Source organism: Cetorhinus maximus, chromosome 10, assembly GCF_964194155.1.
Source record: "Cetorhinus maximus chromosome 10, sCetMax3.hap1.1, whole genome shotgun sequence".
Lineage (NCBI taxonomy): Eukaryota > Metazoa > Chordata > Chondrichthyes > Lamniformes > Cetorhinidae > Cetorhinus > Cetorhinus maximus.
Window position 1 is genome coordinate 13,113,414 of NC_135888.1, and position 137,726 is coordinate 13,251,139.

General features: G+C 44.1%; 1 protein-coding gene across 2 annotated transcripts; it reads left to right on the forward strand.

Moving 5' to 3' along the window:
• The first annotated feature begins 241 nt into the window (after positions 1-241).
• Positions 242-79,779, forward strand: LOC144685455 (gelsolin-like). Of its 2 annotated transcripts, XM_078549974.1 has the most exons (18): positions 242-406; positions 29,884-30,085; positions 33,255-33,409; positions 34,936-35,097; positions 37,073-37,222; positions 38,476-38,565; positions 41,663-41,795; positions 45,532-45,620; positions 46,079-46,294; positions 48,143-48,276; positions 53,292-53,382; positions 55,181-55,210; positions 66,669-66,839; positions 70,774-70,948; positions 71,369-71,490; positions 74,167-74,244; positions 75,637-75,697; positions 79,397-79,779. In XM_078549974.1, the coding sequence occupies exons 2-18, from the start codon at positions 29,893-29,895 to the stop codon at positions 79,567-79,569; spliced, it is 2,223 nt and encodes a 740-aa protein (XP_078406100.1). In that variant the 5' UTR covers positions 242-406; positions 29,884-29,892; the 3' UTR covers positions 79,570-79,779. The 2 variants fall into 2 exon arrangements, with proteins under 2 accessions (XP_078406100.1, XP_078406101.1); XM_078549975.1 differs by lacking the exon at positions 55,181-55,210.
• Positions 79,780-137,726: the final 57,947 nt, after the last annotated feature.

Sequence of the window (137,726 nt, forward strand, 5' to 3'; positions counted from 1 at the left end):
TCTCACAAATTAGTACAAAAGTCCTTTTGCTTATCCTGTTCTAAATCCTATATATTTTGCCCCAAAATAGCAATTTAATAGACATTGATTCGCTACAATAAAATCACATTAAAACATGGACGTCTTTTGATGAAAAACAAAACATATTTCTGGTGTTATGAACTGAGAAGGTTTTGAGTGAAATCTGACCAGGCTCCAGCTGCGAATGTCATTCCATTCGCTCCCGAGCCCCACCTCTTGTGTCAATTTATTTTCCTTTGTCGAGTGGGCAATTGAGTTGTGGGAGCAGGAGGGCGGAACCATTTGGCTAAACCCTACCGGCGCATCAGCTGGTTCAGACTTTGGTCTGATCATCGTGTGTTTTCCTTGGGGCCAGTTGTTTCTGAGCATCAAGTGAGATTGTGAGGTAAGGAACACTATTTGGGCTCAGCCTTTGCCTTTCTCTCTCTCTCTCAACTGCGAGCTGTTTGATCTGCAGAACATGCTGGGTGATTTTAAATAGCAATGAATGAGGGAGTTATAATCCCAGAGCGTGTTGTATAGGCGCTTTTTTTTTTCCAATGTAAGGGAACAGCTGCCCGCGGTAAGTGCGAGTCTTACTGACTTAGTTACTGTTCTCACGTTATAGTTTGGGTAAAGTAATTAAGAATGCTTTATGTGGACAGAGTTAGCATTTGCCTGCAGTTCGCTCTGCGGAACTGTTCATTTACTTTCTCGTGAAAACTGGAATGTTTAACCAAATATGGGCGTGTCTGGCTCTCCAGAATCCAGCGGATTTAAAACGATTTCAATGTCAAGACTGGTCTGGAGCTTATTTTTTGGTACCTTATTCCTGGTCTCCAGTTACATTTGCTATGTTAATTTCCCTGCCCCGTGTATTGTTTCAAATTGCATGGGCGTTAACCTGGGCTCACCACTGATCTAATTCAAGTTTTGCATATTTTCCTACAGGCTGCGGAATTCGAGGACGCCTTTTTAAAAGTGGGAGTGTCAAATGCCTCAATTGTTTTGAAATAAAGTTTTACGAAATGTAAAAGTATTTTGTTTAACAGTACTTACTGCGTGCAAACTTTCGGAAGTTAGAGGGTTGTTTAATTGAGCTGTCAGTAGTCTGCAGGGAGAATGAGTCATTAGGAAGGATTGTTGATGACTAACCTAATATACAAAGGCATATTTTCCCATGTCAAACTTCTCGTTCATCTTTTTTGTGATTAAAGCTAAGGATTTCGACAATTTTGTTGAGGTGTGTCTAGTTGTGGTGAATTTCCATTCGCCTCGCCATTTTTAAAATATGGCAATTAGATTGAGAGTTGTTTAGAACTAGGTGACTTTGGAATTAGAAATCTTTTTTAATAAATTAACTTGCAAGAATGATTCGTCCCTAACTTTTGAAGGTAGTAACAAGAATCGAACGTTTGCACGCACAGTAACAAAATAAGGCGTGGGAATAACGCTGATGCCACGTTTGAGGTGGACTGTATTTCACCAGTAGCTACCCAAACAGTTTGGTTTGTGAAAATGGTTCGACGATTATCCCAGTGAAACGATGAGAGAACCTTTTCAGCAAGGCCAACTCTGTGTCCGATGTCTGTAGCAGTCGAGCAACAGCCACAGATGTAAATGGGTGGGCGAGAAAAGTGGTAAAAGTTATTTTACATTAAATATTTTCTCAAATTTTTTTCTCCTCTTCAAGGTAGCAACTTATGCAGGGATGTACTTCCCGAAGTACTGGCAGCCTTCCAGTACCTTGTCCAATTGTCATTCATTCATGCCCGTCTAGACAGTGTTAAGCTAATCAACTACAGGGGCCTCATGTTGAAACCTGCAGAAAAAATGTCCTAGCCTTATAATCTGTGCGTGCACATGTGTAATTATTTTAAAATAAATTAAATGCACCCAGCTCATGTGATAATCAAGTTTAAGAACCATAGCCAAGTTTTAGTTACCCTTCCTCTAGTCTGAAGACACTGAGGTCTGAGTTAATAGGGGCTGTGGTGCCACCTGGCAAAGGATTTCATCTAACTTGGCGAAGACCAGGGATTGGACGTGGAAGCAACGTTCCTTATTTGTGACTCATTGTCACACCAGCTTATTAGGAGTGCCGCAAGATTTTATATATTGAATGGATGCAGCTTGTCCTGGTGTAGTTTGCCCATTGTTTAGTCTTGCCAAGCGTTGCCATGGAGAAGTAGGAAAGAGGCGAAATCACAGTCGAACCCCTGTCATCACCCCCTCTCCACCCCCAATCTGCATAACCATTTTTTTAATTCATTCATGGGACGTGGGCTTCACTGGCTGGGCCAGCATTTATTGCCCATCCCTAATTGCCCTTGAGAAGCTGCCTTCTTGAACCGCTGCAGTCCATGTGGTGTAGGTACACCCACAGTGGTGTTAGGGAGGGAGTTCCAGGATTTTGACCCAGTGACAGTGAAGGAACGGTGATATATTCCCAAGTCAGGATGGTGAGTGACTTGGAGGGGAACTTCCTGATGGTGGTGTTCCCATCTATCTGCTGCCCTTGTCCTTCTAGATGGTAGTGGTCGTGGGTTTGGAAGGTTGTCAGTTGAGAGCTCTGGGTTTCAGAACTTGAGCAGCAGCATTAGCTGGTGTCACTGTGGTGCATCCGTGAGGTTGAGCGTTAGATGGAGTGCATGTTTATAGATGTGGTCACTCTGCAGATTGAGTGTGCGGGGAGAGATGGAAGGGGTGACATCAGACAGTCATAAAGGACCAGGCAGGTAGTACAGGAGCCCCTGAGTGCAAACCGTTCTCCAGCCAGTATTCGGTTCTGAATACTGATGAGAGTGATGGTTCTTCTGGGTAGTGCAGCCAGAGCCTTGTCCATGGCACCAAGAGTGGCTCATAAGCTCAGGGAGGTGCAAGAAAGACTGGAAGAGTCATAGTGATTCGATAGTTAGGTGAGCAGATAGGGTGTTGCTGCAGATGTGATTCCAGGATGGCGTATTGCTTCCTGGTGCCAGGGTCAAGGATATCACTGGCTGTAGAGCACCCTAAGGTGGGAGGGTGAACAGCCAGCAGTCATGGTCCAAATCAGCACCAACGACATAGGTAGAAAGAGGGATGTCCTTCAGTTAGAATTTAGGGAGCTAGGTAGAAAATTAGCAAGCCAGGACCTCAAAAGTAGTAATCTCTGGATTGCTTCCAGTACCACGTGCAAGTGAGTATAGAAATATGAGGGTAAGACAGATGAAAGCTAGAAAGTTGGAGCAGGAGGGAGGGGTTTGGGACATTGGGACTGGCTCTGGCTCTAGGGGAGATGAGCCTGTAAAGCCTGAATGGATTGCACCTGAACAGAGCTGGGATGTATTTCCTTGTGGGACATTTTGCCAGTGCTGTTGGGGAGGGTTTAAACTAGTTTGGCAGGGGGATGAGGACCCGATTCAGTTGGGACAAATTCAGAAATGAAAATAGAAGGCAGGAAATTAGTGGACGAGTAAAGAAGGCAGAGGAAACAAAGATTAGAAAATTAAAAAGAGTTTGGCAGTGCTCAAAGGTCTTTACTTCAATGCAAGGGGTATATCAAATAAAGCAGACGAGCTGAGGGCACAGATAGAAATGTGGCTGTAAGATATAGTTATTACAGAAACATGACTTGAGGAGAGACAGGAATGGCAGCTCAACTTTCCTGGTTACAGGGTTTTCAGACAAGATGGGGGTGGGGGGGAGGAGGTGATTTTTTTTTAAAAAAAAAGAGGGGCCATGACAATTTTGGTCAAAGAAACAATTAGACTGAGGAGGGATAATGTGTTAAAAGGATCATCAAATGAGTCCATATCGCTTGAGCTAAGGAACGAAAAAAGGGGCGCACACTACTAGGAGTGTAGTATAGACTGCCAAGCAATCGGAGGGGGATAGAATAAATATGTAGGCCAATCTGAGAAGTGCAAAAATAATAGGGCAGTAATAGTAGGGGATGTTAACTACTCCAATATTAATTGGGGTAGTATTAGTGTGAAAGGAATTGAGGGAGTAGAATTCTTGGTGTGCATTGAAGAGAACTTTTTTTGGCCAATGTGTAGCAAGCCCAACAAGAGAGGGTGGACTTCATTTTAGGAAATGAAGCTGGGCAGGTGACAGGAGTGGCAGTGGGAGAGCACTTTGGTGATAGTGATCATAAGTTAGTTTGTTCTTTTCCATAATTATGTTAAAGTTCTAAATTGGGGCAAGGCCAATTTTACAAAGCTGAGGAGTGATTTACCAAAAGTGGACTGGAAACAGCTACTTGAAGGTAAATTAGTGTCAGGGCAGTGGGAGGCAAAATAGTGAGAGAGCAGTGGGAGGCATTCAAAAGGGGGATTCAAGGGGTTCAGAGTAAACATATTCCCACAAAGGGAGAGGGTGGGATGGCCAAATTTAGAGCCCCCTGGATGTCAAGCAGCTTAATGGGGTAATATATAAGGCAGAAAAGCTTGTGGCAGACACCAAGAACTCAATACTTCAGAAAGCTGAGAGTATAGAAAGAGGGGTGAGATCGAACCACAAATTAGAAAAGCAAAGAGGGCACGAAAGAATATTGAGTAGCAAAATCAAGAAGAACCCAAAGAAGTTTTATCAACACATTAAGAGGATAACTAAAGTAGGAGTAGGGCCCATAAAACACCAAAAAGGTAACTTGTGTCCAGGCAGAAGATTTTGGTATGGTTCTTAATGAATGCTTTGTCTGTCTTCATAAACAGGGGGATGTTGCAGATATTGTAGTTGAGGAGGAGAGCAAAGTATTGGATGTGATAAACAGAGGGTGAGAGGAAGTACAAATGAGATTAGCATCCATGAAAGTAGATGAATCATCAGGGTTGGATGAAATGCACTCAGGATGTTAAAAGAAGCCACGGAGGAAATAGCAGAAGGTCTGACCATCATTTTCCAATTGTCACTGGATGTGGGTGTGGTGGTGGAAGACTGCTAATGTTGTACATTCGTTTAAAAAGGGAATGAGGGTTGGACCTAAATAATTACAGACCAGTCAGTCTAACCTTGGTAGTGAGCAAATTATTGGAACTTATTGTGAGAGGTTGGATAAACTGTCTAATTAGAAAGGCATGGATTAATCAACAATAATCATCATGGATTTCTTAAGGGAAGATTGTGTCTGACTAACTTGATTGAATTTTTCAAGGAAGTACCAAGGAGGATTGAGGGTAGTGTGGTTGATGTGGCCTACATCATGTGTTTATACATGAATAGGATGGGAATAGAGGGATACGGACCACGGAAGTGCAAAATGTTTTAGTTTGACAGGCAATATGATCGGCGCAGGCTTGGAGGGCCGAAGGGCCTGTTCCTGTGCTGTACTTTTCTTTGTTCTTTGTACATGGGTTTTAGCAAGGCTTTTGACAAGGTTCCACATGGCGGAATGATTTTTTTAAAAAAACAGCTCGTGGGATCCAGGGGAATGTGGCGAGCTGGTACAAAATTTGGCTCAGTGGCAGAAAACAAAGGGTAAGTGAGGATGGGTGTTTTTGTGACTGGAAGGCTATTTCCACTGGCGTTCTGCAGGGCTCAGTACTGGGTCCCCTGCTTTTTGTGTCATATATTAACAATATAAGTTTGCAGACGACACAAAAACTGGCCATCAGTTGAAAGTGAGGCGGATAGCTAAAGACTGCAGGAGGATATCGATGGACTAGTCAGGCGGGCAGAAAAGTGGCAAATGGAATTCAACTTGGAGGGGTGAAGTGATGCATTTGGGGAGGTCAAACAAAGGAAGGAATACCCAATTAATGGAAGAATACTGAGAGGTATAGAAGAAGTGAGGGACCTTGGAGTGAATGTCCACAAATCCCTGAAGGTAGCAGGACAGGTTATTAAGGTGGTTAAGAAAGCATATAGAATCCTTTAATTTATTAGCCAAGGTGTAGAATACAAGAGCAAGGAGGTAATGCTGGAACTATGTAAAACATTAGTTAGACCACAACATGAGTACTGGTCACACATTACAAAAAGGATGTGATTGCAGTAGAGAGGGTGCAGAGGAGGTTGATTAGGATGTTGCCAGTACTGGAAAATTGCAGCTATGAGGAAAGATTGGATAGGCTGGGGTTGTTCTCCTTGGATCAGAGGAGGATGAGGGGAGATTTGATCGAGATGTACAAACGTGTGAGGGGCCTGGATAGAGTGGATGGGAAGGGCCTATTTACCTTAGCAGAGAGGTCAGTGACTCGAGGGGCATAGGTTTAAAGCGATTGGTGGAAAAATTAGAAGGGCGATGAGGACAATTCTTTTTACCCAGAAGGTTGCAGAGGTCTGGAACTCTCTGCCTGAAACTCATTCAAAAGGTGTCTGTATATGCACCTCCGCTGCTGTAACCTGCAGGGTTATGGACCAAATGCTGGAAAGTGGGATTAGGCAGGGTGGCTCGGTTTATGACCAGCATAGATACAGTGGGCCAAGTGGCCTCTTTCTCTGTGCCATAAACTTTGATTTCTATGATCTTGCCCCATGTCCACCTACTCATTTAAAGCAGGATCTTTTAGATTTCAAAAAGACTAGAACTATGGCCAATTCTTCTTCCTCCTCCTCCTCCATGTACTAGAGGCACTGAGGCTGATTGCATTGTCCAATTGCATCTTGCAGACCAGATCGTCGTTGCAGTCAGGCAATCAAACCCTGGGTTATTTTCACCTGCATGCTGCAAGTATTCCCTGGATGAGCTCGCTGGGTCATGAGGAGAAATCGCTCAAATATTTTGTAAACACTAACATACTTTTTCCTTTCCCACAGCTGTCAGCGATGTACGTATAATTAATTATTTTGGATCAGTTATCCATGTTGCAAAATGATCTACTTTTCAAAGATAGTATCTTTCACTCTCCAACAACAGTTTTATGGCTTGACATCAAACCCATACATTAATTTCACTTCACGTAAATTATATACATGTACCCTATGTAACTGTTAAGTTGCAAATTTACCTGTGACAATTTTACCGAAGTAATCATTGCTTCCACAGTATTTATTAGTTCCTTTTTTCACTTCCTCTTTCACATTTTTTGTGGAAGAATGGTCATGATATTGTATAATTTTTCAAAACTAAAGCATTTGTCTGTAACTTTAATGCAATATGAGCATGAGTTAACATTAATGCTCCAATTTTTAAAAATGGTATGTTGTTTAAAACTATTCAAATTCTCAATTGATTTTAAAAATTGATTTTAAAAAAGCATTCCATGATAAGTGCAATGTTAAGCCAGACTAGAGGTGTCAGCTGTGGCTCAGTTCATAGCACCCTCACCTTTGAATCAGAGGGTTGTGGGTTCATGTCCCACTCCCGGAAACCAAGAACTGTGATTGTACTCGAAAGAGTTGCAATCTGTGACTGTTGATAACTCGAAAGAGTTTTAAGCCAGACTATTATTAACCACAGCTGAATCAATGTGATATTTAAGTTAATAGGTTAGAGCACTGGTAATGTTGTAAGCCAATTTATCGACAGGTGTTTTAGCTTTAGCCAAAATAATTGTTCAATTAGTAATCCCTTGCTACAGGTGATATTTTCAAAATCTGTATCGCCCAAGACTGTTAGGACTTCTAGGCTAAATACATCTGGCAATAGCAAAGTAAAGTAAAGTAGTGTATGGAATAATCCACTTTACTGTGTTGTGGTCACTGAGCCAAGTATTTGTTCTTGTGTGGTATTATCAGGTAGTGAACGTAACTCATTCTGGAGGAAGTTAAAAGGGAAATTGATCAAGTACTGAGGAAGCAGAATTGTTACTTTGGTAAGTTGGTTGCAGACATCTGTTCTGTACTGAGGAAACATACAGGGAAGTTAAACCCTCAAAAACAATGTGGTGCTGTTACAATGTAATCCACAAGGTGATTTCAAAGCATGTAACCATCGAATGATTAAACCCAGTTGATGTGGGAATTTTGAGTTTGATGCATGGTTTAATATTGAATAGTTTCAAAGCAAGTTTGTGAAGTGAATATGATTTTAAAAAAAAACTAGGAACAGAATTCTTGATTCCTGGTTGCAGCTGTTATTTTACTACACTCAAACCTCAGCAGGTGACTCCAGTTTTAATTTTCAAAACTTATTGAAGGCTAAATACTATTTAATCTTGCAGTGTTGCTATACATCATCTCAACTGATTTTCTTTTTCTTACGTCTATTGTAAAAGCAATATAACTTTTAGTTGGCATTCCGCATGATTTAAAACCAAAAGGTTTAACATCAAATGAACCCGTTTATAGTGCATTCAGAAAAAAACAAAACCTTTTTAAAAACAAAATATGATCACAATCTGCCCTTCGCAATAAAATAAAATTCTTGTTCTATTTACCTCTAATAATTTTCAGAAGTGGGGAAGAAAATCAACTCAAAAATAAAGAACCACCATTTTTTTTTTTTAAAAAGGGAATCTGGCTGTAGTCCCCCTGAACAGAGAAGTGTGTTTATCTGAATTGCCACCTAATCTTGAAAAGATGAAAGCATAGTTCTCCGTACTCTTGCTTTTCTCAGCCTTTCCTACCCTGTGTTTTGGTCTGTACCGTTTGAGGCTGCTGGTTTTAATGGAAACAGACTTGCTGAACACTCTCAATTAGTATTGCTAAACTAGGCATTTATGGTACTGAAGGGGGATACTGCACACTATTATTGCTTACAGGCTGGCTCAAGCTAATTAACCAAAAGGATCATCTACAGGTATCTGTATAATCTTTTAGGCTTTTACGACAGAATTTGGAATAAAAAGAGTAAAGGAATTGTGCAGCTATCTTAAGCATTGGTGAGACCACATCTAGAGTACTATGTACAGTTTTGGTCTCATAAGGATATACATCCTTGCCTCGGAGGGAGTGCAACAAAGGCTCACCAGACGAGATTATCCTATGAAGAGAGGTTGAGTAGACGAGGCCCATGTTCTCTAGAATTTAGAAGAATGATGTCATCTCATTGAAACATAGAAAATTCTTGAGGGGCTTGACAGTAGATGCTGGGAAGATGTTTCCCTGCTAGAACTAGGGGTCAGAATCTGAGAATAAGGAGTTGGTCATTTAGGACTGAGGTGGAAAATTATTTCACTTAAAGGGCTGTAAACCTTTGTAATTCTCCACTCCAGAGGGATGTGGATGCTCAGTTGTTGAGTATATTTAAGCCAGAGATCTGAGATTTTTGGATTCTAAGGGAATCACGGCACGGGGTAAGTGTGGGAAGGAGTAGGTGAGGAAATGGGTCAAGTTCAATGACTGTATTTTCTTTGTCAGATTTCCATTCCAGCTCATATATGAGGCAGAGTACTCCAGTGTTTCTTTTCCCCTTGGGTATTTACTCAAATTCCCATTTATTGAGTATAACAAAATACACTGATTCATTAACTGCTCTGAAATGAATCTTTGCCAATTCACAGAATCATATCTCTAACTCCAGGTCAGGTGCAGAACCAAAATAAACAAGAAATACGACATCTTATTTGGATTAGTAAGTCTTATAAATGCAGCCATTTTAAGGGGAACTGACTGCCAGCTATAACTCAGCTCACATTTTAAGCTTTCTTTGTTAGTTTGAGTGACCTGGCCAAACTCAGTGCATCTGATTTTCTCAAATACAAGATTACATTGCCAAAGGATTCACAAGTGTTTTGTAACACTGTAGGAACTGGAAGCAAGTCAACAACTGGCCAAGTCACTTCTCACTCGTTCAGTCTGAATTTCCCAGATTATTTGTAGGACATTCATGTGCATCTTCTCTTTCCTCACCAATTTTCTTTCATTGTTCTGAAGGTGTTGACTTTTCCCTGGTACACATCAGGTACCAACAGGCTAGTATTATTAATGCAAATATCTTGATGGTGAGCTCTGATAGGTGAACATGGGTGCAACATCATAGTTTAACCCAAACCTTTTTTTAATGCATTAACCATAAATACTGAGTTGCAGAATGGATGTCAAAAAGAATTTGGAGGCAACGAGATTAACCTGTAGCCCTATCGCAGATGACAATAATTAACTCCATATAGACCAAAACTTTCTGGTCCATAAGGTTCCATTATTGGATTACCTTGCTGTGCAATTGGCACAATCCTGTAGAGGAAGGAGGGTGGGTTGAGCCTGTATTTGCATCAATATCTAATACATATATTTGGAACATACTGAAAGTATTTCTCATTTTTAAAAACTTGCTTGAGTTCTTGCCCAGTACACTTTGGTGGAAGGACTACTGCGCCATCTTTGGCAGGAGGGTGCAATGACAACATGACAAGTTTACATGGCTAATGTCCATTTATAAATCAGAATGAAGGAATTTAAAATGAAATAGGGGGACAGATATACATCTGTATTCTTAGTCCAAATATCTCTGGACTCTCATCCCACTTCAGCACTGTTGGCGTACTTACACCAGATGGACTGCAACAGTTCGGGATGGCAGTTCATCACCACCTACTCGGGCAGTTGGGGTTGGCCAACAAATGCCAATGACGCTCACCATCCCATGAAAGGAAAAAAAGACTGGAGACTACATTTGATCTATATTCGATACATAACAGAAATCGAGATTATTGCAGCTCAGATGTCATGCAGATACAAAACAATCTTGAAGTAATTAAAATTTAAGACCGCCAATAACATTTTACTAGCTTTTCTGGCGGACGTGTCAACAGCTGCCAATCTGCAAAGAAATACAAGATGTATAATGGGGGATTAAATTCAAATTAACTCAAATTGGCCTTTTTGCAGCAACTAAAGTTTGTGGCCCTAGAGACAGGGCACATTACACATCTTCACCTTGGGAATATGTTATAACGCTTTGTCCTCATCTATGACACCTTGAGCAATACCGTAGGAGTCACTGGCAGCTGAACAGTTGTGGATTTGATTTAACAAATGACTGTAAATGGGCATCTGAAAGAATGGGAAATGTTACAGTAATTGGGTTTCCTGTTTGCAAGGCAATCTGTGGTGATGTTCACTGCTTCTTTCCTGCTGCTGAAGATTACATCAATCTTTGGAGAAGGAAGCTGAGCAGCTGGTTCAGTTACTCACTTATCTGCCAACTCATACTTGGTCATTCTGAAAACACCATATTGCTAAAAATAGAAAAAAGGAGGAGCTCAAAATTCACTCCCTCTTAAAACATTAATATCAGAATTATTATTAGCCAGGTTGAGAAGCTAAATGTTTACCTACAAAGTGCCATGGAGTGGAATGATCTACATTCATATCGGTCAATCTCCATTCTTATTTCTATCCAACCATTGTGCCGAAGCACTAAGAGAAGGACAGCACATCTGCACAGCACGAGAGGGTCGTCAGTCACCCTGGGCTGCTTAATTGTACCGTCTAGTGCCCGGGCAGGGAGAGGAAATAATGAGATGCCATTTGTGGAGCCTAAATTTGAATTGTGAGCATTAGGAATGAGGATATTCAAATTGTGTGCTATCGATTATGCACAGTCCCTGGGTACTAGCCCACAAAGCCCAGACAGCAGTTCCATTTGTGCTAACAGTGTTGTTTTTATGACTGGTTTGGCCAGTTTTTTTGAGAGGACAGAGGATGGCGTGAAGGCTTCGAACAAAGTTGTTGTTGTTAATATTGCCTCACTGGTATGTGAATCCTAATTTTGAAATCTGTTAGTGTCACCAACTTGATATTTATGAAAATGAGCGGAAGCATGTATTTAAATATTGGATGTGGCTTTGAAAGCTCCATGTGATCCACAGAAGATGTAAAAGGTTGTGCACTCCTGAATTACCCCTGAATTAAAGTTGTGATTCTTAGTGGCACATTACGGTTAGTTTATAGAATAACAATCAAACCAGTGTTTCAGTAATGAAGTCTATGTGGCAACATCTGAAATATAGCACGAGATCTGGCACACAGCTATTCCAGAATGTAACATTTTCTCCTGCAGGAATTAACCAAAGACATCCAGTCATTTTTGACTTGTGTGTGCCACCTATTGACCTCTAGACCAAACATCAGGTATCAGGGATTGTTAGTGACAGAGCCGAGGAAGGGCTGAAGAAACCTCAGTAAAGTGACGTGAAATCGTACAGTTTAGGAGGAGGCCATTTGGCCCATCATACTTGTGCTCATTCTTGGGTAGAGCTATCCATTTGGTCCCACACCCCTGCTCTTTCTCCGTCGCAGTGCAGTCCGTATTGTAACTTCACTGGATAAGGGGCAGGGGGGGGGAAATCTCCTCATGCCTCTTGTTGTTTTGACAATTTTCTTGAATCTGTCATTTTGTTCTCAGCCCTCCTGCAAGCGAGAGCTTCTCCACGTTTACTCAATCAAAACCCCTCCATTATGAACACCACCTGTATCAAATCTCCAACATGTCAGTCTCAATCTGAAGGTCCTGTGTTCATTCCTCCTGAAGGCTGCAAGTTTTGCATAGCTTTTTGTGTCAGCTGAGGCTGTTTGGAGCACTCTTATTTCTGAGTCACAAGGTTCTGAGTTCAAATCCCACTGCAGGACTTGAGCACATAAATCAAGACTAATGTTCCATGCTGCAGAATCGGAGGTAGCGTCTTTCAGATGATGTGTTAAACTGAGGCCCTGTGATAGGCTCTCTATGATCAATGTAAAAGATGCCATAGCACTATTGTGTCCTGGCCAATATTTAACCCTCGATCAACATTGCTAAAAAAAAAAAATCTGCTCATTATCACATTGTGCATAGCAAGCACCCATTAATAGCAAATTGGTTGCCGTGTTTGTGTAAATAATGTATTTAATGGTCAGAAACGTGGGGGGAGATGTCATATAAAGGGTTACTGTTAAATATGTAAACAGTCTAGATCGTCAGTGATGTAAGATCAAACAGTATGCTGAGTGAGCTCTATGTAGAGCCTGGTGCTAAGTGTACTGTACATGATTGATATGTTCAATAAAACATTAAGTTTACCAACAGCCTTGCTTCCACCAGCATCTGTAAATGCCGACCATGGGTAACCCCATCTTAGACCCATAACGATGATAACAGCATTTCCTACTTTACAACAGTGACTACACTTCATAAGCACTTAATTGGCTGTAAAGTGCTTCGAGACATCCAGTTGCCCTGAATGGCCCTATATAAATGCGAGTCTTTTTACCTTCTCTGTTCTAAATCGAATAGTCCCAACTTGTCCAGTCTCTCCACATGACAGAAGTCCCTCAGTCCCTCACCTTGGTACTATTTTAGTCATTTTCCTTTTGTGTCTTCTCTCAAGGCAATGGGTGAGCACTTTATGATTAATGAAATTGGCATACTTTGAAGAATTTCTACTTTTTAATGGATGGCACAAGACATCTTCATAACCAGCTCATGTACAGCAGCAAATCTCTGTTTTACAACATGTCTTAGCAGATTGAAACTAATTTTTTCCATTACATTAAGATAAAACTAGAAAAGATCACTCTACACTTGATATCCTCCAAATATAACAGCAACAAACTTCAACATCAAAAACTCATATACGCAATTGTTTTTAATATTGTCCCGCTTGCTGTTTTGTCCCGGTTACTCTTTTTAAACTTTCCCCACAGGCTTTCATTGGCTTCTGAATTAGCTCTTGTGACTGTTCAGAAGGCCAAACAGCACGGCATCCTCTATAGGGGACCTGGAACCTGTGTGAACAGGTCAAGCAGATTCAAAGGACAAGCCCTAACTCTTTCTGCCCTCTTCAGTGCAGTTATCTATAGCGTAAGTATCGCAACTCTCTCCCCTCCGTGTGTTTCAATGCTTAGTCTCTTGGCAAATTACCGATAATGCTAAGCTTCTGGAGGAACAGGGTAACTCCAAGCATATCATGCATTCCCTATTTAACTGAGCATGTGCAGTCACTGAATATTGCTGTCTGATTTATTCTTTTAAAATAATTGACCCCGATATCCTCACCATCGTTTTTGACCTCAAAATCCAAACCACTATAATGGTAACAGTTGTTGGCATGTTATTTGCACTTAGTGGCAGTGAGATGCTTATTCCTGTGGATTGATGTTGATGCTCTTTACCAGTGTGGTCATATTCCTTTAAGAATAATGAAACTACATTCAGACTGAAATTTACAAGTTGGTTATGGCTGGCTTAAAATTGCAAACTGGGTAATTGGAGTCAGTAAACCAAGCTGGCTATTAATTGGACTGATGAGACATCTAGTGCTCAGCAGAGCTGTCAGGACAAGAACACTTGCAAGTTTCAAGATTCTGAAATGGAAGCAGATAAACTAGGGAAATCAGTTAATTGTGCAAAGACAATGTGATGATTCCATTAATTCCTGCAGTTGTTTCTAATCGCTTTTGCACCCAGAATCCGTTTTTAGCTGATTAAGGTTAACTTGCTGCATCTTCATGTTTATTATTTCAAAATTGGACCCCTTAATATTGTTATGACCACATTAAGGAGGGGTGCAATAGCTCCCCTATTCTCCCACCCCTCGTTTGACCATAACAAGGTCTTTTTAGAAAATTGAGAGGATGTGCTTTGCCGATTCTGTAAGAATCCCACTATTTGTGCTTTGTTGTAAAGAACAAAGGGGAGGCGGTGGCATAGTGGCATTGGACTAGTATTCTAGAGACTCAGGGTAATGCTCTGGGAACCTGGGTTCGAATCCCACCATGGCAGATGGTGAAATTTGAATTCAGCAAAAATCTGGAATTAAAAGTCTGATGATGACACAAAACCATTGCCGATTGTCGTAAAAAACCATCTGGTTCACTAATGCCCTTTTAGAGAAGGGAATCTGCCACCCTTGCCTGGTCTGGCCTACATGTTACTCCAGACCCACAGCAACGTGGTTGACTCTTATATGCAATTAAGGATGGGCAATAAATGTGGCTTTACACAATTGTACTTTTACATGAGAGTTTAAACGTTCCCTTGGTGCAGAGTGATGTGTACGTGTTATTTGAGACTTTTGTCTGTCAGCTGACAGTTTCAGGCCTTGGTGAGAGTTCTTGGCGGTAGACAGCTTAATGGAAGCTGCCAGATGTAGTACACTGTCAAGGTGTCATGCTAACAGGCAATTTTCCAAGTTATGAGCTAACTGTGTAGCCACAGGTGTTTTCCCAGCAGTGAAGTAATCCGAATGGCTTTTTGCCAGGTGCTGTTTGTTTTGTCACTTGTATGAGTTTGTACCAAATGGTACACTTGTTTTATTTTCCACCCTGTAACCAGTTGCAGCTCCAATCCCATCGTGAGGTCAGGATCAATAGTGTGGTGTATGAGTAAAACGCCCTTTACAAACAGCAAGTCACAAAATGGGTGACTGCTGTAGGTTCTTGAGGTTAAGGTGCATCACTTTGTGACAAATTTTATTCTTTCATTATCCATGAAGAGCTTGTCCCATGAAGGCTGAGGGGTGAAGGCTTAGAAGTCTTCAAAATTATGTTGGGGTTCATTAGGGTCGATTTAGAAGTGTTACCACTTGAGAGGTTTAAAATTATAGGTCATGAGTATTTTTGGAAATAGCTAATAAACCCAAGAAGGAATTTCTCCCAAATTCCATTATTCAAGAGTAGTTAGAATGTAGAACTTGGAACCAGATCAAGTAGTTGAGGTGATCATGACAGAGAAAGGAATAGAAGAGTTTCCCTATGAGAGTGGAAGGATCCAAGTGGCACATAAATGCTGACATGGACCAGTAGAGGCTGATGGCCTGGCCTGTGTATTCTTAATGTTCATTCTTATGGGCTCTCCTTGTTGCCTTTTTTAATGGAGGGTTAAGTACAGTTTCAAGTGGTGCCAAATTCAATCTAGAGCCTGCAGAGGACTTGCTTTGTTTTAATAGCCTCATGATCACAGGTTAGTAGAATATCTAGGCAGCCTTCTAAAGATTCAAGGAGGGGGGGTCTCTGATAGCACAAAGCATTGAAGTACAGCCACAGGGGAAATAGATGTTGAGGAATCACAGGTTGGTGCTATTTTTAGCGAAATAAGTAGGTTGGACCACCTCCCCCATGACATGTTTGTACCTCTGCAAAATGTATTATCAACCAATTTCACGAGTAAGGCTCTTTAAGTGTTTGTTCCCAGCCTAGGGATTGGAAAGACTGAGCAATTGGCATCAGTGAAACTGTGCCCTGCATTGAGAGTGAGGCTAACATTGAAGCACCTTCACAGAACATGTTATTTTGACAAGAGGACAGTTAGCAACACTGGTTTGCAAGGATGTGCACTTTGAGCAGCACTTCCTGTTCTGCTGAACAGGGGCAGGAATCTGCAATTTTTAATCAAGTTTGAATCATCGTGCATGTCATTAATAAACCTGAGTGGCTTTTGGCAATTAGTGAATTCAAGTTGCATGTTAATCCTTATATAGAAATAATCTTGGGCAACTCCACTTTTAGACTGGTTCGTTATGGAGGAGCATCAGAGCTCAAGTCTGTTGACAAAGTTAACACATTAACCTAATGCATCAGCGTCCTGCAGCCTTTTTTATATGATTTTTTTTGCTTTATTTTCTTTGGCCTTTGTAGGAATCCAGCTAGAGGGCTTCACTGTTCACTGCTGTTTCAGATTGCATCACATTCAGTAGCACACCTCTGTCTCCCTAAAGTGGCCTCTGATGTTGAAATTGTAATCATCTTTATTTACCCCGAGACAACAGTTTAATAACAAGAATATTAATCCCCCAAAGCACTCAAGCCTGCAAAAGCCTGAAATCTCCGCCACTTATTATGGAAACTGAGAAAGAAAGGGATCTCTCACTTGGGAATCATTTTCAGGAGTAGCCAACGCAATGCTTTCTATGCCACTAGAATGTGGCCACTCCCTGTGCCAAAGAGGACATGTGCAATAGTTTTTTTGTTCCTCCCAGTACACCAGGCGACTGAACAGCTGACTTGGTAGATTGCCTGGCAGGGTACAGCATAAACCTTCCCCTAATCCACTTCCAAAGTTAGCTCCTTGTCTTTTGACAGGTCCGCAGTCTTTATAAGCAGAGGCTGCTGTCTGCCTTGTGGTTTTATGTCCGAAATTAAGTCTGTAAGTTTAAGACTGGCTTCGTGGAGACAGAAGGATGAAGATTTTCTCAAAAGGGAAGTTGATGGGAAGGAAGAGAATGGCCATGGGAATGTTTGAGGGATGGAAATTATAAAAATACCTGCTTTACCCGGAGATGATTGACTGGAAATTTATCCAGGTGTAATGACAGTGTGTTTGAGGGGGGGTCACTCTTTTATTCCACTTTTGAGGAAGGACTAACTGCATCTGGCTCACCAGAGGTGCCTTGAGGCTCAAACAGTCTCTCGTATGTTGAGGTCAGCAGCTATGATGGTGGGGCAGTTCCACGTTACAAACAGCATTTCTGTTTGTAAACCAAACTTTGTATTCCTTTGAAAATGTTGAAATTTTTTTTTAAATGTAGCCAAAGTAAAATCCAACAGTAACGTTCATGAAATATCCTCACCTGGGTCGCTGCTTTTTGTAGATTTCACAGCTAATCTCATCCCCTCAACAATATTTACATGATTGCATTCCTGTCTGTGGGTGAGGAAACTTTTTTCTTTTTTTATTAAGTGCTTTTATCTCAAGACTTGGACATAAAATGAATTGCTTTCCAGTTCATGACTGTTATTTTTAGGAAATTGGGTAACCACTATACCAACAGAAATACCTCCTAAGCAAAGATCAGAAGAAATAATGCAGCTAAACAAAGATGATTAACCCATGATCTGTTAGCTGAACACCAATTGATTGGCTAATAGCTAACAGCCATTGCGTGACCCTGCTTATGGTTCTTTTAATCAGTTTTTTTTTGGTTTCTTGCACATTGTGGCTGCTGCTGCTGGTCTTCCTGTGTGGTTTAGAATCTGCTCTATCCTTTTAATCTTTATTCTTTGGTTTTCTTTTGTGTGTCTCACCCTGATGCAGCTGTCTGGTCAGAATTCCCCTCTCAAAGAACTGCTAAATTCAGAGGGTGACCCAGATGCTGAATTCTGAGACAAAAAGAACTTGTAAAAAAAAGACATGAGACACAATAAGGAAATTAAGAAACTTGTTAGAAAAAGTTTAAAATGGAAAATGAGATTTTGTGCGATTCCTGAGCACATTGTGAAAAGCTTTTATAAATTTGATGTAAATGGCAATTGAATGAAACAGGTAGGACATTTGAAAGACCCCATGGGTGATACAGAATCAAGCGGCCAATATCTAAAAAAACAACAACAACTTGTATTTATATAGTGTATTTAACAGAGTGAAACATCCCTAGGTGTGTTGAGAGTGGCATGAATACAACTATTTTTGACACTGAGCCACAGAAGGAGAAATCGGGGCAGATAGAAAAACAGTTTTTTATTCAGTTACGGGATATGGGCATTACTGGCTAAGCCAGCATTTATTGCCCATCCCTAATTGCCCTTGAGAAGGTGTTGGTGGGCTGCTGCCTTGAACTGCTGCAGTCCATGTTGCCTAGGTACACGCATAGTACTGTTAGGGAGGGAGTTCCAAGATTTTGACCCAGTGACAGTGAAGGAACAGTGATATATTTCCAGGCCAGGATGGTGTGTGGCTTGGAGGGAAACTTCCAGGTGGTGGTGCTTCCATCTATCTGCTGCCCTTGTCCTTCTAGATGGTAGTGGTCGTGGGTTGGGAAGTGCTGTCTAAGGATCCTGAGTGAGTTTCTACTGTGCATCTTGTAGATGGTACACACTGCTGCTACTGTGTCGGTGGTGGACAGAGTGAATGTTTGTGGATGTGGTGCCAATCAAACGGGCTGCTTTGTCCTGAGTGGTATCAAGCTGCTTGTGTTGTGGGAGCTGCACTCACCAGGCAAGTGGAGAGTATTCCGTCATACTCCTGACTTGTGCGTTGTAGTTGCGGACAGGCTTTGGAGAGTCAGGAAGTGAGTTACTCACCACAGGGTTCCTAGCCTCTGACCTGCTCTTGTAGCCCCAGTGTTTATATGGCTAGTCCGGTTCAGTTTCTGGTCAATGGTAACCCACAGGATGCTGATATTGGGGGATTCAGTGATGGTTAGATTCTCTCTTGTTGGAGATGGTCATTGCCTGGCACTTCTGTGGTGCAAATGTTACTTGCCTCTTGTCAGCCCAAGGCTGGATATTGTCCAGGTCTTGCTGCATTTGGACATGGACTGCGCCAGTATCTGAGAGTCACGAATGGTGCTGAACATTGTGCAATCATCAGCGAACATCCCCACTTCTGACCTTATGATGGAAGAAAGGTCATTGATGAAGCATCTGAAGATGGTTGGGCTGAGGACACTACCCTGAGGAACTCCTGCAGTGGTGTCCTGGAGCTGAGATGACTGACCTCCAACAACCACAGCCATCTTCCTTCGTGCTAGGTATGACTTCACCCAGCTGAGAGTTTTCCCTCTGATTCCATTGTCTCCAGTTTTACTAGGGCTCCTTAATGCCACACTGGGCCAAATGCTGCCTTGATGTCAAGGGCAGTCACACTACCCTCACTTCTGGAGTTCAGCTCTTTTGTCCCTGTTTGAACCAAGGCTGTAATGAGGTCAGAAGCTGAGTTACCCAGGAGGAACCCAAACTGGGCACCAGTGAGCAGGTTATTGCTAAGCATGTGCTGCTTGATAGCTCTGTTGATGACCCCTTCCATTACTTTTACTGATGGGGCATTAATTGGCTGGGTTGGATTTGTCCTGTTTTTTGTGTACAGGACATACCTGGGCAATTTTCCATAGCCGTGTAGATGCCAGTGTTGTAGCTGTACTGGAACAGGCTTGGCTAGGGGCACTGCAAGTTCAGGAGCACAAGTCTTAAATACCATTGCCGGAATATTGTCAGGACCCATATCCTTTGTAGCATCCAGTGCCTTCAGCCATTTCTTAGTATCACGTTGAGTGAATAGAATTGACTGAAGTCTGGCATCTGTGATACTGGGGACCTCCGGAGTGGCACTCGGCACTTCAGGCTGAAGTTTGTTGCGAATGCTTTAGCTTTATCTTTTGCACCGACGTGCTGGGCCCCTCCATCATTGAGGATGGGGATATTTTTGGAGCCACCACCTCCAGTGAGTTGTTTAATTTCCCTCCACTATTCATGTCTGGATGTGGCAGGACTGCAGAGCTTAGATCTGATCTGTTGGTTGTGGGATCCCCTAGTTTTGTCTATCACTTGCTGCTTATGCTGTTTGGCACACAAGTAGTCCTGTGTTGTAGCTTCACCAGGTTGACACCTCATTTTTAGGTATGCCTGGTGCTGCTCCTGGCATGCCCTCCTGCATTCTTCATTGAACCAAGGTTGATCCGCTGGCTTGATGGTAATGGTAGAGTGGGGGATATGCCGGGCCATGAGGTTACAGATTGTGTTGGAGTACAATTCTGCTGCTGCTGATGGCCCACAGCGCCTCATGGATGCCCAGTTTTGAGTTGCTAGATCTGTTCGAAATCCATTTAGCACAGTGATAGTGCCACACAACACAATGGAAGGCATAATCAATGTGGAGATGGGACTTTGTCTCCACAAGGACTCACTCATTCCTACCGATACTCATGGACAGATGTATCGGTGGCAGATAGGTTGGAGAGGATGAGGTCAAGTATGTGTTTCCCTTGGTTCCCTCACCACCTGCCAGAGACCCAGTCTAGCAGCTATGTCCTTTCAGGCTTGGTCTGGTGATGCTACGAGCCACTCTTGGTGATGGATGTTGAAGCCCCCCACCCACATTCTGCATCCTTTGTCACCTTCGGTGCTTCCTCCAAGTGGTGTTCAACATGGAGGAGCACTAATTCATCAGCTGAGGGAGGGCGGGTGGTGGTGTGCACAGTTATGTAGTAATCAGAAGGTTTCCTTGCCCACATTTGACCTGATGCCATGAGTCTTCATGGGGTCCGGAGTCGCTGTTGAGGACTCCTAGAGCAACCCCCTCCCAACCGTATACCAGTGTGCCACCACCTCTGCTGGGTCAATGCTGCTGGTGGGATAGGACAAACCCAGGGATGTTGATGGTGGTGCCTGCGACATGGTCTGTAAATGATTGATTCCATGAGTGTGACTCTCAGGCTGTTGCTTGACTAGTCTGTGAGACAGCTCTCCCAGTTTTGGCACAAGCCCCCAGATGTTAGAAAGGAGGACTTTGCAGGGTCAACACGGCTGGGTTTGCAGTTTCTGGTGCCTAGGTTGATGCCAGGTGGTCTGTTGGGTTTCATTCCTGTATATTGGCTCTTTAGTTGTTTGGTACAAATGAGTGGCAGCTTGCAATGCGATTTCAGAGGGCAATTAAGAGTCAACCACATTACTGCAGATCTGGAGTCATATGTAGGCCAGATCAGGTAAGGATGGCAGGTTTCCTTCCCTGAAGGACATTCGTGAACCAGATGGGTTTTTTTTTACAACAATTGACGGTGGTTTTATGGTCATCATTAGACTTTAATTCAGATTTTTGAATTCAAATTCCACCGTTGGCCATGGTGGGATTTGAACCTGGGTCCCTGGATTACCAACGCAGTGACAATATCACTACACCACCACCTCCCCCAAAAAATGTCCTTTAAATGCCCAGAGCTTTAGAATGGTGGTGTAGAGGGATCCGGATGTCCTCATACCTGAATTGCCAAAGGTTAGCATGCAGGTACCATTAGTAATTAGGAAAGCAAACGGGATGTTTTCCTTAATTTTTAGTTGGGTGGGGGGGAGGGGGTGCATCGGAATATAAAAGTTGGGAAGTCTTGCCTCCACTGTTAGTGAGGCTGAGCAGTGATTTTAGGTCTCAAGGTGGCACGTTCTTGCATTGGAGGCAGTTCAGAGAAGGTTCACTGGGTTAATTCCTCAAATGAAAAGGCTTTCTTATGAGGGAAGGTTGGGCCTATATTCTTTGGAGTTTAGAAGAATGAAAGGTGCTCTTATTGGAATGCTCAAGATTCTGAGGTGGCTTGACAGGGTAGATGCTGAGAGGAGGTCCCTCCTCATGAGGGAACCTAGAGCAAGGGTCATAGTTTGAGAATAAGAGGTCTACCATGTAAGATACATGAGGCAGAATTTTTTCTGAGGGCCATTAATCTTTGGAATTCTCTACCCCAGTGAGCATTGGGGCTGGGTTAGATAGATCCTTCATCAAGGGAGTGAGGGGCAGGCAGGGTGTAGAGTTGAGGCCACGAGCAGATCAAATGCTTGATCAGAGGCAGGTTTTAAGGAGCCTCTTAAAGAGGAAAGCAGGGTCGAGAGGTTTATAAAGAGAATTCTACAGCTTGGGGTCAAGGCAGCTGAAATTGTCCAATAGCTAAAAGAGGGCAAGTATTACAATAGATAATAGGTTTAAAATTGACCCTGGGGATTATATCCAGTGGTGGTAGCATACTGGTATTGCCACTGCATAGTGAGATTTTCACTGGACTAGTATTCCAGAGACCCAGGATAAGGCTCTGAGGGTCTGGATTCGAATCCCACCATGGCAGATGGTGAAATTTGAATTCAATAAAATTCTTGAATTAAAAGTCTGATGACCATGAAACTATTGCTGATTGTTGTAAGAACTCATCTGGTTCACTAATGTCCTTTAGGGAAGGAAATCTGCTGTCCTTACCTGGCCTGGCCTACATTTATCTCCAGACCCACAGCAAATTTCAACTTTCCCAGCATTAATTGGGATAGACATAGTGTTAAGGGCTTGGATGGAGTGGATTTCTTGAAATGTGTACAGGAGAACTTTTTAGGTCAATATGTAGAGGGTCCAACAAGGGACGGCGCAGTGCTGGACCTAATTCTGGGGAATGAAACTGGACAGGTGGCTGAGGTGGTGGTGGGGAGCATTTTAGCGATAGCGACCACAACATGGTACAATTTAAGCTTGTTATGGACAAAGAAATAGACAAGTTGTAAAAAAATGTTTTGGATTGGGGGAGAGTGGATTTTAGTAAAATGAGGCAGGATCTGGCCAAGGTAGACTGGGAACAGCTACTTGTGGGGAAATCTGCAGAAGAGCAGTAGTTTGGGGGGGGGGGGGGGGGGGAACGGACGGGTGGTGTTCAAAAAGGAAATGGGGAGGGTACAGACTCAACATATTCCCTCTAGGGTGATAGGAAGGAGTAACAAGCCCAGAGAACCATGGATGACCAGACATATTCAGGATATGATGAGAAGGAAAAGAGAGGCTTTTAGCAGGTACAAGAAGCAAATCAGCAGAGGCAATAGTGGAGTACAGACAGTGCAGGGTGAAGCTTAAGAAAGCAATTAGGAGAGCAAAGAGGGGATATGAGAAAGCTCTGACTGGTAAAAGTAGGGAAAATCCCAAGATATTCTATAAGTATATTAATGGGATGAGGATAACCAGGAAAAGTGTAGGGCCCATTAGGGACCAAGGGGGCAATCTATGGGTGGAGCCAGAGTAGAGTGTTGAGCGAATACTTCACATCCGTCTTCACCAAAGAGAATGCGGATGAAGGTATGGAACTCGGCGAGAGAGACTGCGAAGCTCTTGAGCAAATTGATATAGGGAGTGACAAGGTATTGGAGGTGTTGGCAGGCTTAAAAGTGGACAAATATCCAGGTCTGGATGATTTATGACCCAGACTGCTGAGGGAGGCAAGGGAGGAGATCGCAGGGGCTCTGACCCAAATTTTTAATTCCTCTCTGGCCATGGGGGAGGTGCCAGAGGACTGGAGAACGGTTAATGTGGTTCCGCTATTTAAGAAGGGTTGTAGAGATAAGCCAGGGAACTACAGGCCAGTGAGTCTCTCGTTAGTGGTAGGGAAACTATTGGAGAAAGTTCTGAAGGAGAGTATCTATCTCCACTTGGAGAGGAAAGGTTTGATCAGGGATAGTCAGCATGGCTTTGTCAGAGGGAGGTCATGCCTAACAAATTTGATTGAATTTTTTGAGGAGGTGACCAGGTGTGTAGATGAGGGTAGTGCAGTTGATATAGTTTATATGGATTTCAGCAAAGCCTTTGACAAGGTCCTACATGGGAGACTTATAAAGAAGGCAAATGGGATACAGGGTAATTTGATAAGGTGGATTCAAAATTGACTTAGTTGTAGGAGGCAGAGGGTGATGACAGAAGGATGCTTTAGTGACTGGAAGCCAGCCTACCACAGGGATCTGTGCTGGGTCCCCTATTATTCGTCATTTATATAAATGACATAGATGACTGTGGGGGATAGGATTAGTAAGTTTGCGGATGACACAAAGATTGGCCGGGTGGCTAACAGTGAGGTTGAGTGTCTTGGGCTACAGGAAGATATAGACGGGATGGTCAAATGGACAGATAAGTGGCAGATGGAATTTAACCCTGAAAAGTGTGAGGTGATACACTTTGGAAGGAGTAATTTGACAAGGAAGTATTCAATGAACGACATGACACTAGGAAGTTCTGAGGAACAAAGGGACCTTGGCGTGTGTGTCCATAGGTCTCTGAAGGCGGAGGGGCATGTCAGTGGGGTGGTGCAAAAGGCATATGGGACACTTGCCTTTATCAATCGAGGCATAGATTACAAAAGTAGGGAGGTCATGTTGGAATTGTATAGAACCTTGGTGAGGCAACAGCTGGAGTACTGTGTGCAGTTCTGGTCGCCACATTATAGGAAGGATGTGATTGCATTGGAGGGGGTGCAGAGAAGATTCACCGGGATGTTGCCTGGGATGAAACATTTAAGTTATGAAGAGAGGTTGTATAGATTTGGGTTGTTTTCGTTGGAGCAGAGAAGACTGAGGGGTGACCTGATTGAGGTGTACAAGATTATGAGGGGCATGGACAGGGTGGATAGGGAGCAGCTGTTCCCCTTAGTTGAAGGGTCAGTCACATGGGGACACAAGTTCAAGGTGAGGGGCAGGAGGTTTAGGGGGGATGTGAGGAAAAACATTTTTACCCAGAAGGTGGTGACAGTTGCCTGGGAGGGTGGTGGAGGCGGGTTGCCTCACATCCTTTAAAAAGTACCTGGATGAGCACTTGGCACGTCATAACATTCAAGGCTATGGACCAAGTGCTGGTAAATGGGATTAGGTAGGTAGGTCAGGTGTTTCTCATGTGTCGGTGCAGACTCGATGGGCCAAAGGGCTTCTTCTACACTGTGATTCGGTGAATGTTGACTCTTAAATACCCTCTGAACAAAGGCAATTAGAGATGGGCAATAAATGCTGGCCCAGCCAGTGACGCCCACATCCCATAAAAGAATAAAAAAAATGATTGCAACACTGTATTGTTAGTGCACTGCTGTGCAGTCTGTATTTTCAAATGTGCTAAAGAGCCGGAGATTAACAGGTACAACTTTCCAGCCTTGTACAATAATTAGCTTCAGCTTATGGAGCTAATAAACTAATTTAGTTTCACCTTGGGATGGTTTTCTCTTAACCTGAACATGGCAATATTTGCACTCCACTAATTATCATTTAGGATGGACAGGAAACGTTCCTGATAAAATAGCAACCCGGAGACTCTGCAATGTAATATTTCTTAGTGTGGAATGAAAGCCACCCTTTCCCCCTTAGCCATGGTACCCATTGAATGGCAATGATACTTCAATCAGAGAATGGCACTGTGGCATACTTGGAGAAGTCTTCCCTCAATTCTTCCAGCCACTCTTGGCTACAATAAGTAGCCTTGAGCATGCAAGTTAACAAATGATCTTGCCTTTTCCTTGTACCTTGCCTATTGAGCCAGAATTTAATTATGAATCGGGGATCATTGGTTATGATGAGGCCAGAATATCTTCAGGATGAAGAGGATTGGGAAGGCGATCAAATCTGTGGTTGCCACCTTGACACCAGTCACTCTGATCGTCCACCATGGGTTTTGAGTTCACAGCCAGACAATGAGAGAGTACAGTGCAGCCTCTTTACTCTGCAACCACCTTCCAGTAAAAGGAGCAGATGTCGGTGGTTGACAGCTTTCTCTGCCACTCTGCATTCAGCTGTAACTGAGCATGTATAAGTTTAGTACTGAGAACTGAGAATTACATTGCAGTTATACTTAATAGCTACCACACACACCTGAGACTCCACTTGAGAAGGAATCCTCTTAATTGGGGCAATCCAATATTGTAGCAAATAATATTTGTTCTATTTTGTGAACTTTCCCCTCCCCCCCCGCACCCCCCCCTCTTCTATCTGCATTTATGGTGTAAATGTTAAGCTACACCTTGGGAAATATTATTTGACAATCAAGCCCTGCCCTTTGGAACCAGCTGGCTCCCAGGGACAGCTCACTGGTGCCTAACTCCCATAGATTTTCATTGTCTGCTCCAGGGTCATAAAAGGTGTAGGAAGACCAGAGAATGAGCGAGATTAGACACATACTTTAAAACATAGGACACGCCCATATGTGCCACCTGCACTGTTAACAGACTGGAAGCCAGGCTGGAGGGGGCCTGTCTCCTGCTCAAAGGAATGTGCCAAGCTGAAACTTGTCGTGTTGTTTGTGTAACTTTTTGAAATCCAAATCTTTATCGACACCTCCCAATATGAGCGGAAGGATATAATTAATGCTGTGGGCAGAAATGGCTAATTTTTTTTAAAGTATTTAAGCAACAAACCTTCATGTGTTTGAGCTTTTAAAATAGCTTGTCCTTGTTTGCCAATTATGAAAGTGCTACCCAATGACTGTGTATTTGGGTAGTATTTGTTACTTTGACTCCTTAATGGAATACCCCAGGGATGCTATATATGCCTTGCCCAATGGACCCCCTTTCTTCAAACTTAATCAAAACCCTTTATTCTTATGTTGCCTGAATGCAGCTGTTAATCCACAATGTAAAAGTGACCAAATTTGGTACTAAATTAGGGTTAGGGTTGCAAACTGTGATTAAATGTATTCACAGAATCTCACAGTGCAGAAGAGGCCCTTCGGCCCATCGAGTCTGCACCAACACGTGAGAAACACCTGACCTACCTACCTAATCCCATTTGCCAGCACTTGGCCCATAGTCTTGAATGTTATGACGTGCCAAGTGCTCATCCAGGTACTTTTTAAAGGATGTGAGGCAACCCGCCTCCACCAGCCTCCCAGGCAGCGCATTCCAGATCGTCACCACCCTCTGGGTAAAAAAAAAAAGTTTTTCCTCACATCCCCCCCTAAACCTCCTGACCCTCACCTTGAACTTATGTCCTTGTGACTGACCCTTCAACTAAGGGGAACAGCTGCTCCCCATCCACCCTGTCCATGCCCCTCATAATCTTGTACACCTTTGTGTTCCTGGAAGTTCCCTCACATGACTTGCCCCCATGCCCCAGCCATTAGTTGACCAACTTGCAATGCACTGCCTTCCTACGCCAGTTGGAAAGCAAAAAGACTCATTACCCAATTGCATGATGCTTGACTGTCAGCCAAATGGGCTTTATTTTCCACTATCAATTTTTATATCTGGTAAAGAGAAATGTTTGAAGAAAAGGACAAAAGTCTTTTTTTGTCACGTCCTGATGATTTTTCTCTCGGGTTGCGCACAACCACGTCCTGGAGATTGATCTTCAGTCTCTGAGACTCCAGGCCAATCCTGGAGGGTTGGCATCCCTAGTTTTGTCCAAATAGGTCATAGCTTGATATGGAAATGGGAAAGTGACATTTAGCACTCTCTGGTTTTCTGAGATGGATGTTGTAGAGATTACTTTGTATACACCTTGGGATGTACGCAGACAGCTAAAACAGAGTGGAGAGTGTTTTATTTTCTCTTTTACTTAACATTCCTCACCTAGATGCATGCAAATTAAACAATCCCCTTCCCCCCAGCACCCCCGCCCCGCCCCACCCCTAAAAATGCACATGCATAATACTTAGTGATGGAGAATTGGACTCTTTGTCCATTGCTTGACCTTGCCTGTAGTCTTTCACCTTGTATTTGAAGAGAGTCTTAGTTGTGCCTTCTCTAATCTAGCAAAGAGCCCATTTTAAAAAAAAATAGAATATTAAATTTCCTCCTGGTTAAATACCTTAATTAATTGTTAGATTTATTGCTGGCACTAAGAGGGTGAAAACCTCTTGTGCTGATAAGTATGTGCTGATAAGAGTTGAGCTCTTTTCTCTGAGACAGAAGTCTCATTCTGAGGTCTCGAGCACACAAAATCGGGGCTAACCCTCCAGTGGAGTACTGCACTGTCGGAGATGCCGTCTTTCAGATTAAGTGTTAAATCAAGACCCCGTCTTCCCTCTTAGATGTAAAAGGTCCCATGGCGCTATTTTGAAGAAGAGCAGAGGAGTTATCCCTGCCCAGTTCAGACTCTCATTTCCCATTGTTTTTAACCCTTTTTTTGTCTCTTTCGTTCTGGGTTGTGTCCTGGTCAATACTTATCCCTCAATCAACACCTCAAAATCGTGTTATCTGATTATCATATTGTTGTTCGTGGGAACTTGCAGTGTGCAAATTGGCTGCTCCGTTTCCTGCAGTATGGCAGGGACCACACTTAAAGTACTCCATTGGCTGTAAAGCACTTTGAGGCATCCTGTGGTTGTGAAAGGTGCTATATAAATGCAAGTTATTTCTTTTATTGATGCCTGTATTGATTATTTTGTACTAAAAGTTGATGTAAAACCACTAAAACGGAATTGTGCGTGCTTCTTTCTTAATCGTTTCATAGGTGATGCTGAGGCATGTTTACATGTTTGACCCACAGAGGACAATGAAGTCAGCTTGGACGTATTAGAATAATATAGAATAATAATAATAGAATAACGAGCAGTCTCCCACCAAATGTAACCAAAATTACGAATTATTGCAAATTTATCGTAACGCAAAAGTATTTGGGAACAGAAGGGCTGGTAGACTGAACCAAAGGCATCTGTTTGTGTTTGGCCTACGTTTTCATCCTATTCCTCAAGTCTGCCTTTTACGCTGGTTGGTGAATGTACACAAAGGGTGCATATCTAAGAAGGTTGACTTATCTCTGTACATGAGTGTTTTCCACTAAGCCAACGCTTCACCCTTCAACCCTTGCAGTTTATTATTGGCTGAAGTGGAAAAGGCTTGGCTTGAGCCAGAGATTTGGAATTTTCCAGGATGCCTGGAATGTTTTAACGGGGTTTGGCCCCATTGTCTCTGATTCTGGCGTGGTGGTTTGAATCTCTGTACAGCAGGGCAGGCTCCTTCCTTGAACATCTGACAAAAGGTTACGAACGTTTGAAGGCAGTACACTTTTTAAACATGATTTTTCTGCCAAGAACAAAGGATCTTTTACGTGCAAATCTTTGTCTTGTTTGTGTGAAAAGTTACGGCGTTCCTACAAATGTTACCAACAACAGAAGCTAAGATCTTTTGTGTGTTCTGATCTAAAGAACCAAATTACAACGTTGTTTTCTGTCTGCATTTTAAAAAAAAATTCTGTAAGGATAATTTTGTGACGTTGTGACTGTAAATATGGTCTGGACAAAATTTTAAGTACAAAAATAATTCTACTACATAGAACAATAGGGGAAGGGGGAATTAATAAAATGAGAAACCCATATTTGCAGTAATCTGGGAATGAAATAAAAACCGAATTTCTAGTTCTGTATTCAATTTCAGCATGGTGTGGTTATTGGAACCCAGATTCACATGACAAAATTTTCTGCAAGTGTGGAGTCCATAAATTTACTAACGTGTAAGTAGCTGTGTAAAAAATCTTGATTAAAATGCCTCATCCATGTGTTTTGTGTGATATTAAAAATCATCATCAGTACAAAACTCAGCTATGGTGAATGGGATTACTTTATGGGTATATGATGTTCCTTTGCTGTTTGTAGAGTGAAAATCCTATGATTCTCTACCTATCATTCATCAGCGAACAGACTGCAAGATGAAGCCTCATCACTGTCTTAAAAGGAATGAGGATTAGGCAGTATATATAACCTGGCCAGTAATGCCTACATTGAAAATTATTCTTTAAAAAGCTTACTATTGCGAATGATCCCTTTCATTGCCTACAGGGTCTACTGTAATTGTGCAGCAGAGACTGGAATTTGGCCTGGATTTTGATTTCGTTTTTACCTTTAGCCCTTCAGTTTAAAAGAAGGAAAGGTCTCTGTTTTTACACTGCTGACTGATTCCTTTTCAGGCTCCCACAATGGTTTACCATCCTGAGTTTGAAAATGCCGGAAAGGAGCCTGGTCTACAGATCTGGAGGGTGGAAAAGTTGGATCTCGTCGCTGTGCCCAGAAACCTTTACGGAGACTTCTTCACCGGAGATGCCTATCTTGTAATGCGCACCATTAAACAGCGGTCTGGAAACCTGCAGTATGATCTGCATTTCTGGCTGGGTGAGTGCTTACTTTTGAAGCTTTTACTGTTCACGTTCTGTTGCTATATTTATATTAAAGTCAACGCTTCACTCTTTAGAAATGTCAGTCAGTGAAGTTGCCAAATGCAACTGATTTGAAAGCCTGCTGTGTAAGGTTTGTTATATTGGATAACACAGCTGCTGGAATTCCAGTCGAGACTAGTCAAGAAATTAAACCAGTTGCAGGATTTTGTAACTCCAAAATCTGAATTTAACTATAAATAAACTCATCGACTTAGCTCTGAGAGTTACTGGTAATTCATGGGCAAAATCCCAGCTGTTTTTAGTGCTATTTTTAGCGCACTGGCTAATGCATTGCATCAAAATTGATTCTAAATTCAACATTTTAAATGCAACTTTGTTAAAATACCTTGCACAGGCATTTGAAGCAAATGTATTAATCAGCACATTAAATACAAGGCACAGAAATTTTAACATGTTAATCATTTCTTGTGTGAAAACATTTCTGACGCTTAACATACAGAAATCTCTAAACAGCAACAGAATCCTTGGAGACCAGAGGAGCAGACCTAAGGGGCTGAATGTCTAACTCTTCTGTGTTCCAGAGCACAGCTTATTCTACATACTCTCGCCCTCAAAGACCACCAGCTATTGTACTAAAAACAACAGTCAGTCTGGAAATGAGCGAAAGATCAATCAACATTTGGAGAAGGGAGATAGGCTGGGAATAAATATCTTGACGAAAGATTTCCTTTTTCGGATGCTGACTGTTGTCTATTTCCAGCGTTTGCATTTTCATCCAGATCTGATGGTTAAGTGTGCAGGAGCAGTTGGCCAGATGCAGTGCACTACTTGTGGTAATGAAGGCCACCTCTGCCCTGACCTTGAATGTCACAAAGGCCTTACAGCATCAGTGTGGGACATCTCGGGAGTCAGACACTTTTTGGTTGGTCATTTTTTGGACAATTGATGTGTTTATTTCTGCACAATGGATGAATCACAGACTGGAGAAAACAATAGAAGGGAATTACTTTTTTTCACTAGTGCAGTGATGTGCATGTGATAGTGTTTTGCTCATGTTTTTGTCTTTTGTTATGAGAGATTCTGTGCTGGTTGTACATGTGCTCTAGAATCAGCCTCATTGGTGAATTGATCAAGTGGTAAACTGCAGGGGACCCAGAATGCCTTCCAGATGTATATTCGACTAATCCTGATGTGCTTATAACAGTATTAGGGGATTTTCTGTCTGAGGCTGGTGTGGTTTTAATGCTTTCAAGTATGATTACTCTCCCCTAAAGTGATGATCAATAAAAGCCACTGACATGAATGTCAAACCAACTGTCCCTGTGTAAGGTGACAAATACTTCATTGCTTAAAAACATCTACTGTGTCGTCTGACTGTCACAGCATAGAACCGTGGGCATTTATGAAGCTTTAAATCTTTCTCCATTGTTATTCTTCAAGTAGGTTGAGGTTGACTGCAGCTGTATCTTGGATTTGATACCCAAAGGTTCTGTTAAATCATTGGGAGCATTCAGTGCCTTTAGCTTTCATAACTCCTGAGGGCCAGGTTTATGGACACCTTCCATTGCCCTGTACAAGGACTTGAGTGGCGTGACCTATTTTCATACTGGCCACCATTTCAAAGTAGACTTGCTAAGATTAACAACCTCACACTAAGTGGAGTGCTCCAAGGACCTCCAATCTACATCGGGCTTCATCCATCACCACTTGCACATTCCTCACCTTGGTGATTCTTAATATCAGTCGTTATTTCTCACCCTCCCTACAACGTGTATACCTGTGCTGGGAATTGCAAGCACGTCAAGTGGGGACAGCGATGCTCTTCTAGTGTGTGTGATTGTTTCCTGCTCTGTTAAGAGAGCAAGTGGTAGTTTGTGACTAAGTGCCCTTGCTTGTGGGCATTTCGTGTCATTACGTGCTGTTATGCTTATGGGTGTAACTATTGCAAGTTGACCCATTGGTCTAACGATGTTGTGCCAAGTGTAGAATATCTGAATACTCTGGATGTACTTGGTGCACTAAATGAAGTGGCGTGTTGCTCCCATCCTCTCTTGAAGCATGTAGTATCTTCATTTTCCACCACCCACCCCTCCCCAAAAACATTTAATCCTAGAATTGTTCCTGATATTCCTCCTGCACTTTATACATGGGTGTGCCTCTGCCACATATCAACCTTTTCATACGACATGCCTTCCAACCTCTCCCATCCAGACAGCTCCATGGTAGCTTGCTTTTATTTTGTAATCTGGGATTCACTGCTGTTCCAACTATGTCCCAGTTTTGCGGTTTAAAAACCTGGTGATTAGACCAATGGAAATTGCTTCCAGCAATACATTCTGTCTCCACCTCTTCAAATATAGAATGTTTATGTTAATTTCCTTAATCATGCTATTCTCATTCCTAATATCTTTACTACATTCTTAACATTCCTCTCTTGAAGCAGGTTTTTTTTTTGGACAACTGCTATTTGATTATGTATGTTGCTTCTATGTGCTGTACAGTTTTCTTACCTGTATTCTGGTTTGTTGATGGTGGTCACTACTTTTGTAATGTACTCCAATGTTTACCTGTCTCAATTGCATTTTTGGAACCATTCAGCTCTAGCAAAAGCACTTCATAATGCCCCAGGACTTAGAATAATAGATCATGTGGCACCAAAAGAGGACGTTTGTCCATTGCGCCTGTGCCAGAGGTTTGAAAGTACAATCTAATTAACAAGTACATTCCCATTCGTCCCACTTCCCTGCCCTTTTCTGCACGGCCCTGCAAATGTTTTCTTTTCGGGAATGTATCCAGTTCCCCTTTGAAAGCTGCAATAGAATCTGATTCCACAGGAGCATGTCCCATATCACAACTCTGTTGCAGTGACTTGTCACTTTTGAAAAGTGCAGTGTTTAAATGGCTCACTGACGAGCTCGAAAGGATCATTATTCTTATCGTTAACTATTCTTCATTCTTGTTCACCAAGTTGCAATCTCGGTAATATTTGAGCAAAGTGAGTCCTGCAAACTTGTTCATTGTTTTCACGCCAATAGCCATTTTGCATAAATTATGAACAGGAAAAATGGGGGCATCTGTTTCTTGCTGTTGCTAGTGGGAACATTCTGGCTGGTGTGTGGTGCATTTTCTGTCCTAATAATTTTGTTTCTCTTTTTGATGTGCAGGTGATTCGTGTTCGCAGGATGAGAAGGGGGCTGCAGCCATATTCACTGTGCAGTTGGATGATTATCTTGATGGAAAGCCTGTCCAGTACAGAGAGGTGCAGGGCCATGAGTCCAATATCTTTCTGGGCAACTTCAAGTCTGGCATCAAATACAAGGTAAAAAATTGTCAGTAATTTAAGAGACAGTAACTTGATTCTACACTTGCCAGTGAATGAGGTCCGTGTTCTGCCTTTTGGCTTTGGGAGCATAGTTCCTTAAATCAACACCCCGCTTCAAATGCAGTCTTGACAAATCTCTGAAATTGTTGACCACTTTTGTTACTTGTCCTTAACAGTTTATTGGAGCGTTTGAGGATTTCAAAATAAAATGTTTATAATGTAAGAAGCAACAAGCCAGGGGAGCACTAGCTAAATCAATATAAATACCCAAACAATTCAGCACAATGGTTGGAGCCAAGTGTATTTTAAGCACATTAGCAGTGCAGGGTGAGATTTCCCATCTGGAGCTGTTGGAGGTGAAGGCTAGTCACAGATGATAAGGTTCTGGATAGGGCAGTGTTCGTCCCACACCAGAGGGATCAGTCTAATGCGGTCAAGAACCGGTGATGGGTAAATCCTCTGCTGTTGTGGGCCAGCTACCAAAATGATGACTTAACGCCCATGTTAAAGAGGGGTTGACCGGGAAGGTGACTGGGGAAAGTGCATGATACGAGGCACTCTGTTGATTTTCCTTTCATAAACATGACGTTGTTTCTTCTTCGCTAACTGGAACATTGTGAAACAAAGGAAAGGGAATTAATTGTGCCAGAGAACCAAGAAACAGCTTATGGCCTTGCTCCACGTCGGCACAGCCCATTTCCCTCGGAAGGTGGGCATGGAGAGGCTGAACAGCATCAAAGATGCTTCAGGAATTCCCCCACCTCTCACTTTGTGGTGAGAAACTCAAATGCCTTCAGGGAGACGTGGTTGGACGTCTCTGAGCATTTTGCAAATTCGGTCTCATATAGACCATGTGTGCAGCACGAGGAGATGCAACTTGAGTGGAGATAAAAAAACTTCATCTTTTTTGTAAAACTAAGAAATTTTACCTTTACCCAAAGGGGAATGAGTGAGTAAAAGTTATTGTGAAGAGTAGGTCTATCTGGATTGAAGGAATGGTGGGTGAGTGTGTCCACATCTTTGCCACTCTTTGGTCAATTGTTTACAAGTGTGAGAGGGGGGTCAGTAAATATTTTTCAAATTGGACTGCAAATTCTCTAAAGCTTTCTGGTCAAAATAAATTGTGGCTGCAGCCATCAGCTGGGGGTGAGCCCTCTAAACTCTACAAAGATAGCCGCTGTGTTAAGAAATGGTGTTCTTTGTAAACATCTGCTATAGTGGCCATTAGGAGTAGCATTGGTCTCGTTAGTTTATCCCTGTCACTGAAGCAAAGGGCTACTTTGCCACACAAAAAACTGGCAGGAAGTTGCCCAATGAACATACATTTCAGAAGTTTTGCTACCCACTAACTGGAATCCTTTAGATTGGAGACCCAAGTCAACCCTGATGGTGGCATTTGAAACTGTTGAGGACAATGGGTTCACAAGTGTTAAAAGGAATGATTTCAAATGCTTTAGCCATTTAAACATGTCAGCGGCTTGCTTGAATGTTCTTGCACGTTTTTTTTTAATGTTTCACTGCAGGCTGGAGGGGTGGCATCAGGTTTCTCCCATGTGGTGCCCAATGAGGTAACTGTGCAACGGTTGCTCCATCTGAAGGGCCGCAGAGTGGTGCGGGCATTGGAAGTCCCCTTGTCTTGGGATAGCTTCAACACGGGGGACTGTTTCATCGTTGACCTGGGAAATGTGAGTCCTAAACCATTTAAAAGGTTTCGCTTTAAATCACCAACATAGGTTTGTTACCAAGCCAGACATTGCATATTTTGTTAATAGTAGGGTGGCATGATGGTTACAAATCACTAGGTAATCTGCAACTAGAATGTGAACACCAACTGTTTAAGTATTGTGATGTTTAACAAATGTCAACTTAAAAGGAATTATGTGGTATTTTCTAGGGAGGTAAGGTGGTGTAGTGGTACTGTCACTGGGCTAGTCATCCAGAGGCCCAGGCTAATGCTCTGGGGACATGAGTTCAGGCCCTTCCATTGCAGCTGGTGGAATTTAAATTCAATTAAATAATTAATCAAAGTCTGGAATAAAAGAAATAGTGACCATGTGATTGTCATAAAAACCCATCTGTTTCATTCATGTCCTTTGGGGAAGGAAATCTGCTGTCCTTAACCTGCTCTGGCCTACATGTGACTCCAGACCCACAGTAATATGTTTGACTCTTAACTGCCCTCAAAGGGCAATCAGGGATGGGAAACAAATGCTGGCCCTGCTAGCGATGCCCGTTTCCCATGAAAGAAAAATAAAGTAGGTGAACATTGAATGTTATGCAAGGAGATTACTCTGCAGTTTCTCCAGCCTATTCTGTGTTATTGAACAGCTGGTCAGGCATGCAATAAGGAAGAAGACACTTTTTTAATGCATCTTTCTGCCTCCATTCCCACTGCCATTGAAAAGCCAGCTGTTCCACTGAGTATTCAAATCATTGTGGCAGTTTTCATACTTGAATGGAATAAAATTCCAGGCCGACACTTACTTCAGGCAGGACATTAATATTATCTTTGTTATGATATGCAGATGTATGCCAGGCAGACCAAATCCACAAGGGAAACTTGGTCACACTATCACAACGGTTTTGTAATTTGTATTTGAGATGCACGCACTGAATTCAGAAGAGATTTTTTAAATTTAATTTAATTAAAATATTTATTAACAATATGAAAATATTTCAAGCACATACATAAGACTACAATTACTTAATATTACAACGACTCCTAAAATTCCTAATTAACCTGACTCCCAGTTACACCCCCCCCCTTTAAGGCAACAGTCCAAAATAGATTTTGGATTTTAAAATCCAGCTAGTTAACACAGTACCGACTTGACAGTGGAATTCCAAATGGCTTCCTTCAACTTTAGTTACTGGACACAACAGACTTATGCACAAATGGCTGGAGGCTTCTTCAAGGCTGTTTCTCACACTCCTATTCGATCTTACATGGGCCCCACCACATAGCCTTTCATTCTGATTTATATATGTTTCTCTCTCTTTAACATGTAAATTCCATTGTTCCATATGTTTTTGGAACTGTACCTTTCCCCTAATATAAAACTTTTATGTTGCCAATATTGTCAGTAACCTTTGGGGGGGGAAAAAGCCTTGCTCATCTGGCTAGTTGTAAATATAGTAACATCCCTTTGAAATCCAAACAATCCCTTCACTTACCTAAAAATGCAAATTCCCTTCACAAATTACATGCTAAGACAGTATCCATGTTTGCTCATTAGCATTTCAAGTACATTTCTACACCTAGCTTCTTTTGATAATTTCAAGCTTGCAGTCTACCTGACTCCAAATGTAATTAAATCACACGGGACCATTTACACTCACCCATAAACCTACTTTACAACAAACCAGAAAAATATTATGAAAATTATTATACTTTCGTAGCACCTTCCACCCTCTCCTTAGAAACAAAAGGATAAATTAGGGCACAGACCCAGAATTTTTGTTGGTAAATAGCGCTGCTCTGTTGCAGTGAATACAGTTTACAATGGGGGGAAGAAAATAGCATGCAGGCTGTAATTATTTGTTGTTGGGTAATGAATGAAAGGATAAGTATTTTTAAAGAATGAGGTTTTGAAAAGGTAACATCTTAAAACTTCAGCTGGGCTTGTGATCATACACTCTCTCCCCTGTCTTCTGTTTCAGGAAATCTTTCAGTGGTGTGGCTCCAAGTGCAATAGATTTGAGCGGCTAAAGGCCACATACATAGCCAAGGGTATCCGTGACAACGAGAGAAGTGGCCGTGCCACTCTGCGTGTGATGGAAGAAGGAAGGGAGTCTGAAAAACTGCTGGAGGTGAGGCAGGGGCAGTTACAAATTAATTATTAGAAAAGGTGAATAACAAAATTGGATTTCCTTGAGCCATTTGGATGCAGTTTGTTGAAGGACCAAAAGATGTTGCCTCAAGAGTTGGAAGACTGGAAATTTGATCCCATGAATCCAATGGGTGAGATTTCATGTTACCGGGGTGGGGGTGGGGAGGAAATCTGGGTGTAGGGGCTCTATTGTTCATCTTGATTCCGATTTCTCTTTTTATTCACGAGCGGGATGTGGGCTTTGCTGGCTGGGCCAGCATTTATTGCTCATCCCCAGTTACCCTTGAGAAGGTGGTGGTGAGCTGCCTTCTTGAACCGCTGCAGTCCATTTGGTGTAGGTGCACCCACAGTGCTGTTAGGGAGTTCCAGGATTTTGACCCAGCGACGTTGATGGAAGCCCAGGGGTAAGTTGTCCATTCGTATAACCCACCCCTCATTAAGGGGCATTTGTAACATCATATGGTTGGCTCTATTTGGTAAGTTTAATACAGGTTAGTCTAAGAATTTTGATTGCATTTGACTACAGTCCTGACTATTTGTGAAAAAAAATTGTATTATGTCCTGAGAGTATGCTATGATTTGTAGCTGAACATCTGATGAAGGGTCACAACCTCCTTCAGAAAAAGTGCAATCCATTATGTCTCTTCCCCTCCTGAAGGTGTTGAGTGTAGTTACACTGATACCTCCAGTTCCTCACCATAAAGAGCCATTTTGGGTGAGGAGCCAGGTGTCGGTGGCCCATCTGAAGTTGGGGCATCACAGCCAGGTACAGTATTATCCTTGATGCATATCCATTTCCAGCAGCTATCACTCGATTAGAGATCAGAAGCTGATGATGCTGATTATCATTCCCCTTGTCTGTTGGTCCCTCTTTCCACCCAGCCTCCTTCCAACTCTGTTGTGTTTGAGGCCTATTGAACACCACTACTTTAGCTGAGAACAGCAATTCGTACTAATAATCAGGTGCATGATGCTTAGTGCCATTTTGGTTATGCAACATGCCATTGGGTGAGCCAACAAAATGCCTTTCAAGACCAAGGCCTTCCAAGGGAGCAGCTGTGCTGAATGAGGCAGTTGGAACAACTTCCCTTGTTGACTGAAGGAGCTTGTGTTGGAAGGATGAGGAAAGAATCCTTAACTAGAGCAGTGTAGAGAAGTTATTTGAATTCAGTTGTAGCTGTGTTTTATAGGGTTGGTGGCTGGCTATTGACTGTGTTGCTGCCTCGTTTTTAGGTTCTTGGACCAAAACCGGATCTGCCAGAAGGAACTGATGACGACATAAAAGTTGATGTATCCAACAGGAAACTGGCTAAATTGTACAAGGTACTGAGCACAACTGTTCACGAACAAGCTTTTAGAAATGGGATATGGCAAATAAACTTTAGTCAATCTTAGCTGTTCACCCTCATCTTAGGAAGGCAAATGGCATGTTTTTTATTGTAAGGAGATTGGGGTACAGGAATAAAGAAGTCTTGTTACAGTTGTATGGGGCTTTCTTCGGTGAGACTACACCTGGAATATAGTGCTCGGTTTTGGTGTCTCAAAGGACAAATATACTTGCATCAGAGGTGGTACAGCTGAGGTTCACTAAATTGGTCCCTGGGATGAGAGGCTGAGTAAATTGGGCCTATAGTCTCTGGAATTTAGAAGAATGAGGGGTGGTCTAAATGAAATGCAGAAGATTCTATGGGGGCCTGACAGGATAGTCATTGGAAAGTGGTTTCCCCTGGCTGGGGAATCTAGAATGTGGGCTGTAGGTTCAACAGGTTTTGATCTTCTACTCCTATCTCATGTTCATCACCCACTATTAACTCAAGGCATGAAACAGAATCTTTGACCCACTTGCACCATTGCACAGGGTACATCCTCTGACTGAGTCAGCAGGGATCTGGTCAACATTCAAACTGAATAATATGACCTTCGGAATGCTCCCTTTACTAATCTGTGTACATGGTCAGCTCTTAGGATTACAAAAGATTTCCAGAATTATTGAGGGTTAATATTTGAGCAGCTTTGATTCATTCTTTAATTAGTAGAATTTTGACTTTCTTTACATGTCTTGGTGGCACGGGATTAGCGCTAATTCGGATGCAATGGGGAGGGGAGATATCTAATATGGTGCTTGGGCACTGATTATACTGATCTCTGGTGCATGTTATCCAACAGCAGGGACCTGATATTGGTACCAGAATCGATGCCGTAGTATTACAAACGATCATCCAGCCGAATAGAGGCAGGTCTGTGGAGCATTGAACTTATAAAACCACTCGATGATGAATTTAGAAGAGAATAGAAAACCTGTTGGGTTCATGTGACCATGAAGTAAGGTCAGCATTTTGGCTGCATCATAACTGAAGTCGCAGCCTATTGTCAAGAAACCTTCTGAATGAGTCAGGTGCCTTTCTCACTGCAATTTTTTAATGCAATCACTTGCAGTACTAGCAGATTTAATCTCAATCCCAGAATTTCCAATTATGGTACCATTACCTACACTGGTCAACTATGATCTTTCCCATGAAATGTTTACTCAGAGAGGCTGTACGCCAACTCCTTTAATGCAATATTTCTGTCAGACTGTTTCTAATGTGTTTGTGGCTTCATCTGTGGATTTTTTTCTCCATTTACAAAATAATATATCCCTTATTTTTCCCCATTTAATTTTCACCTAGACTTTCTAATTTAATCTTGGTTTATAGGGGGGTTGAGGTGCAGGTTTCGCGTGGACATTGAGCCAGGTGAATGTTGAACGAAACTTTTGAAGGGTTTTTTGGTAAGATTCTGTTCAGAATTATGATGGAGTCAGTGTTTGCCCAGTTTTGGTGATGTGCACCAGAGGTTTTTGGTCCTGGAGTCACTATTGTGTTGTTTAATAAGCTTGATACTGTGCAGATTGTCTTTCAGTTTAAAGGATGCTTGGTAGAGAGTGTACTGGCTCCTCTGTGCTGGCTGAGTGTTACCAATTTATCTGAAATAAGTCCAGGTTTGCTAGAGAAGGGCACACTGATCTATTTTCTGAAGTAATCCATCATATTTTATTATTGATGTATTATTTAATAATTGTGGTTTTCTTATTTTGGAGCAACTTCAACATTCCCTCATTTTCTACCCAACTCCCTTCCCCATTACTTCCAAAGGAGAGAGCTTTTACCAGGAAGTGATAGAAGATGGCAGCTATTGAGTATCTCACCTGAGTGGCTATTCTTTGTGCACTATTTGGACTTGCAGCTGAACTTGGTCCTGCTATTTGCTGCTTTGTTTGAGTTGTTGGATAGCCAGTAGGGTGTAAACCCATGCCAATCACTTATACATTGAGGCCTGTGGATGATTACATTGATTATAGTGCGAGCATCAGGCTGAAGGGATCCCCGGGCCTGTAACAGGACAGCACAGTGGCAGCTGCAGGAATGGACATGGATGCAATCAGCTGCAGTTTTTGGCTTCCTCCCTTCTAATCACCAGATCAGGAACTTCATTCAGGAGAGAGAGAAAAAAACTTCCTACACACTTTACATCGCAGCAACGGTCTTCATTGCAGCCTCACATTGGTGATTTTCCAGCCTCCATCCCAAATATAAGCCATCCCTGCTTGGGATGCTCTGTGCAGCTGTTTTTTTTCCTTCTGGGAGCTGGCACCTGAGCTCTGTCTGCTTGTATAGATCAGCAGCTTCCTGCCCTCATAGAGACCACTTTTACCATCAGCATGCTGCAGCCGGTTGTGTAATAGAAACATACTATTGTATCACTTGTAAAAAGGAGTTCCTGAAAAGTCATTAGAGTAAAACACATCTCCTTTGATTCTATTCCTACACAAAGCCAGGAGAGAGTAAACTCCAGGTTTATCATGGATAACAACACACAATTTTTGGGAACCATGGAATCAATTCATTTGGGGAACCATTGGGGTAGTGGGAATGTTGCTGGACTAGTAGTTGAGACCCAGGCTAATACTCTGGGGACATGGGTTCAAATCCCACCATGGCAGCTGGTGGAATTTGAATTCAGTCAATAAGTCTGGAATATAAAGCTAGTCTCAGTAATGGCGACCATGAAAGTGCCATCAATTGTCATAAAAATCCCATCTGATTCACCTAATGTCCTTTAGGGGAGGAAATCTGCCGACCATGCCTGATCTGGCCTACATGTGACTCCAGACCCACAGCAATGTTGTTGATTCTTAACTGCCTTCTGAAATGACTTGGCAAGGTCAATTCAAGGGTAATTAGGAATGGATAACAAATGGTGGCCTTGCCAGTGATGCCCACATCTCATGCAAAAGAATTTAATGACAATTATTATAGCCATGTAGTTTTGAGTGAGTCTCTGCCCAAAAAAAAGGCAAAGTTCCTTCTTTTATGGGATGGAACATGGCTGATGAATCTCTCTGATTTTTGCTGTTCTTGCTGTTTCTCTTTCTCCTCAGGTTACGAATGCCACTGGTGAAGTTCAGATAAGCCTGATGTCTGCAGAGAATCCGTTTAAACAGAATATATTGGACTCTGAAGACAGCTTCATCCTGGACAATGGATCCAATGGGCAGATCTTTGTATGGAAAGGTGAGAAGGGCCAAGTTGGCCAGTTGTCATGAGAGATTGAGGGCATTTTTCAACCTGTTTTTCAGTTTGCCCCGGAGAATATTTTGGAGAATAGAGATCAAATTTGCCTTTGTGTCCTATTGTCCCCACTTTCGCTGTTGTTCGTTTGGATGTCAAGTTGGCAAGTGAAAACCCGATCTTTTAGATTTATATTGGAATGTGACCCTAGAACAGTCAGTGAGGGCTCAGTGAAGAATGGACTAACTCTTCGCACCAGCTGAGCAGATTCACAGGCCCAAGGATGGAAATCAATGTTGGCGCAGATTTGTAGATTCATGATTAACTTGCACCTTTTTGAAGGTGCTGGCTGAGTAGAGTCGGTTAGGCTAATTTTGGTGGTGTCACGGGCTGGGAGGACTCTCCTTTTGTGGAGCAAGTTAGCACTATTGTGATATGAAAGAGTTTTTTTAAATGTGGGAAGAAGTCCAGTAAAGGGGCTTCCGGCATTGGGGGTGTCAATAGCCTGAGTGTGCAGGGAATGACGATTTCAAGCCTTGCGCAGTATTACTAATGCTGCATCGAGAATCCTGATCCTTTGTATATCATCTGTACCACAGTTGCGCTCACCCAAGTTTAGTTGATTTGTTTTGCCTTCAAGTGAAAGTAAAGTGATCCGGATCCTGAGGCTTTACATGGCATGAAAAATAGGAAGCCACTTATTGCAACACCTCATTGATGTGCTGATGGGGTTAGATGAAGTATGGTGGGAGGAGGCTCTTAAGTGATTCTTCAGAAGCTACCAAGCCAGAAAATACTCCTGTGACATGTGACAAATGCATGTCCAGCATGAGTTGAAAGGTGTCAGCATTAGCCTCCTTGGTGTTTGAAAAGGGAGAAATAGAAGGGGGAACAGTACTTGAATCCATAAGTTTTTGGTTGGAGACTGTCCAGTGGTGGATTCACAGTTAGTGGGGCCCTGTGCGCAACTTCATTTTTGGATTATTTCCTGCCCCCACCCCCTTCCCTCCGGACTCAATGAAGTGAAAAAAATGCGTAGTTCCCTCACAAGGATACAGGACTCTGGGAATGCAGCCTGTCTATCGCAAAGACTGGCTTTATACCTTGGAATAAGCATCCAACCTAACTTTTAGGTTCCGTTTGCTTTGATGTAAGATCTTCTCTGACAGCCAAACTCCATTTTCAATGTCCCTGGATTTGCACAGAGAATTCTTCTTCGTTAAAAGGCAGAAGTGCAGTTGTTCCCTCTACATCCTAATATCCAAGAGCCGTCTGCATTTGCTGCTACTGCAGCTCTAGATTTGAGCACAATGTAAAGAGAATTAGGCCTGTTCTATTGATTGCTTATATTTTTCCTATCAAAGCTCTCAAGCTCTGGTCATTTCCCTGGATCAAAGATATGCCACAAAGAATCTTAAACTAAAATCCCACCTCTTGGTGTTCCATTTTTTTAATCAATATCCTTTTTCTTGAGTTTGGCAATATAGTTTCAATTAGACACAGTCCTACACCAATGTTTTCCTGCCCACCCTCCCTCCCATGCTGATCTTCCTACAACAGTTGGAAAACCAAGTTGAAGCCCTGCAAGGAAATTGAAATGGGGTTTGGCCACAAAGATTGTTGCACCAAATCAACCAGTTTGCGTTTTGGTTACGCATTATGTAAATCTTGCTACAAACACACAGAATGATGGTTTTAGATTTACGCTGCTTGCTTTGAGCACTGAGAGCGATCGAAACAGCGTTCTGGAGGCGGATGTAGCATTTCAGAACGTTAGAGTTCCTGCCTTGAATTTCCTACAGCATGACGGTAACTATGCTTCAAACGTGAGTCGTGGGCTATTCTGCGCGCTCAGCGGTGTTCATCCATGATCTCAGGAAATGGTGGAACACGTCTGAAAAATTGAATAGCTAATTGCTTCGTCATATTTCAGTGTTCAAAAAAAATATATTAATTTCCAATAGCTCAGCGATATAATAACTGCGATATACACCAACATTTGCATCTATTGAGAGTGGATAATTAGCCGGGGTTTCCGTACTTGAACTTTGGCCAATGACTTCCACCTACAAGCCTCGGTTTAGGATAACATTTGCTCAGTTGGGTAACTTCCCCAACAAATGCGCGCACACACTTACACACGCATCTATGAAGATATACTCGCATGATCAGGTGTCATGTGGCGCTGCCAAAATCGTCGAACTTTTACATTAGGAAGTACCACTTTGAGATGGTACAAGAATTGGGTGAACAATGGATGTCCTTAGCTGCTATTTTTGATAAATTTCAGTTATTAAATTTGGATTAAACTATACTTAATCACAATCTATTGAAATTCAATGGCTGTTATTTGCCAGTTTGAGACAGATGCTGCAGGCTTGGCAACTAGTTAGCTGCTTACGGTATGATGAGGATCACTCCACGGTTCCTCCCTGTTTACATTAGCACTGAACCCCTCGCTGCTTGGTTTGGATTTCATATTCTCAAACTTCACTTGATAATTAACTGAAATATTTAATATTCAATCTCAAGTTGTACTGAAAACCTGAAATCGTATAGCGAAGGAATTGTAGAAATGCAGCAGGTGACTGAATAGATTTGGTAAAGGTTCAAGTGTGTCCACAGGCTCAGGAAAGATGAAGAATTTCCTTTTCAATGGCACATTAATCATATTAATGGAAGGTGTTGTCGACAGTGATATCAGGTGGCAGCAACCTGCTCACTGATGCTCAGATTGGTTCCATCAGGGCCTCCCACAGCCACAACCATGCGATAACCTGCCTGTGGCCAAACTGGGGTCGAGTCCGATTTTCAGCCCCTGCTGTCCAGATTTCACCTTTGGCGAGTAAATTGAGCCCTTGGCTTTTGAGGTGCGCCAAGACCTCCAAAACAAACGTTTTGGTGGAGCTTTTAAAGGTCCACCAGGCTGCAAGATTATGTCCACTTGAGGCCTTCATCAGCATCATTGGCCGCCCTCCTTTTTGTGGAGCAGGCGGCTGATCTGATTTCTAGACTGATTGGTTGGAAAAGCTCCCTGGAGGTAGAACACGTCATGGAGCCAACCTGGCGGACCTCCCACTCTTTTCTTGCCCTCTGCCTCCCTCCCCACATCTTCTGCATTTTGGTGGCACGTTCCATGGCATGGTGTCTCACAGTAAATCCACTGAGGGGGGTCATTAAGTATGCGAGACTGTTTGTTTGTATCTTGTTAACGGTAATGCATCATTCTTTCATGGTGTGCACTAGCATTTATTATCTAACCCTCATTACCTTGTGGAGGTAGTTATGAGCTGCCTTCTTGAACTGTAGTAGCAATTTGATATGCCTGAGTAGCTCACCTAAGAGTAAACCATATGGGTGTGAAGTCACATCGATCTGACCTCTAGGCCAGAGACAGCAGGTTTCCCCCCACCCCTAAAGGGCATTTGAGAACCAACTGGATTTTTGACGCAATTCAATAGCTTCATGGTCACCTTTTATTTATTTTCACACTCAGTTTCTTTCCAATTTTTTTGAGGTTTGTAGACATCCTCTGCATTACGAGTCCATGTTCCTGGATTAGTGGGCCAGCTATGTAACCACTGATCTCGAGAATCAAATATTTTTTTCACTGAGGACATTTTGGCCTTTCGCCTCAAGCGAATGTCCCCCTGATCTGGTAAATTATTGCTAAAGCTCGATAGTTGAGTAGAAAGGCATCCTTAATTTTGTCTTTATTTTTTTTTTGTGTAATGCCAAGGTAAAAAAGCTAATCAAGAAGAGCGGAAAGCTGCCCTGAAAGCGGCTGAAGACTTCATTACAAAAATGGGATATCCCAAACACACCCAGGTAAGACCGCGCTGGAGTGTTTGTACAGAATGAGCAGCACCTTCCCTCAGCTCTTCAGGCTATGGGCCCGACTGCTTTCAAAACGTTGGTTTAAAAACCAACTCGGAGAATATCTGTGGTGGGGTGAAGGGAAATGTTGAGACTGATGTTGCTCGCTGCCAAGGAACGATTTGGGATTTACTTAAAAGAAATGCTGCGGTTGACCTGTTCACACGTCAGACCAAAGGGCTCGCCATGGAGTGGCGTGTTTGCTTCACCGGTGTTAGGAATTCGATTTTAATGAGATGTCTTGTTGTTTGTAGCCATTAGATTTTCATCTTGGCTGTTTGTATACTGAGGGAAACTGATTTAGCCATTTTCAGTGTGTGTGTGTGTAAAATTTACGCTTGAAGATTACGTGTGAAGATTGCGCTGTATCCAGGGATGTTGTAACAAACTTTCCCAATGTTATGTTTTAGATTCAGATTCTGCCAGAGACTGGAGAGACTCCACTGTTCAAGCAATTCTTCAAGAATTGGGTTGATCTGTATCAGACTGAGGGAATGGGAACCGCCTACATCTCCGGGCAGATTGCCAAAATTGAAAAAGTGCCTTTTGATGCTGCAACTTTGCACGATTCTCCTGCCATGGCTGCCCAGCACGGAATGGTGGATGATGGATCTGGAGAGAAAATGGTAAACACTTAACACGTCACTAACGGTGGCCTGGAGAGGTACTAACTGAGGATGAAGGCTGTACTGTGATGCAAAGTCAGTTTGGTTTCTCCAATAGAAACCCATCCTTAACTAGGATCTAGCACATGATGTAGGCATGTACCCAGTTGTGTAATGGAGACGTTGTTCAATTTACATGGCAGAATGATCAGTGTCACTTTAAACAATTGCACTTGTGTAACATCTGTAATGTGGAGTCATGTTCCATGACAACTGAACGAGAGTGTGACCTTCCAAACTCAACCATTTATACTTTCCATTTACTAAGTTACTTCTCCAGCTACCAATTTGCTCAAGCACTTTCACACCCAGCTTCTTCCCTCCCCTCCCACACCTTTTTTAAACACCATTTTGACTCCAGAAAATAACTTCATTCTCTCCCATCCCTGTGAATGGTTCTCCTCCTTGCTCCCACTCCAGTCCAAGGGGTGTAGACTTGAGCAGGTCAGCTGCACAGCTAGTTTAGTAAACCCATCATCTGGCCCTGTTGGGACTACATCTAGCATTATGCTTCATCCTCCTCTGCTGACACCACTCCTGGATGACACTGGAGAGTAATAGTGACCTCCAGTTTGTTTCCACTGCTAGGTCTCTTTCTACGGCCCTCTCCCTGACCCCCTGCACACTCAACCTCCCAGTAACCTGTTGAAGGAGCTCGTGGATATTTTTCTCAATAAGATTGTGACCATCTGTTCAGATGCCTCTGCTGCTTCCCACCATTTGTAAACCCCCAGCCCCACTCATTTGCCCTTTCCTATCCAGGCAAACCACCCTGTCCTGCCCTAGCCCTAAACCCACAATTTTCCTGGACGCCATTACTGCACGTAGGTTACTCTACTGATATTTCCAAAAACAAAATATTGCATTTTCACAATTAGATTTGTGTATTTAGAGCCTAAATATCTTTAAGTGCACACCACAGGACCCCATTATTCCCTCGAGATACTGTGTCCCAGTGTAATAGAGAATAGATTTTATCATGAAGGTCAGGCAATGGCATAAGTGCTAATGGGTAAGTACCCGTTAGGCAGAGTTTTACATTTGTACAATGATATCTAAGATTTTTACCTCTCAAACCAAACCCTTTTTTTGGGGTGGGGTGGGCAGAGGGGGAAGAAGTATACACTGTATAAGACATTATAATTGTAGACTTTATTGTAATTTAATTGGATCCATGTATGTAAACGGATTTCATTCAAATGAGAACAGGGAAGGGATTGGTGACATGGCAACACTGAATAATGGGATGTGACTTTTTGTCTTGCTGAGTTTCTTCTTGGTAATGGCCACTGCTGCCATAGAAACGAGGAAAAGAATCCACTATCCCTGACTGGTCTCGTCGTCCAGTATGTGCTTTGGAGTAAGTTGCCTGTTTGCACTGTGGGCAGGAAATGAGGTCGGATAGACAAGTGGGACTGGGAAGTGTTTCAGATTAACATTGTTGGCCTAGCACAGCACTGGTCCCACAGATTAGGGATTTGGTGCTTGTCCTGTGCTCAAGTTAGCTGATCATAGCAAGGATGGTGCTGAGGGGTCGATTCACGTGCCTCTTGTGTTCCTGGGCCAGGGAGAGAAGCAGCCACTATGTACAGCTATCCTGTGCTCGCCAACCCCAACCCCAACCATGCTGAACACTGAGCCTCATGGTGCTTCCTTGTATGTGGAAAAATGGCCAGTTGATCGATGCTCCGGAAGATGGCCTTAACTGCTTCCAACATGTGTCCCTGCCTTTGGGAAGGTGGGTGGGGAGAAAAAAGATAAAATGTCTGCTTGATGGTACCAACAATAAATCCAAATTGAAACTTTCAGATCTGGCGCATTGAAGGCAGTGACAAAGTGCCCGTTGACCCGAGCACTCATGGCCAGTTCTACGGAGGAGACTGTTACATTATTCAGTACACGTACAACTTTTCTGGAAGGCAGGGCAACATCATCTATTACTGGTAGGCTGTCGAAAAGCTTGATTTTAGATATCGTATTTGCGTTTGTTACTTTTTTTTAAAGAAAGAAAGACTTCTCTAGGGCATCCCTTGTGCCTCAACGGGTAAGTGCTCACTGCAGCACACGGTAAAAGGAGATTCCAGGTGGAGCTCTTGGTCTCTGCTGAAGTGAGGAGTTTAAGCCGCTGTGCCCTCGGCTAACTCAACTGGTTGTACAAGATCCTATCTTATTGTTTGAAAAGTAGTGGGTAGTTCTCCCAGTCGTCATCCGTCAACCAACACCATTGAAAAAAAAAATAAATGAGCCGACAATTCCTTTCACTCTTTTATTTGTGTGATCTTGCTGCGTTCGCCAACATGACTATGACTCAGTTTCAGAAGCGGCTGCTAATAGCTTTGGTGTGCCTTAAGGATGTGAAAGGTGTTATATACTCCTGATTGCTGGTTGGTGAAGGAAGAAACCAGAGCCCACCTTTTACTTGGAGTAGATTTTATTCAGTGAAACATTACAAGTAGATACCTCCTGGCTCCACTCCATTCCTTTCTCAGTGAGTGTCTCTTTACATGTGCTCAAGGAACCACCCAATCAATGCCCTCCACCTCTATGTACTTAACCTCAATTGATACAATTAACAAAAGGCATTATCTCAAAGAAAGTTCATGGGTTCTTGCTTACTGCTTTAGCCTGGAAGGGGAAAGTTAGTGACTTTGCTGATTGTTATTCAGTGAGCCTTGCTGAAAAATGCTTGTGAATGTTGGGGTAGGGCAGAAGCCGTTCTTCTCCAGGTAATCAGGTGGTGAAGGGTAGAACTGGAGCGTCATCTTTACACATTTTATGGAGGCACAAGTTACAAACATGCAGCTCCCAAATCCAACAACCACAGTTTCAGTTTGCTCCTAAATGTAAGAGCCCAGATGAATCCCCAGTTAATGCTCACTACCTGAATGCAATTAAATACGCCGATTGCTGTACAATTAGCAGGAGCTAACCTTTTCAAGCATGTTCTGTTCTGTGGATGTGGTGACACTGACACAACTACATTTATTGCTTGTATCTAGCTGCCCTGAATAATTTATTTGTTGAACCACTGCAGTCCATGTATCACAGTATCTTTACAGTGCAGGAGGAGGACATTCGGCCCATCGAGGCTGCACTGGCTCCCTAAAAGAGAATTCCACCTAGTCCCATTCCTCTGCCTCGCACCCATAACTCTGTACCTTCTTCCCTTTCAGATAGCAATCCAATTCCCTTTTGAATATCTCGATCGAACCTGCCTCCACCACTCTCTTAGGAAGTTTGTCCCAGACTGTATAGACATCAGGGTGGAGGACTGTGAAATATTAGAGGAGATTAACATAGATAGAGAGAGAGAGGAGGTACTAGTGGGTTTAGTAGCCTTAAGAGTAGTTAAATCCACAGGCCCAGATAAGATGTATCCCAGGCTGTCGAGGGAGGCAAGGGAAGAGACATCAGGGGCCCTGGCAGTAATTTTCACATCCTCTCTAACCACAGGTGAAGTGCCAGAGGATTGCTAACGAAACAAAGGGAAGAAGGGATAGACCAGGAAATTACAGGCTAGTCAGTCTAACCTCGGTGGTGGGGAAGTTACTAGAAAGAATTCTGGGACAGAATATATCTGCACTCAGAGGCATGGATTAATCAGGGATAGTCAGCATGGATTTGTTAAGGGAAGGTCGCGTTTGACAAATTTGATTTAATTTTTTGAGGAGATAGCCAGGAGTGTTGATGAGGGTAATGCATTTGATGTGGTCTACATGGACTTTAGCAAGGCTTTTGATAAAGTCCCTCATGGCAGACTGGTCAAGAAAGTAAGAGCCCATGGGATCCAAGGCAAAGTAGCACATTGGATCCAAAATTGGCTGAGAGGCAGGAAGCAGAGGGTGATGGTAGAGGGATGTTTCTGTGACTGGAAGTCTGTTTCCAGTGGGGTTCCGCAGGGCTCGGTGCTGGGGCCCTTGCTGTTTGTGGTGTACATAAATGATTTGGACTTAAATGTAGGGGGTATGATGAAGAAGTTTGCGGATGACATGAAAATTGATAGGGTGGTAAAGACTGAGGAGGATAGCCGTAAACTGCAGGAGGGTATCAGTGGACTGGTCAGGTGGGCAGGGCAGTGGCAAATGGAATTCAACTCTGCAAAATGTGAAGTAATGCACTTGTGGAGGGCTAACAAAGCAAGGGATCACACAATGAATGGTAGATCCCTGGGTAGTACTGAAGAGCAGAGGGACCTTGGTGTGCATATCCACAATCCCTGAAGGTAGCAGGCCAGGTAGATAAGGTGGTTAAGAAGGCATGTGGGATACTTGCCTTTATTAGCTGAGGCACAATACAAGAGCAGGGAGGTTATGCTGGAACTGAACTAAAACGCTGGTTAGGCCACAACTGGAGTACTGCGCGCAGTTCTGATCGCCACATTATAAGAAGGATGTGATTGCACTGGAGAGGGTGCAGAGGAGATTTACCAGGATGCTGCCTGGGCTGGAGGGTCTGAGCTGAGGAAAGATTGAATAGGCTGGGGTTGTTTTCCTTGGAGCAACGAAGGTTGAGAGGGGACCTGATAGAGGTGTATACGATTGAGGGGCATAGGGTGGATAGGAAGGCACTTTTTCCATTTGTAAGGAGGTCAATAACCAGGGGGCATAGATTTAAGGTAAGAGGTAGTAGCCTAAGAAGGGAATTGAGGAGAATGTTTTTACCGAGGATGGTGGGAGTCTGGAACTCACTGCCTGAAAGCATCTTGTGATGAAGGCGATGCCAGGATGGTATAAGGGTAGAGAATTTGAGAATCTTGGCCCAGTCAGGGTGAAGTGTGGCTTGGAGGTGATGGTGTTCCTATGACGTGACTGTTGATATTTAGCAGTGGGCTGACATTTGCTTGCTAACACAGCTTGCCTGGGCTCACCTTGGGAAGAATTGTCACTCGTCCAAGGCTCCGGGGATCACCTGCAAGTATGGAATTGTACCTGAGTGTGAATCATCCTTCCACGAGGGAGTGGAGAGCAGGGGAGAGTGAGGGGAAGCAACTCCTGCCCCCTCCTCTTTGACTGGGACAGTGAGTGTGGCGGGGGTACTGCACATGCTGCTGCCAAGCGAATGCTTTGAATTTTTAATATTGATTTTCTTCTTGGTTGCTCATTGAATTGAAACTATATTAATTCTCAAGATCCAGCAGGCATTTAAAACCCCTGGAGGTAGACCTAGGCAAAATAGAGGCAGTTTAACAGCAGTCTTTCAACCCCTCGAGTGCTAAGTTTTCCTTCGATTCACTTTAAGAGAACAGGGAGTGTGGGGGTTTGTTTCCCTGTTGCTGTCCCCATCCGCTCTGGTATAGCACGGGTTTAACGTGAAGCCTACGAACTATTCCTGCCCCGATGGTGCAGCTCATACACAACCGAGCATCAAAACATTGTGCAGTCTCATTCCCTCAGAAGATGTTGCAGAATTTTTTGAGGAATTCTTTTAATTTTGTTTTTTCACCTCGCCTAATCCCGCATGTATATCCCAACCTTGTATTTTGTTTTCTGCACAGTAACAAATCATTGGGTTCTAGGTAGGACCTGGTTGCTTTAAGAGCCTCCCTGCTGCTTGCTAGTCAGAGATGCTCTGTAGAGGGCGCCAAATTCAAACAAAGCCCCCCACTGCCCAGGTCAGTGAAAGTCAGGGAGTGTGTGTGTGCACCGGGTGAATGACACAAGCAATATTCAGGCCTTTGTCTCTTTAAAACTTATTGGTGCTGTTAAATCATTAGCAAAGGCCATTAAAATAAGTCTTCGGCCTTCTCTTGCTCCAAAGTGTCCTGCTTTTATGTACGTACTCTTTTGTTGAAGTGATCGATTTTTTTTCACGACTCTGTTAGTTGCCTTTATAATAAATAAGTTAGATGAGTTTGGAGGATTCTCTGGGACCCTGCATCTATCTACCTGCTGCTGCCTCGTCAGCTGAGAAGGTTGTTTCTTTTTTTTTTAAAAAATGGAAGGTGTCCTCTGTTTTATATATGAAAAAGATGATCTATATTATGTTATTGTTCAGATCCAAATGGAGTTCATTTGTTTATAGTGAAGGGACAGGTTACACTCAGTCCATAAATGTTGCTCATGCTGCCACCTAACAGTGTGACATCTGCACCTTTTCAGAGGAAAGAGCGATTTGATGTTTGTTAAACACTAAGGTTAATTGCTCTCGTACTGAGTGAGTGTTTCTCACAACTGAATGGAGAACGTCTGACAAACGCCCTGCCATTTAACACAGCTACAGGTTGCTGATTAAGATACTGCACTTTGTGACCTTTGATTTACAATCTAAAGACCCTTTTGCCTTAATCTTCTCCCCATCTCTACTGAAGACTCTGTTTGTGCTACAATGCCATTGGCACCAGCCCTGTGTGTTGTCCTGACTCCCCACCTCGGCCAGCATCAGCTAACACCTGGCGGGTGGGGGGGGATTTTGGTCTGTTTGACACCGAGTAGTTTTAATTGCATATTAATGTTTTAATTATATGCAGCTGGAGGGCATTAATTAGGGTTTTATTTAAGCACATGTAAAGGGACACTTAGAGGTGTCAGCTGTGGCTCAGTCCATAGCACCCTCGCCTTTGAATCAGAGGGTTGTGGGTTCATGTCCCACTCCCGGAAACCAAGAACTGTGATTGTACTCAAAAGAGTTGCAATCTGTGACTGTTGATAACTCGAAAGAATAAAGGGACACCTAATGAAACTGTAGTATGGTTGAGTTAGGTGTATGCTTGTAATGTTTCACTCTAAATAAATGTAAATTTGAGTAAAGATTCTTTCCAAAAATTGGCCTTCAGGAATAGAAGAAGTCGATGCATTTATAGCTACTGCAGCACCAGGGGAGCTAACTCGAGTTGAGTTTTTTAAAAAATTTGTTCACGGGATGTGGGCTTCGCTGGCTATGCCGACATTTATTGCCCATCCCTAATTGCCCTTGAAGGGCACTGGTTAATGTGTCGGTTACGTTTTGTTTTGTTTTGCAGGCTAGGTGGTGATTCGTCCCAAGATGAAATGGGTCATGCTGCTATCTTGACCGCCCAGCTGGATGAAGAGCTGGGAGGTGGTCCAGTTCAGGTAAAAAAAAAAAACATCTTTCTTGAGCAAGGGGTCAGAGCACGCTGCGGTCACTAAATTACTGTCGCTGATGTCAGTGAACGAAACTGTCACATCAGTTTATACAAAACAATGATAAGTGTCGGAGAGATTAATTTTTAGGCTACTGATGCACAGCAAAGTGCCAAACGCTCTCAAAAAAAAATAAATAAAAATGTGACTGAAACAATTACACGACTGTTTTCTCCTAGCTTGTTTATGCTGAGTTTTGGTCCCATGATCAGGCTCAGTAGGCGAGTGTAGCGGGTCACTCGTTGGAGCTGCCTTAATTATATGTTTGTCTCTATGCCAGTCTGCTCCACAGGGCGTCAATTATTTTTATTGTTTGTGCACGTCTAGCACTGCAGGCATCAACCATTTAATTCCACGGGTTTTCACGTTTTGAAATATAAATCTTGATGGCCTGAAACTAGGGTCCTGGGACCAAGTAGTCAAACACGCGTAAAGCCACTTAGCTAGAATTTAAAGAATAATTGAAATAAGCCTTCTACCCGTTCCTACAGTTTACGCAGGTGAACCATTTGACTTTCCACTTGTTCTCTGTTGCAGTGATTCGACATAAAAAATGTTACTGTGTTGCTCTTGTAGCCTGAGGAACTCTTCATTGCGACTGTGTGCAAAGCACCAGCTGTGCATCCCCTTGTACTATCACATTGCCTGAAGAACAATGCCACTTCCCTTCAAAGCCTTTTTTTAAAAAATCTGTTTCAGATACCATGGGAAAAGGCTTTTAAATAAGGAAGTAAGAAGACAAAGTATCAGTGCTTTTTTGTTTTAGAGCAATAATCTCCTGACCATTGAACTAATTGTGGGGAATGTGAAATTTTTGCTAATGACTCCACCCTTTCCTGTTCACTGGGGTTTAAACCATTCTTTCTTTCTTCAACTCCGCAAAAGCAACATCCAAGATTTGTCATTTGGCCATTGTGAAAAAAAACCATTAGCACCATCCATTATACAAACAGTTTCTTGGCTGCTGTTGGGTACCAGTCAGCTGCCTCGTGGTGAATGAACTGGGTCGCCTTGCTTTCAAAGTGCTTTTGTAATCGAGGCCCTTGATGGGTTTTAAATGAATAATGCTTTCTCGCTTGGATCCCAAAGGCTTGCTTTCTCCTTTGCAGTCTCCTGACATGCAGCCCCTATTCCAAGATGACAGAAGAACAACATGGAAGTGTTGTTTAAAATGAACAATGTTTGAATTGAACAGCAGGGCAGTCAACATCTAAAAGGGGGAAAGAACGAGCTCAGGTTATTTCAGGATATCGCTCTCGCTGGCAAGGCCAGCATTTTGTTGCACATCGCTAGGTGCTCTTGAGAAGGTGGCAGTGAGCTGCTGCCTTGGACCCTGCAGGGGAAGGTACATTAGCAGTGCTGTTAGATGGGAAGTTCCAGGATTTTGACCCAGCGATGGCTTACACTGATGCTGAGCACTGAAATCATTAAGTTTAGATGTGCCCAAAGATCAAACATGAGAAATGAGACCAGCCTTCCAGTTTCTGAGAGACAGACCAGCTCTTGCACTTTCCAGGCAGTTGCTTAATTCAGAGTTCTTCACTCTCCACAGTACTGGACAAAATCTTTAGGGAAGATAACCATATCAATAGTGGTGTTTATACTAAGTGAAATGGGGAAGGATCTGTTTACAGTGCTGTTAACTATTGCAGGTTATGGTCCGACCAATGTCGACAAAATAATTGTTTGCATTCATGAAGCAGGGTTTCATTGCTGACTGCCTCTGAATTCCTAATTCCCCCCACAGGGAGCTGTTGGTTCCCGAATCATTAACCAGGTATCTTCACCTGCTCACTGTGGATCGTGGCTTTTTAACTTGTAGAAAATAGAAATGCATTTGTGTCTCTAACTGTAAACCTAGCAAGCATGAGATAGTTACGCATGGTTTAAGTTGTCTTCATGTTGCTGCTTTTGTAGACTTGAGTCCAGCCTGTTGCCCGGTGTGAACTGCTGTTTGATAACCAGAAAAGTAGAAATATGTAGACTTGGCAGCTGTGGATGGAGTGCTTCTCTTTGGCATTTATTAGTGTCATCTGACTGTGTTCCCTGAAGGGTTGAGTATGTAGCTGATCCTCTGTGTACTTTCTTTTGTATGTTTGTATACAATTCTCCTCACTTGCACTGAGATATGAAAAGAAAAAGCATGACCTCAGTGCTGGGGAATTTAAACCCTTTTCTAATTTTGGCAACCAGTGTTTGGCCCTGGGAGCTTCCAGTTAAAATCCAGCCGTGGTTAGGTTCAAAGTGAAGCTCTCTGTTCTACCTCAATCCTAATCGGAGAAGGGCAACACTAACAGCTTCCAGTTCGCTTGCTTCTCAAGTGAAGTTTAAAAAAAAAAAATCTGGAATTAAAAGTCTAATGATGACCATGAAGCTATTGAGGATTGTTGTAAAAACCCATCTGGTTCACTCATGACCTTTTTAGGGAAGGAAATCTGCCATCCAGGTAGGTGCAACATGCAATTAGGAAGGCAAATGGTTTGTTGGCCTTCATTGCGAGAGGATTTGAGTATAGGAGCCTTGGTGAGACTGCAGTTGGGGCATTGTGTACAGTTTTGGTCTCCTTGCCTAAGGAACGATATACTTGCCATAGAGGGAGTGCAACAAAGGTTTACCAGACTGATACCTGGGATGGCAGAATCCTCCTATGAAGAGAGATTGAGGAGACTAAGCCTGTATTCACTTTGAGTTTAGAAGAGTGAGGAGTGATCTCCTTGATCGAGAGCTACATTGGACCTGGTTATTGTGCAATGAGATGGGATTAATTAACGACCTCATAGTGAAGGTGCCCCTAGGTTGCAGTGATCATAATATGATTGAATTTTACATTCAGTTTAAGGGAGAGAAGACAGGGTCTAACAGTATTTTAAACTTAAATAATGGCATGAAAGCAGAGCTAGTGAAAGTGAACTGGCAACATAATGGATAGGTCAATAGAAATAATTAGACCTGGATGGGAGGAGTGCATGAATTATCAAGCCCCACCACTCCACAGGCCAGACCATTAATTTAAATGTTTAATTTTCTCGCCAGAATAGCCAATTGTGTACCTATACCTCTGACCAGGCTTCTTTCAAAAACTCTGATTAATTTATTTTAAAACAAAACTCCTTTTAACAAGTTGCAAGTACTGGTGAACACACAATTCTAATCGCGAAGTATAACTATCTATCTCTTCCTAAAGCATTCCCCCAGCACACGTGCGCACAGGCGAACAAAGGATAAATAGTCTCTGTCCGCAGAGATGGGCTTTGGAGGATAGGCATCACAGAATAGAGGAGCAAGTCTGCAGGGTCTCGACGCTGTCGACCTGGGGTTCTCCTGTGCAAAGATGGGCTGCTTGTCCCAGTGGATGCCTGGAAGTTCTCACCACTGGTCTCAGCTTTGCAGGTCCAAGTGCAGACTACACTCAAATGAGGGTTCTCTGGCTACAGGTTGATAGCCCCACACAATTTTAGGTAAAGTAGAGAGGGAGCCAGTCAAGGTAGCCTTCCTTTCTCAGCTTGTCCTCCCAACAAGACTGCCTTCAAAACAAGCAGGTTCACAACTTGAATTTCTTTCCTCTGCCACGTGATTGCCTTTTTGTCTCCCAGCCTTTCAATAATTAAAGTGCTTTGCGGTTCAACACAAACAAACAAAACTCCTTCTCACGTACCATATAGGCCAGGTGATTTCTTGGAAGAGGCCTGCTTGTTTACAATTCCAAGGTGAACTTATCCCAGGTTAGCATCCAGATGACCAGATCTTGCCGAATCCTTCCATTTTGTTACAGAAAACTTCAATCTTGAGAGAGTTGATTCTAACAAGATCCAGTGACAGACATCTAAGGGGATATTTCAGAATACACAGAATAAGTACATTCCAACAAGAGAAAAAAGGGGAGGACCCATCATCTGTGGCTGACTAAAGTTAAAGACAGTATCAAACTAAAAGAAAAAGCACATAATTGTGCAAAGTTGGGTGGCAGGTCAGAAGATAGGACAGAATATAAAAAACAGCAAAGAATGACTAAAAGTTTGAGAGAAAGCTAGCAGGAAATATAAATAAGAGTTTCTATAGATATTTAAAAAAAGAAAAGTTAACAAAGTGAACGTTCGACCTATAGAAAGTGCCTGGGGAGTTAATATTGGAAAATAAGGAAATGGCAGAAGAATTGAATGGGTATTTTGCATCAGTCTTCACTATAGAGGATACAAGTAACATCCAGAAATGGCTTCAAATCAGGAATTGTAAGGGAGGGAGGAACTCAAGAAAATTACAATCACCAGGGAAGGGGTACTTAGGAAATTGTTGGAACTGCAGGTTAACAAGTCCTTATAGATTTCATCCTAGGGCCTTCAAAGAAGTGGTTAGTGAAATAACCACTTGATGCGTTGGTTTCAATTTTCCAAAATTCACTAGATTCAGAGAAGGTTCCATTTAGATCGGAAAATAGGTCATATAACTTTATTCAAAAATGGAGGGAGATGGAAAGCAGTAAACTATAGGCCAGTTAGCTTAACATCTATCGCAGGGAAGATGTCAGAAGCTATCATTAACGATGTTATAACAGGGCACTTAGAAAACAATCTAGATAATCAGGCAGAGTCATCATGGCTTTGTGAAAGGGAAATAATGTTTAACCAATTTATTGGCTTTCTCTGAAGTAACATGGGCTGTGGATGAAGGGGAAACAGTGGATGTACTGTACTTAGATTTTCAGAATATATTTAATGTGCCTCATCAAAAGTTATTGTGGAAATTGAAAGCTCATGGTATAGCAGGTAACATTGGCATGGATAGAAGATTGGCTAGCTAACAGAAAACAGTAGACATAAATGGCTCATTTTCTGGTTGGCAGTATGTGATGAGTGGTGTGCCACAGGGATCAGTGCTAGGACCTCAACTCTTTAAAATTGATATAAATGATTTGAGTGAAGAGACTGATGTATGGTTGTTAAATGCTGATGATGGGAAAATAAGTTGTGAAGAGGATGTAAGGAGGCTACAAAAGATAGGTTTGTGAGTGGGCAAAGATCTGGCAAATGGAGTATAATGCAGGAAAATGTGAAATAGTCCATTTTGGCAGGAAGAATAAAAAAGCTTATCTAAATGGTGAGAGATTGCAGAGCTCAGATGCTGAAGGATCTGGGTGTCTTAGGGCATGAATCACAAAAGGTTAGTATGCAGGTTTTTTTATTCATTCACAGGATGTGGACTTCGCTGGCTGGGCCAGCATTTATTGTCCATCCCTAGTTGCCCTTGAAGGTAGTGGTGAGCTGCAGCCTTGAACCGCTGCAGTCCATGTGGTGTAGGTACACCCACAGTGCTGTTAGGGAGTTCCAGGATTTTGACCCAGCGACAGGAAGGAACGGTGATATATTTCCAAGTCAGGATGGAGAGTGGCTTGGAGGGGAACTTGCAGATGGTGGTGTTCCCATCTATCTGCTGCCCTTGTGCTTCTAGATGGTAGTGGTTGTGGGTTTGGAAGAGACTGTCTAAGGAGCCTTGGTGAATTCCTGCAGTGCATCTTGCAGATGGTGCACACTGCTGCTACTGTGTGTCGGTGGTGGAGGGAGTGGATGCGGCGCCAATCAAGCGGGCTGCTTTGTCCTGGATGGTGTCAAGTTTCTTGAATGTTGTGGGAACTGCACTCATCCGGGCAAGTGGGGAGTATTACATCACACTCCTGACTTGTGCCTTGTAGGTGGTGGACAGGCTTTGGGGAGTTGGGAGGTGAGTTACTTGTCGCAGGATTCCTAGCCTCTGACCTCTTGTAGCCACAGTATTTATATGGCTAGTCTAGTTCAGTTTCTGGTCAATGGTAACCCTCAGGATGTTGATAGTGGGGGATTCAGTGATGGTAATGCCAATGAACATCAAGGGGCGATGGTTGGATTCTCTCTTGTTGGAGATGGTCATTGCCTGACACTTGTGTGGCTCGAATGGTCCACTGGTCACCCCAAGCCTGGACATTGTCCAAGGCTTAAATGAACTGCTTCAGTATCTGAGGAGTTGCGAATGGTGCTGAACATTGTGCAATCACTTCTGACCTTATGATGGAAGGAAGGTCATTGATGAAGCAGCTGAAGGTGGTTGGGCTGAGGGCACTACCCTGAGGAACTTCTGCAGTGATGTCCTGGAGCTGAGATGATTGACCTCCAACAACCACAACCATCTTCCTTTGTGCTAGGTATGACTCCAACCATTGGAGAGTTTCCCCCTGATTCCCATAGTTTTGCTAGGGCTCCTTGATGCCATACACTGTCAAATGCAGCCTTGATGCCAAGGGCAGTCACTCTCACCTCACCTCAGGTGTTCAGCTCTTTTGTCCATGTTTGAACCAAGGCTGTAGTGAGGTCAGGAGCTGAGTGGTCCTGTGGAACCCAAACTGGGAATCACGTTATAAGCATGTGCTGCTTGATAGCACTGTTGATGACCCCTTCCATTACTTTACTGATGATCGGGAGCAGACTGATGGGGCAGTAATTGGCTGGATTGGATTTGTCCAGCTTTTTGTGTGCAGGACATACTGGGCAATCTTCCACATAGCTGGGTAGATGCCAGTGTTGTAGCTGTACTGGAACAGCTTGGCTAGGAGTGCGGCAATTTCTGGAGCACAAGCCTTCAGTACTATTGCTGGAATGTTGTCAGGGCCCATAGCCTTTGCAGTATCCAATGCCTCCAGCCATTTCTTGATTTCACGTGGAGTGAGTTGAATTGTCTGAAGACTGGCATCCGTGATAATGGGGAGCTCTGGAGGAGACCGAGATGGATCATCCACTCGGCGCTTCTGGCTGAAGATTGTAGCAAATGCTTCAGTCTTGTCTTTTGCACTGACGTGCTGGGTTCCCCCATCATTGAGGATGGGGATATTTGTGGAGTCTCCTCTTCCAGTGAGTTGTTTAATTGTCCACCACCATTCATGACTGGATGTGGCAGGACTGCAGAGTTTAGATCTAATCTGTTGGTTGTGGGATTGCTTATCTCTGTCTATCACTTGCTGCTTATACTGTTAGACATGCAAGTAGTCCTGTGTCATAGCTTCACCAGGTTGATGCCTCATTTTTAGGTATGCCTGGTGCTGATCCTGGCATGTCCTCCTGCACTCTTCATTGAACCAGGGTACCCCTGGCTTGATGGTAATGGTAGAGTGGGGGATATGCCGGGCCATGAGGTTACAGATTGTGTTAGAGTACAATTCTGCTGCTGATGAACCACAGTGCCTCATGGATGTCCAGTCTTGAGTTGCTAGGTCTGTTTGAAATCTATCCCATTTAGCACGGTGATAATGCCACACAACACGATGGAGGGCAACCTCAATGTGAAGGTGGGAATTCGTCTCCACAACGACTGCGCAGTGGTCACTACCGATATACTATCATGGTCAGATGCATCTGCGGCAGGCAGGTTGGTGAGGATGAGGTCAAGTATGTTTTTCCCTCTTGTTGGTTCCCTCACCACCTGCCGCAGACTCAGCCTAGGAGCTATATCATTTAGGACCCAGCCAGCTCGGTCAGTAGTGGTGCTACTGAGCCACTCTGTGATGGCCATTGAAGTTTCCCCCCCCACCAGAGTACATTCTGTGCCCTTGCCACACTCAGTGGTTCCTCCAAGTGGTGTTCGACATGGAGGAGCACTGATTCATCAGCTGAGGGAGGGCGGTACGTGGTAATCAGGAGGTTTCCTTGCCCATGTTTGACCTGATGCCATGAGCTTCATGCGGTCTGGAGTCGATGTTGAGGACTCCCAGGGCTGCTACCCCCCGACTGTATATCACTGTGCCACCACTTCTGGGCCTGTCTTGCCGGTGGGACAGGACATACCCATGGATGGTGATGGTGGTGTCTGGGACATTATCTGAAAGATATGTTTGCATGAGGATGACTATGTTGCTTGACTAGTCTAAGGCAGCTCTCCTCCTGATTTTCACACTAGCCCCCAGATGTTAGTAAGGAGGACTTTGCCAGGTCGACAGGGCTGAGATTGCTGTTGTCGTTTCTGGTGCCTAAGTCGATGCCGGGTGGTCCGTCCAGTTTCATTCCTTTTTGTTTTTGTGACTTTGTAACGGTTTGATACAACTGAGTGGCTTGCTGGGCCATTTCAGAGGGCATTTAAGAGTGGGTCTGGAGTCGCATGTAGGCCAGACCAGGTAAGGATGACCGATTTCCTTCCCTAAAGGACATTAGTGCAGCAAGTAATTAAGAAAACTAATAGAACATTATTGTTTTATTGTGAATGGGATTTGAATACAAGAGTAGGGAGGTTGTGCTTTAGTTATACAGGGCATTGGTGAGATCACATCTGGAGCACCGTGTACAGTATTGGTCTCCTTTTAAGGCAGAGGTAGATAGGTTCCTGATTAACGAGGGGGTGAAAGGTTATTGGGGGTAGGCAGGAGGTTGAAATCAGATCAACCGTGACCTTATTGGTGAGCGGAGCAGGCTCGAGGGGCTGAGTGGCCTACTCCTCCTCATTCGTATGTTAGTATGAAACATACACAATTCTTACCGGGCTCGACAGGGTAGATGCAGGGAGGATGTTTCCTCTGGTTGGGGGGGGGGTCTAGAACCAGGGGCCACAGTCTCTGAATAAAGAGGCCATTTTGGACTGGGATGAGGAAGAATTTCTTCACTGAGGGTGGTGAATATTTGGAATTCTGTCTGCCAGAGGGCTGTGGAGGAACGGTTGCCAACTGTGAATTAAATGTTTTCCTGGAGGTTTCATCACATGACCTGCTGCCACGTTCCAGCCATTCGCTACATGCCCATCCTTATGTCGCAGTGCCTTCCTACACCAGTTGGAAAGCAAAAAGACCCATTACCCAATTGGACGATGCTATATTATCAGCAAAACAACTTTGTTTCCATTTTCAGTTTTTAAAAAAAAATCTGGCAGAGAGAAAGAAATGTTCTGAGAAATGTTCCAAGAAAACTGAACAATCATTTTTTAATGTAAGAGCGATTTTTCTCCAGGATAGTGCACAGCAGTGTCCTAGACATTGATCTTTAATTCTTGGAGACTCCGAGAGTTTGGAGACTCAGTCATTGTGTGTTCAAGACATAGATCAATAGATTTCTAGATAGTATTCGCATATCCTTCGATACCTTTTAGCCTGGGCAAATGATGTTGGCGTAGAACATCAGTCATAATCTAACTGAATGGTGGACCAGGTTCAAGGGGCTGAATGGCCTACTCCTATTTCCTATGTTGGCATTCGGGTGAAGACTGGCATTTCCCTTTGGACGCCAGCCAACAAAGGCAGGGTATCTTGCATTCCATTTGGTCAAAGCTGGCATCTCGATCTCATGGGCGCGAGAGAGAACTCCAGCCCAATGCCACGCCCAGCTTTTTAACTAATAGACTACTGCTGTATATCTGTGATGTGTTAAATCTGCCTTGTATGCCGAGCAGTCCTTATTTGGGCACCATTTACTGGTGTAGGCACGCTTGTAGCCACACACTCCTTCCACTAGATGGAGCTTCAGAGCCTGCAGCAGTTCCACCAGACTTGTGCCCACAGCTTCACTGAAGCACCATCTCTCGACGACTCTATAGGGGCAGTTTACCAGCAATCTGCTGGCAAACTCCTGTGCATGAAAGTTGGGCTAGAATTGTTTTCTGCCATCTTATGGAAATGCAAACTGGTGGGCAGGAATATTTAATAAAATACCATTCTCTGCTTCTCCCTTTTTAAAATGGGAGAAATGAACCATCACCCATTTTATTCATTATATTTTCATCCATGGTTGAATTTGATTAGAGCTGTTTTGTTTCAGTTGGATTGGTTGACATCCGAAATGGACCAAAAAATAGAGTTTTGCTATTTACATGCGGGCCCAAAAATTGCAAAAAAACAAAAATACTAATTTGATTGTAGTGGATGGTAGGTGGTAATATAACTTGCATGTCTCAGGTGATAGTTTAATAGATGTAGATATGAGTCGCTGTTCTGATAAATCATGTGCTTGGAAGGGAGAAAGCACTCCCAACAAGTGATGTAAAACTATAGGGTGACCTCTGGTTGTGATGGGGGAGAGAGATCTGCATAGCAATTATGGGAACAGGAGGAGGCCATTCAGTCCCTCGAGCCTGTTCAACCATTCAGTGAGATCATGGCTGATCTGTACCTTGGGTGCAAACTGTGGAGTCAGGAGCTGAGCATTTAATCCCAAAGCAAGAAGCGGTAGAAACAACAATACCAATAAAAGGGCGACTCTTTCCGACTGGCTAGGAGTTGGGGAAATGGAAACCAATATGTTTGTGTTTTAATGCAACAGTGAACATGTTGCAGGCTGTGTCAGGGTTCTGACTTTGTCCTGATGATCAGGATTTCTGGATTAAACGGAAGCACTTAACATAGTCCATGAAAATTCTATTTTCTGCTTTGGGTTTGAAAAGCCTTCTGGTATCTCCACCACCCTTTTCTGAAGTAGAGTTTAAAAAAAAACTTGGATGACATCGGCTGCTTGCAAACTGGCACTTTTCAGATCAAAAATGAAAGAGTGTTCAGAATTGATAACTTTTACTGTCGTTTGATCATCAGGGAAAAACCCTGTCAGTAAATCAAACCGTTGTGATGGTCTTCACAAAGCATAATGCTAAAAGCGTTTCGGGTACCCTCTTGGTGCCTGTTTTCCCGCCAAAGGGGTTGTTTTCCATCCATCTGTACGTGACCATTGACTAAAGATGTGATCTACATTGATATTTCCCATCCGCTGCTTGCTGTAGCACAAGATTGACAGCAGGGGCAGCATCTCACTAGCAGTCTACCATTGTTAACATTTCCAATTGGCTTAACCCCTTGATTCCTCTCTCGGGGAGATAATATTAAATTTGGTTGGGTTCGTGCCTACAATCAGAAGCCTTCCATTAGGCTCCATGTCCCTAATTGTGCAACACATGGAAACCCTGATGTGAACAGTGATGTCCAGGAGATGTTACCAAAGATCCTTGCATACTTGGTTATGGCACAGTCAGCCCTTTAAAGTCTGTCTGTCTGTCCTCTATCTGAGACTTGTGGCATTCCATTGTACTGATGTTGGGTGCTTTTATATTGACTGGCTGTGAAATGGGCACCATTACAAACATTTGCTGTCTTGCGTAAAAAGCAAAATACTGTGGATGCTGGAAATCTGAAATAAAAACACAGTGCTGGAAATACTCAGCTCTGGCAGCATCTGTGGAGAGGGAGAAAGTGTTAATGTTTGAAGACGACTATGGCTCTGACAGTTCTGAAGAGTCCCATCCGATTTGGTGTTAACTCTGCTCTCCTCTGACTAGTTCATCAGTAGTGTCAGTGCCACATTTCTGCCAGGTGCATGTCAATCCCAGGAAAATTCCTGGACTCTGAAGACGTGGGGCTTGCCCCACCTAGTGTAGTGGTGATGGAGGTCCACTTATACTCTCGATAGAAAAGTGCCCAGTGACGGGTTAGAAGAGTGAAGCATGTGAACAGTGTGTGGTTCTGTCCTGAGCTCCACTTTAGTCCTGGTGTTGCTTTAAGGTCACTTTAACTCTGCTGCTTTTTCGCTTTGTGTTGATCATTCCTGTGCTCAGAACCTACAACCTCGCTGACTAATCCCACACGATTGTCTCTTATTGTTACAAGCTACGGGCATCTTTTTTCATTTAACTTTTTTTTAAAATTGAATTGTTCCTTTTTAATTATATCTCTATCACTTTACTCCTGTACTGCCCACATGATTTTTTCCCCCCTATTTTTCAGTGATGCAGCTTCTCCGAAGGTTATAGAAAGGACAGTAAACAGTCAGGCTATTGTGAACTAGATTTTAGTTGATGCAATCTGATCTGTGACCCTTCTGTTTCTACCCTCTTACATTTCATGGTTGACTGAGCAATTTTTAAGCCTCAAACATTGCCCTTATGTAGATGGTTGATAGGAAGTATACAAGGTGGTTGTGGGGTAAACTCTCCCCTTCTATGGTAGTGTTGCTTTTTATTCCTTCCCGCCTTCCTCTGGGGGAAGCTCCAACTTCCTGTCTCCGAGTGGCTCAGCAGATTGGCAAATGGCGGGGCTGAAGGCTATGTCTTAGCGTCCTGTGTGTCAGCATCACTGCTCCGACATGGGCCCGATCCATTGGCAAATCCACCTCTACAATTCACCATCCAGTTCCCAACAGTCTGGGAGGAAAACACAGTGGAAAATGTCCATGATTTAATTGATGCACCAATGTTTTAAACGCTCTCTTCTCAATTTGTGCTTTCTCTCACAATGCACATGGTCACAAGGCCCTCGAGGGAAGGCCTTTTACCGTGACATACAAATTAGGAGCAGGGATAGACCCCTCGGGCCCTGCTCCGCTGTTCAATAAGATCATTTTAAAAAATTAATTTGTGGGATGTGGGCTTTGCTGGTGGGGTCAGGGTTTATTGCCCACCCCTAGTTGCCCTTGAGAAGGTGGTGGTGGTGGTGAGCTGCCACCTTGACCATGGCTGATCTGTTTGTCACCTCAGCCCCACATTCCCACTCCCCTTGCTCATCAAGGATCTTTCTAGCTCTGCCTTTTTAAAAATATTCAAAGATTTTTGAGGAACTGGGTTCCAAAGACTCATGACCCTCAGAGGAGGGGGGGGGCGGGGAAAAAAAACTCTCCATCTTAAAAGGGCAATGCCTTTATTTTTAAACACCGACTCCTAGCTCTAGATTCTCCCACAGGAGGAAACCAGCAGCAATGTTGCCACTCTGCGCCTCCAGCTTAGAACAGGAAGCTACCCGGGACAGTTGTGGGCTTCACCACCATGTGCAAGTAGCTCATGGCACCCAAAATGAGCGGCTTTTAAAGGGGTGATGCCGTTTATGTTGCAAGTTACAGGGGGGGTCCGATCCTAACCGCTCCCAAGCCCACCGGGTAGGGAAAGAATTAAGTGACAGTGAAGTTTGAGCAAACAAATTCCATCCCACCTTTTTTTTTTTGCCCAGGACAAGGAGAAATATCGACAGTGGGCGACCCTATTGGGGTTGAGGCCTTCACCTTCAAAACTTGGGCCAGCGCTAAAGGTCATAATGACCTAGATATTCTGTTCAGTGCGAATGTGATGCTCCATTTAACTGTAGACTTGAGGGGAGGAGGGTTGCACAGATTGGATTTCTTAAGGTTAAAATGGTGTATTAGATCATTTTGGTCATGATCGCTTTAGAATGTCGGCAAGGCTGGATTCGCTATTACCTGGCGCACTTTCCAGTGTCGTGCCCCGCGTGTAACAGTAACTGCGTCTTTCCCTCACCTGGGCAGGTGCGTGTGGTCCAGGGGAAGGAGCCGGCACATTTGATGAGCATGTTTGGAGGAAAGCCGATGGTGATTTACAAAGGTGGGACCTCCAGGGAAGGTGGCGAGTCTGCGCCTGCTGATAATCGCCTGTTCCAAGTACGGGCCAGTAGCTCTGGATCCACCAGAGCAGTGGAGGTGAGTTGGTTTAACACCAAATTTTTTGTTTTCCCCTCGATATTCGACAAGAGCCGTCGCAAATCCTTTTTATGAAGAATAAGTCTCACATTTTAAGAGGCGAGAAGGAGGATCCTTGTATTTGGAGGTTTGGGGGTGGTTGACTATATAATGTGACGAGAATTGTGAAGTGTGTGTGTCAGATTTCACCACAAGTGACGAGCATTAAGAACTTGTTTTGTCCCCTCGAGGTTTTGAGAGTTCTTGCAGGAATGGTGTGCCGCCAGCAGATGTCGCTGATGCACTCACTCACAAGGCAGGCTGGAGTTGGCGACACTGAATGAACTGCAATTGTTGGCTTGGGTTGTGCCAACTATCCAAAAAAAAAACACGAACCTCCTGCTCTCGCGCGAGCTCCAGTTTGGGATGCACTGATCAATAAATCGGGGTCTACACTTAGGGTTAACCAAATCCTGGCGCTTTCATCCCTTGACCCCCCCCCCGTCTTGTGTCCAATTACTCAGCCCCCTCGTTTCCTGCCTCCATCACCTCAAACTCCCTTTGCCGCAGCTTAAACACCTTGAGATAGAAACCTCTTACCGGCCAGGAGGGGAGGATTGCAGGGAATCTGCAGAAGGGGACAGGAACCGTTGTGCAAGGGTATGACCAACCACCCCCCACCCCCATCCCCCCCCTCCCCCCCTCAAATTAGAATAGGTTCTCAAAGCTTTTGTTTAAATGTTGTTGAGACTGTGTCCCCACACACTTGGATTCATGTCCCAATCTCACGACCAGCCTCCCTTGTTTTAGCACAATTAATGCTGGAAACCCACCCGCCCCCCAACAAGAATACTGCACCAGAGGGGGAAAAACCAGTTCAAAATGGTCAAATCCCAGTAATAAAATGGGCAATACTGGCACCAGTAATACTTGTTTACCATTTTAAGGTATGAAAGTTTATTTTATTGGTGCCCTTCATTTCACAAGTTTTATTTTCTTCTCCACCACCCCCCACCCCACCACACCCACACACACACTCTGAAGTTTAAGCTAGCTTACACTTGATGGGTTTTCATACAAAGTTCAATCATACACAGGGTATCGTTGGCCAGGAGATTTGCCGGATTAGCTCCCACTTTCGCTGTGTTAATTTGTCGGGGGGCGGGGTGTGGAGCCTGAGTGAGCTTTCCAGCACACTCTCTCTTCCGATTTAAAGTATTATGTAGCAGGAGTGGACCGGAGGGATTTCCCAGCCACTGTGACCTAGTGAAGGGCTGAGTGGAAGGAGATCTGCTGACCTCCCCTATCCCCCTGTGGATGTGGTTATCCTGTTGCCATGGCAAGAGGGGGAAATCCAGCAATGTTCCGGAGGAGAAACGAATATAAATTTTATTCCGTTACTTTACTCCCCATGTTGAGGACCCATGACTGTCGATCCCATGATAAACTTATTTCTCAATTTAAGATCATTTCAAACAGTAACAGGGCTGGGGGAAGGAAAGAATATTCCAGAAAGGTGCGGTAAAGTAGTTTTTGAGGTAGCAACAGGCTTTTAAAGCTTATCTTTTCCCTTTAACTCCTGGAGACACATCAAGACCAAGATATTTAAAGATTAATTTCCAAGATGCTGCAATTTCCCCCAGGACAGTAATTCTGGGGGGGTTTAAAATGAAGTTTTTAGTTGCAAAAATATTGGAAAATGTGAAAAAATGGTAGTTTGATAGACAGTGAAGATGGTGAAAGATCATCCAATCAGGTGCTTTTAATAAAATTTGCCTTCTAATTAAAACAAGATTTGCATTTTGAATAGTGCTTTTCATAACCAAATGACATCTCCAAACCAATGAAGTACTTTTGAAGTGTGGTCACTGTTGTAATGGCAGCCAATTGGCGCTCAGCAAACTCCCACAAAACGTAACGAGGTAATGACCAGATAATCTGGTTTTTGTGATGTTGATTGAGGATAAATATTGGCCAAGACATGAGGGATAACCCCTGCCCAACTTGTAATGTCAGGAGAACTTTTACATCCACCTGAGCAGACAGATGAGTCCTCCATTTAATGTGTAATGCACCCAGCACCCCTGACAGTGCAGTACTCACTCCGTACTGCACTGGAGTGGCAACCTTTGATTTTTGTGCTCAAGCCCCAGACTGGGACTTGAACCCAGAACCTTGGGCTTCAGAGGCAAGAGTGCTACCAACTGAGCCATAGATGCCACTCGGCTGGTGGGACTGGGGAAAGAATGAAGATGGATGTTTTGGGTGGTCAATTAGGCTGGGTCAGTTGAAAGCAGGGAGGTCACATTATGAAATCTTCCCCCATCAGGAATGCACCCAACCAGAGTTAGCCACCCTAGGGGGACTTCTATCTCATGAGGCCTCTAATGCAGGGTGAAAAAAGTGGCCTTTCGCAGCACGGCACAATTCAGAGCAAAGAACTTCTTGATGTGTTCTTGAAGCATTGGGTGCTGAGTGAAGAGGCCTCGATTTGCTATTTGTTTTATTTCTGGGTGGCAACAAGCCCCCAGCACCTTCAAGAAGAAATTTTATACTGCATTGGATTACAGGCTGGAAAGCAAACAACTTTTATTTTAGGCTCCAGTGTGCAATGAAACCGAGGAGTATTAAAATTAGCTGTGCTGGAGATGCCAAGAGTGCTACAGTGCCACCAATGGAGAAAATATATATTGCAGACCTTGCCTTTAGTATCTACCTCTTTTTGGGGAACCTCTGTTTTAGGGGGGGAAAAAAAAGCAGTTGCATACTCATTGGATGAAAAGTTTTTCTTCTGTCACAAATGTCCTCAGGCCATGTTCTGAGCTCTCTACCTGCCAATCATTTCCCAGCATATTGCGAATTTATCGAGCTGCTTGTCTGGTTGACTGGCTGCAGTTTTGCACGTGGGAAAACTGATAGTGCAGCTGGCATTGTCGACTCAGTGAGCTGACAGATGCTTGGTATGAAAGGACTGAGTGCACAGGAGGTGAGAACAGCAAGAATCTTGGCCAGAGTTGTCTTCTGACTATGAAAGCTTCGTCTCGTGGGCCAGACGTGGACAAGGGTTGTTAAATCTGTCTCTGTGGTTTCTGAGTGAGTTGTCTGAAAACAAACTCCAAAAGGACGTTTGCTGCAATTTTCCCCCACTCCATCAAAGTCTTTGAAGTTAGAGACATTGGCTCCGAATGTTGTTGAGATGAAAAATTCATCAGCAACAACCATACAAAGCCTCAAGCTGTGGTTGGACCTTTAGTCTCATTCTCCTTCCCAACGCCAATAAATTGGTTTGAATTGTGTCTGCTGTGGCTCAGTGGATAGCATTCTCACCTCGGAGTTGAGGTTCTGGGCTCAAGCCCCACTCCAGGACATGAACACAACCTACACTGATATTCTAGTGCAGTACTGAGGGAGTACTGTACTGTTGGAAGTGCCATCTTTCAAATGAGCCATTAAACTCTGGTCCCATCTACCTACTGGGGTGGATGTAAAATATCCTATGGCACTAATTTGAAGAAGAGCAGGGCAGTTATCTCTGGTGTCCTGGCCAATATTTAAACCTCAATCAACATCTGGTCATTATCATATTGCTGTTAGTGGGAGCTTGCTGTACCCAAGTTGGCTGTGTCGATGTGACTACACTTCAAAAAGTATTTAATCGGCTGTATAAAGTGCTTTGAGATGTCTGGTGGTTGTGAAAAGTGCTACATAAATGGCCAGTTTTTCTTTCTTAAACCAATTTGGCCTGGTCTGAGGCTGGCAAGTCTTAAAATATGAGATGGGAATGTTAAAATATTTATGAATTAATTTGGAGAGGGCAATCTCATTTGGCCCTGAAATTTCAGTTGTGGCATTATGAAATGTGTTGTCTATTTGACAACACTCCTTGCCGGGTGGTGGAACCGGGGTTTTGGGGAGACGGCAGCTGATGCTGTTGACCCTTTCTCATTCCCTGCAGGTCGAAGCGGTTGCCTCCAACCTGAATTCAAACGATGTCTTTGTCCTGAAGACTCCCGGATCATCCTTCGTCTGGGTTGGCCAGGGAGCGAGTGATGCCGAGAAGCAAGGAGGCCCGCAACTTCTTGACATCCTGGGAGTCAGTGCCTCTGAAATTGCTGAGGGCGGTGAGCCAGGTGGGTTACGGAGAGAACCGGCTCTGTGCCTGTTGTTGACATGAATAATATTATTATTCATGATTTGGGCAAAGACTTTTTTATTTTTCCTAAAATACTAGTGCCAGCAAAGCAGAGAAATGGGCGATCGCAGCCACCATGTACTGATTTATTAACTCCATTTGTGTTTTAAGAGATGGTTACGTGTATGTAAAACTTTTTCCTCATGGCTTTGTATTATCTAGAAACCTACTGTGTGGAGAACTGTCTTAACTAGACCAATTGCTTTTTCTCGTGGGGCTTATTACAGTGTTCACATGCAATGAATATGTTGCTTTAGCCTTGCATACAATCATTGTGCAGCCTGTACATCACTTTCAGATTGTCTGATCATTTATCTTTTCCATACTTTTTTTTCTCACTTTACTGTTTTGGTGACAGACGAATTCTGGGATATCTTGGGCGGGAAGGCAGATTATCGCACGTCACCAAGGCTGAAGAGCAAAATGGACGTCCATCCTCCTCGCCTCTTCGCATGTTCTAACAAGACTGGGCGCTTCATTGTGAGTTTAAGCATTAGTCACTATGCCTTTTCAGGTTTCCCAGGGATTGTTGGCCACCTGGTGCAATGGTAAACATTTCTGTAAGGCAGCAGAGACATTTAGATGTTACGGGCTCAGCAGGGGTTCAGTTTAGAACCCCTTGTTTAAAGTCTCCGCTTTCCAAAGGTAGAGCTGAAAACAGAACAATTTGGGCGCTAAGTGGGCGGGTGTCGTGATCTTTCTGGATGTATTAAGATGGGCCAAGTGACTTTGTTCATCAATCGTTACCTTGTGAAGTCAGCCTGGCTGGAACTAGGGTCCCCCTCCCGACGAGGTCTGCCTGAGGGTAGGGTCTGAGGAGGGGGACAAAGTAATTTAAAAAATTAGAAATTCTCTGTCATATATAAGGAGGAAGGATCAATAGACAGACATAGGAATGAGGCCAGAAGGTTTTATTCACTATCAGAAGATTTTGGTCACATGCCATTTTTCTTTTTTGAGTTGTGTTGCCAAAACATCTTGGTCTAAATCGGAGACAAGGACAACCAGGCCTGCTGAAAGTGAGGAATGAACTGTGATAGAGATCAGTAATCCCAGCACAAGAGAAGGAAACTCTGTGAAGCAATGTAACGCTGAAGTACATTCTGCCACAATATTTGACATGAACCCCCTCAGGCAGATAGTGTAGTGACTCCCCTGAAACTGTTACACAATCTCATTACGTAGAACAGTGTGAAATCATTGTTCCACATTAGTTACCTAACCGAGTGTAACACAAGTTGAGGCTGTTCCTTACAAAACTGCACCTTTTTTAAAAAAAAATAAAAGTGCATCTCAATCAGGCATAACAACTTTATATTGCGTCTGTCACGAAGATACAATAAATTTCAATAATATGATAAAATAGTGGTGGGTGTGTGTTAATTGGATTAAAGGCAGCAGGTCTGAAGGCTTTGATGTGGTAGATGATGAGCTACTTTTAAGAGGTAAAGGGAAAATTTACATTTTAAATAAACCAGACAGTTTGAATTCAAATAGAGGGAGTGAAATATTGCACCTAGCCAGGAGAAGTAAGAAACAGTGTGTTTATTTTTCCCAAAGGTTACTGGTAAAACTTGGTACTATGAGGGATTTTTATTATCAGACGGGTAAAGTCCAAAGACATAGTGAAATAATGGGAATTTGCATTCAAAGGAGAAAATATGTATAAAGGAGCAAAGGCTGTGCATAAGGGTAGGCATTTTAGGATTTAACAAGTGTGAAAAGCCTTCAGCATCTGCGCCTTGAGCTGCTGCCTACAAAGCACTGAAGTTAAGACTCACTCTGAATTGGATTGTCAGGGTATCGTGTTTCTTTGCGTGTCTTACTGTTGCCTTAACGAAAATGTAGTTCAAGTAGGGGATTTAGAAGTTATAGTAGTAATTTGTAGATGTATGTGCTTTAAAATCACTTCTCTTAATAAATGTTTAATCTAGTTTTGTAAAAAAAAAACCTATAAGACTCTGGTTTTATTACTACTGAATTCAAAGCATGCATCTCGAAATTTATACAAATTACAAAACCAGTTGTGGCAGGTGTTTCAAGTTTCCCTATGGAATTTGAACTATTTTACTATTGGCTGTGCCACAACATCATCTTTAACATTGGAGAACCTTGTGATATTGTACTATCTTGTAAAACTGCCACCTCCAGTTCAAGACCCCTTTAGGTAAGCCTACAGCTTGCTCCGGGTCTGCCCCCTTGATTAACCCCAATTTTTAAAGATCACGCCACCATTGGTGGCCCTGCTAAGCTCTTGAATTCCCTCCCTAAACCCCTATACCTCTCCCCTTTCTTGTTTAAGATGCTCTACGAGATGGGAGAACCTGAAATTCAGGCTCACCCGGAGGAAGCTGTAGGCTTACCTAAAGGGGTCGTGAACTTGAGGTGGCAGTTTTATAAGATAGCACAATATCACAAGGTTCTCCGATGTTAAAGATGATGATGATGTGCAACAGCCAATAGCAAAATGTTCAAATTCCATAGGGAAACTCGAAACACCTGCCACAACTTGTTTTGTAATTTGTGTAAATTTCGAGATGCATGCTTTGAATTCAGTAGTAATTGAATGAAATTCAATTGAATGCTGATTGAATGAAAGCCATCTTTGTCTGTTGGTTGGAGGTGTCAGCTGTGGCTCAGTCCATAGCACCCTCGCCTTTGAATCAGAAGGTTGTGGGTTCATGTCCCACTCCCGGAAACCAAGAACTGTGTTTGTACTCAAAAGAGTTGCAATCTGTGACTGCTGATAACTCGAAAGAATTTTGTCTGTTGGTTGTGAAAGTCCTAAAGGAAATGACTTTGAACACTCCTCATCTAATTCCAAGGGCCACACTCTGCAAAGCTGGGCCAGATCTGTCATTAATTGTCAATCTCCCTTCACCAAGCCATGGGACAGCCTGTTTGGGAAATGAGGTAAATGTCACAATTGCTCAAGCTGAGAGATGCTAATGCTATTGAGGCAGACTAAGGCCTTTATGCAGCACTTAGCTTGGTGGCCGTCTAAGTTGGGCCCTCAGTGACAGACCCCCACCCCCACCACCCCCCGAAAGAAATTCTGAAGCTTTCTAATATACTTTACATTTTCAATGAGTGTCAAAAAATGACCAGTGTAACAATCGTTCTCTCTCTGAACAGAGTTTTCTATTCTCTTGACAGATTGAAGAAGTGCCTGGTGAGCAGGTCCAGGATGATCTAGCCACTGATGATGTCATGATCCTTGATACCTGGGACCAGGTGAGGTTACCAACTCATTTACTGATGGGGCTACATCTCACATTTACAGGGAGGCTGCAACTCGATCAAGAGTTTTTTTTTATATCCGTTCATGGGTAGTGGACATTGCTGGAAAGGCCAGCATTTATCACCCGCCCCTAATTGCCCTTGAAGGTGTTAGTGAGCTGTGTTGAACTCATGGTGACTGGGATGCTTTATAGATCCCTTGAATCACATTTTGACTTAATGTTTATAAGGTTCCTTTTTAACATTTGACTTTTTGTTTTCAGTGCCCCTTTAAGGGGCTGCATCTTTTGTCCTTCGTTTTTCTTAATTTTAGTTCAATTGGTTTCATTAAAAGAAAAGCTGCCTTGAACTGCTACAGTCCATTTGGTGTAGCTAGACCCACAGGCCTGTTAGGAAGAGAGTTCCAGGGTTTTGACCCAGCTACAGTGAAGGAACGGTGATTTGGTTCCAAGTCAGGATGGTGAGTGGCTTGGAGGGAGACTCCAGGTGGTGGTGTTCCCCTTTATCTGCTGCTCTTGCCCTTCTAGGTGGTAAAGGTCACGGGTTTGGAAGGTGCTGTCAAAGGAGCCTTGGCGAGTTGCTGCAGTGCATCTTGTAGATGGTGGACACTGCTGCCACTGTGTGCTGGTGGCGGAGGGAGTGAATGTTTAAGGTGGTGGATGGGAGTGGATCAATGGGCTGTTTTGTCCTGGATGGTGTCATGCTTCTTGAGTATTGGAGCTGCACACACCCAGGCAAGTGGAGAGTGTTCCCTCACGCACCTGACATGTGACCTGCAAATGGTGGGCCGACTTTGGGGAGTCAGGAGTATTGTTCCCTTTGAATTGTATTGGCGCAGTGCATCTGTGGGAAAAGTCTAGAGTGTTTGTGGAGCAGTCACATCATTCAACACATTCACCACATCTGTTTCATTGATATATGAAACCAAATGTGCATTGGGTCAAGTTTTGACTTTGGGTATAGAATAAAATGAGGGATATTGGATCTGGTGTACATTCTTCATTTCTATTGATCGGAGGAAATAACTGCGGATTATCCAATATTGCCTGTTTTACACCCGCCTAAAGTCAAAATGCGGTTGAGAAACCATTTTCCTGGTGCAGCTGAAGGGTTCTTGACCAACGGGACCATAGTTTACCGATGGAAAGAGCTGAAAAGTGAGCAAGTGCTATAAAATACCATTAATGATTTCTCAGTTTGTTCATCATCTTGCGGAGAGCAAATCGAGGAGATTAAATTAGTGTTTCTCTCTGCACTGAATTTTCAAGTTGAGGTTTATTTGAGATCTCTTAAGTTGTTGAATGTGATCCCATCTCCGGAATGAGTCATTAGCCCAGAGGGGGCCCTTTGATTGCAGCTGATTAATTTTGGTCTTCTCATTTCTAGGTGTTTGTCTGGATAGGTAATGAAGCTCAAGAGGAAGAAAAAGCAGAGGCCCCAAAATCTGGTAAGAACTTAGTACCTGGCTTGTCCGTTTAATATCTTTCATTTTAATTCCTCCTTTAGTGTGCCTTACCAAAGATTTTGGGATGGTGGTGAGAGGAGGGCATTTACAAAGGTCAATATGGATATTTTCCAGCTTACTGTTATCTGCTTTCCTTTCAATGACAACTGTCTTCATCTGGGCCGACCTGAGGAAATTGCCACTTGCCTCTGATGTTCCCTGTTGTGAAGTTTGGAGGTTGGTTGGGGGGCTGGGGAGGGGAGAGAGGTAGACGCGGTGAGGGAGAGAAGTCAAAGCAGACCTTAACTGCAGAGACTTCCTGTATTTGCTGGAGTGCAGCCAACAATGGCATTTTTTGTTGAGATTTGAATGGACAATTAAACGCTTCCATTTGTGGTTACATGCCTGATATCTGATTGATTGAATCACTCAAATATTTGCTTAATTTGATTACTTGCGAATTTGATTGCTGTTGGTGATCCAATTCATAAAACGCTCTGTTGAAGAGTCATATGGACTCGAAACGTTAACTGTGTTCCTCTCCACAGATGCTGCCAGACCTGCTGAGTTTTTCCAGGTATTTTTGTTTTGGATTTCCAGCATCCGCAGTTTTTTTGCTTTTATCGTAGTTTAAGTAAACGTTGGTATGACTCTTAAATCTTTGTTGAAGGTCCCCATTGTGTGTTCTTTTGATTTTTTTTGGAGAATTTTTTGCAGTGAGTTTTGTAGCCTCCAAGGTGGCAGATGTTTAGTCCCTGGGTAGTGGAACATTTTTCTATTTAAGACGCCCAGTGGTTCTAGATCAGACGTGACATAATTCAGCACAGTGAAAGATCCTGCTCTGGCCCAGCGATTTGAGGGAAGAACTGCCCTGGTCCATTTGTATTTTACATTGGGAAAAGGCAGAAGCAACGCCCTTTATCTTAATTATTCTCCTTTTTAATTGAATCCCAAACCTCGAGAGCAATCAACTCGTGCCGGAAGTCACCTTTTCCCCACAGCAGTCACCCTGAGGGAGATTACTGAATGATGCTGGAGGGGAGGGTCGTGTGCTTATGGATTTACACTCCGAACATTTAATATCAAAAGGGTGCACTCAGCCAGGCTACGAGCGGGTGAGGAAGGGTGAAAGGATACCCCTCTCTTCTCACTCCTTGGTTTGACTGTGACAGGTTTTTGAAATTTATGAAGGATGACTGCATGTATTTAACTGTTTATGTGCTGATTGCCAAGAGCTCAGTCAGATACGCTTTCTTGATTTAAACCAATAGTTTTTATTGTGTTTTTAAAAACTCATCCAGGTAAATATATATTAAAACCTACCGTCGGCGCGCGCACACGAAAGTAAAGGACATGCATTTTTGAGCAAGCTAAGATTCAACAAAGGCAAATAAATAATCTTCACTAAGCCCTCGGTGCTGTTGTTGGCAGCTGAGGCTGTTCTTGAAGCTGTAGTCTGTTCTTAAAGCTGTAGTCCTTGGCTTTTCTTCCTGCTGTGGAGCTTGAAGTCATCTATTTAGGATTTCTCTCTCTGCTCACAGCCTGACAAGCAGACAGTGTTTAATTTGGTTGAGAGAGAGAGAGAGGGAGGCACAAGCAGCCTTCTGTTGCTGGTGTCATCTTGATGTTCCCGACTGCTGCTAAAATAAATTTCAAAAAGGTGGATTCAATCGCATGACCCCCTCTCTCTCTCTCTCTCTCTCCGTGACAGTTAAGCACGCCACAGAAGGTAATTGATTAGGTTATGTCTGGACTGACCTGGTCATTTGTGTTATGGCCGAGGTGAGTACTTTTAATGTCTAAGCCCATTACTTCTGGATGGCCTGGTGATGAGCCAGGAAGAAAACATCAACGCCTCCCAGGGTAGCCATTTCCTCTGTAGGCTGGTGACGCAAATTGTGGCAGCCATCAGTCTATCCTTGAAGTAATCATCGACAGAACCAACATCGATTGTTGTAAAAACCCATCTGGTTCAGTAATGTCCTTTGGGGAAATCTGCCATCCTTACCTGGTCTGGCCCACATGTGACTCCAGACCCACAGCAACTGTCCTCTGAAATGGCCTAGCAAGCAGCTGAAGGACAAGTCCGCACCCTGTGAAAGAATAAAAGAAAATTAGCAAAGAGCACGAGGACAGATCACATATCTCAGCTGAGGCTGGACTAAGGGTGCTATCACTCAAATCAGGCAGGGTTTCTATATGATAGCTATTTGGTGATTGCTGCTGGAAAAGAGTATTTTGATATCGACTGAGAACCATGCCAGAGTCCAACAGTTTAAGTCTAGTGTTGTGTTGAGACTGATCATTTGGGGCGAGGTACCAGATGACCAATATCAAATTGCAATATAAGTCACTCCTTCAGGAGAGGTTGGTGGTGGAGGGGGAGAAATGGGAATGTGAATGAGTGGTGTCGGTGAGGATGGGAAGGTAGGGTTGTCAACCGTTCAGGATTACCCTGGAGTCACCAGGAATTAAAGATTGATCTCCAGGGTACAGTCACGAGCAGAAAAATCATAGGTTTGTGTTTTTTCCCTCCTATTGCCTTTGAATCCTTCATCAGTTATAAAAATGGAGATTTGGGGGGACGGGAAGGTTGTTTGACCAGGAATACCTCCAGAAATATATTGAATCGGAGTTGGCAAAACCCAGCTGGACAGAGTGAGGAATGGGAGGTGGGGAGAGGGTTCTCCTTGCTGTGTGGTCTTCTACTGGGTAGTGACTCCTGATTAAGCAATTACGAATGCTTAATTTTCAATAACTATTTAATATCCTCCAATTAAAAAAAATCTACCGGCAGGGGGGCTAAAAAGGTGAAAGTTTGGGCAAAGCTTTTTGGTGATACTTTTTTGTGGTATGGTTATTACAGTAACAGGAGTCAGCTGGTGGCAGTAGGCCTGTTAGACAGGTTTGTGGTGTGGGTAGTGGGCCTAATGGGAGGTTTTTTTTTCCACCTGACATTTATGATGATGTATCTAACTAGTGCAGTTTTTAAGGTTTTTTTTTTAAAAAAAAATGCTGCCTTATCTTGTGAAATTTAACTTGGAGAGGACGGCAGTGATATCTGTGAGACCTATTGTGCTATAGTTGAAAGGAGTGTAATTCTAGAATGTTTCTTTTAGCCACCGTGCTCATGAGGGAACCTTATGATGCAAAGCACCTTTCTTAACATTTGGGTGCCAGAGGCAAAGAGAACTGTGTAGATCATGGTGTCGCCCTGAAAGGATTGTTTGCCTACATTATAAGCTATAAAATGATAACTCCTCCCTCTGACTCAGCAAATAAATCCAACCCCACACTGTGGTACGGAGTCTCGCAGTTTGGAAAGTCCCCAGTGGCACGCCTGGCCACAAAGATAACTATTATGGGGGTTGCATTGGTTTGGGACTAGAAAGGGGGAATGAAGAGATTTCCAATCCTGGTTACAGTCCAGTCACCCTTTGCTGGGAAGTGCGCACATATGTGTGCACACGCGCTGCATGGGATCGGGATTTCTGCCTACACTTCTCATCCAAGCTGAGGTGAAGGATGATGCACCTTTCAGTGAAATGAAGATGTGCCAACGACTGCCACCTCCCCCCCACCTTAAATCTCATTGGCTTCTGGACTTGTTGCTGTCTCAATGTATCATTAATCAGCTTTAATGGGAAAAAATATCCAGTAACACAGAGATAAACGTTCATTTCCTTTTTGTCTTCAATCTAGCTAAAGAGTACATTGAGAGTGATCCTTCCAACAGGGATAAGAGGACTCCAATAGCGATCGTCAAACAAGGCTTTGAGCCACCTTCGTTCACTGGCTGGTTCCTGGGATGGGACTACGATTACTGGAGCGTTGACCCCTTCCAGCGTGCCATGGATGAACTTGCAGTGTCCTAAATTCCCAGGAGCGTCTCCCACTGACATCCGCGCTTTTGATCTCACCTAAGGAGCTTTGAAGATATAAATGTTAAGTTTTGCCAACAACGGGCACTGCTGCTTCACCCACACTTTGTCTGTGCAATATTTAGGCTGTGCGTTGGCATATGCAATATGATACCCTGTGCTTCCAAAGCGTTCTATAATAAAGATTGACATTTTGAGAGCAGAGTCTTGTTTCATTTTGGGGAAATCTTATTTCATACCTAATTTGGACTTGCACTCGTTTCCTGGTGTGATTGTCACATGGTTCCTCTTTCTCAAAAGGAAAAGAAAGGACGTGTGTTTTTTTGGGACCTTTTTTTAAACTGCTTCTGGGCAATCCAAGGTTAAGTGTTGCAATGTTGGAAATGTAGCTGCCAAATTTGCTGCATAGTAAGCTCCCACAATCAGTAATGTAATAATGACTAGATGATCTCTCTTAGTGACATTGATTGAAGGATAAATAGTGGCGAGGACACAGGAGAGAACTCTGCCATGGGATGGTTGAAGTCTACCCTCTGGCAGATGCGACATTGGCTTAATTTCCCATGTCAGAAAATTGCAACTCTGACAGTGCAGCACTCCCTCAGTGCTGCAGGAAGCAAGTGCATATTTCCAGCTGCACTTGTACCGCCCTCTGTTTCGGGTGAAGTGGTTGAGTTGGTGCTGGGGGGAAGCATTTGAAATAGGAGGTCACTTATTTAAATGGGGGCCCCGTGCATTTTACAGAACCCACTTTCAGGTTTCAATTGCTTCAACACTTCACCAGCCCGTGCTGAACCCTTTCTGCACAACGTGGTACTAGTTGGTAGAGAATTCCCCCCCCTACTTAACCGAACATGGAGTTAGAAGGATCCACAATAACGACCTACCATATTTCGTCAGGACTCTATTGCTCCCTCCCCCTGCCTCATTTTTTTCCCCAGGTTTTCACTTATCACAGCAGGCATTTAGGCACCAGCAGCTGTCTGGTTTTGGTTCCCTTTGTCGACAGGCTCCTCCTGTCACACCAGTTGAACATTGAGGCCTGAGGCCCTGTTACAGGAGATGTCTTGTACCTCTGCATTTGGGTGCAGGGAATTGTACCCTGTGCATGCCCCCAGTCCCAAAATGCACAAAATGGACCCAGATACGGTGAGGTCTAACGAGAGCTCATCAAACCATGGACTCTCGATCTGTAGTCCAGAGTCAGCTGGGGGAAAAAATAAAGGGAGGGGCAGCATTCACCAGCAAGTCACAATGGAGGGATAGATAGCAGGATAATAATGAAGTTACAGATCTCCCATATGGCAACTGCAACTTCTGAAATTCTGCCAATAAATTGTGTTGCATCTTTTCTCTATGGATTTTGTGTAAGATTGGTCAAAAAGTGCCAATTAAACATCTGAGCTACCCTGTTGGCTCCACAATGTAAATCCAGACCAGTCATTTTCAGGCAGGGGAGAACCTGATCTCCAGACTCTGCTGCGTTAGTTGATGAGCCAGGGTTGAGTGGTATAATTGGCCTCCACAGCAACAACCTTATCACAGCTGTGCAGTCAGGACAGGATGTACTTTGGCTCCAAGGTTTACCATGTTTTAACTGCTTGTTAATACTGGGACAAAGAATGCCCGCTAAGGGGAGAGGTTGGTGGGGGGGTAAGCTATCTGAGTGAATAGAGCCAATTTTTACCTGCTGGTGTGGAATGGGAGGACTCAGCACAGCTACTACACGTCTCTGGTTGCTGGTGAATGGTCCAAGCCATTGAGCCGTAGGTGTCGATCACATTTTGGCAGCTTGCTGTCGACACAAGAAGACACCACGCTGCAGCTCTTCGGATCTGGGAATATGGGAAATTGACCGTGTCTCAACTTTAGCTAACGGGTGGAGCTGGCTTTGGAGGTGAGGGTGCTGGGTGCTTGTATAAAGTCATCCTTGTAGCCGGCAGGTAGACCACTAGTGGCCTGGAGTTTTCTCGTGGGCCCAGGTGTGGTTCTCCCTTTTCTTGAGCCTGACCTAAAATAAATAAATAAATGGCTCGTTTCTGTGACAGTTTTGATGGTAAGCTTTGGTAATTCCTGTAATGGCAACTGGTTAGGCCACTCGCCGTCTAATGCAATTCGACATACCAAGGCTTCTTCCACAGCATTTCCCAGACCCGCGATCTCTGCTACCTAGAATAAGGGCATCGGATGCATGAGGGTGCCACCACCTGCAAGTTCCCTTCAAAGTCATGCACCATCCTGGCTTGGAACTGTATCGCCATTCCTTCATCGTCCCTGGGTTAAAATCCTGGAGCTTCCTCCCTAACAGCACAGTGGGTGTACCTACACCACATGGATTGCAGAGGTTCAAGAAGGCAGCTCACCACCATCTTCTCGAGAGCAATTAGGGATGGGCAACAAATACCTGCCTGCGCTAGTGATGCCCACACCCCACAAATGAATACATTTTTTAAAAACTGCCCAGTTGTACCTTGATCTTGCAATCGGAGGTCCTGTGTACACAAGACTCAAATTTGCATATTACCCATTGCCAGCCTTATTCTGGCAGGAGGCTATTGGGCTGCCCAGCCCTGGAGGATAGATAGCCATGGCCTGAGTGGTTCCAAAACAAAGCGTTAAGTGCCCAGGTCTGTTTTGAGGCCCATTTTTATGATGGGCAGAGGGAGTTACAATTGGTTCCTCTGTGTCAGAAGGGGAATTGAGTGGGAGAACAGTATTGGAATTACAGCAGTGGGTGTGGTGTGAAGATGAGCCGGGGCAGTATGTGGTAATGCATGAAGCTAATCGTTGGTACCCGGCCAGGTTGCGAAATGCCATCCTGTTCAGAGTCTTGTCGACATCTACACAAAAGATGGAAAAACACTGAGTGCCTACTTATCCACACAGGATGGTTGTCGTGATGTTATCCACGTTCCTGTGGTTTCACAATATTCTAGATATACTCTTATGGAAAATAATTGTAATGCAACTTGCATATACCCAACTTGCGCAATTCCACACTAAGGTCTAGGTCGGTAATTGTTATTTGGTGCTGAGTGGCAGTGTTTATTTTCAGAAAGTATGCCTTATTTGTAAAGATACATTATGTAACAGTTCAAATTTGATTAGATAAAGTGCAATGTGGTTCAATTTCTTTCAATACAGTACTTTGCACTCTGAGGTGCCTCACTAACCTCACAGTTGCAGCTTATAAATAGTGTAACATTTACTCGTGTCGGGTGCGACACTGTGAAGTTGCAATGCTTGCATTATAGCCAGGAACTCCCCCTAGTGACTGACTGACTGACTGACTGAAAACTCCTGCTCACAGCCAGAGGCAGACTCCACCTCACAGACACATGGGGCAGGATTTTCCAGTTGTCGGGAAGGTGGGCCCGTCAAACAGGCTGCGGCCTGCGATCAGGCCCCCCCCGACTGCAATTTCACACTGGCTGGCCAAATAACTGCTGGCCAGCGTGAAACGTGCGCTGAGAACCACAGCGTTGCCGGGGGTGGGGGCAGGAGGAGTGCGAGCGCAGGAGTCTCTACGTTGTGCGGGGTGGGGGAGCACGCACTGAAAGCTCCCTGAAGGCAGGGAGCTGCCTCAGGGAGCTGAAAGTTTGTAGAAACAGAAATAAAGGTTTTAAAAATGAGATAATCAGGCCCATGAACAGGGACGTATTAAAAATGATGGCTAAAAAATTTTTACTTTTTAAAAGTCCTGTTGGAAACCTCATCCTTGCCCGTGGAGGAGGTTTCATAAAAAAAAACCCAAAGGCCACCTGGCTGGTTCACCTGCCCGCCAAGCGCAAGGTCGGCCGGGCAACGGAACATTGCTTCCCGTTAATTGATGAAGGGCCTTAATAGGCCTCTTAATTGCCGCGGGTGCACTTCCGACTCCCGTGGGTGCCTGCCAACCGAAATATCACGCGGGTGCGCAATGACGTTGGAAAGCTTGCCCGATGACATCACGCGCTATTTTATGCCAGATTGGTAGGGTCCGCGCCCACCCAGCCGGACGTAAAGTCCTGCCCATGGCCTATCTGTTTGCTATCAAACGTCCTGTTTGTACTGACAGGGTTATGTAAGAACCATTTTACTTTGGGCCACACTTGACTATATGACATTGCCCTGGGCACCAAAGCAATTCGTTCTTACTGGATGTAACGTCGTGAAGAGGATCATTTTTTTAAATTCAAGCTTTCCTGGATGCACGCTTTGCAATCTAAATCTCGATCAGAATTCAATGTTATCTCACGTGAGGACTTAGTGGCTGGAGATTATAAATGGCCAGGAACAGTAGGAGAAAAATATAAGAGAAAGAAAAACCCATCACTGTCTCTTTTAAGCCTGTAAGAGGATTGTCTTATTCCATTACCAGAAGTGCTTTGCCCCCCACCCCGCTCCCAGTATTAACCTCGTGTAATCTAATCTTCACAAATCAATTCTGTGCTTGTACATTGGGCTAACCTATTCTACTTTGACCAGCAGGACTCTGCATTTTCATTCCTCTATTCCAAGGGATTAACCCTGGCTGAAATGTATTATTAACTTTTCAAAGCTCAAGAATCTGTACTCTGCCCCATATCAGAAATCACCTGCCCTCAACCCACCCCCACCCCCCATACTTCCTGTGAGTTTGGAAATGACACCTAGTTGTCTTTTCGATTATGTCAGGACAGTATAATGGTTAGAATTCATATACTATGCAACACAGCCTTCCCTTTTTGATATGTGATGTAATCTGAGGTTATGATTGAGTGTGAGAAATATGAGGAACTATTCCAATTGCACAACAGGTTAGTGCCATGTCCATCGTCAAAATGCCTGCAGAGGGCTGATATGTGAACACGGGAGTGGGGTGGGGAGGGCCCGGTGATTGGGATGGAGGAGCGTCTGGTATATTTAATTAAGGAACATGATATGGACTTGTTAGAGGAATTGAAGCCCTTGGCATTGAAGGAGCAATGGGTATGTGAATACAAAATCGGCAAGGGACAGAAAGCAGACGGTGGTGAATTCTTGTTCTGACCGGAGGGAAGTGGCATCACAAGGATTGGGTTTTGGGATCATTCTTTTCGTTGCATATTAATGACCTGGACTTGGGTATACAGGGCATAATTTCAAAGTTTGTAGATAACACGAAAGTCAGAAATGCATTAAACAACGAAGATAGTAACAAACTTCAAGACATAGACTGGTGAAGTGGGCAAGCACAAGGCAGATGCAGGAACAGTGGTCAGGGTCAGCAGGGTGTGACTGCAAGTGAGGCAGGTAGAGGGATCCTGTGTTCAGGAACAGAGGAGCCTCAGCTCTTGACCTTGTCCAACAGATACGAGGTACTTGCTCCCTGTGTGGATGAGGAACAGGGCTGTAGGGAGGATGAGCCAGCTGACCACGGCACCGTGGCACAGGAGGCCATTCAAGAGGGGGGAGCAAAAAGACAAGTGGTAGTTGTAGGGGATTCTATAATTAGGGGAATTGATAGCATCCTTTGTAAGCAGGATCGAGAGTCCCGCATGGTATGTTGCCTGCCCGGTGCCAGGGTGAGGGACATCTCTGACCGGCTTGAAAGGATATTGGAGAGGGAGGGGGAGGATCCAGTTGTTGTGGTCCATGTCGGGACAAATAACATAGGTAAGACTAGGAAATAGGACGTGTTTGGGGATTATCAGGAACTAGGAACTAAATTAAAGAACAGGTCCTCAAGGGTTATAATCTCCGGATTACTACCCGAGCCACGTGCAAATTGGCATAGGGACGCAAGAATAAGGGAAGTAAGCACGTGGCTAAAGGAGTGGTGCGGGAAAGAGGGGTTCCATTTCGTGGGGCACTGGCATCAGTATTGGAACAGGAGGGATCTGTACTTTTGGGACGGTCCCCACCTGAACTGACCTGGGACCAATGTTCTAGCGAAAAGGGTGGTCAACAGGACTTTAAACTAGAAAGTGGGGAGGGGGGGGGGGGGGTGGAGGGAAGGGTAAAACTCCAAGAAGTATAACTAATGGGAAACAAAGCAGCAGGTTAGCATGTGGGGGGGGTGGATTCAACTTCATGGAAAATTATGAAAAAAATGAAAAGAAAGGAGAGCCCAGGAGAGGCTATTAAAGTCTCCAGAACACAAAATAGGACAGAGTAATTGGAAAGAGCTAGGAATCTAACTTCAAGCACATTAGATAAAGTGGCGACAATGAGAAAGGGGACGGGAAATACAGGACTGAAGGTGTTGTATCTGAATGCACGCAGTATACGAAATAAGGTAAATGAGCTTGTGGCGCAGATTGAAATTGGCAGGTATGATGTGGTGGGCATCACGGAGACATGCCTGTAAGGGGATCAGGACTGGGAGCTAAATATCCAAGGATATACAGCCTATTGAAAAGATAGGCAGGTTGGCAGAGGGGGTGGGGTTGCTTTGTTAGTAAGAAATGAAATTAAATCGATAGCAAGAAATGACATAGGGTCAGGTGATGTAGAATCTGTGTGGGTAGAGTTGAGGAACCGCAAAGGTAAAAAAAACATAATGGGAGTTACGTACAGGCCTCCGAACAGTAGTCAGGATGTGGGGCACAAGATACACCAAGGAGATAGAAAAGGCGTGTAAGAAAGGCAAGGTTACAGTGATCATGGGGGATTTCAATGTGCAGGTAGACTGGGAAAATCAGGTTGGTAGTGGATCCCAAGAAGAGGAATTTGTAGAATGTCTACGAGATGGCTTTTTGGAGCAGCTTGTGGTAGAGCCCACTAGGGAACAGGCAATTCTAGATTTAGTGATGTGTAATGAGGCAGATTTGATAAGGGAGCTTAAGGTGAAGGAACCCTTAGGAGGAAGTGACCATATTATGATAGAATTTACCCTGCAATTTGAGAGGAAAAAGCTGGAATCAGATGTAACGGTATTACAGTTGAATAAAGGCAACTACAGAGGCATGAGGGAGGAGCTGGCCAGAATTGACTGGGAGATGAGCCTAACAGGAAAGACAGTGGAACAGCAATGGCAGGAGTTTCTGGGAGTAATTTGGGAGACACAGCAAAAATTCATCCCTAGGAAGAAAAAGCATACTAAAGGGAGGTCGAGGCAACCATGGCTGACAAGGGAAGTCAGGGACAGCATAAAAGCTAAAGAGAAAGCATACAATGTGGCGAAGAGCAGTGGGAAACCAGGGGATTGGGAAGCCTACAAAGACCAACAGAGGACAACTAAAAAAGAAATAAGGAGGGAGAAGATTAAATATGAGGGTAAACTAGCCAGTAATATAAAAGAAGATTGCAAGAGACTTTTAAGATATATAAAGGGTAAGAGAGAGGCAAAAGTGGACATTGGGCCGCTGGAAAATGATGCTGGAGAAGTAGTAGTGGGGAACAAAGAAATGGCGGAGGAACTGAATAGGTACTTTGTGTCAGTCTTCATGGTGGAAGACATGAGTAACATCCCCAAAGTTCAAGAGAGTCGGGGGGCAGAGGTGAGTATGGTGGCCATTACCAAGGAGAAGGTGCTAGGAAAACTGAAAGGTCTGAAGGTGGATAAAACACCTGGACCAGATGGATTACACCCCAGAGTTCTGAAGGAGATAGCTGAAGAGATAGTGGAGGCGTTAGTGGTGATCTTTCAGGAATCACTCGAGTCAAGGAGGGTCCCAGAGGACTGGAAAATTGCTAATGTAACCCCCCTGTTTAAGAAGGGAGTGAGGCAAAAGACGGGAGATTACAGGCCGATTAGCCTGACCTCGGTCGTTGGTAAGATTTTAGAGTCCATTATTAAGGATGAGATTTCAGAATACTTGGAAGTGCATGATAAAATAGGGCAAAGTCAGCATGGTTTCATCAAGGGGAGGTCATGCCTGACAAATCTGTTAGAATTCTTTGAGGAGGTAATGAGTAGGTTAGACAAAGGAGAGCCAATGGATGTTATCTACTTGGACTTCCAGAAGGCCTTTGACAAGGTGCCGCACAGGAGGCTGCTCAGTAAGATAAGAGCCCATGGTGTTAGAGGCAAGGTACTAGCATGGATAGAAGACTGGCTGTCTGGCAGGAAGCAGAGAGTGTGGATAAGGGGGTCCTTCTCAGGATGGCGGCCGGTGACTAGTGGAGTTCTGCAAGGGTCAGTGTTGGGACCACAACTTTTCACTTTATACATTAATGATCTAGATGAAGGAACTGAGGGCATTCTGGCTAAGTTTGCAGGTGATACAAAGATAGGTGGATGGACAGGTAGTATTGAGGCAGGGAGGCTGCAGAAGGATTTAGACAGGTTAGGAGAATGGGCAAAGAAGTGGCAGATGGAATACAACGTGGGGAAGTGTGAGGTCATGCACTTTGGTAGGAAGAATAGAGGCATAGACTATTTTCTAAATGGGGAGAGAATTCAGAAATCTGGAGTGCAAAGGGACTTGGGAGTCCTAGTCCAGGATTCTCTTAAGGTTAACTTGTAGGTTGAGTCGGTTGTTAGGAAGGCAAATGCAATGTTGGCATTTATTTCGAGAGGAGTAGAATATAAAAGCAGCCATGTGCTGCTGAGGCTTTATAAGGTTCTGATCAGACCACATTCAGAAAATTGTGAGCAATTTTGGGCCCCGTATCTCAGGAAGGATGTGCTGGCCCTGGAGAAGGTCCAGAGGAGGTTCACGAGAACGATCCCAGGAATGAAAGGCTTAACATATGAGGAACATTTGAGGACTCTGGGTCTATACTCGATGGAGTTTAGAAGGATGAGGGTGGATCTGATTGAAACTTACAGAATACTGAAAGGCCTGGATAAAGTGGACGTGGGGAAGATATTTCCATTAGTAGGAGAGACTAGGACCCGAGGGCACAGCCTCAGAGTAGAGGGAAGATCTTTTAGAACAGAGATGAGGAGAAACTTCTTTAGCCAGAGAGTGGTGAATCTGTGGAATTCATTGCCACAGAAGGCTGTGGAGGCCAGGTCATTGAGTGTATTTAAGACCAAGATAGATAGGTTCTTGATTGGTAAGGGGATCAAAGGTTACAGGGAGAAGGCGGGAGAATGGGGTTGAGAAACTTATCAGCCATGATTGAATGGCGGAGCAAACTTGATGGGCCGAATAGCCTAATTTCTGCTCCTATGTCTTATGGTCTTATAGTCTAACAGAGAGATCTCGGTGGGGAGGAGGTGGGGTGCATGCACAGACCTTTGAAGATGGCAGAATAAGTCTGCCTGTTGACAGGCATTTGAGATCCTTGGCTTTATAAATATAGGCATAGAGTATGAAATCAAGGAAGCTATTCTCTACCTTTATAAAATATTGGCTAAGCCCTAGCTGCAGTATTGTGGCCAATTCTGGGCACCACACTTCAGGGAGGGTTTCATGGTCTTTGCAAGGGTGCAGAAGAGACTTACTAGAAAGGCATTAGAAATGAAAGACTTCAGTTATGTGGAAACACAGGAGGCACTGGGGTTGATCTGGAAGCCGAGAAGGTTAAGGGGTGATTGTGTGGAGGTGTCAAAATCATGAAGGGTTTTGTTAATAAGGTGAAAGTGTTTGCAATGGCAAAAGGCCTGGCAACAAGAGGAGACAGATTTAAGGTGATTGGAATAGGAAGCCGAGGCAACATTTTTACGCAGCAAGTTTTTATGATCCGGAATGCACTGCCTCAAAGGGTAATGGACACAGATTGCATAATAACTTTCAAAAGGGAATCAATTGAATAAGTACTTGAAGGGGAAGAATTTACAGGGATATGGGGCTAAAGCAGGTGAGTGGGATGAATTGCATAACTCTTTCAAAAAGCTGCCACAGGGAGGCCGAATGGGCCGAATAATCTCCTGTGCTGTATTAGTGTCTGATCTCCAGTCAGAATGGACAACTAAACAGTAGGGAGAGAGATGCTGAAACTTGACACATTGGAGATGAAGGGAAAGAGAAATAGAATTGGGGAATCTATCATAATGACCAGATGTGTCTTCCTGATGCTTCACCATGAGGTGGGTTCATGCTCTAGTGCTGAGTATGTGACACTTGCTCAGTGTCAACCGTGTCTCAGTTGATGGTGCACTCGCCTCTGTGTCAGAGGGTTCTGGGTTCAAGCCCCACTCCAGGATTGGAGCACAAAAATCAAGGCTGACACTCCAGTACAGCACTAGGGAGTGCTGTACTGTCAGAGCTGCCATCTTTCAAATGAGACATTAAGCTGAGGGCCTGCTTGGGTGGATATTAAAGATCCCTCAGTACCATTTTGAAGAAGTACAGGGGAGTTATCCCCGGTGTTCTGGCCCATGTTTATCCCTCAATCAACAACACAGATTACCTGCTCATTGTCACATTGCTGTTCATGGGAGCTTGCTGTGTGCAAATTGGCTGCCCATTTCCTACATCACAACAGTAAAAAAAAAGTACCTCATTGGCTTTAAAGTGCTTTGGGACATCTGGTGGTCCTGTAAGGCGCTGTATAAATGGAAGTCAATCTGCCTGTTACCCTTATCAGCAGCAGCATGAAATGTGCAACCTGATAACGTTCTAGTTAAAACTGGCATTGATTCAATGTACAGTTTGTTGTGTGAAACCAAGGATACGTTTTGTCCTCTACATTTACAACAGTGACTCTGCTTCAAAACTATTTCATTGAGTGTAAAGTACTTTGGGACACCCTGAGGTTGTGAAAGACACTATATACCGTGCAAGGCTTTCTTTTTACCCAGCTTAACCAAACCTTCAAAGAGCAGAATAAAGGGGGGAGCTGCAGATTATGCACTTCTTGATTTGTCTTTGTTTTTGATTAATTTCCTCTGAGTCCATGCAGGATGGTGTAATTCAACACAAGTGCACAATATCAGTGAAGCCCAACACAAACTGGAGGAACAGCACCTCATCTTCCGACTAGGCACTTTACAGCCTTCCGGGTTGAATATTGAATTCAACAACTTTAGATCTTAAACTCCCCCTCCCCCCATCCCCACCCCGTTTCTTCCCCCTCCCCTTTTTTTCCAATAATTTATATAGATTCTTCTTTTCCCACCTATTTCCATTATTTTTAAATCTAAAACTAAAACTTTGTTAGTCTTTCCACCCCACCCCCCACTAGAGCTGTACCTTGAGTATCCTGCCATCCATTCTTAATTAGCACTTTTCTTAGATAATATCACCACCTTCAACACCTTTTTGATCCTTTTGTCTGTGACATCTTTTGATTATCTGCTCCTATCACTGCTTGCTTGTCCCTACAACCACCCCACCCTCAACTTCTCTCTCCCCCCGCCCCCCACCTTAAACCAGCTTATATTTCATCTTTCTCCTAACTATACTTCAGTTCTGCCGAAGGGTCATGAGGACTTGAAACGTCAACTGTTTTCTTCTTCACCGATGCTGCCAGACCTGCTGAGTTTTTCCAGGTAATTCTGTTTTTGTTTTGCACAATATCAATGCTGTGAACCATGTTGGGATGACACACTGCACAGGAAAGAAAGTGTTTACGTAGTGCCTTTCATGACCTCAGGCCAACCCAAAGCACTTTATAGCCAATAAAGTACTTTTGAACCATTGTTACTTGTAACGCAGTGACCAATTTGCACCAGATAAGATCCCACAATCAGCAATGTGATAATAACCAGACAATCAGTTTTTGTGATGTTGATTGAGGGATAAATATTGGCCAGGACTCTAGGGATAGCTCCCCTGCTCTGCTTCGAAATAGTGCCGTAGATGTCCACCTAAGAGGGCAGACAAGGCTTTGGTTTGACATTTCCCCTGAAAGACAGCACTGCTGACAGTGCAGCATTCCCACAGTACTGCACTAGAGTATCACCCTGGATTTTTGTGCTCAAATCCTGGAGTGGGACTTGAACCCATTTCTAAAGGAGGAAACTGCTGGTAAACATCAAGCCTTGACCAAGAAATACCTCACAGGGAGTGAATGATTTTTTTTTTATTATTCCTTCATGGGATGTGGACGTTGCTGGCAAGGCCACCATTTGTTGCTGGCAAGGCCAACATTTATTGCCCAACCCTAATTGCCCTTGGAAGGTGCTGGTGAGCTGCCTTCATGAACCGCTGCAGTCCATGTGTTGTAGGAACACCCACAGTGCTCTTAGGGAGGGAGTTCCAGGATTTTGACCCAGCAACAGTGAAGGAACGGCGATATAGTTCCAATTCAGGATGGTGTGTGACTTGGAGGGGCATTTGGAGGTGGTGGTATTCCCATGCATCTGCTGCCCTTGTCCTTCTAGGAGGTAGAGGTCGAGGGTTTGGAAGGTGCTGTTGAAGGAGCCTTGGTGAGTTTCTGCAGTGCAACTTGCACATGGTACACATTACTGTGACTGTGTCTTTGTGGTGGATGAAGTGAATGTTTATTGTGGTGGGTGGGGTACCAATCAAGCGGGCTGCTTTGTCCTGGATGACGTTGAGCTTCTTGAGTGTAGTTGGAGCTGCACTCATCCAGGCAAGTGGGGAGTATTCCATCATATTCCTGACTTGTGCCTTGTAGGTGGTGGACAGGCTTTGAGAAGTCAGGAGCTGAGTTACTCATCATAGAATTCCCAGCTTCTGACTGCTCTTGTAGCCACAATATTTACATGGCTGGTCCAGTTCAGTTCCTGGTCAATGGTAACCCCCAGAATGTTGATAGTGGGGGATTCAGCAATGGTAATGCCATTGAATGACAAGGAATAATGGTTAGATTCTCTCTTGTTGGGTATGGTCATTTCTTGGCATTTGTGTGGCATGAATGTTACTTGCCACTTATCAGCCCAAGCCTGGATATTGTTCAGGTCTTGGTTCATATGGACATGGACTGCTTCAGTATCTGAAGAGTCGTGAATGTTCAAGAACATTGTGCAATCATCAGCGAACATCCCCACTTCTGACCTTCTAATGAAAGGAAGTTCACTGATGAAGCAGCTGAAGATGGTTGGGCTGAGGACACTACGCTGATGAGCTCCTGCAGTGATGTCACGGCACTGAGATAATTGACCTCCAACAACCCACAACCATCTTACTTTGTGCTAGGCATGACTCCAACCATCTGATTTCCCCTGATTTCCATTGACTTCTGTTTTGCTAGGGCTCCTTGATGCCACACTCGGTCAAATTCTGTCTTGAAATCAAGGGCAGTCACTCTCATCTCACCTTGGGAATTCTTTTGTCCATGTTTGGACCAAGGCTGTAATGAGGTCAGAAACTGAGTAACTCTGGCGGAACCCAAACTGAGCATCGGTGAGCAGATTATTGCTGTGGAAGCGCTGCTTGATAGCACTGTCGACGACACTTTCCATCATTGCGATGATCGAGAGTAGACTGATGGGGCGGTAATTGGCCGGGTTGGATTTGTCCTGCTTTTTGTGTACAGGACATACCTGGGCAATTTTCCACATAGCCGGGTAGATGCCAGTGTTGTAGCCGTACTGGAACAGCTTGGCTAGGTCTAATCACAAGCTATTGCCAGAATGTTGTCAGGGCCCATAGTCTTTGCAATATCCAGTGCCTTCAGCTGTTTCTTGATATCACGTGAAGGGAATCAAATTGGCTGAAGGCTGGCCTCCGTGATGCTGGGGACCTCAGAGATGGATCATTCAACTCTGCTCTTCTGGCTGAAGGTTGTTGCAAATGCTTCAGCCTTGTCTTTTTCACCGATGTGCTGGGCTCCCCTATCATTGAGGATGGGGATATTTGTGGAGCCTCCTCCTCCAGTCAGTTGCTTAATTGTCCAATACCATTCACATCCTGATGTGGCAGGACTACAGAGCTTAGACCTGATCCATTGATTGTTGGATTGCTTAGGTCCCTCTGTCACATGCTGTTTTCACTGTTTGGCATGCAAGTAGCCCTGAGTTGTAGCTTCAGCAGGTTGGCACCTCAGTTGAGGTATGTCTGGTGCTGCTCCTGACATGCCCTCCTGCACTCTTCATTGAACCAGGGTTGATCCCCTGGCTTGATGGTAATGGTAGAGTGGGGGATATGCCGGGCCATGAGTTTACAGATTGTGGTTGTATCCAATTCTCCTGCTGCTGATGGTCCTCAGCACCTTAGGGATGCCCAGTCTTGAGTTGCTAGATCTATTCAAAATCTATCCCATTTAGCACAGTGGCAGTGCCACACAACATGATGGAGGGTATCTTCAATGTGAAGACAGGACTTAATCTCCACAAGGACCGTGCAGTGGTCACTCCTACCAATACTGTCATGGACAGATGCACCTGTGACAGGTAGATTGGTGAGGACAAGGTCAAGTATGTTTTCCCTCTTTTTGGTTCTCTCACCACCTGCTGCAGGCCCAGCCTAGCAGCTATTTCCTTTAGGACTTGGCCAGCTTGGTCAGTAAAGGTGCTACGGAGCCACTCTTGGTGATGGACTTTGAAGTCCCCCAGCATTGCTACCCCCAGTGCTTCCTCCAAGTTGTGTTCAACATAGAGAAGTACTGATTCATCAGCTGATGGGGGAACTATAGCTGGTAACCAGTGGAGGTTTCCTTGCCCATGTTTGACCTGATGCCATGAGGTCTTGAGTTAATGTTGAGGACTTACAGGGGAACTCCTTCCTGACTGTATACCACAGTGCCGTCACCTCTGGTGGGTCTGTCCTATCGATGGGACAGGGCATACCCAGGGATGGTGATAGTGGTGTCTGGAACATTGTCTGTAAGGTATGATTCTGTGAGTATGACTCCGTCAGGCTGTTGATTGACTAGTCCGTGGGACAGCTCTCCCAGTTTTGGCTCAAGCCTCCAGATGTTTATAAGGGGGATTTGCAGAGCCGACATGGCTGGGTTTGCTGTTGTTATTTCCGGTGCCTAGCTTGATGCTGGGTGATCCATCCGGTTTCATTCCTTTTAAACTTTATAGCAGTTTGATACGATTTGAGTGGCTTGCTGAGCCATTTAAGATCAACCATGTTGCTGTGGATCTGGAGTCACATGTAGGCCAGGTGTGGTAAGGGCAGCAGATTTCCTTCCCTTAGGGAGCATTAGTGAATCAGATGGGTTTTTTTTACAACAATCAGCAATGTTTTACGATCACCTTTAGACTAGCGGCTTTTAATTCCAGGTTTTATTTTTAAATGTATTAATTCATTTTAAATTCCTGCTCTGGTGGGATTTGAACCTATGTCCCTAGAGCATTATCCTGGCCCCTGGATTACTGGTCCAGTGACATTACCACTACGCCTACTGCCTCCTCATAAACGGGGTGGGAGCTGGAGAGGGGAAAGGAGTCAATCTTCGGGCATTTTTTTTTGTGCATCTCTCGGTGAGTGTTCTGCCAGTTGCCTGGGAAGTACGAACCACTCACAATCTTAGCTGAAGCGTAGTCCAGGTCGTCCATGATAGTCAGCACATAGACAACTGGCAACACAAGCTTCACAGTTTTTGAAGCATGTTCAGTGTGCATATTTATAAAAGGCTTGTTTATAAATGCATTTTTTTGTGCTCTTAGGTCAATGCTGGTTTTAAGGTCGTTCAGTCCTTTATGACTAGTTGCAGAGTTGCAATTTTTTTGGGTCAGCTGGTGGTGCTTGTGTATCCACAATCAGCATGCTGCTAACGTGTGAAGCTGGTGAATGTGGTGCAATGCCAGCAACAGATACTCACTTAATTAAAATGGGTTACAGTCAGGCTTCCACAAGCTGCTTCCAATACTCTGCCTTCTCCCCGTGTGGTTTGCCGTGGTTCCTTGTCATCCATCAACAGGGATTTGATCCATTCTTCTGAGGTGTCATGCTGGACGGGCAGCTTTATGTGTTTTGTGGGATTCTGGACAATCACCTGCAGGGCACTTCCAGGCTTTTCAGTCTCCGCTCAGAGCATTGCTAAAGGCCTGTGGATGATTATGTTAGTCCTAAGATTTTCCTGGTGTTTGGGTGGGGTGGGGGTGGGTGGGATGCACTGGCGGTGGGGGTGGGGTGGGGGTGGAGCAGCAGTATAAAGGAAACATGGGCAGAGATTATTAACCCCTGGTCCGCTGAAGTAATTGATGCGTGTACATTCATGAATTAAGTGCATGAAAATGACTTGGGATAAGTGGGTCATGAGCCATCCAAGGTATTTTGCAGACGTTCATAGGATTCTGCTCTGGGCGTTTCACATCTCCTACCTGTTATGGTAGTTGTGCTGTTCAGGTATTAAATCGAGGTCAGGTCATCTTTCTCAGGTGTACACGTAAGATCCCATGGGTACTATTTCAAAGAAGAGGCCAGAGCCATGGTTAATGCTTACCCCTCAAACAACAGATTATCTGGTCATTATCTTGTTGCAGTTTGTGGGATCTTGCTGTGCACAAATTAGCTGCTGCAGTTCCACATTTTAGAACGGTGACTACACTTCCAACACATACTTCATTGGCGACGAGGTGCTTTGGGACGTTGTGAGGTCATGAAAGGTACTATATAAATGCAAGTCCTTTCTATCTATTGGGGGAGCTCTCGTCTAACCTGAATCTCCAAAGCAGAATTTGGACAACATCCCCAGAAGGAGCACATGATAGTGGCCTTAAAGGCAAGAGCGGAGCTAAATGTCACATCTGTGTTTCTCGAATCTGTGATCCTCAGATGTGAACAGCATTAGGTATTAGAATAAATTCACATAGTCACTCCAAATCAGTAGCTCTTGTTCATCAGAGGCACCTGAATTTCAAATTTTAAAGTAAAACATATCTCACATGATTATTCATTTGCCATATTAGGGTGAGTAGGATAGGGAGCTAACTTTGGATTTTCAGTGTGGTTTGACCTGCCTGAAATGCCCCAGCTGAAGGCTCCTAACGACGATCGAGTCCGGTTCAGCATCTGGAAGATTGTTTTTGCATCCGTGGAAAGGGAAAGTTTGTTTCCTGTGGTCTGTTTATACCCTGGAGAGGTGTGAGTGCAATATTAACGTTTGTAAACATGCTGTTAGAAGGCTGGATTTTATCTCCTCCTGTTTTCTTTTTGTAATGGAGGGAAATAACCCAGAAGAAGCAAAATGTAGCTAGTTGCAAATACCCTTTCAGACTTCCCTTTCCATATCAGTAGGTCTGAGATAAGGCAGGTGGTTATATCGATGGAGGGGGGCATTGAGGAGGGTGTTTATCCAGACCCCAGTGCCTTTCTGCATGAAAACTGCAATAGCCAGCATTGCTTTATCAAGTTTGCCCTGATATTCTCCAAGATGAAAAATGAAGATGTTGGAAACATAAACAGAAACGGAAAACACATCAAGTCCGAAAGCTCCAAAAGCAATAACAGCAGGTTAATGAGTCAGCTGGAGACTCTTTATCAGGCCACTTCTGATAAAGGTGCTGTTTCTGAAACGTTAGACCCATTTTCTCTTCCTTACCGATGCCGATGGTATTTCCAGAATGTTCTATCCTCCTGTCACACAGTGGTTTCAGCAGTAGTGGTCACAGCTGGAATGCAAAAGGTAGGTTCTCAAGTCCCAACATTAAAGTAATTGCACTTCTCTTGCATATATTCCTAAAAGCCGGCAGAAGCAAAGTAAATCTAGCAAGAATGTGAACGTGTCCCTACTGGTCCACCTAATACTGATATCAAATTATAAATATAGATAGAAGTAAAATACTGCGGATGCTGGAAACCTGAAATAAAAACAGAAAATGCTGGAAAAACTCAGCAGGTCTGACAGCATCGGTGGAGCGAGTTGACGTTTTGAGTCCGTATGACCCTTCCTCAGAGATACATGTGGACTTAGTTTCTCTGAAATTCAGATCATCTCAATTTGCAATTTGCTAATGGTAGTTTGTTTCTAGGTTTGTAGGCAACATGGACATATTATTATACCGGTCACCCATTAAACTTGGATGCTCCAAACAGATAATCCTTCGGTTCATTAAAGAAATCAGTTGACATGTATAGATAATCACCAGGGAGATTAAGGTGTCACAGGTACATTAGCGTGTACCTAGTCCACCAGGGAAACCAGGAGTCATACCCAGATATAGACTAGACCACCAGGGAAATAAAGTGGCAAGAAAAATAAAACTGAATGTTAACCATATCAGCAAATACTTTTCTAACAATTATGTCCCAAAGAATTACTAGTTTGTATAACAAATTTGACAGATCCCTGGGTGCAGGTGAGTTAGAGAGTATTGCAAAAATAAAAATTGATATTGACATCAAAATCAAGCAATGGAAACATTGAATGAATTAATCCATTTACTGAACCAAGATAATTTATTTCCCTCTCTGACAGTGCCTTTGGGAACATGACTTAACGTCACAGGTTCTGACATAAAAACATCTAAGCTATGTGCATAAATATGTATCTCAATGGATACATGTGTACCTGTACTTCTAATTCTCTGGCAAGTTAAAGCCTGTAGTCATATTGTAAAGGAAAACATCTTTCATTGACAATTCTAAGATATATAGGGTGTAGCGGGCATGGCAGTGGCTTTATTTACACCGTTTTAGAGGTACAGGATAGACAACAGCTCCTGCAATAACACAACTAGCACAATAGTGAGTAACTGAATCTTACACTCCGAAAAGGTTTGGAATTCAATTGCCTATCTCACCGGTACAGAATGTGTCCCCACAAATACACAATGACTCCAAATTAGAAGCATGTTTTAATAATGCTATAAAGGGAATGAGTGCAGGCTCTAGTGCCTCTCCCAACTTGGCTTACCACGATGGAATGGAGACTGTATTGTTATGTAATGAACAAGGCAAACAGGAATGAAGGAAAGAAAGGGCACTCAGGATAAAACAAGAAAATGCTGGAAAAACTCAGCAGGTCTAACAGCATCTGTGGAGAGAAAGACAGAGTTAACGTTTCGAGCCCGTATGACTCTTCTTCAGAGCTGAAAAGAAGTAAAAACGTGATGAAATTTATCCTGTTTAAGGGGGGGTGGAGCAGGTGAAGCTGGATAGAAGGCTAGGTGGAGGCAAAGGAGAGTTTGACAAAGGTGCCATGAACAAAAGGACAAAGGGGTGTTAATGGTAATGGTCCTGGCTAAAGGAGGTGCTGATGGTGGCATTGAGGTCAGAAAGCAGAATGTGGTAATAGCAGGAAAAGGGTAAGCACTTTGGAAAAAACATGAACAAGTGACACATGGCCCTAGTGGGGGTGGGGGGGGTGGGGAGGTGCTGGGAAAAAAGATTGAAAATAGGATAAAACATGGGGATAAAACAATGAATAAAAATGAAAATAAATAAAAATGAGTGGATAAAAAATAAAAATGAATATTGAAAAAAGGGGGCAGAAAAGGGGTGGGGATGGAGGAGAGAGTTCATGATCTGAAGCTGTTGAACTCAATATTCAGTCCGGAAGGCTGTAAAGTGTCTAGTCGGAAGATGAGGTGCTGTTCCTCCAGTTTGCGTTGAGCTTCACTGGAACATTGCAGCAGGCCAAGGATGGACATGTGGGCATGAAAACAGGGTGGTGTGTTGAAATGGCAAGCGACAGGAAGGTCTGGGTCATGCTTGCGAACAGACCGAAGGTGTTCCGCAAAGCGGTCACCCTGTCTGCGTTTGGTATCTCCAGTGTAGAGGAGACCGCATTGGGAGCAGCGAATGCAGGAAACCAAATTGAAGCAGGTGCAAGTGAAGCACTACTTCACCTGAAAGGAGTGTTTGGGCCCTTGGACGGTGAGGAGGGAGGAGGTAAAGGGGCAGGTGTTGCACCTTCTGCAGTTGCATGGGAAGGTGCCATGGGAGGGGGATGAGGTGTTGGGGGTGATGGAGGAGTGGACCAGGATGTCCCGGAGGGAACGGTCCCTAAGGAATGCCAACGGGGGTGAAGGGTGAAGGTGAATGGAAGATGTGGATTTCAGCAAAGCCTTTGACAAGGTCCCACATGAGAGATTTATAAAGAAGGCAAATGCACATGGGATAAGGGGTAATTTGATAAGGTGGATTCAAAATTGGCTTAGTTGTAGAAGACAGAGGGTGATGACAGAAGGCTGCTTTAGTGACTGAAAGCCAGTGTCCAGTGGCGTACCACAGGGATCTGTGCTGGGTCCCCTATTATTTGTCATTTATAAAAACGACATAGGGTACTATGTGGGGGGTAGGATTAGTAAGTTTGCGGATGACATAAAGATTGGCTGGGTGGTTAACAGTGAGGTTGAGAGTCTTGGGTTACAGGAAGATATAGACGGGATGGTCAAATGAGTAGATAAGTGGCAGATGGAATTTAACCCTGAAACGTGTGAGGTGATACACTTTGGAAGGAGTAATTTGACAAGGAAGTATTCAATGAATGGCATTCATTGGGAAGTTCTGAGGAACAAAGGGATCTTGACCTGTGTCCATAGATCTCTGAAGGTGGAGGGGCGTGTTAGTGGGGTGTGAAAAAGGCATATGGGACACTTGCCTTTAACAATCGAGGCATAGATTACAAAAGTAGGGAGGTCATGTTGGAGTTGTATAGAACCTTGGTGAGGCCACAGCTGGAGTACTGTGTGCAGTTCTGGTCACCACATTACAGGAAGGATGTGATTGCACTGGAGAGGGTGCAGAGGAGATTCACCAGGATGTTGCCCAGGTTGAAACATTTAAGTTATAAAAGGTGGTTGGATAGATTTGTGTTGTTTTCGTTGGAGCAGAGAAGACTGAGGGACGACCTGATCGAGGTGGACAAGATTATGAGGGGCATGGACAGGGTGGATAGGGAGCAGCTGTTCCCCTTAGTTGAAGGGTCAATCACAAGGGGACACAAGTTCAAGGTGAGGGGCAGGAGGTTTAGGGGGGATGTGAGGGAAAACTTTTTTACCCAGAGGGTGGTGACGGTCTGGAATGTGCTGCCTGGGAGGGTGGTGGAGGCGGGTTGCCTCACATCCTTTAAAAAGTACCTGGATGAGCACTTGGCACATCATAACATTCAAGGCTATGGACCAAGTGCTGGTAAATGGGATTAGGTAGGTAGATCAGGTGTTTCTCACATGTTGGTGCAGACTCGATGGGCCGAAGGGCCTCTTCCGCACTGTGTGATTCTGTGTTTGGTGGTGGCATCATGCTAGAGCTGGTGGAAATGGCGGAGGATGACCCTTTGAATGCAGAGGTTGTTGGGGTGATATGTGAGGACAAGTGGGACCCTATCATGGTTCTGGGAGGGAGAGGAAGGTGTGAGGGCAGAGGCGCGGGAGATGTGCCGGACACGGTTGAGGGCCCTGTCAACCATTGTGAGTGGGAAACCTCGGTTAAGGAAGAAGGAAGACATGTCAGAAGCGCTGTTTTTGAAAGTGGCATCATCTGAACAGATGCGACAGAGGCAAAGGAACTAACAGAATGGGATAGATTCCTTACAAGAAGCGGGGTGTGAGGAGCTGTAGTCGAGGTAGCTGTGGGAGTCGGTAGGCTTGCAATGAACATTGGTGGACAGTCTATCACCAGAAATTGAGACAGAGAGGTCAAGGAAGGGAAGGGAAGAGTCAGCGATGGAGGTCTAACAACATCTGTGGATAGAAAGACAGAGTTAACATTTCGAGTCTGTATGGCTCTTCTTCAGAGCTAAATAGAAGTAAAAATGTGATAAAGTTTATACTGTTTAAGGGGGGGTGGAACAGGTGAAGCTGGATAGAAGGCCAGTGATAGGCAGAGGCAAAGGAGAGATTGACAAAGGTGTCATGAACAAAAGGACAAAGGGGTGTTAATGGTAATGGTCCTGGCTAAAGGAGGTGCTGATGGTGGCATTAAGGTCAGAAAGCAGAATGTGATAATAGCAGGATGAGGGTAAGCACTTTGGAAAAAACATGAACAAGTGACACATGGCCCTAGTGGGGGTGGGGTGGGGATAGGGGAACGGTGGTGGGAAAAAAGATCCAAAATAGGATAAAACGTGGGGATAAAGCAATGAATAAAAATGAAAATAAATAAAAATGACCTGCTGAGTTTTTCCAGCATTTTCTGTTTTTGTTTCAGATTTCCATCATCTGCAGTATTTTGATTTTATCTTGGCACTCAGAATAGAGTGTTGCAGGTCATGAGGTCTCCAGATTTATTCAGGAGCAGTGCATATAACAAACTGACCAGAGACATGGAAAAGTAACAACAGTAAATATTTTCTATTTGCGCATTCCGAGCACCCATTCGATTGTAGTGCCATTGTTAAATGCAGGAGGCCTGATGGTGACTGATACACTGACCTGGAGGGCTGGAATGCCCATTTTTGAAATTCTAGGGAGAAGTGGATGGACACGGTTGAAAAGGTTTTGTGCACTTGCCGGATTCCACAGTGTTCAGAGCGTGGTAGATACTGAGAAACTGACACCATCGTCCAGCACAATATCATTGTGTCAATGTCAACAAGCCAATGAACGTTGGATGTTTTCCAATATCTGGAGCTGCTTCTCTCCTCTCTTCTGAGCAAGGCCAGCTCCAATTCAGTCCTCAACCAAAGTTCACACATAAGCACCTTCTTGATACCCCCGGACAGGAATCAAGAAGGGATCCTCTGCCTAACTGTCTCCGCTCTAGCTCATAGTCAGAGAGGCCAATTGTTGCATCATCTGCTTTCACCCTGGCTCAGATAAACTAACTCAATATCGAGTGAGAATTGAGCCTCACTGATCCATATAGTTAAATGTGACTCTCTGTCACATAGTCAAATTACACATCAGTCCAATTACAGTCTTATCACCATTGCAGCTGGAGTGTCCACGAATTAGACCTAAAGAATAAATTTAGGTTTACGACAGCTTGTTCATGTCATGTTTGCTCAGTATTTATAACTTTTGCTTAGCTATTAAGATTTTCAAGGTTGGTTGACAAATCCCCCCTGGTATAAGTGGAAGTGTTTCATTGTAGAGACAAGGTGTGTTAAATCATACTAAGTTTATCACAGCCAGGCTAAGCTTTAACTTGAAGTTATCTTAATTATGTTTTTACCCTTCTGTACCACACTCGTGATGTAAAGGAGTGTTGGCTAATAAAAATCATTGACTAGCCATAGCTTTAACCTAATTTTAATAGCAAATCCCTTGTACACAAGACAGGTATATGTCCTGCATATGAATATTTACACAAACAATTAGCATCATTCAATGTGAAACATTGCAGTCTTTTTCTTTCAGCTATGTTTGGAATTTAGTAATTAATTTTTCAGGCACAACCCTCTCAGTTCAGCTGTTGTGAAGCTGGTGCTTTAACTTCATCCTAGTGATGGCTGAAAGTGTTGATTCACACAAGACACACCAGAGTCATACCTGCTCTTCCTCCAGACCCTCCCCTGCACTCCCTCCAGACCCTCCCCCGCACTCCCTCCAGACCCTCCCCCGCACTCCCTCCAGACCCTCCCCCGCACTCCCTCCAGACCCTCCCCCGCACTCCCTCCAGACCCTCCCCCACACTCCCTCCAGACCCTCCCCCGCACTCCCTCCAGACCCTCCCCCGCATTCCCTCCAGACCCTCCCCCGCACTCCCTCCAGACCCTCCCCCACTCTCCCTCCAGACCCTCCCCCGCACTCCCGCCAGATTATTGCTTGCCCTTTGCCCTGACGCGCCCTGTTAGAGCTGCTCGCTATTGGTTAGGCTTGATTTCTTTGGTTGTCTGAAATGCTTATTCTGACTGGTCAAGTTGACCATGGTGACAGTCTCTTCCTCCACTCCAATCACATTGCGATACAATGAGCTGAATTTTATGAGAGGTATCGTGGGGGAATCCCCTCCCGGGCGGGGGGTCACTGGTGCTGCTGTCCAGCCTTCCCTGCCCCAAGGCACCTTCTTTGACCCAGTGGGATCCTCCCCTCCCAGGCTGCCTCTGGGAGGCCGCTTCCATTTAGCTGGCGGCTGCCGCACATGGCAGGAAGTCACCCTGCCAATGACAAAATGCCAACTTAGTCATAAAATGACCATTAATTGGGCCTTTCGCAGATGTAGAACAGTTTGTGCCTCCATGGAGGGGGCAGCCTCTCCACTTCCAACCCCGCCATCGGTAAAATACCCCGACAGCGGGACTACATCGGGAGCTGATCCGACCCAGTTTCCCGTGATTTTACCTGCCCCTCTTGCCTCTCACCCTCCCTCCCAGGGGCTGGTAAAAGTCTGGCCAATGTTACTGCTGTTTCCATGATGCCAAAATCCAGTATTTTCACCCATCTTATACGCCATTAAAGCAGACAACCAATAGGCAAGCAAATGAAGCACACACAGACATCAGAAAACCCAGACTCTGATTCTTATAATTTCACCATCAAATGCATAATAAGGTAAATGTAAACATTGCATACACCATGTGAATGAACATTGAGATCACATGTCCACCGACATTTGTATTTACAAATCAAAAAGGAAATTAACCACATCTGGATTCCCAATTAACCACACGTGACTGATGTATTGTGCAACACTGACGTAAGGACAATACTCACTACCAAATGAACACATTCCACTGCTTTGTCATGCCTGCAGTGCTTGTAAGTTAATTATTATCTTTAATTTTTGGGATAAATTCAGCGACTTAGTCTTTGAATATTTTCCATCCTACAGGAATGTTATCTGCAACTATTCATTAATCTCTCTCTTCAGGTACCATGCCCTAAGAGGAAGTTGGTGACCATGGCCCTCCATGTTAACCTTGATCTGGAGGCATGATCATCTTTGTTGATGGTACATTCACCCAGTTTGCGAGGCCCTTTAGAAAGATTGTTCTTTGTCTCTTGCCTCGGTCTCTTTTACCATCGATCTTTCCCATCATTGTCAGACTTTCTATATCATGATTTCTTATTATGTGCCCAAGAAATTCAAACTGCCTCTTCCTGATTTTGGTCAGCAGAGATCTTTTGGTCTCAGATTTTACTAACACCTCTTCATTGGTAGCGCGACTTATCCAAAATATTGTCAGGGTTTGCCTCAAAAACCACAACTCTGCAGCCTCGATTCTTCTCCGCATTGCTTCACTGATCATCCAACATTTCAGGATTCTCAGCTTAGTTTTCATGGCTAATTCATTAACAGACTTCTATTTTGAGCATTTCAGATAAACATTACACTGCAAGGTGAACACACAAATGATAGATGCCACAAAAAGCCAACAAAAAGAGTTGGGAAGAATAACCGTGGGACCAGTCATCACGGGGGCAGAGGTTAAGGTTGCCAATTCTGGGTGGATGTATTCCTGGGAATTTGAACACATGGCATTCGATCACATGACACTGACGCCTTGGGCTCCTTCGAAGCTGCTCAGAGGGGCACCTGGGGTAAAAGCAGTGAAGAAGGCAAAAGAAACCAGCAGTCAAGATAACTCCAGCCAAGAGCCAAGAAACCAGCTGCCAAGGAGGCACCAAAACAGAAGGAAATCTCCAAGCCAGGAAATCAAAAAGGCAAAAGAAGGGATACCAAGAAAAAACAAATTGTAAATCTCTGAGCCCAATAGTCCTTCTCCGAAGGCTCAGTTCTTGCCTGTTCTCGGTTGGGCTAATGTTTCAAATCGAAACAACCACAGGATTCCTTGATGTGATTCACTAACATTAGCTATCCCTCCATTCCCCGCCCACCCCAGCTTTCTGTCTGTCTTTGGATAACAAGGATAGGATGTCAGTCCAGGTCTTCCCTTTGTAATTGGTTGGATTGGTTGGGGGGTGGGGGGGCGGAGTATCCGGAGCTCATTCATGGGAATCTGTATTTAGGAGAATCGGTGTGTTTGAGGGTAGGGAACCCTGGCCCTGGCCTCAGAGCTGAAGCCCCGACTACATGAGATTCTCCTCATCAGCTGGAGTAACTCCTGCACCCGCCTGGAAGGGGATGTGCATGGAGATGAAATAGTTTCATGTACTCCGTGGACAGGAGGAGATTTGCCTAACGCTTGTTGCAGAGACATTATGAACACGAGATGCAATTCCCCTCCACTCCAAGTGCTGGAGTGCAAATGTGGGGCTCACTGACTGAATGAATAAGCTAAAGATACTGAGGGTCTCATTTACCCAGATTTCCATTATCCCCTCAGAATGAAGCACTCCCTCCCAATGTGGCCCTCTCCCTGTGCAGTGTTCAATTACTATCATTCAATACACAATACGAGGCTGCAATGGTTCAGCCTTAAACCCCTCACAACGCATTAGCCGTTACCGTGTAAGTTGCTTGTAGAGTGGATGGGGCATGGGCAGGTGTTCTCACAGATGGATTGTACATGCTGGGCTGAAAAGGAAACGAAGCCCTACTTACTCCCAGATTGCTAGCAGCCGTGCCTGGGATATTTATCTTCACATTCCAGGAGATTGCCAGATAATCCAAGAATTGTTGGCAATCCTGGAAGAGGGATCCAGAGGATCACCAGATATAGTGACAGTGATTAAGCAGATCCTCAGAATAATTCCAGTGTTCCAGGTGATACGAGTGGCTATCTCCTCCCACCATTAACCCCTAAACGTGACACAATTCAATGTGTCTCATCATCCAAGTAGACAGGCCATGTATGGAGACTGTCTTCTCAAAGGAGGACACAAAATAATATACCAGAAATGTTGGGAAACACAGGGTTTAGTGATAGGGAGGAACTGAAAGAAATCAGTATTAGTAGGGAAATGGTGTTAGAGAAATTGATGGGATTGAAGGCCAATAAATCCCCAAAACTGATAATCTACATCCCAGAGTACTTAAGGAAGTGGCTCTAGAAATAGTGGATGCATTGGTGATCATCTTCCGAGATTCTAGATTGAAGGGTAGCTAATGTAACCCCACTATTTAAATAGGGCCGTAGAGAGGAAACAGGGAATTGTAGGCCAGTCAGCCTGACATCGGTAGTGGGGAAAATTCTAGAGTCCATTATAAAAGATTTAATAGCTGAGCACTTGTTTTCAGTGGTAGAATCAGACAGAGTCAGCATGGATTTATGAAAGGGAAATCATGCTTGACAAATCTACTGGAATTTTTCGAGAATGTAACTAGTAGAGTTGATGAGGGGGAGCCAGTGGATGTGGTTTATTTGGACTTTCAGAAGGCTTTCAACAAAGTCCCACATAAGAGATTAGCGAGTAAAATTAAAGCACATAGGATTGGGGGTAGTGTATTCAGATGTATAGAGAGCTGGTTGTCAGACAGGAAAAAAAGAATAGGAATAAACGGGTCTTTTTCTGAATGGCAGGCAGTGACTAGTGGGGTACCGCAGGGATCGGTGCTGGGACCCAGCTATTCACAATATATATTAATGATTTAGATGAGGGAGCTAAATGTAATATCTCCAAATTTGCAGATGACACAAAGCTGGGTGGGAGGGTGAGCTGTGAGGAGGATGCAGAGATGCTTCAGGGTGATTTGGACAGGCTGAGTGAGTGGGCAAATGCGTGGCAGATGCAATATAATGTGGATAAATGTGAGGTTATCCACTTTGGTAGCAAAACAGGAAGGCAGATTATTATCTGAATGGCTATAAATTGAGAGAGGGGATTGTGCAACAAGACCTGGGTGTCCTCGTACACCAGTCATTGAAGGTAAGCATGCAGGTGCAGCAGGCGGTAAAGAAGGCAAATGGTATGTTAGCCTTCATAGTGAGAGGATTCGAGTACAGGAGCAGGGATGTCTTGCTGCAATTATACAGGGCCTTGGTGAGACCACACTTGGAATACTGTGTGCAGTTTTGTTCTCCTTATCTGAGGAAGGATGTTCTTGCTGTAGAGGGAGTGCAGCGAAGGTTTACCGCACTGATTCCTGGGAGGGCGGGACTGACATATGAGGAGAGATTGAGTCGGTTAGGATTATATTCGCCGGAGTTCAGAAGAATGAGGGGGGATCTCATAGAAACCTATAAAATTCTAACAGGACTAGACAGGGTAGATGCAGGAAGGATGTTCCCGATGGTGGGGGAGTCCAGAAGCAGGGGTCACAGTCTGAGGATACGGGGTAGACCATTTAGGACTGAGATGAGGAGAAATTTCTTCACCCAGAGAGTGGTGAGCCTGTGGAATTCGCTACCACAGAAAGTAGTTGAGGCCAAAACATTGTATGTTTTCAAGGACTCAGATATAGCTCTTGGGGTGAAAGGGATCAAAGGATATGGGGAGAAAGCAGGAGCAGGCTATTGAGTTGGATGATCAGCCATGATCATAATGAATGGCGGAGCAGGCTCGAAGGGCTGAATGGCCTACTTCTGCTCCTATTTTCTATGTTTCTATATGTTTTAGGCAAAGATCCATGTGACTTTTTTTATTAATTCATGGGATGTGGGTTTCACTGGCTGGGCCAGCATTTATTGCCCATCCCTAATTGCCCTTGAGAAGGTGGTGGTGAGCTGCCTTTTTGAACCACTGCAGTCCATGTAGTGTAGGTTCACTCACAGTGGCATTAGGGAGGGAGTTCCAGGATTTTGACCCAGTGACAGTGAAGGAACAGCGGTATATTTCCAAGTCAGGATGGTGAGTGACTTGGAGGGGAATTTCCAGGTGGTGGTGTTCCCATTTATCTGCTGCCCTTGTCCTTCTAGATGGTAGTGGTCATGTGTTTGGAAGGTGCTGTCTAAGGAGGCTTAGTAAGTGCCTGCAGTGCATCTCGTAGATGGTACACACTGTTGCTACTGTGTGTTGGTGGTGGAGGGAGTGAATGTTTATGGATGGGGTGCCAATCAAGCTGTCTGCTTTGTCCTGGATGGTGTCAAGCTTCCTGAGTGTTGTTGGAGCTGCGCTCATCCATGCAAGTGGACACTATTCCATCATACCTCTGTCCTGTGCCTTGTAGATGGTGGACAGGCTTTGAGGAGTCAGGAGGTGAGTTACTCGCTGCAGGATTCCTAGTCTCTGACCTGCTCTTGTAGCCACAGTATTTATATAGCTAGTCCAGTTGAGTTCCTGGTCAATGGTAACCCCCAGGATGTTGTTAGTGGGGGGATTCAATGATGGTAATGCCATAAAACGTCAAGGGATAATGGTTAGATTTTCTCTTGTTGGAGATGGTCATTACCTGGCACTTGTGTGGCGTGAATGTTATTTGTCACTTGTCAGCCCAAGCCTGGATATTGTCCAGCTCCTGCTGCATTTGGACTTGGACTGCTTCAGTATCTGAGGAGTCGCGAATGGTGCTGCACATTGTGCAATCATCAGCGAACATCCCCACTTCTGACGTTATGATAGAAGGAAGGTCATTGATGAAGCAGCTGAAGATGGTTAGTGTAGTCAGATCTTTGTTGACCAGTGTGGACACGATGGGCCGAGTGGCCTCCTTCTGTGCTGCAGATGTCTATGAGTCTATGGTTGGGCCTAGGACACTAACCTGAGGAACACCTGCAGTGATGTCCTGCAACTGAGATGATTGACCTCCAACAACCACAACCATCTTCCTGAAATCCTGTATATATTCAAGTGGACATAAAATAAAAGAACAATTGGTGTCCCGGCCAACATTTATCCCTCCATCAACATCACTAATGATTATTTGAGCATTTATTTCAATGCTGTTTTCAGGATCTTGCTCTGCGCAAATTCACTGCTGCCTTTCCCTCCATTACAACAGTAACCACAATTCAAAGGTACTTGATTGGCTGTGAAAATGCTTTGGGGTGCCCTAAGCTCATAACAGGCACTATACAAATGCAAGTTCTTTTTTTATTATATTTCATACTTTGTTTTGGAATCACTGTCACAAGATAATTTCTAATTATGGGAAAAACAAACAGCAGACTGTCACCGCTGATGTAAGGAACATTTTCCCTGTTGGATAAGACAGAGGAAAGAGCATTGCGTAATTTCATGATAAATTCTTTACGTCACTGTAGGACAGGGTCAGAGCTATCTAGCTCCGATCACAGGAAATAGTTACTGCATCTGCGTGATAAAGCAGCCAGGACAGATAAAACTCTTGTTTGCACCTAGACTAGTTAAACTCTGACATATAAATACCACAGCCATCACAGTGCTGTATGCACATTCTCTCACTTTGTTACCAGATTTTGTTTAAAAAAAAAAGTGACAGCTGGGACAGCACTGTGATTATTTAACTAATTCACCCTTCCCCAATGTTCAGTAAATTACTTTCAGAACTGTCAAATGTCGCAAATAAAATTCAATGAGGCTGTTCAACAAAATGGACCTTTTTACCATTAATCCATGCTGGACGAACACCACAGGGTGTGAGATGCTGATATTGTTGCTCACTCTGCTGTGTTTTTAAGGTGAAATTGGTGAATATGTAACCGCCCCCCTCCCCCTTCCATTTTAAAACTAAAGCCCACTCACTCTATCATATAATGTATAAATTATGAATTTTAACAATTATGACTACTTAGGGTTTTAAGGATTATCTTCAATTATTGAGGTCTGATATATCTATAAATATTCAGCCAATGCAGAAGTAAGTTTAAGTTCTGATTACATCTGTTACAATTTCATTCAGAAGGCTCGCCAATGTCTCACTGTGTAGTCGAAGGCTAAAATGTTGGTTTGCAAGAGGAAACCTGTCAAAGTCACGAATGTGCCAGGGTGGAAGGTACCAGTTCATACAAACCAGCTTGAATAATTTTCATGTGGTGTGCACATGGGGAGGAATTGGCAAGCTTTCGCCTCACAATTTGCCTTTTGCACGTTTCTTTTATACATAGAGTATCTTCATTTGACTTAATTCTTAAATTCAGAAATAGCTGTAAATCAGGAAATGGAAGGAAGGGAGGAACTCAAGAAAATTACGGTCACCAGGGAAGTGGCACTGAGCAAATTGTTGGAGCTGCGGGCTGACATGTCCCGGGTCCTGATGGACTTTATCCTAGGGTCTTAAAAGAAGCAGCTAGTGAGATAGTTGTTGCGTTGGTGTTAATTTTCCAAAATTCCCTAGATTTGGGGAAGGTTCCATCAGATTGGAAAATAGTGAATGTAACTCCTTTATTCAAAAAGGGAGACAGAAAGCAGGAAACTACAGGCCAGTTAGCTTAACATCTGTCATAGGGAATATGTGAGAAGCTATTATTTAAGACGTTATAACAGGACACTTAGATAAATTCAAGGTAATCAGGCAGAGTCAGCATGGTTTTGAGAGGGAAATCATGTTTAGCCAGTTTATTGGAGTCCTTTGAAGAAGTAACATGTACTGTTGATAAAGGGGAACCAGTGGATGTACTATACTTAGATTTCTAGGAGGCATTTGATAAGGTGCCACATCAAAGGTTATTGTGGAAAATAAAAGCACATAGTTTAGGGGGTAATGTATTGGCATGGATAGAAGATTGCCGAGCTAACAGGAAACAGAGAATAGCATAAATGGGTCACTTTCTGGTTGGCAAGATGTAACAAATGGTGTGCCACAGGGATCGGTGCTGGGGCCTCAACTTTTTACAATTCATATAAATGACTTGGATGAAGGAACCGATGGTATGGTTGCTAAATTTCCTGATGATACAAAGATAGGTAGGAAAGTAAGTTGTGAAGAGGACATAAGAAGGCTACAAAGGAATATAGATAGATTAAGTGAGTGGGCAAAGATCTGGCAAATGGAGTAAATGTGGGAAAATGTGAAATTGTCCATTTTGGTAGGAAGAATAAAAAAGAAACACATTATCTAAATGGTGAGATATTACAGAGCTCTGGGATGCAGAGGGATCTGGGTGACCTAGTGCATGAATCGCAAGAGGTTAGTATGCAGATACAGCAAGTAATTAGGAAAGCTAATAGAATGTTATTGTTTATTGTGGGGGGAATTGAATACAAATTTAGAGCGATTATGCTTCATTTATACAGGGCATTGGTGAGACCACATCTGGAGTACAATGTATGGTATTGGTCTCCATATTTAAGGAAGGATGTAAATGTGTTGGAAGCAGTTCAGACTAGATTACTAGACTAATGCCAGGAATGGGCAGGTTATCTTATGAAAAAGGTTGGACTGGCTAGGCTTGTATCCACTGGAGTTCAGAAGAACAAGAGGCAACTTGGTTTAAATTTTTTCTCTCAGAGGGTCATGAGTCTTTGGAACTCACTTCCTCAAAAGGTGGTGGAAGCAGAGTCCTTGAATATTTTTAAAGCAGAGCTAGATAGATTCTTGATAAGCAGGGGGGGTGAAAGGTCATCAGGGGTAGGTGGGAATGTGGGGTTGAGGTTACAATCAGATCAGCCATGATCTTATTGAATGGCGAAGCAGGCTCGAGGGGCCGAATGGCCTACTCCTGCTCCTAATTCACATGTTTGTATGTTCTTAATTATGCAATTATCTGACTTCAAATTAACCCAATAAAATCCGATAAATATTTCGGTTTGAACAAGGCATAACCATAAGGCAAGATGGACTCGCATATAACAAATTAAAAGAGAAAGTTTATTTTAAAAAGGCAAAAGGATACTTAACAGCGCAGAATGGACTTTACAACTTCAAACGCGTGTTCAGGTCGCTGAAGGGTAAGATTGTCCTCCAGTTCCTTTGTTGATTGCAATTCTTTCAAGTTCTGCCTCAGGAGCATCCATTACGTGATTAGCTAGCAAAGATGTCATTCAAAGCCTTTTATCCCCTAAATTATCAATACTTAATCTCAGACCATGTCTGTGTAATTTCATAATTGGTTAATTTAATTATTGGTTTGTTTTAATTGGAGTTTGACTACCTACATAAAGGACAGTGTCTCTTGTTATCTAACTTTGCACAATTGTCTATTGTCCATTTTGTTAAGGCTTATGCTGAACTTAGCACAAAATATCTGATTTGATACTCAACCAAAACAGAAATCTTACAGCACTGATTAAACTTATAAGCTTTTAAATCCAGCCTTAACATAACTACTTGATTAATTACTATTTCTTCAATAACAACTTAATTGAGATACACTATTTGGCCAATCATCTGTTTCTGGTTGGTTCCTAATTATGTATTAACCCTTAATTAATATTTGTGAGTGATTATAAAGTGCAAAACACAAAACGGCTTCTTATCTCAATCTTAGCATAAAATGGCGTTTTGACATTGTTAGCTTATTACAGTTAATATGACATGAAAATAATCTATAAATGGTTTTTAAGAAACTATTCTATCTTCAGTGTAGAGCTTTAAAAGGTGAAATAACACTTATAAACTTAAAAGTGTGAATGTTCTGTGTTATCTCTGCTGATTAGGGTTAATTCTTCGGTTTGTTGCCAAGACACATTGCTTTCGATTAATCTGTTCCTTCTGCCAGGCATTTAAGTATGTTATCCCAGTTATAGGCACAAATATTGTTTTGCTCACCTATTCTAAGATGTCCTCTAGGTCACGGGCTGAACTTAAGATTGTTGTTTCTAGCTGTGTTGACATAATTCATTGAACGTTGGATGAATTAGCTTAAAACTGGCCCCAAAATAACTTACAACTCCCTGACTTGAGATAGATATGCCTTAAAGTGTATTGTGTATATATTCATTACATAATAATCTGAATTGTTTGTAAAGGATTATTTCATCTTTAGTGGTTAAAAGGCTTCGAGCTTTTTCTTTCCCTCTATCGTTATCACCTGGTAACATTGCCTGTAAAGGTCTACTCATGGCTTTGGTCCATCATACTTTATATATCTACCCTGTTACAAATTGCCTGCTGTGGCACCAATTTCTAACCATTGCCAAATACTCCTCTTCTGTCTTCTCTGATTTTCCCCAACATCATTAAGTTCAGCTTCTTTTGTTATGTTCACATTCTCAAATCCTTCTATATCTGACCATTCTCCCTATCCACTCTGAGCATGGTTCTTATTCATGAAAGACAGGATTAGAAACCTTTAACATAGATGTGATGTTTCCATGTCGCAGGTTCCTATTTGTGCAGTGTTGAACTGTTCCCTGGTGTATTTTACATAGTTCAGCCCAGTTTGGTGATTTGAGACCTTAACATAAGGAATTCCCATTGTCTGTCCTGCTGGTCCAGCACATTTTCCATCACCCAGTCGAACGTAGGTGATACCATGTCTTCAAAACTCAAGCAATTACATTCAATTCTCAATCCTTCATCTTTTTTGACTGTAATTATTCTGTCGACACCATCTGTGGCCCAATCACATTTGTCGCAAAGACAGTCATGTTACAATAGTGACATCGATGACCAGCAAGATTGCCAAAATTGCTCCGGTCACATACGGCGGGATGTTCTGGCCCCACCCGCCGGTGGGATTTACCGGTGCTGCCAAAGCCAGTGGACCTTTGGCTGACTCCCTGCATCCACCGTGGTGGGGGCCAGAAAATCCCAGCCATCGTCTCTTGGAGAGCGACATTGGCTCTGGGGCTTCCATCCCTTGGATGTGACAACAGGAGCCATCAACATACACACCTGGAGCGTCCTTGATAGGCTCTTTCATGAGGATCTCCCTCATAACCCAGAAAGTTAGGTAGTAATGCTTTCTTTCGTGCTGTAATATCAATGTCTCTGCGTAATAATTCCAAAGTCCACTTGCTTATCCGTTGTGATGAGCCTGAAGAACCTCCAGGCTTTATTGGTAAATTCAGTGGTGTGTGTGTGTGTGTGTGTGTGTGTGTGGTGAGTGTAAGATAATACACTGTAGTGCTGTGATGTATGTAAAATGTTATGCTGCCAAAACATAGCTAGTAGATTACTTTCACATGCTGAATTCTCCATTGTTCCTGGCAAAGCACACCAGTTTCGAGTCCATTTGACTCTTCTTTAGAACTAAAGGGAAGTATAAATGTGGTGAAATATATACCGTTTAAGGGAGGTGGAACAGGTGAAGCTGGATAGAAGGCCAGTGATAGGTGGAGGCAAAGGAGAGATTGCAAAAGATGTCAGAAATAAAAGGTGAAAGGGTTGTTAATGGTGGTGGTACTGACTAAAGGAGGTGCTAATGGTGACATTGAGAGTAGAAAGCAGAATCTTGATTGCTTTCCACTCTCAATGTCACCATTAGCACCTCCTTTAGCCAGTACCACCACCATTAACAACCCTTTCACACATTTATTTCTGACATCTTTTGCAATCTCTCCTTTGCCTCCACCTATCACTGGCCTTCTATCCAGCTCCACCTGTTCCACCTCCCTTAAACGGTATATATTTCACCACATTTATATTTCCCTTTAGTTCTGAAGAAGAATCGTACGGATGCAAAATGTTAACTCTGTCTTTCCTTCCACAGATGCTGTCAGACCTGCTGAGTTTTTCCAGCAATTTGTGTTTTTGTTTCAGATATCCAGCATCTGCAGTATTTTGCCTTTAGCTTACATAACTGCCTTTTTAAGGTGTGTTACAGCTTCAGTATGACACTCTTTCCAATCCAAACTGGATATCGTCACCTGGGATTTTAAAAATTTCATAGAGAGGCTTTGCCATTTCATCAATATTCGGAATAAAGTTTCTCTGACAACTGGCCAGACCCAAAAATGATAAAAGAGCAGTTTTTAGTTCTGAGAAGAGGCAGCCTCTGAATGACCTGTATTTCCTGAGAGTCAGGACATGTCCCTTGCAAAGTGATTACAACTTCCAGATACATCACTCATCCTTTGAACAGCTGAGCTTCTCGTAGATTAGCTTTTAAACCTGCTTGTGTAAGAATTGTTAGCAGTTCATCTAATAGGAATGAATGTTCGCTCTCTGGTTCAATGGCTGAAAGGATGCCATCTGTTACAACTGGCATTCGGGTTTAGAAAAGTCTTTTAAAACAGCTGCCATCCACTGGCAAAATATTGTAGGGCCATTGTGAAATCCCTGTGGCAGCCAAGCCCAAGGCCTGAACCCGTGGGCCCCGGGCGGGCGTGATCGGTGGGCCCAGGCTCAGCCTAGGAAACGGACCGCCGACTGCGATCGGGCCCCCGACTGCTATTTCACACTGGCTGGCCAATTAACAGGCAGCCAGCGTGAAACGCGTGCTGAAAAGCTCAGCGTTGCCGGGGTGGGGGGTGCGGGAAGAGGGTGGGTGGTGATGTCAACGTGGGCGCAGGCCAGCGCTGACGGAGAGCTCCCTGAAGGCGGAGACTGCCTCAGGGAGCTGAAGGCTTGATAAAGCATAAATAAAGATTCCAAAATCTGAAAGAATGTGTCCGTGTATCATAATAAATCACCTGAAAATTAAGCTAATGAAAACCTCGTCCGCAAGAAATTTATTGAGATTTTATTTCATCACGGGAATCTCATCCCGCCCATGGGTGAGGTTTGATTTTCATTCATGAGATGTGGCTTCGCTGGTTGGTAAGTTGGAGAAATGAAAGTGCAAAGGTCGCCTGGCCCATTCCCCCTGTCCACCCACCGTGAGGTTGGACGGGCAACGAAAAATCGGTGTCAATTGCGCCGTTAATAGGCTCAATTGCCTTCTCAATTGTCAGGGGTGGGCTTCCGCCTTTTGCGCGCGCCCCCTCCCCCCGACCGAAATATCGCGCGAGCGTGGGGGTGACGTCGGGACACCCGCCTGACGTCATCTCATGCAATTTTACGCCCGTCCGGGTCAGGCGCGCACCCGCCCGCAAGGCATAAAATTCAGCCCCAAAGTGTAACCCTGATCTTCAAATAGAAAAGCAAATTTGTATTGATCTTCCTTTTTTAATGGGAATACTCCAAAATCCATTAGAAACGTCTATAGTAGAAAAAATACTTGGAGCCAACTGGAATTTTGAGAGTTGGTGGGGGGTGCTGGTGCGTCTAGCACAACAGGAGAACAGGCCGGTGTTTCAGAATTGGGTTTCCGATAATTGACCTCCAACCTCTTTAGAGGCCGAATAGGTGAATTTGTTGCAAATGTGCCATGCCTTACAACACTCTGTTTAACAAGAGACTGAATTGTTTCTCTAACATGGGGGTAACTTTCTCTAGCAATTGGAAATAGTTTAACAAATGAGTGAGGAGACTCGTTGATAGACCCCTCCCCTCCATTCACCCACAATCATGCTTGTTAGTGGCAAAGGCAGTAAGATGTTCTGAATTAACTGTTCCACCTGAACATTTTCATGTTCGGGTGGGGAATCATACAAACATGTTTTTTTAAGTGCAAAAGCAGAATGAGCATCTGAAACTACCACTGTTTTCTCATTTTCTCAAGGGGAGGTGATGGCATAGTGGTATTGTCAATAGACTGGTAATCCAGAGACCCAGGGTAATCCTCTGGGGACCAGCAGATGGGGAAATTTGAATCCAACAAAAATATAGAGTTAAATGACCATGAAACCATTGCTGATTGTTGTAAAAACCCATCTGGTTCACTAATGCCCTTTAGGGGAGGAAATCTGCCATCCTTACCTGGTCTGGCCTACATGTGACTCCAAACCCACAGCAATGTGGTTGACTCTTAAAAATGCCACCTGGACAAGGGCAATTAGGGATTTGGGCAATAAATGCTGGCTTAGCCAGTGCTGCCCACATCCCATGAGTGAATTAAAAAAAAATTCTCAGCACCTAACTCCAGACAATTATCGTGATATCCAATTACTCCCACTTTCAATGGAAAATTCATACAGAGGTGAGTTAACTATACAGCAGAAACCTCCGAACCCAAGATCAGAAGTCAGTCCCCTTCAAATGCAACTTTTTCAGAACCATCATAACCTTTCAATGGAGCACAACGCTTGCCCACCATTGCATAATGTTCAGAGTGTGAGGTATGAATGATTGTGACAGCTGAACCTAAGTCATTTATCGTGCTCTGTTGTTCAATGAAGCTGTGTGCTTAGAATCAACTAGAGCACAGAAGGAGGCAGTTCAGCCCAACAAGTCCATGCTGGCTCTCGATGGGGAAATCCAGTCAATCCCATTTTCTGGCCAAACAAGTTTCCATTCACTTGTTCTGAAAGCAGTGACTCAAAAGGCAGTACAGTCCCATTAGACTCCACTAATCCACTGATTTCCAGTCCAAATTCCCTCAGGACTGCAAACATGTATCGACCACAGGAGGGAGGAGGCCATCATAACTGAGACATATCCCCTTCTCAATTAACTTCTTAACATTGTGTCAGCTTTAACTCACTGGTGACACGCTTGCCTCTAAGTCAGACGCTTGCGGGTTCAAAGTGCCACTCCAGAGACATGAATGCATAATCTAGGCTGCCAGTTCAGTGCAATATCGAGGGAAAGCTGCACTGTCTGAGGTGCTGTCTTTCAAATTAAACTGAGGCCCCCCAGCTGCCCTCTGGCACTACTTGAAGAAGAACAGGGGAGTTATGGTGGCCAACATTTATCTTTCAGCCAACGTCACTAAAACAGATGATCTGGCCTCATTGTTCTTCCTGTGTGTAATGTGGCTGCTGTTGTTTCCCTACATTACGACAGTGACCACATTTCAAAAATTAATTCATTGGTTGTGAAATCATTTGGTCTGCCCTAAGGTTGTAAAAGGTGCTATATAAATGCAGGTCCTTTCTAGGCACATGGATTCCAGCAGGGATCACACATTAATCGGAGATGGTAACGCTCTCTGATAATTCTGCCTGGCCCCAGTGACCCCGGGCTTAAAGTGGCCACATGTACTGAGATCCCAGGTTCAGCCTCTGGTTTGTTTTGATTTAGCTGTGGGAAAGTTAGCTGTGGCTATTACTTGAAAGTATACGTGTAAAATATGGAGGCTGGGACATTCCTTTCTCAGCCCCAGTCAAAAAGCCTGCTGACCATTGTAGCATAACAGGTTAATAGTTATGATAATGAGATAGTGATGTGCATCATGATGTAACAGTGATGTCAGCAGTTATATGCTAGAGACTAGTCTGCACACAAGAGGACAGATGCATGCATTGAAACAGTTATACAGTCCTTTCCTGGAGCAAAAACACCAAGGTAAAGCAGCCCAGCCATGACTATCAAAAGAAATTAAGGATAGAATTAGATCCAAAGAGGAGCCATATAAAGTTGCTAGAAAAAGTAGCAAGCCTGAGGATTGGGAGCAGGTTAGAATTCAGCAAAGGAGGACCAAGCGATTGATCAAGAGGCAAGAAAATAGAGTATGAGAGTAAACTTGCTAGGAACATAAAAGCGGACTGTAAAAGAAAAAGGTTAGTGAAGGCAAATATAGGTCCTTTAAAGTCCGAAATGGGAGAATTTATGAGGGAGAGCAAGGAAATGGCAGAGCAATTAAAACAACTACTTTAGTTCTGTCTTCACGGAAGAAGACACAAATAACTTCACAGAAATGCTGGAACCAAGTGTCTAGTGTGAGAAGGAGGAATTGAAGGAAATTAGCACTGGTAAAAAAAAATGCTGGAAAAAATTATTGGGACTGAAAGCTGATAAATCCCCAGGGCCTGATACTCTACATCCCAGGGTATTAAAGGAGCTGGGCCATGGAAATAGTGGATGCACTGGTTGTCAACTTCCAAAATTCTGTTGATTCTGGAACAGTCCCAGCAGATTGGAGGGTGGCAAATATAACCTCACTATTTAAAAAAGGAGGGAGAGAGAAAACAGGGAATAACAGACCGGTTAGCCTAACATCAGCAGTAGGGAAAATGCTAGAGTCTATTATAAAGGATGTGATAACAGGACACCTAGAAAGTATCAACGGGATTAGACAAAGTCAACATGGATTTATGAAAGGGAAATCATGTTTGACAAACCTGCTGGAGTTTTTTGAGGACGTAACTAGTAGGCTAGATAAGGGAGAACCAGTAGATGTGGGGTATTTGGATTTTCAAAAAGCTTTTAATAAAGTCCCAATTAAGAGGTTAGTGTGCAAAATTAAAGCACATGGGATTGGGGGTAATATATTGGCATGGATTAAGAATTGCTTGACAGAGGGGAGGCAAAGAGTAGGAATAAATGGGTCTTTTCTGGAGTGGCAGGCAGTGACTAGTGGGGTACCGCAGGGATCAGTGCTTGGGCCCCAGCTATTCACAATATATATCAATGATTTAGATGAGGGAACCAAATGTAATATTTCTAAGTTTGTTGATGATACAAAATTAGGTGGAAATGTGAGCGGTGAGGAGGTTGTAAAGAAGCTTCAAGACAATTTAGACAAGTTGAGTGAGCGGGCAAATACATGGCAGATGCAGTATAACTTGGGTAAGTGTGAGGTTATCCACTTCGGCAGGAAAAACAGAATGGCAGCGCATTATTTAAATGGTGATAGATTGGGAAATGTTGATGTACAAAGGGACCTGGGTGTCCTTGTCCACCATTCACTGGAAGCAAGCATACAGGTGCAGCAAACAGTTAGGAAGGCAAATGGTATGTTGGCCTTCATTGCAAGAGGTTTGAATATAGGAACAAGATGTCTTACTGCAGCTGTACAGGGCCTTGGTGAGACCATACCTGGAGTATTGTGCACAGTTTTGGTCTCCTTACCTCAGATAGGATATACTTGCCATAAAGGGAGTGCAGCATAGGTTCTTCCAGACTGATCCCTGGGATGGCAGGATTGTTGTATGAGGAGAGATTGGGTCGACTAGGCCTCTATTCACTGGAGTTCAGAAGAATGAAAGGGGATCTCATTGAAAAGTATAAAATTCTGACAAGGCTGGACAGACTGGATGCAGGGAGGATTTTTCCCCTGGTTGGTGGATCTAGGACAAGGGGTCATAGTCTGAGGAAATGGGGGTAGATCATTCAGGATTGAAATGAGGAGAAATTTCTTCACTCAGAGAGTGGTGAACCTATGGAATTCTCTACTAGAGAAGGCTGTGGAGGCCAAGTCACTGAATCTATTTAAGAAGGAAATAGATAGATTTCTAGACACTAAAGGCGTTGAGGGGTATGGGGAGAGAGCGGGAGTATGGTGTTGTGGTAAAAGATCAGCCATGATCATATTGAATGACAGAGCAGGCTCGAAGGGCCAAATGACCTGCTCCTGTTCATATTTTCTATGTTTCTATGTACTTACCTAGTAGCTTCTCGTGCATACAATGTAAGTAAAACAGCTTTGAAGGAACCTTCCCAAGTCAGACCCTAGTAACTCATGAGTAGAGGGAAACCTTCCCAGTATAGATTTAGCCAGAAGATAAACTGTAAAACATGGTGGCAGCGGTGGTGACATCAATCTAACAATGATTTGGTGCCATTGACAGAACTCCCACAGCGAGAAATTGGAAGGAGACGTCTTCAAAGGAAGAGTCTGAAGGCTTACCTTGAGAGGCACACTGAGAATCAGTAGCACTGACAGCACCAGTCAGGCAGCCACTGCCCTGTTTGCAGCTGTTTGGTATATCAAAGGTCCACAGACAGGCCAGCGTTAGAAGTTGTAGAAAAAACTCTTCCTGAGGTATCAAGCAGCATCGGGTTTGCAGAGATTTCCAGAGAGCAGAAGCACCAGGTTAGTTAATTCCTCTATGCAGCAGGGCCTACTGCTGACAATGTTCCCCTGAGACAGGGGGTAGAAGAGACCTCTGCAGACTTCAAAACTGTGTTTGATGCATATTTCAGCCTCAACAGAACCTCGTAATTGAGGGAGTGTGATTCAATCAGAGATCCAAAAGCTGAGGGGAATCCGTTGAATTGCTTCTTATAGGCCTGTATAGGCTGGCCAGTTGTTGCACTGAAAGATGAACTTATTACCGACCACCTTGTTGCCTGAGTCTATGATGAAAAGCTGTCAGATTTTTCTTTACAGGCAGAGGTCGCCCTAATACTCGATCAAGCTGTTCAATACGTTGGGCAGGTCAAGCTTAAGGGGCAAAATTGGGCTATATTCTGTTGAGATAGCGAGGCTTCAGAAGGAGTCTGTTAGTTGGGTAGGCCCAAAGGCGACAGCTGTGCCCACTCGAAAGCCTGCCCAAAATGGGCAAAAGGGCAGGAAACCTTACAGCAGCCATCTTGAGGTGCTTCCGCTGAGGCGCTAAAAAGCAGCACAGAAGGCAATCCAAAGACACTTCAAGCAGTTCTGTAAATCCAAAAATTTCATCAAAGGAAAAAAGCAAGGGAATGTCTATGAAACACAGACAATTGAAGAAATTGGGAATAAGAAAAGAAGCGAGATTACAGATTTCCTAGGAGAAGTAAAGGATCATGAACAAGACTTTTGGTCCATCACTTTGGAAGTTAAAGGCTTTAAAAATGACTTCAAACTTGACAACGGATCTAGCATTACAATGCTGGCTGATCATTTAGAATGGCTCAAAACAGTAGACATCAAACCTTAAATCACAAGGCCCAGGTGATGTGGATTTTTGCGTAAAATGTCAGATAACTACCACCCTTCCCCACAAGGGGTGACCGAATGTTGAGACCCTCTATATCGTCTACAATCAAGCAAACCTTTACTGAGTGGAAATTTATGTGTGTACAACTGGGCATTCTGGAAATAGCAGACAAAGTCCTACATCAGGGCAGCCGGGTACCTTTCATGAAGGAATTTCCAAAGTTGAGTGCAGAACAGGCAACTTTCCATCCAGCAGCAGCTGTTGAGATTTATGCATTGAGTGGTGGATCACTCTCTATCACAGAGGCACTGTTCACTGGACCCCAGGAGAGGATTGGGAATCTCCCAGTTCTTTTTGAAGATAGGCTGGAAGGTACGGAAACAGAAGACACTGAAGAAGACTGTGGCCATCCGCAAGAGAGCCTTCTAGACCTAGGTTGGTTCTTTCCTGAGGAAGGTTGTGAGAAAGAAGCTGTTGTAGCAGCAAATGATCTTTTGCAAAATGAGCCCCTTCTTTGGTACGCTCTCTGAATCTACTGCAGAAATATATGAAGTCTCTGTTTTCCTTTTGAGGAGTTAGCTGTTTTTACTGTCGAGGAGTAGAACTTGTATCTTTGTCCCATTCGACCACCAATGTGATGTGATGTATATCGCTGGCTGACCAGAGAGTGTTGTCCAGGGAGAACAAGATGCTTGATTCCAAGTTGGATCAAACTGCCAGAGCAACAGTGGACAACACCACTAACTCTCACACACACCCTCTCACATTGAACAGTTTGGGTGATGCCCATACATCAATCTCATCAGAAAACCTTCCTTCCATTAAAATTGTCCTTTAGCACAGAAGCAGAGGACTAAACTAAAGAGCTTCTAAGGCTGAAGAGTCCTACACAAGAATTTTGTCTAGATTTAGTTCTGGAGATTCATTCCATTGCTGAAGATGGTGTTGTCTTATCTTTTTATGCTGACACAGTCATCCCATTGCCTACAGAGGAGCGGTCTTACACTGAAGTGAATGTGGCAATGTTACCACTACCTACAGAAAGTTAAAGTATTACACTTACTCCATAAGTATAGAAGGGAAGTCATATCTTCTTCATTTCCTTCAATATCCACAGGAATTTCATCGTTCTTCTCCTTCTTGTCCAGATTTGTTCAAATCTCAGATGTTGAATACCTATTCCATCCTCAACGCAGCAGTGAATGATACAGCTGTGTAATTCTTCAACGCTACTTCACCTTCTCAGGACTTTCTCCAGTGTGCTAAGAGAGAGCAGAAGATTCCTGAGCAAGTGCTAGTCTGTCCTCTTCCTGTTCAATAGAGTGCGATTGTCTATACCCTGAAGATTTCTCTCTTGACCAGTCTCTCTTTGAAAAGCTTTCTCGAACCTTACAGTTCAGTCGTTGTGGAGATCGCACCCCAGTTACCAGCAGCAGTGGATAGCTGCTGTCCCACTTTGCCGATGCTGTTGTCCGCTGGGGAAGACGAATTCCTGCATGTATCCACAACATCCTCCCAGAGAGCCCAACAACACTGTGGGAGACTGAATCCTTTATGGCAGTGACTTGATGGGGGGTAGGAGTAGGAGTTGGATAGAATCTGTAACAGTAAAAGAGGTTGCAGCAGTTTGTAAATAGTTTAAGGAAATAGTTTAACATTGTTATTTAAAAAATTGACATTATTCTTGGAGGGAGATGTAGCATTATGAGTTAATAGTTATGGTAATGTGATAGCGACATGTATCATAGTGTAACAGTGATACCGGCAGTCATGTGTTAGAGAATCTGTTAGAAAGATGGGATAATCTGTACACAAGAGAGATGCACTTACTTAGTAGCTTACCATGTATATACTGTGAATAAAGTAGCTTTGAAGAAACCTGTCTGATTCGGACCCTAGTCAGTCATGAGTAGAGGAAAATCTTCCCAGTATAGATTAGGCCACAAGATTAACCACAAAATAACACTCACTTCTAGGCCAGTAGCTCTCAAAGTCTGGTCTGCGTGGGTCCTCCAGATCATGTGTGGGCTGGTGTAAAATGCAGGTCACTGACACACAAGGCTACAGCCGAGGCCTTTCGAGAGAACAGGCCAAAACTCTCGCCCCCACAACTTGCATGAAGTCAGGCAATTGTCTCCCCACGTGTGCAGCACGAGTCATCATAAGCATGAGCGGCAGCGATGTAGTTTTATACACAGGGTAAGATTCTGTGTGAGTCTGTGATATATGTTCCTGTTGATTTTGCTTAATTCATATAGATGTAAGGTAAGTATTAACTTCTTGGATTATTGTAATGATTTTATAATATATTAGAACGTTTCAGATAAATGTGTTCTTTACTAGTATTAATGTTTATAATATGAGAATGTCTATAAGTTTTTATAAGATCATAAGAAATAGGAGTAGGCCATTCAGCCCATTGAGCCTGTTCTGCCATTTGATACGACCATGGGTTTGAGAACCACTGCTCTAGATTATCTTGTAAAGATCGGCTCCTTGGGCAAGGTGCCCGAAGCACAATGGCCCAAAGGGAGCCCCCGCCTTTCAGAACGGCAGGGAGAGAACAGGAGAGGCAACATCTTCACCACAGCGCGGGGCTGCTGTGTGGAAGGGCTGCAGTTTGAGCCTATGATTAGATTACCCCCACATGGAGAATCCATTATCCCAACCAGCCCCACTGAGGAAGCTGTGAAGCGGGGGATACTTAATAGGGAGAGGAGACAGGGAAGTCGGGAGGTCAGTGAGTTGAAATTCTTCCGTGGAGCACAGTTATTTTTAAACAACTTAAAAACGCTGCTGAAATATTGGACACATGGACTTGATGTGAATATATTAAATGGTGCACTAAAAATAGGGCAAAGGAATTCAAACCACTTGTTACACGGAACTGTTCCTGTGTGTCCAACTTTCAAAACCACATCGTGGAATTTTCCAGGTCCCTCCTGGCCAGGAAATAGCTCGTAGGAAAGAGAGGAGCTGGAGTGAAGAAAACAACCACAAAATGGGAGGAAAAAAGTGCATCATCCGATTAAGATTCAAACCGCCACACTACAAACATGGGAAGGCAAGCAGAGTAAATAGCGACCAGATGTTCACCCCAGCCACGCTCCAGATTAATTATCAAACTGCAGGAGTTTGTGCCAGAACCAAAGGAAAATGATGGTTAAAATAAGAGGTTTTCAGCATCACTGCAAGTTGGTGCTGCTCTCTGCTCTGTTACAATGGGGAGCTGTGAAAACTGCAAAGACAAAGGGCATCTGCTGAACGAATGTGATAAAACCCATGGTTTCCTGCAATCCAGATACTGGCAAACCGCAACAACGCTAACGAAGAGGGAACAGGCCTGCAAAATAAAAATAGTCACAGTTCTGTCGTCCCACGCTGAGTCATATTCAAACACCATACTGCATGCAAAATCAGATTGAGAAAAAAAAAACTCATATAATGAGGATCAGTAGCAGGAGTGGCTTAGCTTGTGGCTAGACTGTTGTGCCTGGTATGAGTTACAATTTCAGTACCTGTGGTTAACATAATTAGAATGTAAATACCGTAGGAGCCGCTCATGAAATGCGCAATGAAGTGGTAGGGTGCAGAACATTAAAATAAAAGCAAAATACTGTGGATGCTGGAGATCTGAAATAAAAAACAGAAAGTGCTGGAAAAACTCAGCAGGTCTGGCAGCATCTGTGGAGAGAGAAACAGAGCTAACGTTTTGAGTCCAATATGACCCTTCTTCAATGCAGAACATTGTTACCACACTTTCACACTCTAACCAAAAGTTGGCAATAAGCGCAGGGTTAAATCCAACGTCGTTACTCAAAACTAGAAGAGGAGTCATAGTTACAGTATATGTTCTGTTTAAAATGAGGTGCACCTATGATGTCTCGAATAAATTTTAGATAAAAATCAGAGCAGGATGGACAGATAAATGGAACAACTCTGCTGCACCTATTCCAACTGTCTGAGCATTATGGTGATCAAAACCGTTGAATTAGGTCACTGAGGAGCAGCACTCCAGTCTGTATTCACTAAATAGTACAGTGTGTTCTTGCCAGTTTTGTAAAGTATCAGAATGATTTTCTGCACATTCAGGAGAAACATTTTGTACACAGAAAGTGGTTAGAATGAGGAACTCACTACTATATATGGGGCACTTGAAGCCTGCAGCAGGGGAAGTTAGGTAAGTACATGAGGGAGAAAGAAATAAAAGGATATGGTGATAGGGTTAAATGAAGTCTGCTGGGAGGAGTCTCCTGTGGATCAGTTTCTGGCCCGTTTCTATGCATACTACCAAAACTGTTTGGGATCTTTACATTTACACCAGAAAGTATCCATCCCCTAAGTCCAAATTTGCAAAAGTTGCTGTGTGGTGTCCGAGTTGTACTATTAGTAATAGAGTTGATCCGCAGGCACTTCTTGGGTGGAAACACTAAGTTTATTTACAGTATACTCAGCAGCAACTGCACGTGTGCTTCCAACTCTAACTCCATCTCTGCTGCTGACTGCTGAGGTAGCCCGCACTACTCTCCTATTGGTTGCTCCAGGTCATGTGATCTTGCCGAACAAATATTATTCTTCAAGGTACATTACGCACTAAATAAAACCATAATTACTACCGTTGCTTTACTCTATCACCTACAACCATTCATTGTGATGCCGATGAATTATCAATGATTTGCTTCTTGATCCAGACTGACTAATAATGATATCTCTAATGTGACTGAGCCACCAGCGCTGTTGGTGCTATGGAGCTGGCAGCCTATTTCTCAGCCAAGCTATGTGGAAAAAAGCCATGAAAGGCAAAAAAAAAAACAATGCCAGAAGAACGCAATTTAACGGGTTAAATTTAATAAAAAAGACACCCTTTAAGTACATAAAAAGAGATATTCCACTAACACAACTCTCAGAACGGAATGTGGTTTGTTCTCAACTCCACAGTAAAGCCCGGCATCAGGGAAGCCACAGTTGTAAATTTTAAACCTCCCAATATGTATGTCAGCTCAGCTCAGCATCAAATGAACACCGTCAGAATGTCAGAATCCTGGGTGTTGTTGAGGATTCCCATTGTCTGCTTTTTACTCATGGATTAACTAATCCAAAATTCACAGGGGTGCGGAAAACAAGCACACTCAGAGCTTTTAATACCAAGAATCCCAACCAAGATTTTAATTTTCTAACATCCCCATTTCAGGAATATGAGGTGGTTGTTGGTTGAAATGCAGACAGCAAAAAAACGTTGAGGAAACATTTCTCCCATGATTTTTCAGCCAAGATCCGATAAATCTGAGCATGAGTGACGTTTTGCTTAAATCCTGGTGCTGAATTTCTAATTTGCTTATATCCTAGTACCGAATTCCTAGTGAACAAAACAGGCAGAGCAGATCCACCAACAAACGAAACAGTCAAATTGGAGAAAAAGACGACCTAATCGTACTGTGGATGAGAGGAGATCACAATGTTCCTTGTATAACATGGCATTGCAAAGGCAATTCAAGGTGGCATGATGATCAATTGAAGCTCATTACAATTCCCCTCTGACTGTAATCATCTCAACTGCGCTCTGACTGTTTTGATCTGCACATGGTTCCTGATCCTATTTCGAATGGATTGTGAGAACAATCTTTCAACCCGTTTGGTTTCTTCGATTGGCTGCAAAGCATTTCTCATATTTTCAACAGCAGATATCAGCCGTGTTGTCCTTTGAAATTCCTCTTTCATCTGACAGGGCCCTCATGTTGTGACAAGCAGGGTCATGTGCAGTAGTGACTGACAGGGACTCAACAGCTATTTCTCAATGTCTGGAGATTGAAACTTAACCCGTCACTTTAGAGACTGGGTGCTACTAACTGGCAGATGCTGACAGGCGACAAGGAGGTTGTCACTCACTCTAGATGCTAAAAGAAGATAATTCTAACCAGGAGCACCCATGTCCCTTAACGATCTTTGTTAAATTATTTGCACTCCTTGTTGTGGCAAATCCCTAAAAGTTTAGTATTATTAAAAACAAGGTTTTGCTGGCCCAGCACTGCTCCAGCCAGCCAACACCCTTCAGATTGCCTGGTATGTCAGCCTTAACTCAGTGGCAGACTCTTGTTTGAATCAGGTGGTGACAAGTTTGGTCACAAGTTATCTTCAGCAGATAACCTTGGCTGACAATTCAGTGTGGTACTGAGGGAGGGCTACAATGCCAAAGATACTGTCTTTTGCATGAGGTTTAAATGGAGCCCCTATTTTACTGCTAAGGTAGACACACCTTATAAGGAACCCACAACACTATATGAAGAAGTGCAGGGTATTTATCCAGACCATCCATAGTAATTATGGTTTTAGTTAGTGTGCAATGTGCCTTTAGGGATAATACTTGTTAGGCAAGATCACATAATCTGTAGTACCTAATAGGAGAGTAGCGCTGGCTACTTCAGCAGTCAGTGTTAGAGTTGAAAGCACACATGTAGTTGCTGTAAATAAACTTAATGGGCAAAATTTTCTGTTTGGCGGGTGGGCGGAGCAGGAGTGGACGCTGGTGGACGTGAACCCGATCGGCGCACGTGATTGGGGCCACGCCGCCATTTTGTGCGGGCGGGCCAATTAAGGCCCCCCCCAGCGCATTTCCGACTCCTGTGGATAGCAGGAGTGTGCAGGCTGCGGCGGGCGTGCACAGACCGCTGGGTCCAATGGCGACCCGGCAGTCTGTTTAAAAGGCCTGGCAGCCTCCTGTAGGCTGCTTGCGATGACCACCTGGAGATCCAACCACAGTGGGGTCTGCTCAGCACGGCACTCTGGAGGGAAGGGCAGAGGAGCAGGGCAGGCTGCAGGGTAGGCCAATGTGCCCCTCGCTTTCCGGATGATTGCCTTGCTGCCCTCCTTGAGGAGGTGGCAGCACGGTGGGAGGTGCTGGTTCCCCAGGATGGGAGGAGGAGGCCCCCCCACATGACCAAACCTGCCTGGGAGGAGGTGGCGGAGGTGGTGAGCTCCCACGATGTGGCGCGGCACAGCTGGATCCAGTGTTGCAAGCGCTTCAACGATTTGTTGCGCTCTGGAAGGGCGAGTACCATGTTGGCGTTGGGCATTTAACCCAGCAGGTAGTCTTAGCCTTAGAGGGCCCCCCCCCCAAGTCTAACTGTCGTGACTGCATTGAATCATGTTGGGCATTTCTCATAAGCTGGGTGGGCAAGCAGATAGTGCCCATGCTTACATCAGCTTCAGTGGTTCATGAGGAGATGGGTTCTCCCCCGCACCATGTGTTGCCCTTAGTCGCACATGACTAGTCTGGGGACAACCTGCAGGAGATGCAGCTAGGCGCATACTCAGAACTCCAACACATGTCCTATTCACAGTGATGAGATTGTGGAAGGGGAGCCTCAAGGTCTCGTGGCCAAGAGCCATCTGCTGCCCTCGACACCACACCTAGTTGCGCCTCCTAGCTATGGGAGCTGAGACCATGTGTTTCCTAAAGTGATGGTCGCAGAATGTCCAAGGTGGCCGTTGGGGGGGTTTTGGGAGCAGGCGTACTATCTTTCTGTGACTGATCAGCAGTAGTGGGGAGAGGAAGCACTGGAGGCCTGATTTGGGCCACTGTGGTTGGGGTGCGGCGTGTGTGCAGAGTCCATGTGCGATTAGCCACAATGAATGGTCTTCTCTGTTTTTCAGGAGAAAAATGCTCACAATGCGTCTGAGCATTCGTGGACTGGAGGTGGCCAGGCCCAGCTGATGATTTTAAGCTGATTCGAGCAGGGTTTCTGCGTCCACCACCCTTTCAGCCAGTGCGTCCCATATTACTGTGTGCAAAAGTTCCTCATCACCTCACCTGTCAACCTCATGCCCCTTACCTTAAATCAATGCTACCAGGTTACTCATCCCTCCGCCAAGGGGAAAAGTTCTTTTCTGTCGACCCTATCTATGCCCCTCATAATGTTATAAAGCTCAATCATGTCACCCCTCAATCTCCTCTGCTGCAGGGGAAATATCTCCAGTCTATGCTATGTCTCCTCATAACTCCAACTCTCCAGCCCAGCCAGCATCCTGGTCAGCGACCTCTGCACTCTCTCCACTCCAATCACATCCCTCTCATGAAGCACATATCACCACTGCACGCAGAACGATAGCTGTGGCCTAGGCAGTGTTTTCTGCACTTGCAACATGACCTCCCTGTTCCTATATTCTATTCCTCAGCTAATGAAGGCAAGTATGGCATTTACTTTCTTAAATGCCTTATGTTCCTGTCCCGCTACCTTAGCGGACCTGTCGACATGCCCAGCAAAGTCCCTCTGATCCTCCTCACTTTCCACAGTCCTACCATTCCTCGTATATCCCCGTATCTTGTTTCTCCTGCCCAAGTGCATCACCTCACACTTATCCACATAACATTCCATGTGTCATTCCTTAGGCCATCTGACCAGCCCGTCTGTATCCGCCTGCAATATTTGGGTCTCCTCCTGACTATTTGCCACCTCACCAATATTCATCTCCATAGGCTCTGGAAGGTTGAGTGCGTAATGAGCCAGGGGGAAAGGGATGAAGTGTGTCACTGTGTGCACACTAACTGATCCACTGTCCTTGTTGTTATTTTCAGCATCATCAGAGCCTAACCACCAGGAACAATTGTAGATGTCCCTTCTCATACCTGAGGGCCCTCAACTGTCACCAGCGTCACACCATTTCTGCGAGGCAGGCACCAGCGCCGATACTAGTACCTTGGTGGGAATTGCAACATCGGCTAGTGTCCCGGGGCACAGTGGAGAGGGCACTTCACACTCGCTGGAGGAGCTGGCAGAGACAGAGAGTGCCGATGGCGCCAGCAGCCGGAGGACTGCAGGGGACCAGGCACATGCTCAGTCAGTGCCTGATGATGTGCCTCTGGAGTCGTCTGCGATGCAGCAGCTGCAGGAAATGTGGCCAGGTGTGCAGGAGCATCTGGGAGTGTTGCATGAGACTAGGCTTCCAGGTCCAAGCAGGTTCTCCTGGGGTTACGCTCGGACCTGGAAGCCCTCACAGCGCCAGTGGCCACAGCTGGTCAGTGCCAATGTGGGAGATGGTGTGGGCTTCAAGCTTTCCAGCTCGTTGCCCATCCATCAACAGTGAGCAGGGAGGCCCAGGGCGACCTCACATCAGCGGAGCTGCTGCCTGTCGTACCTGCGGGCTCCTCTCACGGCACTCTGGTCACGTCACTCCGGATGAGGGCAACAGCTGCTCCGCCCCTCTCCCAGTGCCTGCTTCATCGGGTGAGGCTGCAACGCTGGGGAAATGCCAGCTGTGGACCTGGCTACTCCCACCCAGGCGGGGTCAGCACAGGCTCCATGGGCCAGAGGACGGTCGCCAAGGTCATTGAGGCCAACAGGACAGCAGAGTCATCAGGCTGTCTCTCAAGCCACTCCGAGTGATGGGGCAGCACCAAGACATAGCACCTGTAAACGTAAGCATAAGGCACCTTAGGCACACCACGGGTTCCTCATTGGTGCTTTTGTGTTGGCCCTAGATTAGGGAACTATTATTTGTTTATGGTTGAAAAATGTTTTGCTTTCATTTTGTGCGACCTTATCACAGAATCACAGTGCAGAAGAGGCTCTTCGGCCCATCGAGTCTGCACTGACACATGAGAAACACCTGACCTACCTACCTAATCCCATTTACCAGCACTTGGCTCATAGCCTTGAATGTTATGACGTGCCAAGTGCTCATCCAGGCATTTTTTAAAGGATGTGAGACAACCCGCCTCCACCACCCTCCCAGGCGGCGCAGTCCAGACTGTCACCACCCTCTGGGTAAAAAAGTTTTTCCTCACATCGCCCCTAAACCTCCTACCCCTCACCTTGAACTTATGCCCCCTGTGACTGACCCTACAACTAAGGGGAACAGCTGCTCCCTACCACCCTGTCCATGCCCCTCATAATCTTGTACACCTCAATCAGGTCGCCCCTCAGTCTTCTCTGCTCCAAAGAAAACAACCCAGATGTAAACAGCACTAATGTCTCCTCTCGCCACCTGTCCATAAACGGAAAGGTGTTTTTGATTGCTCCCACCCTTTATAAGCGGTGGTGTATTTCCCAACCTCAGTTTTGGTGTGATCCAATTTTCTATTAATAACCCCATAGCAAACTCAAGATAGGATGAACTCAAAGGGTTACTTTATTTGCACACACTCAAAACGCGGGAGGAGAGTCACAAGGTTGCCTCCTTTACATTAATACAGTAAAAGAGGGATAGAGAAAAGAAAGATTTACAGTGCAGAGGCCATGGGGAAAAAAATATTGTTTCACATGGGTTCCAGGATCCAGAATCAAAGTCTAATGAGGTATTCCTTCACAGTGGTCGGTGGGTTGAAAACTGATGCTGGATAATTCACTTTTCCAGCGGTGTTGCCTTCACACGATAAGATAGGCATGCAGTCTTGTCAGCAATGGTACAGAATTTCCAGCAGAAGCAGTTAAGATGAGGCCAGGTGTCCAATCCGAGCCATAGCTTCTTGTCTGTGAGGCTGCCAGTCAGATGATAAAAAAAAAAACGGATGGAGAAAATTAAAACCAGATATGTTACTGTGGCTGAGGGTGGCTCCTTTGCTCTGCATTTGTATGTTTTACATACATGTCATGAGTGTTTGAGTGGACATTGAGGTTTATGTCCAAAGCCCTTAGTTGCAGCTGATGAAGTGGCAGATGTAGCACTTAAGTGCCGACTATAGAAGCGTCAGGCAAGGCTGCTCCTCCTGACCCATTTGTGTGGAGCTAGCTGAAGGTTCATTGGATTAAAGTGTCCCGGGTGACCCTGCCTCCTTGGTATAGTCCCGGGTCAGCGTTTAGCCCCTCATCATTCCCCTGTGCTTCCTCATCCTCAGAATCACTGCTAGACTCATCATGTGCAGCCGCAGCCACTGTGTCAACGTCTTCATCGTCCACAGCGCCCCCCCTTTCCAGCGTAAGATTGTGGAGAGTGCAGCATGCAACCACTATCAGCGAGACATGATCTGGGGGGTACTGGAGTGCATCCCCTGAGCGGTCCAGGCATCGGAAGCGCATCTTGAGAAGACCGATGGTTCTCTCCACCACAGCCCTTGTGGTGCCGTGGCTCCTATTGTACTGCTGCTCAGCTTCTGTTCTTGGATGGCGGAGAGGCGTTATGAGCCACCTTCTGAGGGGATAGCCCTTGTCACCCAGCAGCCATCCATCCAGCTGGGCTGGAGCACTGAAGAGCCCTGGCACCTGGGAGTGTCTGAGGATGTAGGCATCATGGGAGCTGCCTGGGTACCTTGCACAGACTTGTAAAATCTACAGCGTGTGATCACACGCTATCTGCACGTTCATGGAGTGGAAACCCTTCCTGTTGACGAAGGCACCGGGCTCACCTGCTGGTGCCTTGATGGCCACATGTGTGCAGTCTATAGCACCCTGGACACGGGGGAAGCCAGCAATCGCCACGAAGCCTCTGGCTCGCTGTGTCTGGCTTGCCTGATCCCAACAGTAGTGGATGAAGGTCAATGCATGCCGGAACAGAGCATCTGTAACCTGCTTGACACGAGTGTGGACAGCTGATTGGGAGACACCACAAAAATCACCCATCGATCCCTGGAAGGAACCAGAGGCATAGAAGTTGAGGGCAGCTGTGACCTTCAGAGCCACTGGCATGGGGTGTCCACCCACACAGTTAGGAGAGATCTCAGGCCCAATCATCTGACAGATGTAGTTGACTGTCTCCCTTGACAGTCAGAGCCTCCTTTGGCACTGTACCTCAGACATATTGAGGTGGCTGCTTCTCCGCCTGTAAACCCTGGCAGGTTAGTGGTGTCTTCTGCAGCCCCTTCCACCTTGGACTGCCTCTTGGCCCTGCAGCCCTTGTGCCTGCGCCTGGCCTCCCAAAGGTGACTCCCCTGGAGGCTGATTGTGCAATCCTGGCCTCCTCCTTATTCTATCCCTCCCTCCCTCCTCAAAGGAGTTGCCTCCAGTGGACATGTCAGAACCCATGCCCAGGCTAAAGGGAGGCCTCTGGAAAGCCGCAGGCCCAATAAAGATTCCTGACTGAAGAGTGCTGAACTGAAGGTTCAAAGTACACAGAAAGCTGCTGTAATTCATTCTGAACTGCTACAGATCACACAGGCAAGTTTAAAAAACTTTCTGCAATAAAATACTCACAGACCAGATTGACAACCCCACTGAGCCCTCTTATCCTGCCCGTGGATGAGTTTTATTAAAAAGTCGCTTACCCACCTGCCCGCTGCGCCCATGCGCCGAGCCGAAGATCGTGTGGGCGCCTGAAAATCAGCATTGATTGCCGATTTAAGGGCCTTAACTAGCCCGTTAATTAATTGTGGGCGCGCGTCGATCTTCATCGCGCACCCGCCCATCGAAATATCGTGATGGCCCCCGGAGATGTCGGGACGCTTGCCCGATGTCACCGCGTGTCATTTTACGTGCTGACACGTGCGGCCTGCCCCCCCACACGTCAAGCAGAAAATTCTGCCCAATGTTTCCATCCAAGAAGTGTCTGCTTGTGGGGGGGCAAAACCTACAGTCTGATTCAAAGTTTGATGGCACCCAGCGCCCCAGATTCCAAGAATTTCAATGAAGTGGTGGACCTTGTGAAAGGTCCCTTTCAACCCAAGCTCTCAGTCACAATGCTGAGGTTCAGGTTCAATTCGCGAAATAGAGCGCCGGGTGAGACAATTGCATGTTACGTGGCAAATCTGGGACATTGAGAGTTAGGTACGACTCTAAACGACACGCTCTGAGATCGTTTAGTGTGTGGTGTGAATGAGGACACTATTCAGAAAAGATTATTGTCCGAAGTGAATCTGGACTTCAAGAATGTGCTAGAGATAGCGCTGGCCATGGAAAGCGCAGTAAGAGATTCAAAACCAATACAGGGTGCGCAAAATGGCGTGTCATCCACATCGGGCGGGAAATCTCAGCTGAAAGTGATACGCAAAAGCAAGACTCCACCGAGGAGCTAGCCGAAGAATAAAGAAAAATAACTTAGCAGCAAAATCAAAGAATAATTTTAATAGACGTGGAAACAATCAGTCTTTTAGCAATTAGCAGTTTAAAAAAAAATCGAAGGCTACTATTGTCACAGAAATGGACATATGATGAGGCAGTGCAAGGAAAGATTCGTAAACAAAAGAAGAAGCTCAATGAAATCTATGACGTAGAAGAGCCTGAAACAACAAATTCAGACATTTACTTGTTGTTCAATCTGAAAGTTGGAAAGACAGAACCAATATTTGTCACAGTGAAAGTAAATGGCAAAGAATGGAATTAGACACAGGAGCTTCCACTACAGTAATTGAGGATCATACCTTCAGATATTTGAATAATGGTGCACGTCAATTAAGTTTAGAAGAAACAGCAGCCTTGCTAAACACATATACGGGTGAAGACATTCAAGTAAGCGGCATAAGCAGAGTAACTGTCCATTATGGAAGCCAATCGGCAAAGCTGCCCTTGATGGTGATAGCAGGTGAAGGGCCAAGCCTTCTGGGGCGAAATTGGTTAAAGGGGATTAAGTTTGAATGGGATGAAATTTTCCACTTGAGAGCAAGTGGGCTACCAGAGCTACTTAGAAAGTTCACCACCGTCTTCAAGGACAAACTAGGGAAAATCCAAGGACTGCAGGCCAAGATTCATGTGGATCTGGAAGCAACCCCTTGCTTCATGAAGGTAAGGCCAGTGCCATACACCCTGAGAGAAAAAGTCGGCATTGAACTGAACAGACTAGAGAAACTGGGCGTTATACAACCTGTTCAGTTCTCAGAATGGGCAGCAACCATAGTGCCCGTCCTTAAACCCGACCAAAGCGCCCGAATTTGTGGAGACTACAAACTGACGGTTAATAAGGTAGCTAAGCTAGACAGGCACCCCATTCCAAAAATCGAAGACCTGTCTGCCAAGCTGGCAGGAGGGACAACGTACACAAAGCTTGACATGAGTCATGCTTATCAACAACTAGAACTGGATAATGCCTCCTGGGAATTTGTCACAATTAATACCCACAAAGGGTTGTACCAATGTACACGACTGCCTTTCGGTGTCTCCTCCGCTTGTGCCATCTTTCAGAGAACAATGGAAAGTTTACTGCAGGGACTGCCCCAGGTTGTAGTCTATTTAGACTATATATTGGTGACAGGGTTCACTGAAAAAGAGCATTTGGCAAACTTAGAAGTCGTAAAATGTTTCTTGCAAGCTGAAGTGCATTTAAAATGTAATCTATGTGGGTCACTGGGTAGATTCACAGGCCCTCCACCCAGTTGAGGAGGACGTAAGTCATAAGAGAGCCACCTGTGCTAAAGAACACCTCAGAGCTCAAATCATTCCTAGGAATGATTAACTATTATAGGCGGTTCTTAACCAATTTATCTACAGCGCTGGCCCCCTGCATTCTCTGCTCAAAAAGAACCAACGTTGATGTTGGGAGGCACCCCAGAAAGAAGCTTTCATAAAGATGAAACAATTGTTGCACTCGTCCAAACTATTAGTGCATTATGACCAGACAAAAGAATTGGTGCTGACATGTGACGCATCTTCCCACGGAGTGGGAGCAGTGCTCTCTCATCAGATGGACGACGGCACAGAACGGCCAATAGGTTACTTATCAAGAACGCTCACCACAGCAGAAAAGGGAAACTCGCAGATAGAAAAAGGCCTGTCCATCATGTTTAGTGTCAAGAAATTTCACCAGTACGTACATGGCCTCCATTTTACAATCATTTTGGACCACAAACCATTGCTAGGATTGTTTAGTGAGGACAAGGCTACACCACCCATAGCCTCAGCAAGAATACAATAATGTGCCTTAATTCTGGCAGCATACAAGTACACTTTCGTACATAGGCCTGGCAATCAAATTGCCAACGCTGATGCCCTTAGTCGTTTGCCTTCACAAGAAAATGATGAGCACATCCCAGTTCCACAGGAATTTGTTTTACTGTTAAATTTCTTAGATTCCTCGCCGGTATGTGCTCGACAGATCAGAGACTGGAAAAGTCAGGACCCATTCCTGTCTCAAGTACGAGAACAAGTGCTACAGGGTCGGTCACAGGAGCCAGTATTGACGAAATGAAACTGTACTTCAACAGAAGACATGAAACAATCAACCAGGATGGCATCTTATTGTGAGGAGCACAAGTGATAGTTCCTCCAAAGGGAAGGGAGTCACTTTTAATTGAACTACACAGTGCCCATCCAGGAATTTCCCGAATGAAGACCATAGCACGCAGCTATCTATGGTGGCCTGGGATTGATGGCGAAATAGAGAGTTTAGTAAAACAGTGTGTGCAATGTCAGCAACTGCAAAAGTTGCCAGTGACAGGTCCACTACACCCATGGGAGTGGCCAAGTAGATCCTGGGTGCGGTTACACATTAACTACGTTAGACCTTTCCTGGGAACAATGTTTTTACTCATTGTCGATGCCCATTCAAAATGGTTGGACGTATATGAGGTGAAGTCACCGTCGGCCACTACAATTGAGAAACTACGTCAGAGTTTTGCCATTCACGGACTACCAGACATAGTCATTTCCAATAATTTACAAGTGCTGAGTTTCAACGGTTTATCACCCTCAATGGTATCACTCATGTAAAAAGTGCACCGTACCATCCTTCTTCAAATGGACTGGCCGAAAGGGCAGTTCAAACGTTCAAGATGGGCATGAAAAAGCTAACTGGCGATTCCTTAGCAACCAAGCTAGCACGCTTTCTTTTTCATTATAGGACCATCCCTCATACAACACCAGGTGTCACACCTGCGGAGTTATTGTTGAAACGCCGTCTCAGGATGAGATGGAGTTTAATAATGCCGAAATTAGAGGAGAAGGTGGAAAGGAGTCAGGGAAGTCAGAAAACCAGGCACGACTGGCATAGTCGCGAGAGGAAATTTACCATGGGAGAGTCAGTATACGTGAAGAACTTTGGGGAAGGACCAAAGTGGTTACCGGGTGAAATAAGTGCAGTGACTGGACCTTTATCTTACCACGTGGAGGTGGAAGGCCAGATCATCTGTAAACATGTGGACCATTTAAAGAAGAGAGAGAGAGACAAATTACTAAGATTTGGTTCCACCAGTGATCATGACCGGGTCTGTGTTTCCTGTTGAGGATACTCAGGATACAGGACAGACATGTCTTATGTTCCTGTAAGAGTTGAGGATACAGAACTGTAAGTGCCCACCGAAGCACCTGATGTTCAGGCAACTTTGGAAAAGGAGGTTCCTGACAAAGAATCTGAAGTTGTGGAGCTGCAACGTTCCACATGTACCAGGAAACCACCTGAAAAATTGAACTTGCAAATTCCTTACCCAGTGTAAATATTGTATTGTCTTGAAAAATATGTACTTATAAATATATGTATAGCTGAGTTAAAGTGGGAGGAACGTAGTAATTAT

Excerpts from the sequence above, each read along its gene's own strand:
- LOC144685455 (XM_078549974.1), top strand. The coding sequence starts at position 29,893 with ATGGTTTACCATCCTGAGTTTGAAAATGCCGGAAAGGAGCCTGGTCTA. Across the intron at positions 38,566-41,662 it reads AACTGGCTAAATTGTACAAG|GTTACGAATGCCACTGGTGA; the intron begins GTACTGAGCACA and ends CTTTCTCCTCAG. Across the intron at positions 55,211-66,668 it reads GTTCCCGAATCATTAACCAG|GTGCGTGTGGTCCAGGGGAA; the intron begins GTATCTTCACCT and ends TCACCTGGGCAG.